Raw genomic sequence first — 144,179 nt, 5'->3', positions numbered from 1 at the left:
CTCAATCAGTTTTAGTTTCCCTTTTGCTTTAGGACTTGTATTCGATGGGAGTCTATAAATAGGACCCCATCCTTAGAGTTTTATAATCACACATTAGAGAGAAACTTGAGAGCATAGATTACAAATTAGGTGAGCTATTTTGTGAGTTCTTTGTGTGAGATTGATTGAGAGAGATATATTAGTGTTTGTAACTACTTCTTGATAAAAGTGAATTGTGGTGCGCTTGTGGATTAAGGCAATTGCCTAACCACGTATATCTGTGTGTTCCTCTTCTTTGTTTCTTTCTTCTGAGTTTTCTAGATTCTAAATTCGTCGTGTTGGTTGGGGTAGATCCCTAACAATTACCTTACGAAAATCCCAGCCACTTTATGCCATCCCCGTCGAAGCATAGTGATCTGATTGTAAAACAGCAGTTGGGTTTGTCATTTCGTTCGCATTTCAATAAAATTGCAAAATATTTTATCTCAATGATTTTAATAAGTTTTGTTGTTTGATAAGTTCATTTTATTCTTCCTAGAACTCATAGACAAGTCTAATAGAAGAAAACTTGATCCCTAACATGTATGGCTCATCTCTAAGCTCATACATGCTAGCAAGTGGAACCAAAGCAATGACTTATCTCTAAGCTCATCAATTTGATCCCTAACTAGACACTACACCAACTATCATTTTGGGATAGGATGTAGGTCTAGTTGTTCTTCCTAAACAACTTACCAAACCAACAACGAAGATTTTACCTCACATGAGTTTTATTAACTCCCTAAACGGATATAATTCTCACTCGGGCAGAGTTTCTGTTCTGAGATCACATAACTAAAGTTTTATTCTAATTAACAGAAAATAAAATTGAATTAAAAATATTTTAATTAAAAACTGGAAATTAAATTCTTCATTATACTAGGAAAGCAGTAAACTACTCTACTCCTACTGATGGAATGCTAACCATTCCATGAGAAAAACTAAAACTAGACCCTTCTATTTATAGTTGAATGGATGATTAAGTGATCGAATCTCAGAAATCTGATCCAACGACTGAGATTTGATCACTATTCAACTTTTTGACTTTAAGGAATAGTAATCACTATTTGACACTATTCAACATTATTTGACACTATTCGGAACTATTCATCTTTTGACTTTACAAAAAGTTAAATAATAAAAAATCTAAAATATCTACGTTGTCTTCGATGAATAGTGACGTGCTTGGCTTTATCTCTGATTTCAAACCATATGTCCATTTTGTAAAAGCAATATACCGTTGTGTAGAGTTTTCTGCGCTGATCATTTTGACAGGTCATATGCTTCAATCGGAGTTAGGAGACGAAAGATGTCACCATTTGAACTTTCTACTGATTTTCGAACTGTTACAAGTCAGTTTGACCAAGTCTTGACCCGAACATGACTCCTTTGGCTAGCTCAAGAACTCAAGTTTGGATTCTTCAACTTGTTTCATGGTTTTCTGAGTCCATGAGCTTTGCTGGTAGATTGGAGCTTTAAATGAGCTGATACTGAAGATTTCAAGTCCAAGCTTTATTCGGCTGTATTTCATGCTAAAACGCAGTTTACTCAGGTATTTTATCGTTAATCATTTGAAACACGTGAAAATATGAAAATACAATTAATTTACATTTATTAAACACATAATTGACCCAAATGTAATGTCTCTACGGGGTTTAAAACACAATTTTGGGTACTTATCAACCACCCCCAAACAGCACTTTGGTTGTCCTCAAGCAAAGAAGAGACACTAAAACAGATAAGTGGCCAAAAATGTGTAGTCCTAAGCTAATTCTCATTTCGCAGAGTGCGATTGCATTGACCATATGCAACAAGGCCTTAAACCACTAGGAATTCCCTAATGGACGAGTTTTAGCCTCGTGAGAGTTTTCCAGAGAAGATACCCACAAACTTCACCTATACTACAACGACTCAGTAACAAAGGTTTGTTCCCTAAATTAGATATCAGATATCTATACGTCTCACTAGTGGGGAACGCAGATTAATTCCTTTAAAGCCTACGTTAATAAATGTACAATAATCAAAACATCTACATATGAATATGTATGCAGTGAACTTTACAATGAAATGTACAAGCATGGCCGTTTTTGGATCCTTTGGAAAGCGTCCTTAAGTAGGTTCTCACAGGTATGTGTCGAAACACAAATTCTCTCATATTTTTTCACTCAAGTTTTGCTTACTCCGATTAATGCGGTGGGCACACGTTTCCTCACATTCTCAATGACGTCCAAGGAAGCCGAGGTCGATCAATCACGTCTACCACTTACTATCACACTAACCTATCCTAATTGAGCTAGAGGACTTTTATTAGGTATTATGGGGCTTAGGAAGTGGTTTAGAAGGAATGCATGGGATAACAAAACAATGAGTTAGAGAAAATATGGTCTTCAAATAATTACTAGAGAATACCTAGTGTTCTTCTGTTTCAAAATTATTCCATACTTCGCCCTTTTTAGCTTTTCTACTCCATTTTATTTTATCTTTGGAGTTTAGAACTCTTTTTTTTTTTTTTTCATGGAATTTACCTTTTTCTTGGTTTTGACACAGCTAACTGGATTCATCAATCGGCGCCAACTGATAGAACGAATTTTCGTATTTGTATAGGTCTTTCTCTTCTCTTTTATGCTCTTCATCATATTTCTCAAACTCATCATATATGGATATGGGTAAGGAAATAATGGTTGAAAAATGAAATGGATAATATAAAGGCTCAACGGGGAAAACTAGGGAAAATATAGTTTTTTTTTGGGTTGTATATATTTTTTTATTTGGCTATATCGGTCTAAAGAATGCCTAAATTCTCGCCTAGGATATGGTATAGTGATCAAGCAAGTGGACGTGTGATTTTTTTCTACTGAATTGCTTCATCCTTGGGTCATTACTCGATATACACTTATGTTGAGGCTTTTGGCTAGATTCTCACCGGATTTGGAATTTAAGTATTCTAACCATGGGTCCCAAAAAATTACTGCTATGTACAGTCATTGACACTCATTGCATGAATATTCATGAAAAGATATAAAAACTATTGCGTACGTATTAACATAAGTTTCTAAAAACCAATCCTAATTCTAATGCTAATGTGAGATTTCTAGACAATTTTCATCATATAAAAGGAAACAAGACCTTTATTACTAAATAAGACTAACTAATTTTTTTATTTATTTTTTTTTGAATTTTTTTTAGAAAGAAAGAAAAATGAATAACTTGAAAGTGCCTAATTTTTGCAAAATGTTTATCTCCCACCCTCAAACAGATAGATGCTTTGTCCTCAAAGTATCAAGGGAAAAAAAAATTACCTGAGAAACATGAGCAAAAATTCGGCTGAATCTCTATAACAAAAATTACAGCATGCATGCAACAAGAAAATTGAAAATAGCACACCAATCAAGAAAAACAACCAAAATACACACACATATATAGACATAATAATTTAGGTCGTTTATAGTAAGATTCCTAAGACTTTTATCAAATATAAGGGTTTGTAGAAACCCTTATCATTCGCACCCAAATGGTGGAATGATTTAGCAAATACAGATTATTCGCTAATATGTTGAACAAATAAACTCGCGTCGTTGATAAACATTACCTTACCACCCATCAGGTATTAAATTGAAATACACGAAGTTATTTGGATGAAAGGAACCGACGCTTACAACTATCTCTCCAAATAGAAGAGCTGTTACCTTATTGTAGTGTTACTTGAATGTAATGGAAAATGAGTCATTTAAAGTCGGATACTCAAGACTTTATGTTGGGTCTTTTAAGTCGATTCGAGACTAGATATGTCGATTCCTAGACTATGCACACCCCCAAACGTAATGAAACCTGGGTGTCATATTTCTATATCAACTATTAGGTAATAGTTGAAAGATTTGGGGGTTTTAGCGAAAACCCCCAAAAAAATGGTATTTTTACATACTTACTTGTGTCGAAAAATTGCATTAGAAAGTGTCCTTCATGAAGGTTAGATTTGTAAAATAGGACAACTAGCATTTTGAAGATGTTAGGTTGAAAGATTGGTCTCAATAACGGAAATGATTGATTTATCTCTTGTATGCAAGGGTAAAAGTTTGTTACGCTTAGGTATGTCTACATTTTGAGTTACCGAGATGGTAGGAAATTTAAGCATGGAGGAGATTCCCTTAAAGTATATTCAAATACCCAATATAAAAGCATGCTTTCAAAGTTCATTATTTTGGCAAAGTTATTAAGCATTCATTAAAAAATGAATTTTAATCATGCTCGTTAATTCTAAACAGGCTGTCATATCATTTCCAAAATAGGTTAAGATTGATTATTTATTTATTTATTTTGTTTTTTTGTTTTTTTGTTTTTTTGTTTTTTTTTTGTTTTTTTGTTTTTTTGTTTTATTTTGTTTTATTTTGTTTTTTTGTTTTTGAATAGCCTAAAAATGTTTGGAAATTGCATATAACCCGTTGACAGGAGATTCAAGGGAGAGATAAAAGATAACGTACCTTGCCAAGTTGTGCTTACACGCGACTTGGGTCGAAGATGACTTGAGTGGTCATTGATCTGTGACATTCGGGTCAATGCCACTCACCCGTTATTCGAAAAAATTATTACATACAAATAGAAGCCCACGACCCGGTGAAATGAGGCACAAGGCAAATAAGTTCTGAAATTTGCCTTCGAGGGCTTGATTACACGAATACATTTACAAAAATATAAACAAACAACTAAATTATTTACATGAGCTAAAAAAAAATCTATAACTAAATATTTAACACTTAAGTAATTAATTTTTTTAATTTTTAAAATTTTTTTTTGTGTGGTGCTAGGGCAAATGGAAATTAGTGTCCACAGTCCATATGCTTTCGGCACAATCAAACGTGGGATTAGGCATTAGGTGCAGTCCCCAAATCATTTAGTCCAAAGTCCGTTTGGTTTTTAAGCGTAAGTCCACACACACAAAATTATTATTGATTTATTTATTATTTACGTATTATTATTATTATTATTTATTATTTATTATTTATTAGAGTGGTATGTGCACACATCTCTCGCGCAGCGTGCACGCAAACATGACTCAACTCATTACATTCGACAATCTCACAGTTAGAGTAATTGCTTATGTTAGGTGGGAGGCACATCAATCTCACTAAACACTGAGTCAATACTCACTATAAGTCAACAATTACCTACACCCACTTTTAATCACGCATTCAACACGACACTCACACAACACTCACAAGTCAGAAAACAGTAGCTCACAGTTACCACTCTATCATATCAATCAAGCACTAAAAGGAACCGACGTCACTACTTTAAATTCCAGTAAACCCTCTCACAACGTAGGACCGTTGTCAACTTCTGCACAACTAGACTATCAGAGCGCAGTCACCAATTCAGTGTAATCAACAATGCACCAGATGCGAGACAGCAGTAGCAGGGGTTTTTAAACACAAACACACCAGATCTGGTACCTCCAATGCCAATCATCACTTCGCAAATCACGCCATACCCATCTCCATGAGCAGCACAAAAACAAAATTCTTGACAACAAAAGTTTTGACGTGCAAACTGTTCCACTACAACAACACCGAAACATAGGCATCATCAAGAACACGATAGCACTGCCACTCGCAGATGGCAGAGCATGCAGCAGCACCATCTGCTATAAACACCACGTCAACTCCACCATTTACTCAAACCACCAATCATCAGAAACAACCACCATCAGTCACCCCCAATACCCAATCACTACCATCATCCTTCAACGCAACACAGTCAGTCACCCCCAACAGCACCACCGAAACAGAACCACCTCTACTAAACCCAACCACCAGCACTGACAACAAATCACAACCAACACTGTGAGTCACCCCCAACAGTACCACTGAATAGCACCGTCTTCGTCGTTATTCACCATTGCCACCACCCAACTCTAATCCAGTTGTAGCAGCAGCACCTTCAAGAAAAGGAAATTGGTATTAGAAGTAGAAGTGAATTTTTAAGAATAAGAGAATTTAGGGGCGAGATGAGGTTTTGTCGAGTAGAAGAAGAAGAAGGAGTATGCGCAGAGAAGAAGAGAAGAAGGAGATGCAAAAACAGAGAAGAAAGAAGGAGAAAAATAAAGAAAAAGAAGAAGAAGAAGGAGATGGGTGCGATTTTTTTATTTTTATTTATTCGGTCAAAGAAAGGCCCATAAGTAGGCCCATAACCACAAATTAGCTGATTTTTTTTTTTTTTTAGGAAAATGAAAAATTGTGGAGGGAATAGAAATGATTATGTGAGTGTTGTGACCAAATTAATTTATTTTGCAAATTCAAGGAAAATGCAGCGGCGCCATTGATCTGATTGTAAAACACTTGTTGGGTTTGTCATTTCGTTCGCATTTCAATAAAATTGCAAAATATTTTATCTCAATGATTTTAATAAGTTTTGTTGTTTGATAAGTTCATTTTATTCTTCCTAGAACTCATAGACAAGTCTAATAGAAGAAAACTTGATCCATAACATGTATGGCTCATCTCTAAGCTCATACATGATAGCGAGTGGAACCAAAGCGATGACTTTATCTCTAAGCTCATCAATTTGATCCCTAACTGTACACTTCACCAACTATCATTTTGGGATAGGATGTAGGTCTAGTTGTTCTTCCTAAACAACTTACCAAACCAACAACGAAGATTTTCCCCACATGAGTTTTATTAACTCCCTAAACGGATATAATTCTCACTTTCGGTGAGTTTACGTTACGAGATCACATAACTAAAGTTTTATTCTAATTAACATAAAAATAAAACTGAATTAAAAATATTTTAATTAAAAACCTGAAATTAAATTCTTCATTATACTAGGAAAGCGATAAAACTACTCTACTCCTACGGATGGAATGCTAACCATTCCATGAGAAAAACTAAAACTAGACCATTCTATTTATAGTTGAATGGATTCGGTTATGATCGAATCTCGAAATCGATCCAACGACCGAGATTTGATCACTATTCAACTTTTTTTGACTTTAAGGAATAGTAATTCACTATTATTTGACACTATTCGAACTATTCATCTTTTGACTTTACAAAAGTTAAATAATAAAAATCTAAAATATCTACGTCGTCTTGATGAATAGTGGCGTGCTTGGCTTTATCTCGATTTCAAACCATATGTCCATTTTGTAAAAGCAATATATCGTTGTGTAGAGTTTTCTACGATCATTTTGATGAGTCATATGCTTCAATCGGAGTTAGGAGACGAAAGATGTCACCATTTGAACTTTCTAACGATTTTCGAACAACAAGTCGGTTTGACCAAGTCTTGACCGAACATGACTCCTTTGGCTAGCTCAAGAACTCAAGTTTGGATTCTTCAACTTGTTTCATGGTTTTCTGAGTCCATGAGCTTTGTTGGTAGATTGGAGCTTTAAATGAGCTGATACTGAAGATTTCAAGTCCAAGCTTTATTCGGCTGTATTTCATGCTAAAACGCAGGTTCTGTGTGTATTTTATCGCTTTATTTGTTGAAACCCAGCAGAAAATATGAAAATACAATTAATTTACATTTATTAAACACATAATTGACCCAAATGTAATGTCTCTACGGGGTTTAAAACACAATTTTGGGTACTTATCACATAGTACTAATAGTCTAATACTACCTTTTATACATGGTGTTTATACTGTAATAAGATAAACGGAATAATGTTATATGACTTTGAATTACTTTTATTTTTATTTTTATCTTTACCAAAAAAAAAACTTTCATTTTATATAATGAACTTTCATTTACAAAACGAAAAACAAAATAACTTTGTGGACAGGCTACTATTTGTTGTCCACAAGACAACAAATGCTGATTGGTGGAGTTGGTGCCTGAGAAAATTGTTTATTCTGCCCGAAAAAACTGTTTATTCTGCCCGAAAAAACTATTTATGTGCCCGAAAATGGTTTGGATCAATGAGAAGCTGCTGTTTGTGGATAAGTCTATACACAAATTCGCTCTCAACGAAAAACGATTAAAAAGGATATCGAACTTCACAAGTTTTGACAATATGGGGACTAAAAAAAAAAAAAATCCGGTCAAATTGGGGACAAAACTTTTTAATTTTTGCAATGTGGGGACATGTGTAACATGACATCTAAATTTCTCACACGGTGCGTGTCACAATTAGAATTAATTTATATGGTCATGAGGTTGTAGCATGAATATACTTTGATAAGAAAGTGTATAACAATATATGTAATTTGTGAATTATGAAACACCGTGTGAGAAATTTAGACTACATGTATAACTAGTCCCCATATTGCCAAAATTAAAAAGTTTGGTCCCAATTTGACCGAAAAAAAAGTTTAGTCCCCATATTGTCAAAACTTGTAAAGTTCGATACCCTTTTTAATTGTTTTTCGTTTACAAAGTATAGATTCCTATGATTTCTACAGTTTGCAATTTGCATAGAACATAACTAATTCATTTTCCTAGTACTATACAATTGTAAGTGTTACACAATTTAGCATGTGTTAGAATTAACTAGCCTTAGAGATAACACTACACTAACCAAAGTAGATGAATAATGAAGATAGTGAGAAAGAGAAATCTTATTGATAGAAGTCTGTATGAATGGGAAGAGGTTACCTTTATATATAACTAGATAACCTCATTTCCAAGATACAAGGATTACAAAAATGGAAACATACGAGGAGGTGCCCCATATGGGCTCAATGGTGGGCATCCATATAGACCCACGTATTTCATAACACTCCCCCTTGGATGTCCACTATTCTTCTGGAAATTCTGGTGGGTGCATATTTTGTTGCTTCATTAAATCCTTGATTGGAAAACCCTATGGGAAAAACCAAATCTAAAGGAAAAAGAGTGCATCTTTCGTATGTAGCATTCTTCTGGATGCTCTATGACTATCCAATAACAGTTGCCTCGTTAAAACCTTACTAAGAAAAATCCAGTGGGAAAAACCAAAATGAAGAAAAAAGAGTATAGCATTCCTCAGAATCATTGAAATAGTATTGGGACTTACTTAATACCACCTCATTAAAACCTTTACTAGGAAAACCCAGTGGGATAAAGAAAAATAGTACAGTACATATGTCCTGGGGACACATTTTTCAAGATAGATGCTCCCCATGTTCTATTAATCCCCCTGACAAAGACAAATTAAAAGTCTTTACATGGCTTAGTGGTGAACTCTGCGCATGCCGATCCTATATACAAGCTTATGAAATGTATGCTTCGGTAGTGATTTAGTGAAGAGGTCAGCAAGGTTGTCACTGGAACGAACTTGCTCAACCATAATCTGCTTCTTCTTCTGAAGCTGGTGAGTGTAAAAGAATTTTGGCGCAATGTGTTTTGTCCTGTCTCCCTTTGTAAATCCTTCTCCTTGAGTATGGACTATACAAGCTGCATTATCCTCATAAATAATGCTAGGAACATTTGTTATAGAAGGTAATTGACAAGAACTATGAATATGCCCAATTAATAACCTTAGCGATACACATTCACGACTAGCTTCATGAAGAGCTAAAATTTCAGAGTGGCTAGAGAAAGTTGCCACTAAAGTTTGTTTAGTACGCCAACAAATGACAACATTACCACTAAGAAATACATAACCTGTTTGGGAGCGACACTTGTGAGGATCCGACAGAAATCCTGACTCTGCATATCCCAAAAACTTAGAACCTAGCTTTAGAATATTTTGAATAAAACAAACTTAAATCCGTGGTTCCACGCAGATATCTTAAGACATGCTTTACACCGTTCCAATGTCTTTTAGTAGGTGTTGAGTTATACCTAGCTAACAAGTTTACAAAAAAAGAAATGTTCGGTCTAGTGCATTGTGCTAGGTACATTAATGCACTAATTGTACTCAAGTATGGTACTTCAGGTCCCAATACTTATTCACTTTCTTCTTTAGGATGATATGGGTCTTTTTCTATGTTTAGTGACCGGACGACCATTGGGGTACTTAATGGATGTGCCTTGTCCATATGAAAATGTTTAAAAACATTCTCGGTGTAATTAGTCTGGTGGAGTAATACACTACTAGAACTTCTAACGATCTACAGGCCAAGACAAAGTCTTGTTTCCCTAAGGTCTTCCATCTAAAATTCTTTCTTTAGGTATTTAGCAGTTTTCTCAAGATTTTCAGGAGTTCCGATCAAATTTATGTCATCCATATACTGCTGGTATTGCAAATCCATTTAAGGATTTCTTTATAAAGACACATGGGAAAATTTCATAATTTGCATATCCTTCCTTAGACAAATATTCACTAAGACGATTATACCACATTCTTCCAAATTGTTTCAAGCCATACAATGAACGTCTTAATTAGTTTGATTGATTGAGTACGTACTCCTTGGTTTTGCTTAAGGCAAACCAAATCCTTCAGGGATTTTCATGTAAATATTTTTGTCTATGTCCCCATACAAGTAGGCATACACTATATCCATGAGTCTCATATATAAGCTTTTGAAAAACAACTAAGCTTATTAGATATCTAAAAGTTGTAGCGACCATAACAAGAGAGTATGTTTCTTCATAATCAATCCCAAGTTTTTGTAGAAAACCTTGTGCCACAAAACACGCCTTATATCGAGAAATTTCATTTTTCTCATTTCGTGTCCGAACAAACACCCATTTGTAACCTACAAGGTTAACACCTTATGGGGTTTGTACTATAGGTCCAAATATACATCATATTTATTGAGAGATTCTAATTCTTTCTTGATAGCAACTTCCTATTTTGGTCAATCAGACTTTGTCGACATTCTTTTATACTACATGGTTCAGTTTCTTCATTGCATGCCCTTGGATATTTAAGTAGCTACCATATATGCAAATACGTCATCGATGATAATATCCTTTCTGTCTCACATTTCTCCCGAATACGCATGGAATATTGAGATCTCATCATTTTTTGGTACCAGTTCCTCTTCAGGTTTCCATAGGTGATTCACTCATAACCTCTACCGGGTTTTAGAGAAAGTGGGTATTTCGTACATAACCTCTTCTTGAGTGTTTTGCATAACTTCTTATAGAGTATTATCGGGGAATAATTTTCCAATGGCCTCCTCTTCCGGAGCGCCGAGTCTTTGGAGCCTATAGGCTTGCCACGCTTCTAGTGTGCAACAAATTCATTTGCAGTTGTATTCAAATTTTGTCCAACAGGGACAATAATCTTAGCAGGTGTATTCATAGCTGGAACATGTGACCTACTCACTTTTGCTGCATCATTGAATGCATTAGGCAATTTATTTGCAATTTCTTGTAGATGCAATATTCTCCTAACCTCATATTCACGTACACTGAGGAGTTATGGGATCTAGATGAGACAGAGTGGGAGTATTCCACTTCAATTCTCGTCGTTCTTCAGGAACGGGTTGTCCTGCTAGGACAATACGCTCTTCAAGAACTTTCTTATCTCCCCCTAACGGTGAGAATACTGTCTCATCAATCCATACATTTTTAGAGAAAACATAAAAAATAAATAAATTAATATAACTAGACAATCACAAAATAATAACTAATTCATTCTAATTAGTTATTATGAATGAATTAGTTATTATTTTTTAGAATGAATGAATTAGAATGAATAATATAACTAAATTGTCTACCAATTAGACAAGTAATAGTAAAATTTAGATCTTCTGGATCTATTTTGGTAATGGTCCAAACTTAGCATCAAATACTTCATTACTGAGAGGTTGGCCATCAGCATCCTCGAAGAAATCATTACAATTCAAGGGTGTAATGTCAAATGGTATTCCTATATCAAATCCTTCAACTACATTTGTCTCCATCTCCATGGCATTAACAGAGGGGTCAAAGGCCCTGTGTTTTTCTATCAGATGTGCTGGTGTACGACAAGTACGAGACCAATGCTCAGGTTCTCCACATCTGTAGCAGTTGCTCTTTGAATTTTGATTTTGATTTTGATCTTTCTTAGGGTGCAGACCACTTCTTTTGCTTTTTGAATTTCTTACTATTATTTGGGCTTATATAACTATCTCTTCTGGAGTAGTTATTATATCCACCTCTTTTAGATTTTCCTCTTCTAGAGAATTAGTGTTGCCCACGTCCTTTTTTTCCTCTGTCTTGATCACCAAGGTTGGCATTTTCTTCAAGAATTGCCATCGTTCCTGATATATGCTTGGAGACTACTTAGAGTTTTTAACTCTCTAAATTGGTGAAAAAGCACTCAAAGTACCTTACTCACGATCTTCGTTGAGTAGAGTTAGAATAAGGATTCGAACTACCTAAAGTATAGAACAACTACAAATTGGATGTTACAATAAGGGAACTAAGGAGTAAGGTTATAATACTAGGTTTCTTCCTAACAAACATTAAAGCAAAACATTTAAGTTTGAAATCATGCACTTAAACAAAATACAAATTACTAAAAAGAAAGGTGGAGAGTTAATCCTCCTCATGTGAAACTATCATTAGTTGTTTATTTGAAAAAGGTTTTGATTCTTCCTAGACTCATAGATAAGTCCCTAATGGAAAAATAGAATTGATCCCTAGCATGCATGGCTCACTTAAGAGCTCATACATGCTAGCAAGTGAAACCAAACAATGACTTATCTCTAAGCTCATTGTTTGATTCCTAACTAGACACTACACCAACTATCATTTTGGGATAGGATGTAGTGTTAGTTGTTCATCCTAAAAACCTACCAAACTCACAACCAATGTTTTTCCCTCACATGAGTTGGATTAACTCCCCAAAAGGGAAGTTAGCTCATGATCCTAGGGGCAATGGATTAAAACTAGGAAAACAAGAGAGAAAGAAGAAGAAGAGAAGATCCACAACCAAACTCACTTATATTTCCTTTTTTAGAAGAACAAGTGTTCCTCCATTAAAACTATTACAAGCTTTTTAATAAAAATCAAAACTAAAAACTCATTTTCACTAAGGAACTAAAATAATGTCATGTGAGGAAAATAAGTCAAGGGAGTAATTGGAGTGTCCCCACATTTGTCTAATTTCTTCTCCATTTTCCTCCCACGTGAATTATCAAACCACATTGATTCATTTTTATCTACCACATTAAAACAAAGCGACACCTTGCCTTTTTTTCACTATTAACACCTAATCTAATTTATTACATGCAAGGTGTCAACTTTGCACCAATAATTTGTTATCTTTGTCTTGACATGCTCCATGATTGATGACTCATCCAATCTTGTGGCCCCGCATAGTGGGTCCATGTGCAGTCGATGTGCATCCGGTATTTTGGGCGCTTTACAACTTCCTCGCCTATGCGTAGAGTTCATCATACGATTGTCCGAGCAGCTCTCTTTGTCGATTCGAGTCCCGGTTCGAGCGGTAGGAGCTTTGGAAGTTTGATGCTTCTACGTGGATTTGGAAGAATTCATATATATGCCGTTCCTGTGCTTTATTGCGGAGTTTAACCAATATTTCCATGTTTCTCGCGCAAATACCGCAAAAAAGTATGAAAACATATTTATTTCATGATTATTAAACACATAATGAACCAAATTTATATGTCTCAATGGGGTTTCATAATACACTTTTGGTGCTTATCACACTACCCCAAAACAAAGACTTTGCTTGTCCTCGCTGTTAAGAAGAGACACTAAAATAGATAGATAAGTGGCCAAAAATGTGTAGTCCTAAACTAATTCTCGTTTCAGCGAGCGATTGCATTGACCATATGCAACAAGGCCTTAAACCACTAGGAATTCCCTAGTGGACGAGTTATAGCCTCATTGAGAGTTTTCGAAAAAGATACTCACAAACTTCATTTATACTTCAACGACTTCGATGATGGAAACTTGTTTCCTAAATTAATCTCGGATATCCATACATCTCCTTAGTAGGGAACGAGGATTTATTTCTTTGAAACTCAAGTTAATATGTATTCAATAATTAAAACATCTACATATGATTATTCATGCGGTGAACTTTTCATTGAAATATACTAGCGAGGGGTTGTTTCGGATCCTTGGAGAGCATACCTAAATGGGTTCTCACGGTATGTGTTGAAACACATATTCACTCAAAATTTTCCCACTCAGGTTTTGTTAACTCCGATTAATGCGGTGGGCACACGTTTCCTTACATCTCAATGACACCGAGAGGAGCCGATGTCGATCAATCACGCCTACTACTTATTATCACACCACCCTACTCTTAATTGAGCTAAAGGTCTTTATTAGGTATTGTGGGGCTTAGGTGATAGTGTACAAGAAAATTGAAATGGATAATCAAAATTTAATGAGTATGAGAGAATAGGGGTCTTCATATATTTACACTAGAGAAATCCTTGTTTCCTTTCCTTCTTCTAACTGAGTTTTTCCAACCTTGTTCTTAAGCCTCTGGATACTAAAGATTTTTTTTTTTTTTTTTTTTAAGAACATGATTCTATTTTCCTTTTTCAAAGCAAGTAACTGACTTATATTTTGGGACAAGTCTTTCTCTTTATTCTTTCCACATTTCATCCTATTTCTCATACTCATCACTTAGGTAGGTTCTTTTATTTGGTTTAATAAATGGGTAAGGAATTTTTGGTAAAAGTGAAAGGTTTGATGAACGGTTCAGTGGAGTGACTAGCGGTAAAATTTGTAACAGGTAAGAATTTTTAGCTATGTCGATCCAAAGAAGGCCTAAATTCTCGCCTAGGGTTCGGGTGGTGATCAAGTAAGTAGATGCGTAATTTCATCTAATCGGAAAAACTACTCCTCTGTGTCATCACACACAAATCACTCATATCAAGGCTTTTGGTTAGATTCTCCGCGGGGTTTATAGTTTAAGTAACTAACCGTTGTTTCGAAAACTTACCGCTATGTACAATCAATGATACTCAGTACATGAATATTCATGAAAAGATGTATAAACTATTGCATACGTATTATCTAAAGTTTCTTACAAACAAATCCTAATTCGGATACTAATGTGAGATTTCTAGACAATTTTCATCATTGAAAAGGAAACAAGACTTTGTCACTAAGTACAATTATTAATATGAAAATAAAAAAAACTATATATAGGCTACAAGATGCCTAATTCTTGCTATAGGTTTAAAGCACCCCAAACAGAATGATGCTTAGTCCTCGAAGGATCAATAATTAAAGAGAAAAGTACCGATAACCGTGTGAGCAAAATTAGGGCTAGATTGCCGGAACAGAGGTTGGAGATCATAATATATTATTCAGAAAGAACAAGAAAATGTTCAATAGCACACTAAACATAGCACACCGATATAATAAACCACAAAGATACCTAAACATGAAAAAAAACAATAGCACACCAAACGTAAGGTTTAGCTAGATATATGTACAATGGAAAACTCAAGTTTACCATCCAAAGGGGCGATGAAGGTTCCGGCGTCCTCTTTAAGGAAATGCATTTCCTTAGCATCGCGCCAATAGATAATAGTCTGCCAAATTTCTGCCCATTCTTTGTCTCCTGATTCTCTCAAATTGGTCTTCATCTTTTTAGTCCTTTGGGTAACATCGAACATGCCTCGTGTCGAAGGGGACGCTTCCATTGCCGAAACCTTAATGAGCGAATGATTACGTTTTTTGGGGGCACATGGAATCCACCTTGACCCACCATGAAAAGTAGCCGCAAACCGTGGGAAATGTGTCTTCATGATTCGCAAGCGGTGATCGGTAAAAGTATATACTTATCCCGAAAAGTGTGAGCTCGTTTTTGTTTCCGGAGACAACACAACCTAAAATGTTAAATAATGCATGACCCCGAGCTAGTGCACCGAATACAACATAAGCGACCTCATTGGCGATAGAAAAATGCCAATCTCCCATAATGTTTAGGAGTACAAATAACATGGCGCAGTCCCCATGTTCATGGTCATGCTTGCTAATGGAATGGTGATGTTGCGCCATGGCACATGGCCATCTCCTTCTCGTTTGATCTCAAGACCATCACCATAAAATTCGCTAAACGCTTGCCACCGAAAGGAACGGTAAGAATTATGAAAGATGTACTTGCCAAGATGCAAAGGTTAAAGTGATATGGAAGGTCCAAAGTTAGAGCAAGTTGTTGTTCGAAAAGATATGAGGTGTGTCACCAACTCGGATTGTGAATCCGCCTAAGTAGAAACCATCATGCATGGTTGAATGCTGGTGTGTCATCCATATTAGCATAAAAGTATGCAGCTAAACTAGGAGAATAAGTTTGGTCGGGTTGAAGAATTAGGGAAGACCACCCAATGTTTGTGATGTAATCATGGAAGAGATGGCCATAGGCATTGGAATCCATCATAAGACCGAAAGGGATTGCTCGGGAATGATTTTGGGAGGACCATGGATGATGAAGATGCCATAGTGGATGAAGTAATAAACTAGGTACGACAACCGGATGGAAAAATGAGTATGTAAGAAAATAGACCCTCCCAGCACATGTTAAAATTATATTAGTCACAATGGAAATGATGACAATCCTACTAAGCATTTCATACAAAATAAAACAAAAAGATAAGATAAAATACATAGTACGACGGAAAACGTAATAACATATATGATTATATACTTATTGACTTAGTAATATCATGGATTCGATATTGATCTAGGAGATGCATATTTTGCACCGTACATTTTAGGTCATCTATTTGTTGGCGAGCTGCATCTGAATGTCCCCTTGGTGGCGAGAATACAGTTTGATTTTCCATTAGGAGAGCATGATTTTGCAAGAATTGAGAATGATTTTCCAGATCATTTCCTTATTCAATTCCAATGGTTGTCCATAGGCATTGAAGTAGAATTTTCCATCTTCATAACCGCTAAATTGGTTTAGAACATCAAAACCAATTCTCTGAATAACTAGGCGTTGAATGATATAGAAGAGGCCCATCCCCTCGGCGATGATTTGGATGTCAAAATAAGGAGAAAACCGCCTTCTTCGAAAGTTTTTAGGTAGTCTTTCTCTCGCTATTTTTTCTTGGTTGAGCCATTCTTTGAGGAAGGATAGTGAAAATTGTATGAAATAAGAATGGCTTAAAAAGAAGAGATTTATAGGCAATCTATGAGGCTATACCAATCTGAGTCCAAGTGTATTTAATGACCCATGTGATTATGAACAGACATCATAGGGGATCCACGATGAAGTCTTTGTCATGTCGGATATCCAAATACAATTAATGAGATGGTTTAATGTTTAGAAAATACGGAGGAAAGTTTCACAGGGGTAGTTAGACTTTACATCGTAATTTCAGAATGATGATCATAACTTCCGGTAATAGAATATGGATAGAATAATCGAGCTGCATGTGTGACAAGTGTTATGTGTACCTTGTAGCGTGCGCGATTTTCTCTGAACACTATGTGTATCCATTAATTATTTCGGTGAGTTCTGGATGGCCTTTCTTTGTTATGGTTTGTTTATTTATTTACTTATTATCATTTTTTTATTATTTTTTTATTTTTATTTATTTTTTATTTTATTTATTTATTTTTTATTTATTTATTTTTATTGTTATATATATATATATATTTTATTAGAGAGGAAAAGACAACTAATATACACAACTAATTAATACGGAACTTCTCCATTTAATACGTAACCCGTACAAATGTGTGAGAATTATTTAACACACCATACTAATATACAAAATGAAAAACAGAAAAAAGGGACGGTTACATAGATCTAGATGTTCTGGATCAAGTTATGCATGAGTGACAAGAGAATAATGATAAACACTGTTATCAATGATTAATGTGATAGCCCATTCTCGTTATCCTTTTTCCCATCGCTCTAGTTTATTCATTATTGTCAAGAAATTGAAAATTTGTGAAGAAGAAGTTGTGAAGATTGAGAGAAGGGAATGAGTGAAAGAGGAAAGGAGAGTTGTATTTATAACTTGGTTTCAACCCGTTGGGCATGTGGACCGTTTGATCGAATCCGTTGGTTCGACCGTTGGGCTTTGAGAGTAGGCCCAATGAATCAAGGAGCAAACTCATATTTTTGAAAGTACTATATTCGCATAACATAAATAATTTCTCATTTAAACCGTTCGAAGATACAAAATTATGAGAAATCAACCGATATATAATAATTTAGCACTAAAAAAATAAAATGCGATGCATTAGGGGAAATAAATGACATAGTCATTTCTAAACCAAAGAAAATAAACAAATTTGAATCCTCCGGTTAGCGGAAGAAGAACTTAGGTTTCTACGCCTTGACCCGACGAACTTCAGGCCGAAATTTCAAGGAATGTGGCATATAGATCAGAAAGCAACCGATCTTGAATTCTTGCTGATTAGCCATCATCATTCTCTGGAATTGGCTTTAGCGATTTCTCATTTCTTCTTTGGAATTCATTATGGGAAGTAATCATCTCTTCCCCGGCGAAGAAACATCCTGCGCATACTAGAATTCATGTTCCTCAAGGCATCCATAGGAGTATTGATTCGGTAGATGGTATCTTCATTAAAACAGTCGGTGGTGAAGCGGAGGAGGAGGTAATGCGTTATCATGCTCAATGTCATCTCTAGCTCTTTGGGTCCCAATGGTCTAAAACACAAGTCTCAAAAATTCCAAAATTCTCGAAAGACTTTGTTTCAATGAAAGGAGTAAGTACCGGAACCCTAAGTTAAGCATAAAAGTTTGAGTAACAAGTACAGCAAAGAGAGCCTATTTGACGCGGTCGTAAGAATATGGCCCGGAAGTGGACCCAGAAAGTGTGCTTCCTCTCCTAGGGATCCACGGAGTGCAAGAAAGTCTTGTTCACGTCCGACGCCTTTGAAGTTCCAATGACGCGTTGTCGCCAACCATTGAGTGACGGCTAATTGGTTACGCCCTCGGCGATTGTTGGTACACGCGATTCGAGCCAGTGTTGGACTCCCCTCGAGAAGCGTGTCAAACATCAAATCCCTGGTGGTCGGGATACTCCGACAATAACGGGTCGGGCTATCGAGTTAATCGAATCTGCGCGGTATTCGAAATCAACTCCGGCGTGAGTTCACGTTCCATCCCATCCGCCCGTAATCCAAAATTCATCACCCGAAACCTCCATTATTATAAAATTTCAACACCAATTCTTCGAATATTGAGCTGGGATTCGATGCAATAGATATTCCCATTCTCTACTTTCAATTTCCTCATCAAAAATGGGTGAAACATCCCGAATTATAGAGATTTGTGAAATTTCTCTCGACCGTGAATTAAATGCCGTGCTGCCATGGCGGTATAATTTAAATTTTGATGGTGCAAATAGCAAGAGGAGGTGAAGGAGGTGGTCTTTGGAGGAAGGGGTTGAGGTTGGTGGAGTTTGGCCAGCGTCTTGGTCGAATTCTCTATTTGGTATGCCGCGCATGAGTGGATGGTGAGGGGACCAAGATCCGTTTTTTGTGGAAGAAGAAGTGAGGGGGGTGGACGCGTGGGTGCCCCGCGCGTGGGCTTTGTACCCGGATCTTGGGTTTTTGGTCGGGTCAAAATTTTGGCCCAAGTACAAATGAATTACAGAAATTCCTCTTATGTCCCGAAAAGTTCCGAAATTTCAAACGTGGAAATTGATTTGTTTCAACTCGAATTTAACGGATGAGATATTGAAACGATCGATATTAAAAATGCCATCCACTAGAATATGAAAAATCACATTCAAACATTTTTTTTTTTTTTTTTTTTTTTTTTTTTTTTTTAATCTTTGGTTTTATTTATTTATCCTTTATATACAAATGTACAAGTCGAGAAGAACGGTCAACAACACCGAAATCCAAATAAAACAACACATCACAAACAACCTTTTAACTCGGGCAACTTTCATGTCGGCTCGGGTGAACCCAATCCAGCCCAGATTTTTATCATTTATGTTTTGGGGCCTAGGGTTTAGGGCGGTACCATCCTTGACCAATGTGCAATGGTCTAATAATAATATTACCCTTAGTACATATGGTATAGCCTCAAACCGCCCCGAAACAGTCACATAGAAAACTGAATGGGGTTGGCCTGGGGAATCCATTGCCCGTCATTTAACTATGAAATATCCGATGGTGCATATCCGCGACTCTCTTTGGGCACACTGAAAGCCGCATCATAATTATTTGTGTCGTTGTTTTGTTATTACGTTATCTTTTGCAAATCTTACTTAGCCTATTATATATTGATTAGTATAGTGGCTAGCAAGGTATCAATCCTACTCTAAATAACTAGTTGATAGTAATAGAAATTCCTAATCTAAATTACTCTAATGAATGCAAGTAAAAGATGTGGCTAAGTAATAAGTAATATATGGTTGATTTGATTTGAGATTTAAACTATGCATAAAATAAACTAAATTAAATATATGAATATGAATCAAGAGAATATCTTGGGAGAGATGAATCCACCAAAATCATAGAATTAGTCTAATAGATCTACCTATCATGCTTAATATAAATCACCAATAGAAACTCACCATACCTACAAACCTGATGCTCATAACCATGATGATAATATGTGGATTTCAACGTGCTTTCTATCTTTCCATTAAATACTTCTTCAATCTCCAATGATATCTTCTATCTAACCAAATTGTGCTTTAAGTGGCATTCAATATACAACTCTAGGTGCCATGGAAAATCCACATGTGGCATTAACCATACAACTAATTGAGGTGCCATAAAAATCCAATCATCACACTAGAACACTAAAACTAGAAGAAAAGAATCTAGGGTTTGTGGTATTTGGCTCTACACAATCTTGGATTACCCTAAGACCTCCTAACCTCCACGGGGGAGCGTTAGATCAATGGACGAATAAGAAGAAACTCAATGAGGGATTTAAACTAAAACATGATAGAAGAAGAACTAAACTAAAACATACAAAAGGCTTCATCTCCCTCCCAGAGAAGGGAGATTAGCCCCTCATACTATGCTATGAACACAATATGAAAAGGAATAATCTTTATAGCTATTAATGGTGAAAAGGTCTGAACTTTCTTCTCTCTTAATTCTAGATCTAAGATGCAAACACTAAATTTCCTAGATGATCTAAACTGAGGTTTTTTGTGCCTTATATATTGGCTTACATGCTCGTCTGGATAAAGATCCGAATCCCATGTTTATTTGGTGTCAAACTCTCGTAATCTTTCTAGAAGCAATCCTTATAAAGTTGGATTCGGTTGGGCCAAAGTTGGACGTGGCCCACTTTGTTCTCGGAGCTATTTTGTAAAGTCGCAGGCTTCGATAGCTTTGGGTTCCTAATTCTTGTGAAACTCTGACTTCTTTTCCATATTGATCTTCTCTTTCTATGAAGTCGAAATTAAGGCTTTGAGATCAGATTTAAGACTCTTCTAACTCAATTATTATCCTCTTTTAGAGTCCCATTAGGCTTGGCACTTATGGAGACAAATATGACATTTTTGCCCTAGGCCTTTAGCTGTAATTCCCAGTGACTCCTTTTTGACTTGTTTGACTTCTTTTCCCTCCATATTTCACATTTAGGTTCTTTGACCTGCAAAACCTCAAATTGCATCATATTAGAATATTTAAATATAAAATGGAGACTAACATACACATAATTGGGGTTATAAATCATTACTTTTGAGCACTTATCAGCACCATGCTGGGTGCTAATAAAACAAAACGTGTATATACATGTTGAGTCTTTTAACGTCAGATCCTCAAGACGAAAGTGAGTCTTTTAACGTCAGATCCTCAAGACGAATGTGAGTCTTTTAACGTCAGATTCTCAAGACGAATGTGAGTCTTTTAACGTCAGATCCTCAAGACGAATCCCAACCTTAGGAGGAGCAACGGACGACGGCACGAAAGTTATCCCGTTGGTGGGTGTCGGACAATAATATACCTTATACCGGCTCATCTCGGATAAAAGATCAAGACACAGACGTAAAGGAGTTTTGATCATACACCACCCCATCCTTTTTAACAAATTCGCTTTTCGAAAGCAAAAGTACTACGACCATTACCAATTCGAGATGGGTGAGATTTGGACCAAATGATGAGTTGGAGTTCGCGAGGAAGAGAATAGAAAAGGGAGGAGAAAGAAGGAGTTGAAATTTTTGGTACCCATTGTTTCACGGAGGCACGCTTTGCTCGATTATCGAGAAGACATTTATACTCAGTTCAAGTAGAGTTTTAAAATGGACTAAGGTTCCTGACTTTGCAACCACACACACTCTAAGGAATTTTAGAAAAGAAAATAGAAGAGGGCCTCGGCTACCCTAATGGCATACTTTTCCGTTTAAATACATGGAAAGAAGTACACCAACGAATCTATTAGTCCGTGGTAGACCGGATTATTGAGAAGCTAGAGTCTCTTCGACATCCGGAGAGCGAACTCATGATAATGTTTAAAGGCGCCATTTACTTGGAATTCGCTACCATCATTTTCGTTTTCACGAGATAGCCCCATGGGGTGATGGCGAGAGATGTGAAAGGACCGGACCATCGAAGTTTTTATTTTTCGGAAAAATGTGTAATCTTGAGTTGTACATCAAAACTTTTGACCGACTTTGAACTCTTTTCGCAATATGTGCTTGTCATGCACTCTTTTCATGTTGGCTTTATAGGATTTCGAGAGATCATAGGCATCACTCAATTTCCTCAAGCTCATTTAATCGCAATTTTCTTTTTCACCGCCATGTTAGTGTTATAATTGAGGCTTTTGATGGCCCCATGTGAGCACGGTGCTCAAGTTCAACCGCAGATGACAAGGTTTTCCAAAAACGGAGGCGATACGGAGACATCCCTATAGGTGTCTTAAAAGTCGCTCAGATGCCCACAAGGCATCGATAATCGTAGAGACCGATCTTTCCTAGATGGATTGACAGCTTTTTCCAAAATGGATTTTATTTCTCGATTAGAGACTTCTACTTGACCAATCGGTTTGAGGATGATACGGAGTTGCCACTTTGTCGCGACTCCATATTTCTTTACTAATGATTCAAAAATTTTATTGCGTAAATGTTTTCCCCCATCACTAATTATAGCTTTTGGAACACCAAATCGAGAAAAATATTTTCTTTTACAAACAAAACGACCGTTTTATGATCGTTAAGCACGACATGTCAATGCCTCAATCCATTTTGACACATAGTCAACTGCTACAAGTATGTATAGGAAGCCATGAGAATTTGGAAATGGACCCATGAAGTCGATGCCCCATACATCAAAGATTTCCACAATTAGAATGGGATTTAAGGGCATCATATTACGTTGAGTAATGCGACCTAATCTGCTGGCAGCGATTGCATGCTTTGCATTGCTAATGTGAATCTCTAACAGTGTTGGCCAATAAAAACCACATTGTAGAACCTTGGCCGCAGTTTTCTTACCACTAAAATGACCACCACAAGATTGTTCATGGCGTAAGATAACACATCGTTGTGTTCCCGGTCCGGGAATGCAACGGCGGATTAGTTGGTCCGAACAATACTTGAAGAGGTAGGATCATCCCGTAAATAGAATTTCACAATGGATAAAACTTTTTCCCGGTCATTCGAGACCAAGATAAAGGAACTTCCTCGGTAACTAAGTAATTTACTATGTCGGTAGTACCAAAGGGGACGAAAAAATAGAGTACAAGTGTTCATCCGAAAAGGAATCACGATAGGTTCAAGATCGATCAACATCATCAGCGACAAGTCTTGATAAATGGTCTCGCAACCACATTTTCGCTTACCTTTTTATCTCTAATTTCGAGTAAACTCTTGCAAAAGGAGAATCCATCGGATCAACCTTTGTTTTGCATCTTTTTTCGCTAATAGATAACGAAGTGCCGCATGGTCAGTGTAGACAATAGTTGGAGAACCCACTAGGTAAGGACGAAACTTATCTAACGCATATACAACGGCGAGAAACTCTTTCTCAGTGGTGGTATAGTTTCGTTGAGCTTCATTAAGGTTTACTCGCATAGTAAATGACAACCGGGTTTATCTTCCGGCGTTGCCCTAGTACAGCTCCAATAGCATAGTCGCTCGCGTCACACATTAATTCAAAAGGTTTAGACCAATCAGGTGGTTGAATTATGGGAGCGGTAGTTAATGCGGTTTTTAATACCTCAAAGGCTTGTTTGCAACTGAAATTGAAATCAAAAGCGGCATCTTTAAGCAGGAGATTGGTTAAAGGTCTAGCAACCTTTGAGAAATCTTGAATAAATCTCCTAATAGAAACCTGCGTGTCCTAAGAATCTTGTGAATGTCTCGAACTGTTTTGGTATAGGAAGTGAAGCAATTTTTTCTATCTTAGCTTTGTCGACTTCGATTCCGTCCTTTGAAACGATATGTCCTAAAACTATTCCTTTAGTAACCATGAAATGGCATTTTTCCCAATTAAGAACAAGGTTTTTCTCTTCACAACGCGTGTAAATACTTTTCAAGATTTGATAAACAACTATCGAAAAGAATCTCCATAAATTGAGAAGTCGTCCATGAATACCTCCATAAACCGTTCAACCATATCACTGAAAAATATGAAGCATGCAGCGTTGAAAGTACCAGTGCATTGCAAAGGCCAAAAGGCATTAGCCTATATGCAAATGTACCAAATGACAGTGAACGTTGTCTTTTCTTGATCAGCAGGGTCTATGACTATCTGAAAATAACCGGAATAACCATCAAGAAAGCAGTAATAGGCATGACCGGCTAAACGTTCGAGCATCTGATCGATGAATGGAAGTGGAAAGTGATCTTTACGAGTGACGGCATTAAGTTTGCGATAGTCAATGCATATTCGCCATTTTACTGGGATACGAGCGGAAATGCATTCATCTTTATCATTTCGCACAACCAGAATGCCGATTTCTTTGGAACTACGTGTACAGGACTCACCCAAACACTATCAGAGATAGGGTAAATAATACCCGCATCTAGTAATTTTAACACTTCCTCTCGGACCACATCTTTCATGGTAGGGTTTAGGCGACGCTGTGGTTCACGCGACGTCTTTGCATTTTCTTCCAGGTGTATGCGATGGGTGCACACATTAGGTTCAATGCCTTTAATGTCATCTAGGGACCATCCAATAGCAGAACGATGTTGTTGAATGACATTAATTAAACGAGCTTCCTGATCGTCAGTTAATTGTGAAGAAATAATAACTGGGTGACGACCATCAGCATCAAGCTGTACGTATTTTAATTCCGAAGGAAGTGGTTTTAATTCAGGGGTGGGCGGAGTGGGTATTAAAGATTCTTGAGGAAGGTCATCATCCATGTAGTAAACAGATTGATGATCATCCAAGTTACTTGACATCACCGCAGTAGGGTCAAATAATGGTATGCGACTCTAATAACTCATTTACTTCTTGTGTATAATCATCGTCCTCAAACTCAGAGTCGCTAAAGGAAAGAAATTGGTACACTTCATCTTCAGAAAAAGAGTTTGTAAAATACTCTTTGCGGAATGCTTATCAACCCCATAACCTCACCATCAATGTCGGGCTCACGGAAGTTGTTTCATCAACTTGAACACATTCACCTCGACCGAAAAGATTTCGAAGGACATGGTCATGGAACCATCTCGACAATTAATAAGAGCATTAGCAGTGGCAAGGAACGGACGTCCTAAGATGATAGGAATGGAATCACATGCAACCTCTGTATCCAAAATAACAAAGTCTACAGGATAGAAGAAATCTTGGACTTTTACAAGGACGTTTTCCACAATTCCTTTTGGATACTTTATGGAACGATCTGCTAACTGTAGAGTCATGGTGGTAGGTTTAAGTTCATGAAGACCTAGTTGTTTAAATAAATAATATGGAAGTAAGTTCACACTAGCTCCTAGGTCTAGTAGAGCAGTAGCCGTGTATTTGTCACCTAAGGTGCATGGAACCGTTGGTCTACCAGGGTCCTTGTATTTTACTATACCATTGTGTTCGGTGATGGAGGGAAACTGTTCAGTGAGGAACGCTTGTTGAGGAACATTAGTTCTTCTTTTTGTGGTGCACATATCTTTCAGAAATTTTGCATGTTTTGGTAATAATTTTAAGGCATCGAGAAAAGGTAAGTTTATTGTTAAATTTTGAAAAGTCTCTCGAATTTCAAAGAAAATTGTCATCGAGGTTTATTTTTGCTAAAGCGTCTTTGGAAACGGTGCCTTAGGGCGGAATTTGGCAAAGGGGTCTACTTGCTTGTTTCCTACATTCGGAGGTGTTGACTTTGTTGTATCTGGGGAATCTTTCGTAGGTTCATTATTAGAAATAGATTCCTTGGAAACCTCCTGTTCTTTTGGTTGATTATCTGGCATCGATCGATTGTCGGACAGTTTTCCAGATCGTAGAGTCGTGATTGCATGGACCTCACCTTGGTTGGGGGTGCTTGTACCAGGGGCATTGGTGAGTTCAAAGGCTGTGTTTGCTGGTTTAGGGTTTGGAACTGCTTGTGCAGGAAACACGCCTTTCGGACTCTTTTCTTTAAGCCAATTCTTTGAAGTGATTGTTGGATAGGCGTTAAAATTTGAGACTGTTGGTTCATGTAAGCCAAGAAAGTCTCATTTGTCCTATCCGTAATGGTTGGCGCAGGTTGTGCAACAGGTAGTAGTTCTCGATTATTGCTTAGAAGTTGTTGATTATAGTTGGGATTGGGATTAGCTGGGACAAGGCTGCGGTCGGTCTGATAATTAGCATTAGAATTATTTTGAAATTGACCTTGTTGGTATTGTTGATTATTTCCTTGGCGGTATGGAATAAAATTATTGGTAGGGCGAACAGGTGGATTAGCGAAACCTGGAGGAGCCCCCATTTGTTGGTTATTTTGACGCCTTGAAGCAAAATTCGGATGTTGTCTCCACGGTGCATTGGGAATGTTGAATGCACATGCCTCCTCCGCTTGTTGAGTAGGGGAAGCATATAACAAGGGACAATATGCATCAGGATGATCAGGACTAAGACAAAGGACACAAGGAGTGGTGTCAACGTTCATGACTGGTTTTGGTAGTTGATCGTTTACTTGAACTGCAAGGGCATCTACTTTTTTAGTTAGGGATTCTATCAAATTTTTATTTCGGGATCGGGTTTTACCTCAAAATAGATGTGGCTTTTGTAATAGTATCCTTTGATGATCTAGACGGCTCAGTGTTACCCCAATGTGTACCTTTTTTCGCTTGTTTTTCAAGAAAAGTATAAGCTTCAGTAGCTCCTTTGTCCATGAAGCAACCTCCGTTCATTATATCAAGAGTTTCTTTTTGATGATCGAATTGCACCATTAAAGAATGAACGAACAAGGACAGCTTTTCTAGTTGGTGGTGAGGACATTCTAACGAAGATCGAGAAAAGCGACTCCATGCTTCCGTAAAAGGATTCATGAGGATTTTGACGGAAGAATTGAATTTTCTGAAGCATTTCAGTTGTTTTCTTCTGAGTGTAAAACTGAAGCATAAAAGCTTGAACTAGTTTACACTACAACAGAAGGGCTCTTTTGCAGCGCACCCTTTTGCCATGCTAAAAATTTGTTGCTAAAACACATCTATTGCAACGCCAACTGGCGCTGCTAAATGTCTTCCGTTCCATAAGGCCTGACTTACTTGCATTCACATATTGCAACGCCTAGACCGTGACAAATGCTTCCTTTTATTATTTTTAAGAAACAATAACAAATATTTTTTTTAGGAATTTTAGCATTGGCAACGCAGTTGTCGCTGCGACAATACATGGAATTATTTGCAACGCCGTATTCATTGCTATAAGCTTTAGTCGATTTAATATTTACGCTTTCTCAATATTTGCTATATATTTGTTGCGGCGATTGTGGCGTCACAATTGGACTCTTTCAATTTTCACAGTCTTCTTCGCGGGCTTTCTTTTGGGTTTTGGCCCGAACAAAATAACAAAATACTGAAAATAGAAATAACAACAGAATAACAAAAAAAAAAAAAAAAAAAACTAAAATCACTTCTTCTCTCCAACTGCTCGCTCCCCTCTTTAGTTTCTTCAGCAAATATTGCTATTGCTAGGTGGCTTCAATCTTCCACCCCCGAATTAAGGTAGTCTTCTTCTACATGTAAGATAATTCAAATAAGCTTTCCATATTTTGCAATCTATTTTTTTTTCATATTACATATTAAATTTAAAAAAAAAAAACTTTGTTTTCGGTTTTAGGATTGGGATTGGTGTTTTGATTTTAAGGTAATCTCCCACAACCAGAAAAACGTTAGTTTTGATTTAGCAGGTCAGCGAACTTAGCTTATGAAAGTGCTACTTCTAGTAAATTTTAATGGAATCAGTATCTTCAAGTTGAACATGCTGTTGTTCCAACTGAGTTCTGACCTCCTTTTCGAAATGATTACTGTCGAGATGAAACGCTTGCGATTTGAGATGAAATATTGTGCGAGTGTTTGGATCCAGTGCGCAAGGAGAGGTTTCATTTTGTCATGGAATCATAAGGTCCACCATATATTAGCATCCACTTCTAATAATGGTACCACAGGTGAGAAAGGGAAGACATTATCATTTCTGTATATTGATAATTGTGTGTCAGTTTTTTTTTTCTTTGAATTCTTACTAATGCATGTTTTCATAAATAAGAATAATGGCTGAGACATAATAGTGTACTATATCAAATAGTTCATTCCCTCATCAATGTTCATTCTTTTCCAAGTCAAATGCCACACATCTCTGCTTTCCAATCTCCCTCTTCTCTTTATTCTCCAAAAACTGGTGATGGTGGGAGAAGTTTCCAATAATTTTCTCATACATGTGAATTAGGATTGGCTAGAAATGCAGAGATGGTGAAATTTGACTTGCACTTGAAGAACATATATGATGAAAACCACAATTCTTAATAGCATGGATGCTGGTAGAATAAGAAATAATAAGAAAAGAAAGAGTGCTTAACGAGGACTAGTAATGACATCGACCGCGAAACGATTGAAAGAAGACAGTGGCATCTGGAGCTCCTGGATTCTGCTCTTCTTGAACAGACACTTTGGAGAAGAAGATACTGAAGAACTCACTGCCCACGAATCGTTCGAGCTATCGAGCTGAAAGACGCATCAATTACTCCATTTGGGCTGCCAGGTTCAAACTGATACTTGCGCTTACGAGTGTAGCTCACATTCTGGTTCTCCTTGATATCTCCTGAAGTAGAGTCCAAGATAAGAGCACTGCACTCATCCAGCTTGTCCTGATTGATTTTAAGGATATCCATAAGCTGGTTCTGATACTCGGTGGGATTACAAGGTTCAACCTCCTTGATAACATGCAAAGATTGTTTGCGGTAGCAAGTCTGAAGGGGAGATAACAAACAGACCTCGAATCAGCAATGATGGACATACAGAAGCAAACGTTCACATTTTGGTTATGCCATTCTAACTGTTTTGTTTTTGTGTCTTTTGGCCGCGGTGTGTCTTTGGTGGGTGTTGCTTCTTTGTTCTTTGGAGGGTTCTTTGCTGCCATGGACTTGCTGGTGCTTGCTGCTGTTGGGTGTTGCTGCTGCCGCTGGTGCCTGCTGCTGCCATGGACCGCTGGTGCCTGCTTTGCTGCCATGGACCTGCTGGCGTGTCCATGTAACCTAGCATTTTTGTGACTGTGGCCCTTGGTAGTCTTGTACAGTGTTAGATCAATGGATTTTGGAAATGCTATTACATCTCCCTAATTCTGAACCAAAGTTATTGTATTATATTTTGTTATGGACAAAACACTTTAATCTTGTTTTGTCGTACGTGGAGATTTTCTTTTAAGGGTTATTTCAACATTTTTCTTTAAGATGCATTTAAAAGATATGCATATTCCTATACATGAAAGTAAGGATAAAAAATTAACTATGTGCTATTATGTTGTACAGGGAAACAGTTTAAAAGTTGAGCTTGATTCATTGCATGGTCAAGCCACGTTCTAGCGCTCTTGTATCCATTTCCCCAAAGCTACCTCTTGGTTATCCAAAGAAGGTGAGCTTTCCTTTGCTTATATAGATACTAGTATATGCCCCGTGCCTTAAAAGCACTCATCACATGACGATCGATCGACACATTTCAGAACAATGATAAGAAAATCCCTGTAAAGATTAACACATTTTAGAACAATGAAAAGCAAATGTCGCTAAAGAATATGAGGTAAAAGGTCTCCACCTTAATGCAAGTGGTATAATGGATAGCTGGTTATCTGCTTAAGGTTTCCTTTTATTGAACCTGGGTTCAAGTCCCCCCAGTTCACCCTTTTATTTTGTTTTTAACTTTTGATCATAAATGGAATAGAAAAAAATTAAAAGAAAAAAAAAAAGACAATAGAACAACTCGAACCCAGGCCTGTGAACCGCCCAACGGACCGCTGGTACTAAGGAACTTTCGCGATATGTAGGAGACTTTTATTAATGATCACACATATCTCGAGGAAAATAAGCACACAGGAGCCGTTTTATGGTGCCAGAATCGATATGGAGCATCCTTTGTTTATTATTGTCTTCTAGTGCCCGAAAAAACCCTAGCTTATTAAATAGATAGTGATATACCATGCAAAAGTTTCTTCTCTGTTATTTATAATGGCACTAGTAGGATCCATGGCCTTGAGCCTCATGATTTGGTCAGAGTTTAGGTTGCCCACACCCATGTTCTGATGTTGTGGTGACCCAAACCCAGTTGGTTGGTGGGGAGTTACAAGGGGCATCCCCCCACCCATTAAGTTTGTCAGTTAGCCTTGCTTTTATTATTGTTACTTTTGTTTGTTGTATTTTGCTCAAGTTCGTGTTCTTAATTTGGAACTATTATCAGTTTTGATTTTGGACTTGTTTCCTCTCTTGCAGTCCAACCAGTCGCTCGATTAACAGCGTCTAATCAGGATTATATCTTTAATAATGATCTCTACAGCTATCACTTTCTGTCTGAACCTAACATGGAGTGCAAATCTGATCATTGGCTTGTTCATCTAAAGCGACCTGAATGTTTGTTCTCAAATTACATTAAATGTATTTATTATTGTGTTAGACTGTTAGCCGAAGTTGTTGGAAGGTGAGTAAGAGAAATTGTTGGGCTATGTACAACAATATATTGTTTTAATTTATTTGATTTAGGGTTATATTTACAAATTCCACTGAGTTTTTAGCCACTAATTTATTCCTTTTTAATCTATTAATTATTTTGTTTTCAAAATCTTGACATTTATCAGTGAAGATGAAGCAAAAAAGAGAAAATCTACATGGTTTGGTGTGCTCCGCCATTTGGATTTGCTCTTTGAAATTGATATGGAAACCCTAAATAAGCTTAAAGGTTAGTGTATTCCTAGTTTAGGAATGATTTATTACATATTTTATAAGTTAAAGCGTTGTTAACGTACTTAGATTGTTTCTCTGCAGTATTGCAGGATGTTCTGGCACTGCTTCCGGATTATTCAGTTAGTGCGAAGACCAAGAATGACGGTAAGGCTTCTATGTCATCGTTTATTTTAGTAAGGGACATTTCTACCAACCTACTTCTTTGGACTTTGTTGTTCACCATCTATGAAGCACTGTGCTTCCTAGTTCACCATGTCACTGTTGTTTAGATCGTAAATTTAATTTTTTTGCTATTTCAGCATTATAAAAAGACAAATATGCCTTAGAATTTGAGATCACAATTATCTTAGATGAATTTTTCGTTTGTTTCACATCTTTATTTGCTATTTGTTTTATGGGTACGTCATCCGCACATTTTTTTTAAAAAAAAGTTGTCTAATTTATAAATTTATAAACAATATTAAACTTTTTTTTTCTATTTTTTAAATTATAAATTTATACAGACTTTCTTCATTTTTGTTGAATTTACTATCTCTAATGAAATCCTTGCCTATAGTTGGAAATTACTCAGTTGTTTTGTGTTACTTCTACGATAGTAAGATATACTAATTTTTTTGTGATATGCTAAAAGTGCTTCCTGAGCAAGTAAACTCTGTTTTTTTTTCCAATAATAGCAAGTTATTTTTTTTTCCAATAATAGCAAGTTAACTCTATTTAATATACTTTTTATGCAGTTTTCCTTGCTGCACCTCCTAACCGTAGGAAAAATCATCCAACCATATTTGCTTGTTATGATAAACCGGAGATCTTCGGCCGTAAGTACGGAACCTGTGAGTGACTCTGTCAGATTTTAGTTCACAAGATATGGCTGTAATAATAAGTATACCTTTAAATGGGTAGAACTCTGGTTCCAATTCTGTTGGGCTTTAAATTCAGTCCTAAAACTGTGCGATTTAAAATGATGACCGATGAGTATTTTATGGAGCTGTCTTCAGTACTTGGGTGTAATTCATATTTTGTTCTAGCGTAAGTTATTTTTTCCCATTCTTTTATCATCTAGTGGTACTTTCTATTTGATAAGAATGGAGTCAATGGAAACTGTTTGTTTTGCAAGTTGACATAAACGATCATGGGTCATGCCACAAGGCTATACCACATAAGAAACCTCAATTATTGGAGGAAAGTTAAGAGTTAGCTGTGGCAATGACGAGGAAGTCGAGCAAATTATATAGGAAAAAATATGGGAGATATGTTGAGATAACCTTGTTTGATGAGTGAAGGGCATCGCACTTTGGAGTTTATCTGATATACTGGCTGGCTATATATTTTTAATCCTTGTTATATGTCTTTAATACTGACTCACTTCTTTTCTCTTAACTTCAGATTGCTGACTCAAGAAAGACATATGTTGAAGACAAGGAAGAGGAAATGAAGCTTCTAGAAAGGTCTGTGGAAGAGCTAGAAAGTACAGTCGATGTACTGGAAAACAAGGGAAAGTAATTTTTTCCTCTATGATTTGTTTAGTCAGTCATATTCTAGTTCTGATGCTTTGATCTGGCATCCACTTTGTTAGGTGGATACCGTGAAAGGGGAAGCTGAAAGGCAACGGTTGCTAAGAGAAGAACTAGAAACAGAGCTTCAAGTTATTAGAAATCAAATGCTTATTGTAACTACTTCTGGCACAAGCTTGGATGTTGGAGCAAGGGATATTATATGTAGACATCCAGTGTTACAAAGGTTACAAATTACCGTATTTTTTCCCTTTTTTTACATATATATCATAAACATGTGTACATTGTAATCTTAGACCCACTTCACCCTGTATCTTTTCTCTTTTTAGTCTCCTCGAACAGAAAGATAGAGAATTGCAGAAAATGGAAGTACAAATAGAAGTTCTTGAAAAGAATATAGCAGAGAAGAATGCTAAGGTGTGGCCTTTCTGTGGAAGTTTTAGTTATATTACCTTCTTTTTACTTGTGTAATACAGTTGAAGCATTTGCATATAGGTTAGGTTCTTGATGTATATGTACGAGTTTAAATGGCCTAGGCATAGGTCATCATAAGATGCTTTCAGTGCAATGGCATAGTTCAAAATCTATTAGTTTTTTGCTATTTTTGTCTTCTTATTTGATCTGTACCTTCATGAATGTGATCGAGTTATAACTTTGATAAGTTTTTTCTAAGCTTTTGGCTATGGGCACCAATTTACGCATATAGGAGGTGCATAGTTTCACATGCATTGTCAACTTGAGTATGTATTAGGTTTATTAATGTTTCTAATAAATTTACTTACGTGATTTTTTTTTTTATAATTTGTTATGCCAGATTGGTCGATTGGTCGCCAGAAGTAGTAGAATCAAGAAGAAGCTCCGAGTGGATGCTGCTCAAATTAGCATGTTATAGACATTATTTGTGGAATTTTAGTTTTGAATAATTCGTCTAATTTAGTTGAACGTTGTTAAGATTATGTGAGACAATGTTTTTTCGCAAAAAATAGTTATGTGAATTCTTTAAGATCTTTTGTATTGATCGAATGGTTTAGTAATGAAATTCATTTTGTTATGATTTGTGGTGAATTGTTATAGGGTTACTGTGTTCTATAAAAATTGTTTTGGGCAGGATTATGTAAATGAAAATGTACAGGTATATATATGAATTGCACCATTTGTAATGCTAAATGCGTTCCAAATAAAGTGTGTGCTTTTCTGAAATTTATATCATTCGCAACAATTTTGGTGTAGCTAAAAGATTTAATTTTACCGTAACGTAGACACTTTTTGCCACAATTGGTGTGTCGCTAAATTTATGGACGTCTGTTGCCACGCCAAATGTATAGCTAAAATTCAAACTTTCCTTGTGGAAATAGTGTAGCAAAAGGTTGCCTTTTATGATGCCTAGTTGTAATGCACTAAAGGTATCACTTTTGCAACGCCATCCTAGTTGTTACAAGCTCTCTTTATGACGCCAAGCGCTGCAAATAGTTTGAAATAAATTTGCAATTAATTTAATTTTCATAAATGAAGTAGCAACGGAATTAGTGTATTAGCGGCCCATAAAGGCCGCAAACAAACTAGGAATATTTGCCACGCCACTTTTGGCGTTGCATTTGGAGTATTTGAGGCGCACTTTTAGCCGCCTTTGCAACGCCATCCGGTGCGTTAAATGATCTTTGCCACGCTCAAGGCACCTTTAGCGATGGGGTATGGCTGCTAAAACCATGCTCATTGTAGTGTTATTCCATGTGTCTATGGATTGTGATTGTTGTCCCCGCTAGCCGATTGATGCTTTTTCCGCTAAAGTGAATGGAAACAAACCGAAGCAAAGAGTTGTTCCTTAGAGATCTGGCGGATGATGAAATGTTGTTGCCACTTGTTGAAGTCTACGAAGATGATTGTACGGTTTTTCGTGCTCCAAACCATGATATATTGGTAACAAACTGAAGACGTTTGGTGGGATACGAAAATCACCGACAATGTCCTCAAGTTTAATGCAGGAAGAAGGTCCTTCCTGTAATGCAGTATAGAAGTCCGAGAGGGGCTTCTCTGCTGGTGGAGGATCGTCGGCCATAATGACTGAAGTTGATGGCAACGAAGGATTGTGATGAAGGTAATTAGCAGAAGAAGAACAATTTTTATGTGAGAACTTACGCAATTGCTTATCGTATTTTTTTCGACGATAGGTTTGTTCAATTTCTTTAGTGGAACCAGACCTTAATCTCATGCAAGCATAAAATTAGATCTAACTTACAGAAGGAATTATGAGGACTCGAATTTTATTATTATCTTAAGCATTAGGGTTGAACAACATATGCCTAAGCAGTGAAGCTAGGAATACGTGTGCATAAACCAACAGCCAGGTCACAAGATAGATATGAGGGAGGATTTCCGTGCAAGCACGGTTCTAATTAAGTAACCTCAATCTTTCAAGTTTCCTAGACACCATTGGAATATGATTAAGATTTATGGAATTAAAATTTATGCAAAGGTGGTATTAAATTAATTTTAATTTAATTTATTTATTTATTTATATATATATATATATATATATATATATATATATTTTTTTTAAAGATTTATGCAAGGTTTAAAATACAAACATACAAATACGATCTACTCATACAATACTAGGTGCAGTAGCATGTGAAGGTACTCTACTCATACAATACCTATACGAATAGGCAAGCTTGTGTCATCGATAAATATTTCCATACGTACAGGCAAATATACATCAGTAATACGTATATGTACGCTAATTTGTAAATCGATATTACGTAAATGTATATCAACAGTAACAGGTGAATTTGAATCACTCATACGTATCTAAATACCTTAGCATACGAATACAGTATACATACGCAGAATAGATGACAAAACTAAACATGCAAAGTATTATACCCAAACTAAAATACGACTCTTGTATTGCATAATAAATCGATTTCGACAATACTCATTGAGATTGCGAATGTCCTATAGAGAGCAGCTTTACCCCGTAGGGTTTAGAAACAACTTACCCAACTAAGATTTTAACCCTCGTTGGAATGTTCTCCTCTTTCTTGACAAAATCGACATATTAGACAATACCGTGTACGTATACGTAGAGAAATATCAAACATTTAACAAGCAACATTTATAATGAAAAGACATATTCCCATGCAATACAATACCATTAATATGTAAATATACATTCATATGCAATTCATGTCCGTGTAATCGTATATAAATATTTACCGGTATACGAATTTGATTCATGCATAATTCGAGGCTAAAGCTTAAATAATAATCCATAAATTTTTGCTAATACTATATACATGGCATACATGCAGAAAAACATAATAATAATAATATAAATAAATTACAATAATATTGAAAATTGGAACCTGTAGTTTTCCGCGTTTTCGCCAAAGATATGAAACAGACGTTTCGATCCGTCGACGCGATTAATCCCAAAGGATTATCGAATTTTTCCGGTACTGGACCAAATATTTAGGCCTGGAAAAAGGATCAAGGTGGATCAGGAGATGCTGGTGGCTGAAAATGAGCAATAACAGAAGAAATTCAACCGAGGACGCTGGTCCCACTTTCGCAAGACGCTGACTCCACCTGAAGCCGCGCTCTTTTTTTCAGAATGACTTCGAATTTTCACAGAAGTCTTATAATTTTCTGCAATGATGTTTCCCAGTCCTAACTTTTGGAACCTGGCAGTGGAACGAAATTTTTTTTAGCGAACAGGTTGTTTACGAGGCAAAAAATACGAAAAAAAACAAAAAAAACGTAAAAACAAATGAAACGTAAAGGAAGAAAGAGAATGGGGGTTCCCCCTTGATGCAACTTCCGATCTTTAGCACAAGTTCTATGGCTTTAGAACAGCAGCGGCGCCATTTGATATATGCTTGGAGACTACTTAGAGTTTTTAACTCTCTAAATTGGTGAAAAAGCACTCAAAGTACCTTACTCACGATCTTCGTTGAGTAGAGTTAGAATAAGGATTCGAACTACCTAAAGTATAGAACAACTACAAATTGGATGTTACAATAAGGGAACTAAGGAGTAAGGTTATAATACTATGTTTCTTCCTAACAAACATTAAAGCAAAACATTTAAGTTTGAAATCATGCACTTAAACAAAATACAAATTACTAAAAAGAAAGGTGGAGAGTTAATCCTCCTCATGTGAAACTATCATTAGTTGTTTATTTGAAAAAGGTTTTGATTCTTCCTAGACTCATAGACAAGTCCCTAATGGAAAAATAGAATTGATCCCTAGCATGCATGGCTCACTTAAGAGCTCATACATGCTAGCAAGTGAAACCAAACAATGACTTATCTCTAAGCTCATTGTTTGATTCCTAACTAGACACTACACCAACTATCATTTTGGGATAGGATGTAGTGTTAGTTGTTCATCCTAAAAACCTACCAAACTCACAACCAATGTTTTTCCCTCACATGAGTTGGATTAACTCCCCAAAAGGGAAGTTAGCTCATGATCCTAGGGGCAATGGATTAAAACTAGGAAAACAAGAGAGAAAGAAGAAGAAGAGAAGATCCACAACCAAACTCACTTCTATTTCCTTTTTTAGAAGAACAAGTGTTCCTCCATTAAAACTATTACAAGCTTTTTAATAAAAATCAAAACTAAAACTCATTTTCACTAAGGAACTAAAATAATGTCATGTGAGGAAAATAAGTCAAGGGAGTAATTGGAGTGTCCCCACATTTGTCTAATTTCTTCTCCATTTGAGAGAAATCTCATTTCCTCCCACGTGAATTATCAAACCACATTGATTCATTTTTATCTACCACATTAAAACAAAGTGACACCTTGCCTTTTTTTCACTATTAACACCTAATCTAATTTATTACATGCAAGGTGTCAACTTTGCACCAATAATTTGTTATCTTTGTCTTGACATGCTCCATGATTGATGACTCATCCAATTTTGTGGCCCCGCGATAGTGGGTCCATGTGCAGATCCAATGGCGATCCGGTATTTTGGGCGGTTTACAACTTCCTCGCCTATCGTAGAGTTCATCATACGATTGTCCGAAAGCAGCTCTCTTGTCGATTCGAGTCCCGGTTCGAAAGCGGTAGGAGCTTTGGAAGTTTGATGCTTCTACGTGGATTTGGAAGAATTCATATATACTGCTCCTCGTGCTTTATTGCGAGGTTTAACCAATATTTCCATGTTTACTGCAAATACCTGCAAAAGTATGAAAACATATTTATTTCATGATTATTAAACACATAATGAACCAAATTTATATGTCTCAATGGGGTTTCATAATACACTTTTGGGTGCTTATCAGTTCCAGTTGGTATATATAGAGTTATGGTTCTTGATTAAAATGCTAATATTTTGCTCCGCAACAAAGAGACATGTTATAAGATCAGAATATTTGGAGAATCGTCTCTCTCGATACTGTTGCTGCAGGAGCATATTCGAGTCATGGAAGGTAGAAAGAGTTTTCTCTAACATCTACTTATCAGTTACCTTTTCACCACACAATTTCAACCGAGAAACTATATTAAACAAAGCAGAGTTGTATTCATAAACTGTCTTATAGTCTTGGAACCTCAGGTTGAGCCATTCACTTTGAGCGTTTGGTAGTATGACCATCTTCTGGTGATCATACTTATCCTTCAGGGATTTCTAAAGACCTGCTTGGTCTTCCTCTATTAGGTACTCATTCTTTAAGTCGTCATGAATATGATTGTTTCGGCAATAAACTGCTTCAACACAACGAGAGCAATGGTAAAGAACACACTAAGAAACAGAGGAATTTGATGTTGGGGGAGATGAAACTGAACCAAATAATGGCTGCCTCGCGCATCCAAGATCTGTTCTCTAGGGATCAAGTTTCCACCTAGTTCCTTATGAAAAATAATGTGGTATTTATATAGGTAGAGTAGAGAGTCCTTGTAGCTCAAGTAATCTTGTAGCTTGAGTAATTGTAATGGAGTATAACTGTCAACTGATAATTATCTTTTGATAAGAAATGAATCGGACATAAATCAATGTACATTAGTGGCAAGCCATGTGGCTAAGGTTCAAATTTCTTAGACACATGAGTTAATGGGCCTCAGTATATTGATCCATGATATTGCTTAATTGGGTTTTAGCCCCGTTGATTAAACGAATAAAATAGAGACCCCTAATAATGGACGCTTTGCCGCGTATGTGGGTCGAACATCCACCCTCTTTTGTCATGCGAACAAAGTTCACATGGCAAAGAAGAGAAGAAAAAGCAAGGAAAAAATGGAATAAGAAAAAAGTGAGCGTAGTGTATAACGAAGTATCATGCGAAAGGAAATGATAGAAAAATGGAATGTCGAAAAAAATGCCTGAAATATTGTGCGTTAAATAATTTTAAACTAATTTATATGAGGCTGCAATGTAATTAATTGATAGAGGGGGAAGCAAGAAGTAAAATAGGTGACAAAAAATCGATAAAGAAAACCCATTTTTAACCCGGATTGGCAGATCTAGTATTAATTAAAATTAAAAAAAAAAATATATATATATTCCTTTCAAGAAAGTGGTTGGGCTGTAGTGGCACACCCACTAGTTGGTGAGAGGGGTGAACAATGTTCGAGTCTCCACATGGACAAATTAATTTTTGAATTTCAAATATTCCCAAACCTGGGCTATTAAGCCGGTCCAGTATATTGAAAATATCTGGGTTAGATAAGGTAGGAAGAATTTAAATCTACTAAGTCGGTGGTTGAGGCAAGAAGGAGATAAAGAGATAAAACGAAGTGATAACCACATTTATGCAACGAATTTAAATCCGGATTAGGAAGTGATAAGCTCCGTTTCCGTAACTTGGAACAGTGGACGAACACAACAAAAACATAACTCGCGAAGGAAAAAAAAAAAAAATAAAATAATGAAGATTAGAAAGTGATAAGCTCCGTAACTTGGAACAGTGGACGAACACAACAAAAACATAACTTGCGAAGGAAAAAAAAATAATGAAGCTGATGAAAATTTTCGTTCGGAAAAATTCTCGTAGAAAGATCGGCAGAATACCTTAGAAAAAATAATGACGCTGACGAAAAATTTTGCTCGGAGAATTTTTCGTAGAAAGATCGGCACAATGCCTTAGAAAAAATAATGAAGCTGACGAAAATTTTCGCCGGAAAAATTTTTTCAGAAAAGATCGACACAATGCTTTAGAAAAAATAACGACGCTGACGAAAATTTTTTAAATCGAAAATTTTTCAGAGAAAGATCGGCACAATGCCTTAGAAAAAATAATGAAGCTGACGAAAATTTTCCCTCGGAAAATTTTTCGTAGAAAGATCGGCACAATGTTTTAGAAAAAATAACGACGTTGACGAAAATTTTCGTCGAAAATTTTTTCGTAGAAAGATCAGCACAATGCTTTAGAAAAAATAATGAAGTTGACGAAAATTTTCGTAGAAAGATCGGCAGAATGCCTTAGAAAAAATAATGATGCTGACGAAAATTTTCGCTCGAAAAATTTTTCGTAGAAAGATCGGCAGAATGCCTTAGAAAAAATAATGATGCTAACGAAAATTTTCGCTCGGAAAATTTTTCGTAGAAAGATCGGCACAATGCCTTAGAAAAAATAATGAAGCCGAAAAATTTTCGCCGAAAAAATTTTCAATGAAAGATCGGCACAATGCTTTAGAAAAATAACGACGCTGATGAAAATTTTAAAATTCGAAAATTTTTTCAGAAAAGATCGCACAATGCCTTAGAAAAAAAATAATGAAGTTGATGAAAATTTTTAAAAAATTTTTGTAGAAAGATCGGTACAAATGTTTAAAAAATCGGAAGATAGTTAACCGAAAGCTAGCGAAACAAATGCAAATTTCGAAGAAGAAAACGAAGATTTAATAGAGCGACCGTAAGACAATTGACAGAGACAATTGATTAGGTAATTGTGTGAATGTAATACCATAGAGCTAAAACTTCTTTTAATGAAAAATAAAAATAAAGATGGGTTTGCTATTGAATATTGTTGTTGTGTCAGATAACATACCTGCGGAAAATTGACAATGTTGTAGATTTATGTAATTGAAATGAAATAGAACGAGACGCCCCCATGTAGAGAAAAACACCCCCAATGCGTACTTAACTTTGCAAAATTAGGCTAAGCGAGCATAAAAGCATTCAAACTTAGGCTAACGAAGCTAAACGTGGTAACCTCGTCAGATTTTGTCGGAACGATAGTAATTGACTAAGCGAGCGTAAAAGCGTTCAAACTTAGACTGACAAAGTTAAATGCGATAACTTCGTCAGATTTTGTCGTAGCGATATTAACGAACTAAGCGAGCGTAAAAACGTTCAAACGTAGACTAGCGAAGTTAAACGTAGTAACTTCGTCAGATTTTGTCGTAGCGATAGTAATGAGTAAGCGAGCGTAAAAAGCGTTCAAACTTAGACTGACAAAGCTAAATGTGGTAACTTCGTCAGATTTTTTTCGTAATGATAGTAATGAACTAAGCGAGCGTAAAAGCGTTCAAACTTAGACTGACAAAGCTAAATGTGGTAACTTCACGATTTTTTTTCAGAATGATAGTAATGAACTAAGCGAGCGTAAAAGCGTTCAAACTTAGACTGACAAAGCTAAATGTGGTAACTTTGTCAGATTTTTTCGTAATGATAGTAATGAATTAAGCGAGTGTAAAAACGTTCAAACTTAGACTGACAAAGCTAAATGTGGTAACTTCGTCAGATTTTTTGGTAATGATAGTAATGAATTAAGCGAGTGTAAAAACATTCAAACTTAGACTGACAAAGCTAAATGTGGTAACTTCGTCAGATTTTTTGGTAATGATAGTAATGAATTAAGCGAGTGTAAAAACGTTCAAACTTAGACTGACGAAAAGATGACTGCAAAAGTGATGTGTCAAGCCCTTCGCTTCTAACGGCGGCGAGAGATAAACCAATGAATCTGCATGACGTAAGTCATTTCGGGGTCTTTGAGTGATAGAGATGCTATCAAATTGTCGAGCAAGACTATGTATCAAACTAAGATAAGTCGCCATACGCTCATCTGTTGCTTCAAAAGACCCACCAAACTGATTTGCAACAAGGCGAGAATCCGTGTATAACTGGAGCTTTCGCGCCCCCAGTGTCAAAGCTGTTCTCAAGGCACAAATGGCATCCTCATACTCGGCTTCGTTATTTGAAGCGGCGAAGCCAAGTCGCACAGATTTCCCAATCTTTTCTCCGCCGGGTTTAACAAAAACACATCCAATTCCCGACCCAGATTTACTATGGGAGCCATCTGAGTAAACAATACATAGGTCAATGGGTTTAGGAATTGCGTTTTCAAGTTGGTCTTCGTCGCCCCCAGTTATTGGCGGCAGAATGTCTTCCATAGATTCTTCCTGGTGCAAAAATCGTCAATAGGAGAATCATCAATCGGAAAATCAGCTACCAAAGAAGCCAGAGCATGTCCTTTTTCAGTAGTACGACTTTCAAAGACAATGCTATATGCATTAAGATAACTTTTCCATTCGGCTAATCTGCTTGATTCTTGTGCATTACGAAAGATCTTGCGTAAGGGATACTCAGTATAAACTCTGACCAACCTCCCCTAGAAGTATGGTTTTAACCGACGAAATGCATGAACCAATGCAAGTGCAATTTTTCCATCTTTGAATAACAAGACTTCACCGGTTAACGTCTTCTTCGATAAAAAGATGGGTCTACCATCATCGACGAAAAGAACAAAGACTAACAACTTGAGTTGTAGGCTGCTAGGTATATGCCAATAGGTTGACCGTTGAAGAACTTGTCAATATAGGAGGAGGGCCCACCAAGTATTTCTTCAGTTGTTGCAATGCCATCTCACAATCAATGTTCCAAGTTGCCGCCCTCTTTAAAGTCTGGAAGAAGGGATGACAACGATCGGAATATTCATAAATAAACCTATGAAGAGCGGTAAGCCGACCAGTAAGTCGTTGAATTTCCTTCTTATTTTTGGGTGATGGCATATTAATAACGGCGTGTATCTGATCAGGATTAGCCTCAATACCTCTACGAGTCATGAGGTATCCTAAAAAATTTCCAGAAGAGAGGCCCAAAAGAACATTTGGCGGGATTGAGTCTCATGTTATATTTGTTAAGCCTATCAAAAACAAGTTAAAGATCAGAAAGATGATCACCCGTATCCTTCAATTTAACGACTATATCATCGATATAAGCCTCCATTATTTTTCCCAGCAATCAGAAAAAATTGTATTGAAGAGTGAAATCCATTTCACCCAGAAGATTTAAACAGACAGACGCCCGGTCGAGCCTATGTGGAAGATGACACCTGCCATTACCTCTTACAAGAGTTAGAGATTTTAGGCGGTACACACTTTCGGGTCCGACTGGAGATTGTCTTTTTCTTTGCGTGTAACCAACCTATCTAGGTCGGTAGTTTGTCTGGGATTGTGGTCTTCCCTCTAGTTGCTTCTGTGACACCTTCCATCCCTGCCTGGTCGGACCTATCTGGGATGACAGTTTTTCTCAAATCTGCGAGGTCGGCCTTCCCTGTCAGGTCGGTCGAGTCTAGGATGAAGGTTTTCCTTATACTTTCTTCCGTGACGCCTTTTTTCCTTGTCTGGACGGACCTGTCTAGGATGGCGATTTTCCGCAAATCTGCGAGTTCGGCCTTCCCTGTCAGGTCGGTCCAGTCTGGGATGAAGTTTTTCTTTATACTTTCTTCCGTGATGCCTTTTTTCCCTGTCTGGACAGACCTGTTTAGGATGGCGATTTTCCGCAAATCTGCAAGGTCGGCCTTCCCTGTCAGGTCGGTCCAGTCTGGGATGAAGGTTTTCCTTATACTTTGTTCCGTGAGGCCTTCTTTCGGAGGTGTTGTATCACCGTTTGCGGTAGCGGCGGCAGCGGTGGCGGTGGTGGTTGCGTTGCTACAGTTGGATGTTGCGAATTGATCCTACCACTATGAGCAACTTGATTGTTCAACAGTTCTTGCATTGGCCGATTTGAATTTCTAGGGTTGCGAGTATTATTAGCAGGAGGAATATGTCGACTATTTGGTCTGCTTCTTGTGCTTACTATCTTGATTGTTTCACATGATAATGAATTCTAAAATCCCCACAGACGGCGCCAATTATGTTTCGGCAATAAACTGCTTCAACACAACGAGAGCAATGGTAAAGAACACACTAAGAAACAGAGAAATTTGATGTTGGGGGAGATGAAACTGAACCAAATAATGGCTGCCTACGTACCCAAGATCTGTTCTCTAGGGATCAAGTTTCCACCTAGTTCCTTATGAAAAATAATGTGGTATTTATATAGGTAGAGTAGAGAGTCCTTGTAGCTCAAGTAATCTTGTAGCTTGAGTAATTGTAATGGAATATAACTGTCAACTGATAATTATCTTTTTGATAAGAAATGAATCTGGACATAAATCAATGTACATTAGTGGCAAGCCATGTGGCTAAGGTTCAGCCTTAGACACATGAGTTAATGGGCCTGTATATTGATCCATGATATTGCGAATTGGGTTTTAGCCCTGTTGATTAAACGAATAAAATAGAGACCCCTAATAATGGACGTTTGCCATGTATGTGGGGGTCGAAACAATGATGATGTAAGAATATGAGAATTGTGGCCTTTTCCTCTAGACTCATTTTGTTTCCTTCTGTAAGAACATCACCAAGTTTTTTAGAATAATGTAAATGGATCTTGGCATCCAACTGCCATGATAAATAATTGTCGCCTTTAATTGAAAGAGCTTGAAAATCGAGTTTGGTAAGGTTTGACATCTTTCAAGTAACTTTGCTTTTGTGTAGTAAATGATGAGTAAAAGAATATGGCACTTAGAAGTTGATAGCTCTTAGAGTCTTTGTGTTAATAACGTGTTAGAATTAACTAACCTTAGAGATAAACACTACACTAACCAAAGCAGATGAATAATGGAGAGAATGAGAGAGAGAAATCGTATTGATAGCAGTCTGCATGAATGGGAGGAAGTTACCTTTATATATAACTAGGTAACCTCCTTTCCAAGATACAAGGATTACAAGAATAGAAACATATGAGGAGGCCGGTGCCCCATATGAGCTCAATATATAGTGGGCATTCATATAGACCCACATATTTCATAACAACATGTTTACTTGTACCAGTTGTACGTATATGTTTTTTTGGTAACTAGGATTATACTTGTATCCTCTTGAGTCCTGGCCACCTAGTCATCTACAATAGTAAGTAACTATTACCATATAATTCCAAGGATCTATTTACTAAAGTTGGACATCTAAAGTTACATCCAATGATCTTCCATGCCATCAAAAGCATTCATGAGCAAAGAGCTTTGCTAGGAAATAACCATCTTCCACCCATAGTCCCAGTCTAAGTCAGTGAAGGGTAATAACCATAGTTATTAGACCCAGCCCGGAGGTCAACTCGGTGAAAAGACTAGGTCATTGGGTTAGTGGTTGGACCAGTGGGTCACTATTTGGACTATATAGTATATATATTTATATATAACCAATAATCAGTAATTGTTGAGTGATAAGTTGGCAATTGTTGATGTGTAAGATAAACAATTTAATTTTGAATTTAACAGTTGAGTGACAAGTCGGCCCGCTAGTTAACCTAACCGTCCGGTTTAGCCGGGTTCAATAGAAAACCACCTGAATTAGCTGGTTTAGCACTAAGTTAAGTGCTTAAACGATCTAATTATCAACCCAGCCCGATTAGAGAACCGGTTCGCCGGTTTATTAGGTTAACCCACCGGGTCGGGCTGGGTCTAATAACACTAAACTAACTAAGAAATAATGACATTCTTAAGAATTTGTAGATGTATATAAACTCAAGTCTATAACACCCCCTATTTTTTTTATTAAATATATATAAAGTTAAATAATAATAAAAAGAAAAGATAAAGATAGAAAGATAAAAACGTGGGAAGTGGGAAGAGGGTTACATAGACTGTTAGAAATAGGGTTATTTTCAAAAATATTAGTGATATCCCCCATTTGTAAGATCCAACCCATTACTAGTTGCCAACTAGTTGAAAATGGAGGAGGGGTAATACTAATTGCAACTATTAATTGGGGGGAGTAAGTCTAACTAACCCTTAGAAATAAGGGATGGGGGTTTCGGGTATTTTGGTTTTTGCCGAACCCTATTATTTCTTTTGAAAAAAAAAAAGAGAACCAAAAAGAAATAGAAAGAGACGTAAATAGGGAAAAGAAAAGGAGTGTTTACTGCTTGAGTCAGAGATAAAAGTTAGAGGAAGAATGAAGAAGCTAAGGAGTATCGGCGCGACGTCTTTTTCCAATTTTCTTTAGTAGATACGATCTCAAATTTTGTAATTAACCCCCCCCCCCCCCAAAAAAATGATTTGGCAACTAACTCACACTTAACCACCCACTCCGTCTTGATTCTATTTGGCCACCATCTATATTTGCTTTATTGGCCATTTTACCCTTGTCTTCTTGTCTTCACTCCCTTTCTAAAACAAAATCATGGATAAGAAGCAACCAGAATAAAACAAATATAGATGGTGGCTAAACAGAATCAGGACAGAGTGGGTGGTTAAGTATGAGTTGCCAAATTATGGGGAGTTCATTATAAAGAGACACAAACTGTGGGGGGGGGGTTTATATAAAAAAATCCTTGATTTATTACTATGGTTTAGATTAGTTGTGTATTTAATGATCTCTTCTCTATAATGAAACTTTGATATCGAAATTAATTGTTTAATCAGAAACTTTCGGTATACTGAGTTACTAGCACCAAAAGTTTAGTTTTGATATATAGGTGTTGTCATGTTGAGGAGTATTTGTATACAGTAATGAATAAACCATGTGTTTATTGATTGATTGGTAGTATTATATAGGCCTGCAATTGTTTTGAATGATGTGAAGTCATTGGATTCATGTTATAGGGTTTTGATTTTCAGAATTTCATAACTGTTCTTGGTACTTTAAGCATAGAAAATTCGTTTTTGACCTTTTTTATATGAATCTAACGCATGTTTACTGTAGACACGCATATCTACAACTTTCGTATTTTGTAAAATTTCATATTTAGTCATTTTGCATACTAAAATTGAAGTTGAAGTCTGATGCAGAAACTAGAATTGAAACTGAGCAGTTTGCAGTGATAAAATCTTATCAAATAAAACATTTACTCTTTTGTGTTCATTCCAAAAACCATTAGAATCTAGACTTACAGAGGTACAACCTCATACTTTGAACTGAGTTCATACTCGTGTTTACGATTATGAAAACGGACTTCAATATATGATGACTGTTTGTGCACATATTCTGGACATGTTTGCATTGTAGGAAGTGTATAGGACACTATACTTTGTAGATTTGTGCAAAACCAAAACCTAATGAAACCTTAGAGAGTCTTTTATCTGACGCAATGAGCCTCACTTAATTTGGATGAGTGACAGAAAATATATGACCTTGACAATTCTATGCGTAAGAAATTATATTTGTCAGAAAACAGTTTTATACATAGGGTTTGATCACAAATTTCATAAAGTTAGGGGCAGAGTTAGAGTTTTTGTAAAACATGAAAAGGTGAGTTTTATGAGTCTTCTTTCTAACTCAATTGGCCTCGTCCCATTCCGAGTCCTGTGGAGATAGATATAATGTCTAGAAGGGTTGACATAAAATAGTGCAGAAACCAGTTTCTGCGCAATGTGTTCAAGTCTAGTTTTAATGTATTTAGAGTGAGAGTTAGAATTTTTATAAAACATAAAATAGTAAATTATTAGAGTCTTCTTTTCAACACAAAAATCCTTGTCACGTTTGGACACCTGTGGAAAGAGTTATGGTCTTCGGAAGATAGTCCGTCAGAAATTTAGTTTGCTGAAAATTAGGATTTTTACCGTTTTCAACCTAAGTTTTCTTCTAGATGGACTGAGGTTGGGACTTTGAGTTCTACATGAAAAAATAAGTATACCTATCCTAGTTTTCAAATAATCAAGCGGTATATCATTTGGATGACTATAGGAAAAGTTATTGCTTTGGCAAGTTAGCTAGATAATCTACCATGTTTTCTTTTAGGTGAGCTCTAGTTAACTTTTCTTTTTGTAATGAGATAAATAATTGTACTTAGGCATATGAGTGCCTTGATTGCTTAATTTCACATTCGTACAATTTTTGCACAAACCCTAAATGTTAACACGTGATATGTTACAATAAAGTTTAAGTTTATTATATATATAATTGAGGAATGAAAGGAAAATGAAGTGTGAAACCTTAAGACATGAATTCTTATTATTCTTTGACTTTGATTATGTGGCTAATAAGAACTACGAAGGCTTGATTCTAATCTTGAAAGATTTAGATACATAGGCAGCTTTGAGCAAAAGTGCAACCACTATATATTATATATTAGTTTTCGCGATAAATGGTGTGTGGAACTTGATTGTGCTCTTTCAGAATGTTGCTCCTCGATTGGGAGTGTATTTTAATTCATGAGGCATTTAATTAATGCATTACTCATAATTGGGAATTTTGATATATATGGTTTTATATATATTCGATATTGAGGCGAGTTGAATGACTATTGTGTTTGAAATCTTTATTAGTGATTCTACTATGTGAGAAAATGTTTATTTTATGATAAAAATATTATAATAAATTATAACTCTTGGGTGTTAAAAAGTGTTGTAAAAAGTCTTGTGAAAATTTAATGTGTCGCCCACATCTTTAGATCTCTCCACGCCTCTTTGATGAAAAGAAATGAAATGAAATATTTATAACTAATGATGTCATGTGAAAAGCCACCTTAGAGAGGAACTAAGGCATTCGCCTTGCGGGTTGGTTGTATTCCTTGAGTGTACGAGAATGTAGGTCTGGGTATTCCTTGAATGTGGCGGAAATGGCCCAAGGTATTCATTGAATGTGTCATGAATGACATGTTAGTGTTATGATGGGTATTTCTTGAATGCGGTGGGAAAGACCCAAGGTATTCATTAAATGTGCCATGAATGACCTGTTAGTGTTATGATGGGTATTCCATGAATGTGGCGGAAATGACCGGAGGTATTCATTGAATGTGCCATGAATGACCTGCTAGTGTTATGATAGGTATTCTTTGAATGTGGCGGGAATGACTTAAGGTATTTATTGAATGTGCCATGAATGACCTAAGATTTTATGCCCAAAGAGGATGTGATTATGTGTATGGAAAGCCCAAAGATGGCTATGACTCACAAGTTACGAGTTTACAAGATGGAAATATGTTTTCTGGAGGTGATATCCTCACTTGGGACATATGTCTTATAGTGGTACTCGGTGTGAGTGAGGCACACTAGTATGTGTGATTTGGCAAATGTGTAAAGTGTAAATCGTGGAGTAGGAACTAAAGATTGGGCAGTGTCTATTAATAAATGAGTCAATGAGATAATTAATAAACAAAGTAAAATATTGATTTTATGTATGAATGAGTTATTGCATATGAATATTTATGTACTATGATGTACATGATTTCTTACAAGAAATATATACGTGGTTTGTGTGAGTTGATACTCACGAGGGATGAATGTACTCTCTGGTTGTGATTCTCCTCATTCTCATAAATAAGTAGACGAGTGGTTTTAAAGTAAAATATTGGCTTTATGTATGAGCGAGTTGTTAGATTTGATTGGTTGTGTATTATGATATGATACATATATATGATTTCTTACGAAGGAATATAAATGTAGTTAATGTGATATAATGGATAGTGACATGAATGTTAATATTGGTGATATATTATGTCAGATTGTGTATTATCATGGTTGTTGAGAGAGAAGTAGATGCATGAATTAAATGTTTATGTTTGGGAAACCTAATTTTGTTTTGTAGGAGGGTATGACTTATTAGCATCTTATGCAGGGACGTTATCCTACCCTAACACGTAAACGGTTATAAGTAAGATTTTAATTAAATTAATTTACTAGATATTGGGATTGAAATCTTACTTGGGAAAAAACTACATGCGGTTTTGAGAAAACGGAACTAACTTGTCTTCCAAGTTGAAATGATTGAAATAGTATATTTATTTATTCGAAAGATATGAACGTATTGCTATTTTATATTTAGTCTTACTTATACCAGCAAATTGAATTTGCTGACCCATGCATGTTTGCTTTGTTTTGTAACGTGGGTGTGTTCTTGAAAACATAGATGGTAGAATGCAGTGGATAACGACACTTGATTTGGATTCGCTCTTGGAGTCTTACTGGTTTAAGTTTTATGAAGTGTAAAATTTTGATTTGAAACAAATATAATAGAGTTGGTTAGTAATTCGTGAATTCATGAATGAAGAGTTGGTCTTTTGATCTAGCTTGATCTCAGATTTTTTTATTGTCGTGTTTGATAATGGGTTATTAGGGTTTTGTTTCATCATGAGTTTTCAGATTATTGAATAGAGTGACGATTGAGATAATTATATCTTGGATAATTCCCTATTTTAAATTTTCTAGAAATTTGGGGTGTGACAAAGGCCGTCTCGGCACTAGGGAGGTTAGGCATATTACAGCTTTGCTTTACCCTTCATAAGCCATTGTCATTACATAGCACCATGGGATTTCCGCCTTAAACAATCACTGTTCCTACGTACCTCGATCAACATAATATATGATCAGTAAGAATACCTATTGGAGTATAAACAATCATTGTTTATACCTCAACATGAGCTATGAACAATCATTGTGCATACTTATTTGGGGTATAAATAATGATTTATCTTTACGGGTTATTTTCACCTGAAAATTGGTTTTCTAGCTCTCTTCTATATAAAGCAACGAAGGGTGTATGATTTTTTGTATATAAAACACGGAAGAGTAAAAGTGGTATTTAAGGAAAAGAAAAAAGACCGGGCCAACTTAATTATTTTGTCCTTAAGGGTTATTTAACGTGGAATTTGGTTTGTGAATGATTTCTAAAAAACCATATCCTCTAAAGTGATGAAAGTTGAGAAGAAAATGACCGGTTAGAATTATTATTTAAGCACGAAAACTTGTAGAAACTATTTGACTGCCAGTTACGTTTCGTATTGCAGGGCGCGAGAAGGAGTGGTCATTGGGTGATCTATTTAGATAGATTGAGTGCAAGAGGGGTGTTTGCATTATATGATTGGCCACTTGTTTATCTTGTTTTTTGCTGGGTAGATTATGGTTCTCCTAATTTTTGTAGCTTCTTTAAATTTCACAAACACGTTTTGTGTCAGGGCGGTTTTTTTTTAATATATATATATATATATATATATATATATATATATATATATATATATATATATGCCGGATCTTAGAAGTTACATACTTATTTTAACTTAAAATAAGTATGTAAGTAAAACTTCACCTAGAAAATGAATTCAAATCTAATTTTTTGTGGATGTCATCTACTCACCATAAATACCATCTCTACAAAATTTCAACTCATTTGGAAATCTCTAACTTAGGCAAAAAATGATTGTAAAAATACTATTTTCTGAACCGTTAGATTTCTTTTTAAATGTGACAACAATTGTTAGCTAGGTTAGAGGTTTTCAAATGAGCTCAAATTTTGTGGAGATGATCTTTATGGTATGTAGGTAATACCCACAAAAAATTAGAGTTGAATTCATTTTTTAGGTGATGTTTTACTTACATACTTATTTTAACTTTAAAATAAATATGTACTTCTAAGATTGGGTATATATATATATATATATATATATATATATATATATATATATATATATATATATATATATATATACTGTGGGACAAACTTTTCTTTTCACGTGTTTGTAGTTTCAAATGATTTAACAAAAAAAAATGTTATTTTGTGTTATTATTTACCCATAGCTGTCATTTTCATTTTATTTTCCTTAGAAAACTCACTTCAATTCTATAGTTCTATCACACCATCTCTACTGTGTCTATCGCCTCACCTTGACTTTGGGGCTATAACGCTCTATGAATGCCTTCTCCTTGAGTTTTTGCACAACCAACCAAAACCAAAGTTATCTTTTTCTATCTAATAAAACATAACGGTGTGGGCCCCTACACCCACCTATTTACCTTTGGATCTAAAATATGACTTGGCAAATCCAAAGGATGGTGGCCTGGGGAGTGGACAGGTTATTAAGAAGCAACAAAAGTAGTGGATCAAGAAGCAACAAAAGTTGTTGTTGTATGGGCTTCATTGGGTGTCTTTGGCCTAATTTAAATTAGGTCAAATGGGGTTGGGTTTTGAAACAAATAATTAATGGTATGTACGGGCATACACTAGTATTTAATAAAACATAATAGTATGGGACCGTAGGACCCCATCCAAAGGCTCTCATTCAATTCCACCAAGTTATGATGTGGCGTAATCTAGGGGATTCAAGGTTGGTGCATCCAGTTTGATATCACGTTTTGCATCCAATTTTATTTTCTTAATGGGACAACACACTTAATGGGACCAAAACCACAAACCTCCTCAGGGCATCATCAATGTGACCCTTAAAACCCAAGCCCACGTCATACATTTAACGGGCCATGTTGGATTTATCAAGAGTATTAAAACCCTTAAATTAATGGGAAGTTGTTTAAGGGCTGCGTTGGAGGCTGTCTTTTTTTAAAGGTCTATCAAATTTAAATATAGAGGCCATTTTATAATTCTACATTATATTCTTATTGAATATGAAAGACTATTACATCCATATAAATAAGGAAGCCCTATATCGAGAGATACTAAAATTAGTATCATCACCCAAAAATTTTACCGACTTTGCTAGTCGGCACCTGCTATACTAAAATTATCAATATACTCTCTATTGTCACTTATAATAAGTAGGGCAGTTAAATGTAATATCACGACACAACACAAATAATGAGAAACAAGCAGCACTCTCATAGTCTCATATATTATATGTGGTGTGTTGTAAGAATACATAATTACATTTAACTGTCCTACTTGTGTCATTGGAGGCTATGTTCCGTCTATTTTGGTTCTCCAAATTTTAGTAGCTTCCTTTAAATTTCACAAACACGTTTGGAACGTTTAGAGCAGAGAAATGGTGGATTTTGTCTGGGAGCTTTATTTACTTTTTTATTATTGGGGCAAACTTGTCCTTTTCACTTTTTAGAGTACACAAATAATGAGAAACAAGCACACTCTCATAGTCTCATATATTATCTGTGGTGTGTTGTAAGAGTATACATTTAACTGCCCTACTTGTGTATTGGAGGCTATGTTCCGTCTATTATGGTTCTCCAAATTTTAGTAGCTTCCTTTAAATTTCACAAACACGTTTGGAACGTTTAGAGCAGAGAAATGGTGGATTTTGTCAGGGAGCTTTATTTACTTTTTTATTATTGTAAGAGACAAACTTGTTCTTTTCACTTTTTAGAGTACACGGAATGTATGGGTGCGCTAGCATCTCATCCTTATAGACTTTGTGGGGGCAATACACCCTCACCTTTTACTTATTAGAGGGCCCAAGATGTGAGAGTACAGGTATACACAGCCTGTGTACTCTAGATTTTTTCTCTTGATTGAAAATGTATGAACATCATTTTTCCTCTTGTCCGTCTTCTCACCTTGAGTTTGTGGTAATAATGCTATATAGATGAATGTGTTAAATTGCCCCTCGAACTTATGTGAAGGGTTGGAAGACATAGGTAGGACCATACCCACACCTAGTCTTTGGGGTCAACAAAACGGACAGTAGAACGTATTAAAACTGGTCCCTGTCACACAACCGGTAAGTCTGTATATTATATAAAGGAAGAGAGAATGAGATGAAGAGAAAGAAAACTTGTATCGAATATGGAATACTTGACCATAACGTTGTGGTTTTCATTGGTATGGGCATTCCTGCAAGTTGTTATATATGCAAGATTCACTAGCAAACTCCCACCCGGTCCAATTTCTGTTCCTGTCATTGGGAGCCTCTTTAAAGTTGGCAGCAAGACTCATGAGTCACTTGCAGAATTAGCCAAGACCTATGGCCCTCTTATGACTCTTCAACTTGGCAGTGTAACCACTATAGTTGTTTCTTCTGCAAACATGGCCAAAGAAGTTCTCCAGAAACATGACCAACCCTTTTCTGCACGAACCATTCCGGATGCCGTGAGAATACTAAATCACCATAAACTATCAATGGCATGGTTACCCTCAACTGATCGTGAATGGCGCAATCTCCGGAAGTTTTTTACTTCTCAAATGTTTACTACTCAAAGACTCAACGACAACGAGACAGTAAGACTCCAAAAGGTAAAGGATCTCATTGGCTACCTCCGAGAGCGCTCCAGGTCTAGACGAGTGATAAACATTGGCCAAATTGTTTATTCTACCATTCTTAATATGATATCGAATACTATGTTCTCCATGGACCTAGCTCAACTTGACTCAGACTTCGCACATGAATTTAAGGCTTTAGTAAGGGATATTATGGAAGAGGTTGGAAGCTCAAATCTTTCTGATTACTTCCCACTGCTAAGGCCGTTTGACCCCCAAGGTATAAGGCGACGTATGACTATTAATCTTGGAAGAATGGACAAGCTTTTCGATACGATTATTGACAAGAGATTACAATCCAGGCAGCAGAATGCAACATATGACTTGCTAGATGTCCTTCTCCAGCAAACTCAAGAGAATGCTTTCAAACTTTCTCACCTCGATATTAAAGCTTTACTTGAGGTTTGCACAGTCGTACCTTTAATCTTTATTGCTTGGTAGTTTACTTGTTGTTTAAAATGGCCACAGATTAACATATCCAACTAATTTGATAAGGTGGTGTAAGATTTGTTCTCAAGATTAACTTTTTTCTTGAGCTGCATGGATCGGTTAACCTGAACAGTCACAAGATATTTTCCCAAGTAGGGAATTTATATAGAACAGATGATCAGTTTGTTGTTGTGTTACTGAAAAACTGTTTGTACCAGGATATATTTTTAGCTGGGACTGATACAAGCTCCGTCACAATAGAATGGGCAATGACAGAACTACTACGCAATCCTGAAATAATGAGGAAGGCTAGATTGGAGCTTAAAGAAAATATCACCAACGATAAACTCATTGAGGAATCTGATATTGCTCGACTCCCTTACTTACAAGCAGTTGTCAAAGGAAACGTTACGCTTGCACCCATCAGGTCCACTTTTAGTCCCTCATAGAGCTGAAACGGATGTACAAATCTGTGGTTTCACTGTGCCTAAGAATGCACAAGTACTAATAAATGCATGGGCTATTAGCCGAGATCCAGAGGTATGGAGCAAGCCTAGTTCATTTGAGCCTGAGAGGTTCTTGGGATCAAGTGTTGATTTTAAAGGCCGAGATTTCGAGTTCATTCCATTTGGTGCAGGTAGGAGGATTTGTCCAGGATTGCCATTGGCATATAGAATGTTGCATTTGATATTGGCTTCACTTCTACACTCCTTTAATTGGGAGCTCGAAGTTGGAATGGAGCCAGAAGATATCAACATGGAAGAAAAATTTGGGTTCACCTTACAAAAATCCCAGCCACTTTATGCTATCCCCGTCGAAACATAGGGTGTGTTTGTTAAATTTTAACTCATGGAAAGGAAAGGAAATAAAATGGGTGGTCCACTATGGAATGGAATGGAATGGAAATGAAATAATTTTAAATGGTATGTGTTTGGTAAACTGGGGAAAGGAAAGTAAAAATTGGGGAAATGAATAATCATGTTTGTTTGCAAAAGCTATGGAAAGGAATAATTATACTGTTGGGTCATGGGTGTATTAGTAGTAAGTCCCTATCTATTTATTTCCTTTCTTTTCCTTTCCACAAAATTTTATGGGGTTAATTTAAAACACAAAACCTTTTCCATTTTTCATTTTTGTTTCCATATGGAAAATGGAAAGGATTTTTAAATTCCATAGGTAAAACAAACACCTTATAAACTATGGAAAAGGAATAATTGTACTTGTTATTTTCATTTTCTTTTTCCATTTGTTTCCATCATAACAAACACAAAACCCCATTTGTTTTTTTATATCTTATATAAATGGCGTTTAAAATAAGATAAACGGAATAATTTTTATATTTTATCTTTACCGAATAAGAAAACTTTCATAATTATCGGAAAAAAAAATAATAAATAAGAAAACTTTTATTTTTTATAATGTATGACTCTCATTTTATTTTTATTTTTTTTTTTTTGGTAAATGACGTGTGACTCTCATTTAGAAAATAGAGATTCCCATAGAACATAACTAATTCCATTATTCCCAAAAATATCATTTCCTTTTCCTAGTTTTAGAATGTTTACGTGTATCCTGACCACCGCCTAAAGGATCTATTTACTAAAGTTGGGCAACTAAAGTTACAGCAAACGATCTTTCGTGTCCCATTGCCGCCTACAATTTACAGCGTTATATGATGGGGTGCTTGTTTATCTTGGAGAAAAATGAAAAAATGCAAGTTTCCTAAGGCGTAAATCACGTAATTCAGTGTCACTCTGACTCATTCACACGTGATGTGTTGTGATATTACATTTTGAGTCCGGATGAGGAGAGATCAAGCCAAATAGCCGGTAGATAGGAGAAACTAGGACTGATTCTTAGAACTTCTAAACAATTGATGGTTCGTGAAGTTTTTAAAAACATTTCCTTCCATCTAGTTAATTAGTTGATACTTGATGCATCAAAAGCAATGATTGATGGTTTTGATTTTTGAATTAGGTAATTAGTTGATACATGTAGATGTTGGTTATTTTGGGACTAGTTTATACATGTAGATGTTGGTTTGTTGGATAGGAAATGGTTGGATAGGAAATGGCCGCACTTCTTGGGATAAAGAGTTGCCTACGTATCAAGTTTCTCGATAAATTTGAATCAAGCCTTCGTGAGTTCATCTCTCTCTATTTATAGATGTGTGCTTGAACCGTTATGGATTGCAGATCCACCTTGTGTGCTATCTGATGATTCGCCATTAATGTTGTTACAAAGTTAATGTTTCCTTGATTGTTATTGATTGAGCTCCAAAATTGTGCTAGTTGATATCTTTCCATGAATGGTCAGAATCGCTGGCGGTAACGACCTAGGTGTTGGGGTCGCTGGTGCGATCGATGTTGTGGGGCGAAATAAGTAAGGCGTCCCCGCCATGTGGACCGCGTGCTCAGTAGTATAAAACGGAGGGGTACCACAATGCCCCCTTTATTTTTATTCGCTCATTGGGCCCGTATTGCGTGGAAGGAGAACGGTTAAAAAGTAAAGTTTGAAAGCACATGTCTGATAGCTGTTTTGTTTTGAATTTAGATTTCGGGGAATGTGCGGGAACTATTGGGATGGATTCGTGCAGTGGGTCCGGAGTTACAGCGATTTATGGGCGAGTAATGATTTAGGTTTTGGGAACACGAAACGTTTTGATTGTCTCGAGGTGTCTGGGCACTTGAGGGGTTTTACTTGTAAAAGCTTTTTGTTTGTTCACTTTTCAACCAAAGGGAAAAAAAAGGAAAAAATCTAGAGTGAAAGAAAAGGAAAGAAAGCAAAGAAAAACTTCTCATCCCTTGCCATCAGGTTCGTGTTTTCAACTTAGAAATTTTAGCTTTCCTTCTTTCTTTGATTGTGCAATGTCTATGACTAGTGATAGTTTGAGTGGTGAGGTTAAAGTTGGTAAATTGAGAGAGAGAACAGTAAGTGATGAAGAAGTTGAGAAGAGGGTTCGTAGTGGTGATGAGGCTTCGTCGTCTTCCTCGTTGGAGACGGTGGATAAGAGGAAGCCTAAGTCGGTGGATTGTTATGCCGCTTTGAGGGAGGAGTTTGGTTGGGTGGAATCCGATCTGTCTGTGTACGATCTGGCTGGGGAGAAGAATTTGTATACTAACGACTACGTTCCTTGGGGTGGAGGAGTAGTTATTTGTTATGGGCGGCGAAGAATTTTGGGATGAGGTCGCCTTTTTCCCGCCTTCTTGTGGAGGTTTTGAACTTTTTGGGGAAAGCCCCTTGTCAACTCGTGGGGAACAGTTGGAGGATTCTTCATGTGTTGGATTTGTTGAATGACATGGGATACAACATCTGTTTAAACGATGTGACAGAGCACTTTGTTGTGAGGAGGTCGGGTGCTATGAACTTTAGTTTTCATGTTTATAAGGAGAAGTCTCCTGTTATTGTGGGGATGAGTAAGGAGGAATGGGGCGTAAGCCGTTGTTAGCTATAGGTAGATATTGCCCGCCTGGTTTGGAGATTGATAAATGTGTTGTACAATTTTCTAGTAGGTCGTTGGTTGTAGATCGTAATGTGTATGGTAAATTATAATTTGGACATTCTGATTTATTTGGTTTGTTTTGTAGAGAGATTACAATCCGTTTTCATACGAAGAACGGTGTTATTGAAATGTTTGCTTGTTTGAGTTTGGAGGAGAAACAAGCTTTGTTGGGGGAGATTGCGCATTATTTTAAGAGGTGTGGAGGGAAGAAAATCAACCGTAAGAGGCTGGAGCAAAAGGATAGGGCTTGCAAGATAGTGGTTGAACTTTCTGATTCTAGCTCGGAATCTGCCATGGAGAGGGAGAGTCAAAAGAAGGCACCTATTTCTGGAATAAAAAGGAGTGGAGGTCTTTGGTGGCCGCCTTACAGTAGAGCTAGGGCGTCCGGTGGGGTCGCCGAACACCGCTTACGGGGTGGTGAGGATCGGCCGGAAGGGTGACACCTTCCGGGCGCGTCCGAAGTTAGGTGACACAAATCGTTTGTTATCCCAACGTTCTGAGTTGGGTGATGCAAATCATTTGGCACCCCAACGTTTCGAGCTCGGGGATGGAAGGCGTTTTGCGTCCAACCGCTTCTCCTCTGGTGATGCAGATCGTTCTGCATCCAACTATTTCTCCTCTGAAGATGCGGGTGCTAGGAGTGGCAGTGCTGGTGGAGTGGGTGATGCTCCCACTTCGTTCCGGAAGCCTAATCTGAAAAGGTGTTCCGAAGTGGTTGAGTCGGAGGGGGCTAAAAAGGCCCGAATTGAGTCTGAAGACCGACCTGGTACTGTTGAAGGTCGTTCATCTTCAGGTCGGGTTCATCTGAAGAAGATGAACCTGATTGATTTGGCTGTTGATCTTTGGGGTGGTGCTCGTGGAAAGAAGAAAGTTGGTGAAATTTGAGCCCGCTAAAGGCAAAGGGGGTCGTGAAGTACGGACCTAAGTAAGAAGAGTGACAGTGTTGTCCTTGATAGGATGGTTATGTATGAGGACCCCTATAGTGGGCTGAAGAAGTTTGTTGAGAATGTTGACTGTAGCTTTAAGTCCAAGTTGGTTGGTGGGGCATTGTTAGAGAGTATTGTGCTTGACGGGGATAGGCGCAAGGTGGATAATAAGGGTTTGGAAGTGAATTTGGTGGAGATGGAATGGTTGTTGTGTTATGTGAGTATTCTTCCGTTCTGAGCTTGCTCCTTTTGGGCCTTGTTGATTTTGATCCATTCTAATATCTATATTTGTTATCTTGTTTGTTAGGTTCTGGCAATGTATATGAAGTTGAAGGAGATGACGTCTATCTCCGATCATTACAAGAAGGAGCTGGATGTCATCAAGCAAGCTTGTAGCAGGCTGGTGGCTGAACAGCAAGTGGAGAGAACTGAGGTTGTAGGGCTGAGGGATCAAGTGCAACAGTTAGGTGGTAAAGTGGCTCTGTTGCAACCCACTCTGGACTCTGCCAAGCTGGAGGTTTAGCAATGGGTCGCTGAGTGCAAGAGGCCGTGTTCCATTGCTAAACGAGCTGAGACTGCATATAACGGCTTGGTGAACTTGGTGGAGAGTGGCGACTCTTACGTGCTAATAGATGATTATATTGAGGTATTGGATAAGTATGATCGCCTTAAGATGTCTGTTGAAAGTGGGGCTGCAACAGTCTCTGCTACAGATGCTGGTGTAGATGCTAGTAGACCATCTGGTTTGCCATCTGACCAAGTCATTGTGCCACCGGTTGCTCCAGTTGTTCCTTCTGTTGTTTCTGGTTCGGATGTTTCTAAAGTTGTTGTTGATCGCTACTGGTTCTGGTGCTTTGTAGAGGGTGGTGATCTGGACCCTTTGAATGTGGAGAATCTTCCTTGTGTGAATTGACTCTAAACGTCTTGTGTTTGCTCTTGGGTTGGGAGGTCGTTAAACAATATTTAAACAGTTCTTTGTTCTTAATACTGATATATATATATATTGATGGGGATACTGAGGTCGTTTTCCCGGGATAACCTGGGGGCCTCGGTATCTAACCAATTTTGTATTGAAGTAGAAATATTTAAATTACTTACTTGTTGAAGTTGGCTTCAAGTATGCATGTGATTGCTTTTGTTGCTACTGATTTGTTGTTTGACGACCTGTGCTGCATAGTACTAGTCCTAATGAATTGCTTAACTTTGCTAGGTCGTCTTTTTGTTACAGGTCGTAGAGCGTTTGAGTACGACTTGATGTATTTGCGTAGTTGGCACCTAGGCTTCGTCTTGTCCCCAAGTGTACGACCTGATTCGTTCTTTTTGGGGGAACTTCTTATTGATATAATTAGCCTTTGAGTGGCTATTACATTTGAGTCTGTCTTAAACCCTTTGTGAAGTCATAAGTTGACTTGGGGTCTTTTGGGGGTCCCCTAGATTGAATTTTGTCTTATAATTGGCCTTTGAGTGGCAATTACACTTGAACCATACATAACCCTGGCGTTGATGTTAAGTTGGTTTAGGGTCCTTTTGGGGGACCTTGGTTTGAATTGATTGAAAATTAACCGCTACGTGGCTGTTGTTGTTGAGTCGTTCTAGACTCCGTCTTTGATATCCGTCCTGACATTGTGATGTCTTAGGTCGGGCTGTGTAGTGTGAAATGCAAGGTGCTCATGTAATGCAAAAATGATAGTTGCACTCAAAGTGTTGATGAAATTTCATTCATATTGACTTATGTACTTGGAGAAAAACTTATTGATAAAAGCACTTGAGGAGAGTTGTATTCCAAGGTCGGGGAAGCCTATCACCGAGCTGGGTTTTGATCCAGGATACGCCATTTCCAACGACTTTGTCAACAATGTAAGGGCCTTCCCATGTTGGGTCGAGCTTGGCTGGTGCTAAAGTCTTTTTGAGGACTAGGTCGCCAGCTTGGAAAGATCTTGGGACGACCTTCTTGTTGTAAGAACGTTGGATTGTTTGGTGGTACTGAGCTAGGGATATTGCAGCAGTTTCTCTACGTTCTTCTAGGAGATTAACTTCTTTTGCCAAGATGTTGTCATTGACTCCTGATTCAACAATGTCATAACGTGTAGTTGTGATTGTGAGCTTTGATGGTATCACTGCTTCCGTTCCGAAGCAAAGTGTGAAAGGAGACTCATTTGTACTGGATCTAGCTGTTGTTCTGTATGCCCATAGAATGTTTTCAAGTTGCTCTGGCCATTGGTTTTTCTTGCTCTCCAGCTTCTTTTGGAGGTTTTCTTTGATGGCCTTGTTGGTGACTTCTGCTTGGTCATTGCTTTGTGCATATCTAGGTGTAGAAAATGTTTGAGTGATGCGCCATTTTTGTAGAAAATCCTTGACTTGTGTGCCAGCAAATTGGCTTCCGTTGTCCATGACTAGGGTGTGGGGTAGACCAAATCTAGTGATGATATTGGTCCAGATGAAGTTGATTACATTGACTTCCTTGACTTGGACTAGTGGGATTGCTTCAACCTACTTGGTGAAGTAATATGTGGCTGCTAGGACGTATTTGATCCCTGATTTCTTTTGTGGGATGAACGGTCCCATGATGTCTAGCCCCCACATGTGGAACGGCCATGGGCTGTCTATGTTGATAAATTCCCTTGCTGGACTTAGGTGATTGTGGCCAAAAGTTTGACATTGGAGGCATTTAAGAACATACATTTTTGCCTCGATATGCATGCCTGGCCAATAATACCTTGGGCTATTACTTTGTGTGCCAGTATTCTTGCTCCTGTGTGGTTGCCACATCCACCTTTGTGGATTTCGTCAAAAATGAGTTGTCCCTCCCTTGGAGCTATGCACCTTAGGAGGGGTCCTCTTGCTGATTTGCGGAACAGTCTTCCGTTGATCACTGTGTATCTTGGGACTCGAAATTGTATTGCACGAGCATTCTTTGTTTCTGATGGGATCTCACCATGTAAGATGAACTTGAGGAATGGGCCCATCCAAGATTGATTGATCTCTTCTTCGGATGAGGGCTGGAAATCTGTGAGGCTGTTGATACTTTCTTTCTGGTAAGCAGGTCGTTCCAGAATGTCAATGTAAACTGTGGTCGGACATGCCTCTTGTGTTTTGGAGGCTAGGAAAGTCAAGCTGTCTGCATGTATGTTGTCCTCTCGAGGAATATGTTCTAAGGAGAATGTTTTGAACGAGCTGATTATGTCATAGACGACTTGAGCATACTTTTCCAAGTTTGCTCCGTTCGTGACATATTCTTTGGTGATCTGCTTGGCGATTAGCTGGGAGTCGCTTTAAGCTTTAAGCTTTGAGAATTGTAGTTGTTGTGCCATGCGGAGGCCTGTGATCAATGCTTCGTATTCTGCTTCGTTGTTGGACATTGTGAAATCGATTTTGATTGATTTCTGTAGCTGGGCTCCCTCTGGTGAAGTTAATACAGCCCCCAGTCCACTACCACTGTTATTGCATGCGCCATCTACGTGGAGGTGCCATGTGTCTAGGGTGGCTTGTTGATGGAGTGAAGTGATTGGCTCAGGTTCCCATTTGATGTCTTTGACGGGGAAATCTGCCAAGAAATCGAACAACGACGGCCTTCTTGAGGCGTTAAGGAATGAACTCGATGTGATGTTTTCCGAGTTCTTCAACCCATTTGGCCATGCGGGCCGTTTTGTTGTTAGAACTCAATATCTGTTTGATGGGTACATCAGTGATGACCTTGATGCTGTGAGATTAGAAGTAAGGTCGGAACTTCCGAGCTGAGTAGAGTAAAGAAATCATTGCTTTCTCCATTGGAGAGTAGTGTTTTTCTGCATCTGCCAACGTCTTGCTGGTGAAGTAAACCGGCTTTTCGACTCCATCATGCTCGCGAAAGAGAACTGAGATGATTGCGAAGTCGGTAGCTGCAAGGTACATCCCTAGTATTTCTCCTTCTTCTGGTTTGGACAGGACGGGTGGAGTTGATAAATAAGCTTTCAGGTCGGTGAAGGCTTTATGGCACTCGTCTGTCCAAGTGAATACTGCTCCCTTTTTGAGTATTTGCAGGAATGGTCTGCATTTGTCAGAAACTCTTGAGATGAACCTGTTGAGGGCTGAAACCATGCCAGATAACTTGTGGATTTGTTGCTTTGTCGTTGGTTCTGGCATTTCAAGGAGAGCTCGTATCTATTCTGGGTTTGCTTCAATGCGTCTTTGTGAAATGAGGTAACCTAAGAATTTCCCTGAGGCTACTATAAATACGTATTTGGCTGGGTTGAGCTTCATCTTGTTTTGTCAAAGTCGTTCAAAGGCTTCTTGTAGGTGGGAGATGTGATCGCCTGCCTTTTCGCTTTTGACCACCATGTCGTCTATGTAGACCTCCATGGTGTCTCCTAGCAAGTCTTTGAACATTTTGGTGACCAGTCTTTGGTAGGTCGCTCCTGCATTTTTCAAGCCGAATGGTAGGATGTTGTAGCAGAACGTACCTTGCTCGGTTATGAAGGAAGTCTTTTCCTGATCTTCTTCTGCAAGTGGTATTTGGTTGGACCCACTGTATGCGTCCATGAATGACAAAAGCTCATGGCCGCAAGTTTAATCTACCAGTATGTCGATTCTTGGTAGGGGGAAGCTGTCTTTTGGGCAGTGATTGTTGACGTTGGTGAAATATATGCAAAGTCGTACCTGACCATTCTTTTTTGGAACGGCTACTATGTTGGCAAGCCAGGTCGGGTACTCGACTTCTCTAATGAATCCAACTTTTTTGAGATTTTCTATCTCTTCGTTGATGGCTTTTTGAAACTTGAGTGCTAGTTTCCTAGGTCGTTGTTTGATAGGATTGACGGTTGGATCTACATTTAACTTGTGGCAAGCGGCCTGAGGGTCGATTCCTAGCATATCGATATACGACCAAGCAAAAACATCTTTATTGAGAGATAGAAATTTGACAAGCTACTCCTTGAGCTTGGGGTCTAAGTCAACCCCTACATAAACAAATTTTGGGTCATCAGTTGTGCCCAAATTGATTTTTTCTCCTGGTTCTATTTGAGCTTGTTTTCCTTTGAGCTTTTCTGATGTCGTTGCTGGAGGGCTGGATGTTTGAGGATCCTGTCTTTTTGGGACGTCCTTGGCTTTGACGACCTGAGGCTTGGGTGAGGTCGTAGTGCTGACCTGATTGCATCGGTGAGCTTCTAGTTGGTTGCTTCTGAGCTCCATGATGCCTCTGGGACCGGGAAATCGTTGGACCTGGTGTAGGGTTGATGGAATTGCTTGGATTTTGTGAATCCAACGGCATCCTAGAATGGCAGTGTAGGACGACCTGACATCGATCACACTGAAGCGTGTTGAAGTTTTGACCATGTCCTTTTTTTTGCCAATGGAGACTGGTAGGATTACGTCTCCGATGGCATCTGTACGATCTCCATTGAACCCATAGAGCGGTGCATTGGACTCTATCATCACCGAGTCCGGCAGGTGCATGTCCTTGTATGTTTGATAGAAAAGTATGTTTCATGAGCTCCCTGGATCGATGAGGACTCTTTTGATTGTCCAACCGTTGATTTTGACATGCACTACCAGGGCATCATTGTGAGGTAGGCACACCTTGTCTAGATCCTTTTCTGTGAATGAAATTGATGTTGTCGTCTTAGGGTCGGTAGGGTTGATCATCTCGGCTTTGTGTGAGAGGTGGTAGATTTCTTGGATTGCTCCCACTCTTCTGCGCTTCTTCTGACCTGAGGTCTTGTCATTTGAGGTGTCTGTAATCATATTGATTACTTTGTCCTCATCATAGTCGGAGGAGTGTTGTCTCCTATTGTGCCTTGACCGACTGAGACTTAGATCGTCGAGTTGATCTGCTCCCGCTATTTTCGTGGCGTTTTCATTCATCTAGTTTGTGCCATCCGGTTTAAACCTCAAGTCGGGAACTCTTTTAATTTGCCTTCCTCCACTAGGTCTTGGAGGTAATGCTTGAGGCTCCAACAATCATTGGTGTCATGGTGGTGGAGTTTGTGGAAATGGCAGTATGGACGTTCTGGTATGGCGATCACCTTGTTGATGTTGGGTTTGAACTATGGAGCTGTATATATCTTCTTTAGGATCTGACTCGGCATTCTGGAGAAGTTAGAGAATTCCCTCTTTTTGTATGAGGGTTTGTTGGTGTTATATCTCTTGTTGTTGTTGTTGTTGTTGTTGTTGTTGTTGTTGTTTGAATATTGCTTGCTTTCCTTGAGGTCTAGCTCGTTGCTAACTGCGAGGACCTCTTTGCCTTTGCGCTTGGCCATCCACTCTTCGTACTTGATGTACTTGTCGACTCTGTGATACAGGTCGGCTGAGGTGTCTAGCTTGTTGCGCATGAGGGACCCTACTAGGTCGGAGTCGTCCAAGAGGGCGTTTGTGAACGCAAAAATTGCAAAACCGTCACTGAGTCCTGATTCTAGCGAGAGGAGGTCCTTCTTAAAACGTCCTAGGAAGGCTCGGATTGTTTCGACATGAGCTTGCTTGAGCTGAAACAAGGAGTCCAGGTCGGCGCGCTTCTTTCTGTTGTGGATGAACTCTGCTATGAACGTCTCAGCAAGGCTGTCGAAGTTGTTGATCGAATCGGGAGGGAGTGTGTAAAATCAGTCTATTGCTCCGTCCTTTAAACTGGCTGGAAAAAGTTTGCACTTCAGGTAGTCGTAGTCAGGATGGCTATAGAGTGCTAGTATTTGGCTGAAACGAGCTACGTGCTCGCCTGGGCAGGAGGTATCGTCGTACAACGGGAACTTTGGTTGGATGAACTCTGAAGGAGGTTGTTTGTCTCTGATATCTTGGATGAATGGTGATGCTTTGTACGTTTCTAGCATCTTCTGAGCGATATGGATCGCGCTGGCTCTTTCGTTTGACTTCTCTAATTTTTGTGCGAAGTCTTCTAAACACTAATTTGTGGTGTTGGTTAGGGCTGCCACAGTGTTGTGATCCCCGGCTTCTATGGTGCCATTGTTGGTGTTGGAGTTGGCCTACTCTCGCAATGTTTGGTTTTCTTGTTGCAAAATGATGAAGGCTTTTTGGAGTGTCTTCATTTGGTCTGCCAACGCTTTGTAGGTTGGGATCCATTGTGGTTTTTCTGACCATCTTCGTGGGCTTGAGAAAAGAGTGGTTGTTTTTTTTTAAGGAAACGAACCGGCAGACGGCGCCAATGTAGATGTTGGTTATTTTGGGACTACGACCTAATGATTTGTTGGATAGGGAATGGTTGCACTCTTCTTGGGATAAGAGTTGCCTATGTATCAAGTTAATTTCTTGGGGTAAACTTAAACCAAGTCTTACGTAGTTCATCTCTCTCTATTTATAGATGTGTGCTTGAACCGTTATGGATTGCAAATCCACCTTGTGTGTTATCTTGATGATTCACCATTAATGTACTGTTACAAAATTAATGTTTTCTTAATTGTGGTATTGATTGAGCTCCAAGATTTTGCTAGTTGATATTTTTCTATGAATAGCTGTAACTACTACTGGTAACGACCTGGGTGTTGGGTCGTTGGTACGATCTGATGTTGTAGGACGAATTGAAGTAAAACGTTCTGCCATGTGGACACGCGTAGAACGGAGGGTACTTACAATACATTTAAAATCTTGATTAGTTTTGTTGTAGTGTTGGTTTGGATGATTGATGTGTTTTTCTCTAACTGAAAATAATAAACGTGGAGGAAAGAGTTGAGGTCAGGGGCAAAAACGGAAGAAGATGATAAAAACTTTTACCCTTTCTGGTCTTTTGATTATAAGCCATGCTGACTCACCATCCTTGAGATGTGTGCACTATCTCACGGCTCCTATTATTAAAGTGGAGATCTCCCCTTATCATCAGAGCTTGTAGATTCCTCAAATTTCACAAACACGTTTGGCGCTTTCTATTATATTGTAAGGGACCAACTCTTCTCTGTTTTCTTTTCCGAGTCCGGTTCCTCTATAACCGGGTACAGAGATTGATCTCGGTACCACACACACACATCTCGTATCTCGATGCACACACACACATCTCGGAGCACACACACAGGTATCGAGGCACACACACACATCTCAATTTCGAATCAACAGTGAGATAACACGGTTACAGAGATGATCTCTGTAACCGGTTGTAGAGATCTCGAACCCTTCTTAGTCGTCGTTAGAAAATGAAACTCACTTGCATGTATCACATTATTTCCTGTCCTCACCTTGAGTTGAGTTTGTGGCTATAATGCTATTTGGACGAATGGACGGTAGAACTCATTAAAACTGGTCCCTTATATTATATAAAGGAAGAGAAACATTGAGATGAAGAGCAGGAAAACTTGTATCGAATATGGAATACTTAACCATAATGTTGTGGTTTTCATTGCTATGGGCATTCCTGCAAGTTGTTATATATGCAAGATTCACTAGCAAACTCCCACCCGGTCCAATTTCTGTTCCTGTCATTGGGAGCCTCTTTAAAGTTGGCAGCAAGACTCATGAGTCACTTGCAGAATTAGCCAAGACTTATGGCCCTCTTATGACTATTCAACTTGGCTGTGTAACCAATATAGTTGCTTCTTCTGCATACATGGCCAAAGAAGTTCTCCAGAAACATGACCAACACATTTCTTCACGACCCATTCCAGATGCCACGAGAATACTAAATCACCATGAGGTTTCAATTGTATGCTTACCCTCAACTGATCTTCAATGGCGTAATCTCCGGAAATGTTTTTCTTCTCAAATGTTCAGTACTCAAAGACTCAATGACAATGAGACAGTAAGACTCCAGAAGGTAAGGGATCTCATGGACTACATCCGAGAGAGCTCCAGGTGTAGGCGAGTGATAAATATTGGCCAAATTATTTCTTCTACCATTCTTAATATAATATCGGCCACTATGTTCTCCATGGACTTAGCTCAACCTGACTCGGACTTTGCACATGACTTTAAGACACTCGTAAGTGGAGTTATGGAAGAGCTTGGAAGCTCAAATCTTGTTGATTACTTCCCATTTCTAAGGCCGTTTGACCCCCAAGGTATAAGGCGACGTATGACTATTTATTTTGGAAAACTCGACAAGCTTTTTGATACGATTATTGACAAGAGATTAAAGTCCAGACAGAAGAATGCAACAGATGACTTGCTAGATGTCCTTCTCCAGCTTACTCAAGGGAATGATTTCAAACTTTCTCACCTCCATATTAAAGCTTTAATTAAGGTTTGCACAATCGCACCTTTAATATTTTTTGTTTGGTAGTTTACTTCTTGTTTAAAATGGCCATAAAATAACATCTCCACTGCAGAAAGTTTAACTTCGGAGCCCGATAGCATGAAACTGGTTCCTAATGTCGATTATGTATATCCAACTAATTTAATAAAGTGGCATCTTGTTCTCAAGATTAACGTTTTTCTTGAGCTGCATGAACTTTGTCATACATCGATCAGTTAACCTGAACAATAGCAAGATCTCCGTTTCCCAAGTAGGGAATTTATTTAGAATAGATTATCAGTTTGTTGGTGTGTTACTGAAACTATATGTACCAGGATATATTTTTGGCAGGGACTGATTCAACCTCCGTCACACTAGAATGGGCAATGACAGAGCTACTACGAAATCCAGACATAATGACAAAGGCTAGATTGGAGCTTAAAGAAAATATCAACCACGATAAACTCATTGAGGAATCTGATATTGTTCGACTCCCTTACTTACAAGCAATAGTAAAGGAAACGTTACGCTTGCACCCATCAGGTCCACTGTTAGTCCCTCATAGAGCTGAAACCGATGTACAAATCTGTGGTTTCACTGTGCCTAAGAATGCACAAGTAATAATAAATGCATGGGCTATTAGCCGAGATCCAGATGTATGGAGCAAGCCTAGTTCATTTGAGCCGGAGAGGTTCTTGGGATCAAGTGTCGATTTCAGAGGCCGAGATTTCGAGTTCATTCCATTTGGTGCAGGTAGGAGGATTTGTCCAGGATTGCCATTGGCATATAGAATGCTACATTTGATATTGGCTTCACTTCTGCAGTCTTTTGATTGGGAACTCGAAGTTGGAATGAAGCCAGAGGATATCAACATGGAAGAAAATTTTGGGCTTAACTTACGAAAATCCCAGCCACTTTATGCTATCCCCGTCGAAGCATAGTCTACTATCCTACAAGATGGTGTTTAAAATAAGATAAACGGAATAATCTTATATGACTTTCAATTACGTTTTCTTTTTATCTTTACAAAATATAGATTCCTATGATTTCTATAGTTTGCAATTTGCAATTTTGCATAGAACATAACTCATTCCATACCCACAAATATCATTTCCTTTTCCTAGTACATTAGTAGTAAAATCAAAGTGATACACAAGGGGATGGTTATATGAACTCCATTTTAAAATGACTCCAAAGTTACTCCACTTATAATAGTGGACTTACAAGATGAATTGAGATCTAATTTTTTGTGAGGATATACATCACATGATGGAGAACACTCCCACAAAAAATCAGCTCAATCGAATACGTTTAACATTGTCAAAAGTTGTACCAAAATTAAAATAATATGGGCGATAACTTCATAACATTACAAACGATTTTTGACGAGATTGTACATCTTCAAATGAATTGATTTTTTGTGAGGATGATCTATATTGTATAGAGAACATCTACACAAAAAATTAGCTTCTAATTCAATATATTTAGTGGTGGAATAACTTTGGAGTCATTTTAAATGGAGTTCATATAACCATCCCCGATACACAATTTAACATGTTTACTGGTATCTGTTTTTCTGGTAAGTAGCATGTCACTATCACCTGACCACCGACAATACTAAGTACCTATTACTATATAACTCCAAGGATCTATTTACTGAAGTTGGGCATCTAACGATCTTTGGTGTCATCAAATGCATTTATAAGCAAGGAGCTTTGCTAGAAAACCATCTTCCACCCATAGGCCATAGTCCCAGACTAAAGTCTAAGTGAGAATTTGCAATACAAATTCTTTTACTTACACTACAAGGTTAAGAACTAAGAAGAATAATGACATTCTCAAGAGGTTAGGCATTGGCCGACCTGAGCATATTGCAGCTTTGCCCTTCATAAGCCACTCAATACATAGGACCGTATGGGAATGCCGCCTTAAACCATTCTCTTCTACATTAGCTAATAAGCAAAAATTCCTTAGAGAGTTGGACCAGTTATTGTTACAGATCCAGAATAATCTATACAACAGAAATAATAGTAGCAAAAGAATCCTGATGTTCTGACATGTATCCCAAGAAAAATACAATCCTGTTTTTTTTCCTCCTTTTTCTCTTTTCTTTTCCGACATAACAGAAAAATACAACCCTGAACTCAGTTGGAATTTCACCATAATCTTGCTCCACTTGCTCCGTCTCATTTGCTTTTCCTGTAAACGAGCACAATATTTTAGGAGATGCATATGCCTTTTTAAGTATATAATTGGTTCCGACTTAAATAAACTCTTTCAACGATAACTTACAATCAGAAATAGAAGAATGTATTTAACTATTTATAATGTGATTAAGCAAAAAGATTCAACATGCCTGATCACCGCTTTCTCTCTGTTCGCCATTTATATACAGGTCCAGTGGTTGGACAAACAATCTCGTCTTCCCGAAGCTTTCTTTTCTTACCTTTTTTCTGTTTCACAATACAGATTTTTCAAAATAACTCAAAATGGTGCATATATCGATATACTAGGGAAAAAAAATGTCTTATATGTTCATACCTGAAGTTCTTTCTGCAAGGCCATTTCTGCATACACTTTCTCTAGGTCATTTAGCCTCTTTTTTCTCGCCTCCAACTCTCTATAGGAAACAGCTGTTTTCCTATGGACACAGCCCAGTAGTTGTAAGATAACAATATCAGGTGCTGCCTCAAATGGTTATATAGAAAACCTAGGCTACATTGACACGGACACGGGTGTTGGCTATGAAGCACGGACACTGATACGCGACACGGATACGACACGACATGCAGACACAGCATAATTCAAAAAAGAAGGACACGTATACGTCATGGACATGTTAAAAAATAATATATATATATATATATATATATATATCGAGCCCGTTATATGAACTCCACCTTATATGAACTCCAAATGAACTCCACCACCAAAAGTGGATTTATAAGATGAATTGAGGCGTGATTTTTGGTGAAGATAGTCTTCTCATAATAGAGAATCTTCCTATAAAAAATCAGCCCAAACGAATATGTTTAACCTTGTCAAAAGTTGTTTTGAAATTTGAAAAATCTGGACCGTTGGATAATTTTATAACACTATAAGCAAATTTTGATACGTCTAGACATCTTCAAATGTGCTGATTTTTTCTAAGGATGATCGATATTGTGGGAATAACATCTCCACCAAAAATCAATTTATAATTCATTGTTTTTCATGGTGGAGTTTCTTTGGAGTTCGTTTAAGTGGAGTTCATATAACGGGCAGGTATATACAGCCCGGCTCTTAAACGGTTTACGGACTTGTGCCTTGAACAACTTATATAGTGTCTTGAACAACTTTTTTAATTTACACTTATTAATTTTTTAATTTATGCTTATATATGACACTATATAAGTTGTGCAAGACATTATATAAGCTGCACAATACACTATATAACAAATCCGTAAACGGACGTCCGTTTAAGAGCCGGACTGTATATATATATATATATATATAATTGAAATTGAACATTCTCCACCAAATTTTAATCAAAATATGAACACTAGTTTTGAACATGTCCAACTCTAAAAGATTAAACAACAACATACATGTCCAATAATACAAGTTTATGCCAACGAAAGAAATAACAATTACAGAAGATTTGTAACAAATATATATAAAAAGGACTTGGCAATCATCAAGCGTAGTCGTGCATTTGTGCTTCATTTTTCTTATTTCAAGAGTGAAATAAAACCCCTACCAAGTTGTGTCTTCTTTTAAGTATTTTAATCACTTTAAAAAAATTAAGAATAAAATGTAGAAGTGTCCCTCGTGTGTCCACGGAGTGTCGGAAATTCTAAAAATTAATTAATAGATCCGACACTCCAAATCGAGAATCGAGTATCGGACACGTGTCGGAGGCGTATCAGGGAATGTCGGTGTCCGATACATTGCCCCTAGAGGAGTGCACGTGCTTCATAGGGTGTCGGTGTCCGATACAGATATGGGGTGTCAGATACGGCGAGCTGTGGGAGATTGACACGGGGACACGGATAAGAATAATTAATTATTTTTTTAATAATTACAAATTAGAAGCTTTTTCAGAAAACCAATAACAAATAGGGGAAAAAAGTCTTACATACAAAAATAAAAAATAGAGATGGACCACCTATTCTTAAAGAAAATAGTATAGGTCACGTATAAAATAAGCCAATCTGAGTTAGATAATTAAAACATGGCCCGGATAAAAGAAGCCCAATCAACTTCTTTCAATTAAGATTGACCCAGTTCCTTTTGACCACCCAGTCCATTGGATCATGACCCAGTCCAGTTTAACTTACAAACCATACATCTTAAAAACCCAGATCTGGTTTGTGTGAAGCTCAACTCAGCCACCAACCACCGAAACAAAATGAAGCAGGGAAAAACCAGATCAAAGAAGAGAGAAACCCAGATCTGGTTTGAACAAGAAAAGAAAAAAGCCTGCACCTTTCTTCTTCTTCTTCATCTTCCTTTCTTTCCGTTCTTTTTATAGTTTTCAGTCTCCTCTTGGTCTGCCGTTTTTAGTTGTGTTGACACGGATTTTTTTGGGAAAGTGTCGTGTCCATGTAACTTAGTAGAAAACATATATAGCAAAATTTGCATCACTGGATATATAACAGAAACTCTCTACAGTATACACAAGCTGGACCACTCAGCAATTGTGTATCATTAAGATCACATGAGCAAAGACACCAAGAAAAAGTATTGATAATTGCTTAGATATCTTGCATCAAGTTAAGTGTATTATATCGTCTACCATTGGAAATGTTTTCAGACTGATCGTCTGCTAGGATAAAATTCAATAGAATAACAGCCTCATTTTTCAAAAAGTTAATGAGATTTCTGAAGGCAATCGGGTTGAGCACGGAAATGTGTCTACTTTTAAGTGAAAGAACATCCAGTCCCAGTAAAAACCTATATAACAGTATCAGCAAGAAAGCAGCATCTTATCTTGTTTGAGCCATCCAATGATTAAAAAATAATAAAAAAAGAGCCTTGAGAAGCCAAGTGAAGGCAAGCGTGTAAGGCGATTGAAAAGAAAGCCTCCGAGTCCAGATCTAGTTGGCTTCCTTGTTCAATTTCTCAGAGCCTTTTTTTACCTCATTGTGAGTTACATTGTACTGGGTAGAGCTTCATTAAAGCAATTCTAGTGTCAAAATTATATCCTAACCAACTTTCACTATAGCAGATTTTTTATTCTTTGAAGATTCTGTTTAAGTTGATAGATTTATGTACGCAACAAATTAACTTGATAAACCAAGAAAGACATACAAAACCAACTTAAGATACAATTCCAACTTTAGGAACATGCACAAGGCATAAACCACCGGTAAACTAAGTGAAAGGGTAAAACATTAGCTAATCACATACATCCCAAATAAAAGCCACAAGAATTAGAAGCTATTCACCACATGATCAAAGCAAGCAGCATGTGGTGGAAATTTTAAAGTTAAAAGCATAGGGAAGAAAATGAAGGGAAAAACTAATATCTTGAGGTACCTTTTAATGTTATCTGGGATGTCCTCTGGGATTTGAAACTTCGTTGCTTGAGAAGATCTTGATCGTATTTCTTTGGCCTCTTCTCTACCAACAAAAAAAAAAAAAAAAAAAGTTTAACAAAACACAAATATATGATCATAAGGTTTGTGCGCCTGCTCGGTAAAACGGTCCACCGCATACCAAACAATGCCCCACTACCCATGACAAGAAATTCATATTCTGAAAACAAAGAAAGGCAACTCCCAAATTACTCAATTCCCCCCAACCCCCCAAGTTAGATATTAAGATTATACACAACCTAAGAATGTAATAGACTTCGGTGGTCAAGAAAGCTCTATTCTGAAAATCATCAATAATGAAAATATCCTTCTGAAGGAGAAAATTAATGCACTGACTAATGAGAGTCTTAAGTCTGAACTTGAGAAACAGATGAAAGAAAAAGCGAAACCTGAAGAGAGAAAATCGAAAAAGAAAGCGAAACCTGAAGAGGAAACTGTGAAGTGGTCTGATAAGCAAGAGAAAACAACATTACAGAAAGAAATAACTGAATCTAAAACAGAGAAACCGAAGAAAAGAAACAAAAAGAATCATAATCAGGGATTTGAGAAAACTGAAGATACGAATCCTATGACTAAAGAGACTACCAAATTACATATACCAGTGATCCCACCTCAAGAAACGAATCCTATAACTACCAAATTACAGATACCTGTGATCCCACCTCAAGAAACTACGGGACAACCTATGCTGGGATTAGAGCAAGCTAACCCGGGATTAGAGAAACAAGATACGAATCCTAAAGACACAACCGGGAAACCTAAGCAAGGATTAGAGAAACCTGTGCCTCAAGAAACTACGGGACAACCTATGCATGGATTAGAGCAAGCTAACCCTATTTCTGAAGACAGAAAGGAAATACCTAACCGGGATTAGAGATACCAGTGATTCCTCCTATTACTGAAGACAGTACAGAAATACCTAAGAAGGGATTAGAGCAACAAGAAACGAATCCTATGACTAAAGATACAACCGGGAAACCTAAGCAAGCTAACCCGGGATTAGAGAAACCTGTGCCTAAAGAAACTACGGGACAACCCACTCTATACAATCACAAAACTAAAGCTATGAATAACAATTCAAAAAGAAAGAATAAGAGAAGAAACAAAAAGAATAAAAAGGGTAAGCCGAAGAGGATAAAACCCCCTCCTTAAGCGCGAAGTCTTCTGCTATGGCAGCTAAAGCGCGGGTGAACTCCAATTCTAAACAAGCTCCTGCCCCACCTAGCTGGCATTTGAGATGCATTAAAAGCCTGTTTAGTCCTGCTCATGGGTAAAGGCCTTTGCACAGTTTCTTCTTCCTTAACTACTTACTATCTGATCTGATACCTTTGCTTTTCTTTGGTTTTCTTCTATTTTTCTTCCGTGAGTGAGTCTTAGTGATTGTATAAATTCTTATTTTCTCATCCTCAACTAAAGAAAAAACACCTAAAATGAACAGAAGAAGGTCTATCCCTTCAATCCACTTTTCAAGCCAAGCAAGCTCGGGTAAATGGCCTAGAAATAAGAAAAGACCACTGAAAAATAGCGGTACTAAGGGTTGCTTTCCTCTGGGTAGGCTATCTTTGAAAAAGTACAAGCCCAAAAAAAGCCATAAATGAATAAAAACGAAAACAAATATTCCGTTCGGGATTCCCAATACAGTAGTATTGTCGCTAGGTGCTGACATTATTCCTATGAAAATACTTATCATGAAATAGAATAAGAATGCAATTAGAAATGCCCACTTCGTGCGCCTTGATAAGCTCATAAAGATGATGCAAGCCCCCGACAACAGGGCGGCCAGCTTCAGGGGATCCTTGAAATAGAAATCTTCATAGTAGAATAATCCAAAGAGAAATTGAATAATGAGCAGCAAAATAAAGGACAAACAACGTTTCTTAGGGGTCGAACTTGACTGTGCTCTTTCCAAAAAGAATGAGAGCACATAGGTTAAAACAAAGAATGTCAGGCAAATCCAAAGACCATGCTGCTCCCGCCAAAGCAAGAAAAGCTGCAAGAATAGCTGATCCAGCCCCGTATTCTTTCTTGAGCGACTCTGGAATAGTATTGGGCTTTATACCTAATACTTGGGCACATTCAGAGCATTAGGTCTAATATCGTGAAGTCAATAAGAAGCTTCCTCTGTTTGCACAAATAGAGACTCCACAAGTATTTTAACGGGATTACTTGGAAGTAGCTCCCTTATACCTTTTATGGGCATTATACAATGCGTCGTAGGGGAAGTATAGTAGGATAACCCCAGCGAGCTACTCAGTAATGAAAGCTTCTCATCCATTTGTGGTAGATCTTATAACTGAAGGTATTCTGGATGTCCAGGTTTGAACCAGAAACCAATACCTATTTTATAGTCATTGTCTACTTTATTGTCATTGTTGTCATTGTACTGAAGCGAGTCCATGAATTCAGCTGGGAGATCCACAAATGGGACCCTCAGGCTCTCAATAAAAGAATGATGCCAGGAGTTTAGACGCGGAAAACTATCAAAAGAACCGGTGGTACTGTGGTACCTACTGCGAACAGGTAGAGGTGGAGCAACGGTAGAGGGTCTCCCTACCTCAGATTTATCCTCTTTCTCTACCAAGGAGAGCCTCTCCAAATCCATGTTCAAAGCAAATACTTGAAGATCGTCAAGATAGTATAAGAAATTATACCAAAAATCATGTGCCAATTTCATCATAAGCTTTTGATTATTATTCTTCCCTCTTGGATTACACAATCATGAGTCCCACCAAAAAGCACAGGTTCATCTCCAGATTTCATAGAAATCATTTTCCCTGTAAAATCTAGTTCATTCAACAAGCTAAGTATTTGTAGTTTAAATAGATTCTCATCAAAGCCCATTTCTTTAATGCTTTTGGGTATTATTATGTAAACCTCATTATGATACCTAAGATATGGTATACCTGTAGATATATCTTTATACATTTGATCTAACTCGGTAAATAAATAATTGAGTATAACATCAGTTATATATAATGAGTAGGGGATTGGAAATTTCAATATGGAAGTCAAATCCCGACCATATGAATCATGGATAGGTTGAGTTCTAAAATCTTCGAGTAGTCCCATAATGTCCTCATTTATAACTATTCTTTTTAATTTACATAAAAGATTAGACTGATTTATGGTCATAATGGACGGTAATAGGTTGATTTTATAAAACATAAAGACATTATCATAATCTCGTAATAAATCAATAAACTCTTGGGAAGATATTCTAAAGCTTAACGATTCAGTCTTATGCATAATAATAGCGTTAAGCATATGCCCTATACATAGTAGCACAATGCTGTCTTCAAATTTTGTATGCATTTGAACATGTAGACTTTCATTTGGTATTAATGGGCATCTCGAGATAATCGGCGACATGGTGTATGCTCTATCTTTGACTCGTTTTATAATGGATCTCGTTGTAGATAACGTCAGTCGGCTAAAAGTTTCATCAAAATGAGGCATTTTTCCATAATAATGGTAACTCACGAGATATAACTCAAGCCGATCTAACGAACAATATGGTATTATATCATTATTTGCAATTTCTTCTTTCACTCTTTTTTATATTCAGATATATCTTCATTACTATCAGAATGATCACTATAAGAATAGATATCAGAATTCTCACTATCTTCATTACTATCAGAATTAGAACTATCAAAATGATCAATATTTGAAGTAGGAAATACACTTTCAGTAGGTTTGAGACTTTCAGAAATCAAATCTTTACGTTCATTAAATGCACTTTCAGAAATCTCAGATTGACGTTTTTGACTATCATTTGAAGACTATCATTATCTGAAAAACTACTATTTAACCTAATACTACTATAACACGTAATACTATGAAACCTACACAAATCGAGACTCCTTCCATTAGTAACGTTCGATCCTAAATTCCTAGATACTCCCATACCATAAATTCCAGTACAAGTAACATTAGTTGAATAAGATCTAACATTTCTAATAGAGAAGGAGAAGGCAACCATGGGGAATTTATTCTAATTATTTCACCTTTTTTAAGAGACTTCGGCACGCTCCTTGTCCGAAGCCCCAGGCATCCGGTATCCTTTTGCGGAACACCTCCGCTTGTTATGTTTAGGCTTTTTTAGAATCAATATAAGACTAAAGATTCAACATCCTCCCGTTGCCTTACCCTGGATAAAGAAATATCCCTCTTTCTAAAACAAGGAATGATTGATTGATTATATTGGTTTCTAGAAAGAACCGGCTTTGAGGTTCATATTTCCGGGGAGGAATGCACCTATTAGGGTCAACATATTTCCCTAATCCTCTTTATTTAGAATTTTCTAAATCAGAGAAAATATTGAAATGAAATCATTTTTATCAGAGTTCATATCTATTTTTGTGGGATAGGTTTATTCTTTCTATTTTCTTTGGTTTACCCATCCTGGCATAGGCAAGAGCGAAGACAGAAACATACGGCATAAGCACTGGAAGCAAAGGTAGAGGCTAAGGCAGCAGAAGTGAAGGCAGTGGCTACATCGAAAGGACTTTGCAACTAGAGAATCAGAAACCATCAATGTAAAGTCCGGAATTAGGAAACTTAAAACAAACTGTAAGATAATCTTAAAAGCACTAATGCATACTTTTTGAAGTCAACACTCATTGTTTCTTTCGGTCACTGCCTCTCAATGTATACCTCCCTTCGCCTTTTTGGGGCTATGGGAGGTATACTTGGAGTCCGTTCCCTCATTCGCTAGAATAGATTGACTAATGACTCCCCGTTCGGTCCCCTTTTTGAAGGGTACCTCACTCCATTGTACCAGTGTTGTTAGTTCCGGAAGGGGGAATCATTTTATCTAAAAGCAGGTAATCGGTGGTTTTCCTTATAGCTTGAGCGTCTTTCATTCTGAATTAGCGGCCAGCAGTTAGTGACCCTTGCTTGAGTACCCTCACTCTGGAAAGATTGACTTCACGAACCTACGGAAGACTAGAAGTTTGTTTTCCATTCACAAGAGAGCTTGCTTGTAGATTCTTTCTTGAAGGAAGGAGCTAACGAGTGGCTTAGCTGACAACTGCTTTCATTCAGGAAAGCTAAGATTCCACTGAAGAAGTAGCAGCATCGGTTTAGCAGCCCTTACTTCGTGTGTAGCTTATTTTGTTTTTTCCACTAAATTCATTTCTACTTTAGATAAATGGCCATAGTTGCAGGATTGTCTCAAAAGAGCTACTATCAGAGGTGCTGGCAGAAGACCAGTGTTAAAGGAGAAAGTGTCTCTAAAGTGAGGGTTGAGTTCTATTTGTAATCTGCTACTTATGGTCCGAAACGAGCGTTTTGAGATACGATCTCATTTCGAAGCTTGTAGCCGCTCTCATTGCCTTACCCTAGGACTCAGTAGTCCTAACTATACAACAACCTGTTGTGACAGGCTAAACATCTAGTGTTTGAATATGAGGAAATCATATTGTTTTTACTCTCAGTCTCAGTTCGGATTCTCATCCTTGCTGTGTAGACCTTCCTTTAGTAGGGTAACCTCTTTAAAAGAGACCTCAGACGCTGTTTAGTTACAGGCTATGGGATTAAATTCATTTTACTGGGAGCGCATTCGGGGATGAAAGAAAGGATAAGTATAGAGCTTCTTTTTTTAAAGATTTTACGAGTATCCCTTTAAGCTAGTCCTAACTATCCAACAACCTGTTATGGTAGATTGTTAGTTGTTAAGGGTATTAAGGAATAGGAATAGTAGTCAGTTATATCTACTGTGTGTGTGTGTGTGTGTGTGTGGTTCTCTCTTAAGTGGTGTATATATATATAGGTTATTTGTAGGGGTTATTTTAGGAATAGTAGTCAGTTAGATTTGAGCTTTTTTACTCTAAAGTGGGGTATATATATATATATATATAGGTTATTCTTAAGGGATGAGGTCGATTATTAACATATTATAATAGTGCGTTAGAGCTCTCTTTGGGTTCATCTTTCAGAGAGGTTCAATCCACCTCAGCATAAAAAGCTATGCTAACTTCTATACCCCATTTGTCTCTGATAATGGAGATGGACCTGGATAATGGAAAGTGGGCAATTGATAGTGAGGGAGTTGAGAGTGGGGGAGTTGAAATGCACCTTTTCTCTCTCTGGTGTGTACCTTCAAGTGGCAGAAGAGTCAATAAAGGATGCATTCAACTCCCTTTGGTTGATATTGACCTTGATTCCATCTTCTCTTCTATTATGTTGAAGAAAATGCGATAGAACTCCCAGAAATCACCGGCATTGGATTCCGCATCAACCAAGTTAGCGGGTGGCTTTTCAGGCCCCTCAAGCAATCTATTCTAAAAGACACAGGATGGGTTGGAGGAAACCGTTAGTGTTAAGAATAGATTATCACTAGGAAAGAGCTATCCTCCATTGACGAAGTTACGAAGAGGAGAGGACAGGTAAACGGCCTATTTTGATGAAGGAGAAACTGGCTATATTCTTTTCTTTTACGCCATGAAAAATGGGATAGATAGAAGGATATAGATCACTACTGCCAGTGGACGGATTTGACACCCAGGATATAGCAGTTACAAGCACGAAATTGATAAATGGGCGAAAGCCCCTTTTGCAGAGCTGTCATCTTGCCCTCTTCCTAAGATCGAGTGGTTTGACACTCCCTTCTTCCAGGGAGGGAGTGGTTGGCCCCGATACGGTGTTGGTGGCTTCGGACTGGATTGATAGACCTGTGTGTGACTTGTCTCACTCGAAATCCAACCTCTGCGTGTGTGTTCTCCCGGCAGGAGTAAACTGGCCCTTTTTAGCCCGCTAAAGCAGCCATTGTGAAAGATACAGAGCCTGGTGAGTAGTTTGAAAGTCATGATACCTTTATTGATCTTTATTTACCTTAAGGCCTATCGGGAGATGTAAAGTGAAGTCACTCACTCTCCCCTTCCCAGAGTCTCTTGTCCACACGTTTGGCTAATCAAGCAGTGGAAGCTGCTAGTTCACTATCGACATTAGGCTCGCAGAGCAGAACGTAGGCGAGGCGGGATGGCTATGCGGGTAGGTTGAGTGCACAGGAAAGTCAAACAAAGCAAAGAAGAGGAATTGAAAGAAGATGGACAATGCCACTTCCAAAGGAATAGCCTTTCTCACTCTTAATGGTTCTCATTCACAGAGGATAGGTAGCCACTCCTCTAGGTCTATAAAGCAGAGTCATTGGAACGAATTCTTTCAAGGAACTAATAGAGAGTAGGTCTTTCTCCGAGAGGGAAAAAAGACTCCTATGTCAGATTGACGAATTCGTTCGTGTGTGCACCAGGTATAAATGGGCAAAGTTTAAAAGGGTATCACTGGCTTAGTAGAAGGGTTGGACTCAGTAATAAGGACTTCACTGGCATGCCTTTTGGATACTCAATCTCCTTCTCCATTCAAGTGTCGATAGAGGCTTGACGGTGGAAGTAGGTGATAGAAGGTGATGGCGAATACAAAGAATCTGAATTGCAATCTAACCGGCTTAGTCGAGTGGGTTCATCAAGCACGTATATCTAGGGGATTCATAGCGAGTTCGATCTCGACAGCACTTTAGAGTCACATCCTAGATCTAACGACCAAGTAGTCTGATAGGTGCACTAATAGCTGATCAAAGGCAAGATGTCATCTTCTTGAATCAGAGCTCTTTTCTTTCTTCTCGACTATGTATACAAAATGTGATCCACGGGTTGGTACAAGATTCGTAATGTTGTTTCCACAGCCAACTTCCTTAAACAAAAAAAAGCTCGGTTAGGCACTTTCGTTAGCTCTTAACTCATCGGCAGGAACAGCCTCCACTTCCTTTTACTCAGCATATCAAGGAACAACCAAACCCTATGGAACTACCAGTTCTGAATTTACCGATTCTATCGCTTCTTCTTCTTCGGGGTTATTATTGTCTTCTGTCTGGCTGATGTGATCAGCTCTACAATCCAAGACGGGTTAACCCCAACCTCTATAGTTCTGGTGGTGTTTTTTCTATTCCTAGTTCAAAGAAAGGGTAGCCCCAGTCTCAAAGAAAGAGAAAGGGGGGAGGGGGAAGGCACATCTGTCGGCGAGCAACAAAAGAAAGCCATTTGAATCTCGATAATGAAGTGAATCTCATGAAGCGAGTGCTCTTGGTTACGAGGCTTAGGCTGAGGCCCTTGATGCCAATGAAACAGGTATTTGAGCAGTCTTTCGGCCAACAAGTTCAATCATTTTTTACATCAAATTCAAACCGACAGGGGGCACTAAACCGAACTAGGCTAAGAAGATATTGATTGGACTGTCCTGTTCGTACGCCTACCTATTCGTCAAAGAATAGAAAGTGAAAGGGCAAGATAGCAATCCCCACCGCCCAACTCCTGTGGGCAGATGGAAACCACGTATTCTGAACTGACCGCCTTTAAGATTGCTACAATAGACTTCATCTCTCCCCCTTCGACCAGCCAAGGATCAAAAGCCTCACGTTCTGAGAACGGGAATTGTTATGTTCAGTTTGTCATTAATCATAGGTACATATAGGTACACTGCACAGTCAGAGGCCTTCTAGCTACATGGAGGATGGCTTAGCGCTTTTCGCACACCATCACCAATGGAATTGTACAACCCATGTCTTTACTTAGCCGATTCCACCTTTCTTTATCGTTAAGTTCACTAAAATGGAAGGATCTTGTGCGGATTCTGAGGCCATTGGCTCTGATGAAATGGATAGGGAGGCCGCCCTCAGTTAAGTGGACGAGCTAGATACTCAATCAACCTCTTCGGCTCGTCCACCCCCTTTTTGCCCGGAGAAGGAAGCCTCCTTTCTGGAGTGCCACTCTATCCAATATTGCATCCTTTGATATGTCGGGGTTGATAGAAGCACATTTTTGTCCGAGGAAGGAAATGAGACTGCTCACCACTCCATCTCCATCCCGCTAGCACACTGTACGGCTCGCCGGCACTTGACTGCCTGTCCCGGGCTCCCACTCACGGGTGCTTTTGCCTATGAGCACACTATCAAATGTGCACTCTCACTCATCCATTTGAGTAAAAAGAAGGGGTAAAAGCACTACCCATTCCCTCTTGGACACAGGACCACGCGCAGCGGGTACTACCCTGACTTTTCTTCTTCTTTATTTTTCCTTTTGTGTACATCTCCCAACGGGACCGTCAGGAGTGGATAAGACTAAAACCGGATGTTAGGTCTCACGGACAAGATTGCGGTAAAGAGTGGAAAATAAATTTCATATCATATAGTCATCTAGTCTAGAGTTTGATCGGCTAGTCTCTAACTGGCTTTTCAACCCAGGGCACAGCCCCGCCGCATAGCAAGTTGTCGATTTCCTTTAGCCATCTCCTGATGGGACAAAGGAATCCATATCATCAGCAAACTTCTAAGCCCCATGTGGTTCATCCGAAAGCGCTCTTCTTTCACTGGTCTCTCATCGACACTGAAACCCTCACTTTCCAATCGGGTAGATTTTGAGGACAAAGCAATTGGAGAACTGCCAGACAGACTCCGTTGGGAGGCACAAGGTAGAGGAGAACCGCTCTGTACAAGGTGTTGATAGAGCGTCGCACACTGCTATACTTGATTGCTTAGTTCCCTCTCCTAACAGGAACTCTGACGAGTCAATTGGTTGGTCTATCCTCCCAGGACTTCTTTATTCGTCAATATCTATACCCCGTGACTTTCTTGCTCGAAAGAGATTGCCAGTGGAGCCTCAAAAGTTGCTATGAAAGGGCAGCGTGGCAAGCAGATATCTTGTTGGTTATTTATCCCATGGGACACCTCCTGGCAACAACCACAGGAGTTCATCAGCCAGCTGAGTCAACCTATCCTCTGACTTCTCATTTCGGAAACTCCTGGCCCTAATCGGCGAAGGATTCCTCCCCGTCAATGGGCTACTAGGCTAGGAACATTATCTCTTCCTTGCTGTGAAAGCCACCTACGTCTTTGTGCAAAACAAACACTCTCAGAGGGCGAGCGAAATAGGGGCAGAAGGCTAAGCTCTTTTCATGGCAAAAATCCATGGAACCCTTCCAAACTTGTAGTTTCTCTACTTATGATGACGGCAAAGTGAGTTCTCATCAAGGAGTGGAACACTCTCCAATTGATTAGCCTACCTTATCCGCACGAAGAGTATCGAGAAAAGGTTCGGAACCCTGAGTTCTTCTAATTGCTACCCTGTTTATTCGTAACGCGCATTCGATCAGCTTCCTATGAAGCTGTACCTCAGAGGTACGGAACACGGCTTGAAGGCCGCTAAATGTAAATTAATATCCTTTCAAGAAGATTACAGATTTGATCCCAAGCTAGTAGACGAATTCGATTCAGACCCAAAAGTAGCTTACTTCTTTGTCAATCTTTAATTGATTCTTGCTCATTGTAGCATACTGTATCAGTGGCCCCCCCTTGACTTTGATCTTTCATTGTCGGGCGTCAAATCTTATTTGTCTTTCTTTATCCTAGATCTCACATGAAGGCAGTCGAATCGATCGTCTACAATCGTGAACAGGCCAAAGGATCGTTATGAGCGATTAGGACCCATACCAATAGACTCCCTCTTCCCCTATTCCTGAACCCCAGAATGAGACTCAAGAGCGGGAGGAAAAATCATTTAAAGGTTTGAGTTAAAGCTCGACTGTTAAGGAGAGGAAAGAGACCTAGGCCTGGGTGCAGAAGCCATGGCTGGAGTCCCTTTTGCATATTACAGCCTAGAAGAACCATCTGACTTCATATCATCAGTCCCTAACATAACACTAATGCTAAGGGGCACATATTCCATATTCTATAGAAAAAAGTATCGGGTTGAGCTGCGAAGAGCAGGAAGCACAAACCTGTCTTCTGCGTAGTAAATGTGTTTATTTGTGAGCTGACTGTCTAGGGAATGCAGCATGGAATTCAGTTTTTCAATTTTCTGCAAAAAGGAAAAGGAAAGGAATTAAAGCAATCAATAACAAACACTACTGCATAATAACACTAAACAAACTATGTAAGACACCAGCTCCTTAGTTAATAGTAATCTCAGTTACCTTCTTTTCACTCTGTATTTTCTGAAAGACATAACCACTATCTTGGGTTTTCATCAGCACAAGTTCTTCATGAGTGTATTGTTTTGTATCACTCCTAAAAACACAAAAAGGCAGCGTAAACGAGGAAATGCATATCTCTTAAGAAGTTAAAACTTAAAAACAATAGACAAGTATATTACTCTGATTTGTGTACTCCACCCACAGTTTTGGACTTAATCATCTTATAGTAAAACTCATCTGGGTTTCTGAACGACGCCTTCTCCTTGAGTTTCTGCACAACCGACCAAAAACCAAAGTTATTATTAACAACGTTTATTATTTGAAGAGCAACCACATGGCCAATAGCATGAAATAATCTAAAAACTACCCGTAAAGTGTCCAATTATTATATATACAGTTATACCCGTAAAGTGTCCTCTTTTTTGTGAAAGGCTTTTGCACGTTCGACATAATCTTTGTGCTTTTCGAGGAATCCAAACTTCCTCCTTGCTTCTCTGCAGTGAAATTTCAAGTAAATATCGAAACTTTTGAATACAATGAATTGAAATAGAAAACTTACGGTTGAGATCGTTCTTTGTGAGCTCTTCTACTCACGGCGTTCCTTAAAGAAGACATCTTTTTGTTTTTCTAGGGTTTTGATTTTGTCACGGGGAACAAGAGTGATGAAAGAGTTGCACCGTGCAGCTCCTGTTTTGTCTTATTGTTGTTTTTTTTCCCTGGTCTCAATAATAGGCCCAATGGGTTTGGTTTTAGATTACAGGAAGGCCCATAATTTTTATTTTGGCCCAACCCACGGCCTGGTATGACTGGAGTGCTATCCGTGTTTTAGTCAAAATCTAGCTCACTTAAACTTGTTTAACTTCGATTATAGAGTTTGTTTTCGCATGACTTAATGTTTACTAGTACCAGTCTTGTGCACGCACTACGTGCGAATTATTTTCAGTCATTGTATTTTATGTTAGCCATTACATTTTTAAGAATCTACATTTTATTTCAACTTAAATTTTAATTAGTTTTATAAAAATAAATAGTAAATAGTAAAAAACGTTAAAATGGGTGAAGATGATAAGAAAAACCAGATTTGTTGAGGGAACATGGTAATATTGTGAGTGAAAGTAAATAACTACACCAAAATAATGGAAGAGGTTGCAACTTGCAACTTGCATCCATAAACAGCTTATCTGCCCAATAATTTTTTTAATTCAGATAGTGGATGGGGGCTTTGAAGAATTGAGCCCATCTTTAAAAAAATACCTATTATGTAATTGTGTTTGTTTTGATTAGTGGGCCCTTTAGTATAGGAGACACAAAAGTAAAACAATCAAAATAAGAAAAATGACAAAAAAAGCAACTAAGGGATCTTTTTATTTTCCTTTTTTCAAACACGTATTAAACAGATAAGATGTGTGAACTGAATTTTCCACGAGCGCATTTGGCTCACTAGCCTATGCCTCTTTATAATTTAGAGTAGATAATGCAGGTGCTTGGTTTGTTTTCGCACTGAGTGCCCATTTTATCTATAAAATAATCACTAAAAGTATTTTACTAATTTAATCTTTTTATATGTAGTATTTACTTATTTGATTTTGGTTTGGATGTAAAGGTAAATTTATAGTTATAACAAAATTACATAGGCAAAATAATCACGAAAAAAGTGACCAAAAATCACACTTTTTTTAATATAAATCACTATTGAGGCACGGTAGGTCAGGATCAAAAAATTTTAAATAGTAAAAGATTGGGCGTGGTCAATTTTAGATATGAAAAAATTGGCGATCTCATCAGTGCTAAAAAGAATATATGTATACAATTCTAAAAAAAAAACTAGTATATTATTAGTCAAGGTTAGGAACATGTCTAATTCAAAGGTCACAAGCCACCTGCATAATGCATTACAATGCTAATTGCCAACCAAATAAACCAATTAATCAAATCAACCAACATTGTCTTTACCAAAAAAAAACCAACATTGTCAATCAACATATATATCACTATAAGTCTATAACTAGTCTAACAGTGGTAGAAAATGTAGGGATGTATTACCAAATATCTCCTGAACACAAGGATAAAAAACAAATAAAAAAATGTATAGAAAGAGTCCAAGGAAGAACAGCTCGGCAAATACAATCTAGGATTCATCTCAAAACCGTACCAACCACAAGTTCGATCAAACCCATAAAAACAAACCCACTTCCACAATTTCTAGAAATTTTCACTGCCACCCAAACTTTCATTCGTAGTTTGAAAGCTGTCCACATAAGATGTTGTTATCTTATTATTAAGCTTATGAAAAACAAGAGAAATTTTTAGCTCAGTTTCTGAACTTGGGTTTCTCTTAAAAAAAAGAGGATGGTTGAACTTTGTTTAATGATTGCTTCTTCTTCAAGTTATGTACCTGGTTTGTTGTTTCATCATGAACAAGCCCTTTGTAGGTCTTCTAAGGTAACAGTTTAGTGAATGACCCTTTTTTCTTATTGGTTTTAATTTATGAAGCTTTGCTTATATGTGACCGTTTGCAGGAGGTTCTATCAGTTGTGCCGAGTTCTGGAAGAAAACAAGAGATTTTAAGATCAGGTACCAGATCACCAATGGGTTGGTTGTTCAGTGATCAGTCTGATAGGAAACCTGTGCTCATTGATGTCCAAGGTTCGCAGCTCATAATCAAATTAAAATTTAGATAATTCTTATACATGCATATTCAACTCCCTATTTTTCTGAATGCAGATACTCGTCCCGACTCAATGCACTTCAGCTTTGGCATTTCTGAACATTATACGAGGCGCGAAAAGATTATGCAGTACCTCGTGTCTGGATCAAGTGTATCAGATAAAGATGGGCTTGATTTTTCTCTGCTATCTAGTTTGACGGGGCTTCAGACTTCCGCAATTGAAATGCGTCTACGGTCTCTTGGTGTCCATGGTGATGGGCGTTATCTGTATGAAGTTGGTGATGATGAATCTCAGCCTTCTGTAGTCTACCCAAGTGATTATTATATGCAGAAACCTCTACTGGATCCTATGGCAGATTCCGCACTCTTTTCAAAAATCAGAGTTCACCCTGACGGACGAGCCTTGTTCACTGGGACTGAGATTGAGATGAAGGATTTCATTTCAGTTTTTGCAGAGTTTTATCCGTCAAAGAAATCGGTGGAGTGGAGAAAGCAATCATTGTTGGTTCCACATTTTACGAGGTATGGATACCTGAACCCTTTTATGAAAGTTAAAACTTACAGGGAAGTAAGTCCCATACTAGTCTTGTCTCTTGGTTTCTAGATTAGGCTGCTTGGTCTAGATTTCAATATCATATAATTCACACCAGTCATTGGGTCCATTTCCTGTGAAATGATATGATGAATTTATTATAATCCAAAAACATTTACATGTGGTTCACTGTTCATTTGACCATCTCTAGGATGGGGTGCCCAAACCAGAGCAATTTAGATTTTGCGTTCATATAAACTAGTATACTGCCATTGCAGTGGGGGCGTGAGCGGAGAAGGGGTGGAGAAGAGAGGGAGAGATGGGTATTGGTGAAGAAGGACAAATCTTTAAACAAAAAGAACAAAGAAAAAGTACCTGATTCCCCACCAATTTTCCAGTGAGAAAGTGAGATATTGTGGGGTGTTGTGAAGAAGAGAGAGAGAGAGAGTGTGTTTTGGGCAGTGGAGAGTTTTGGGCGAATAGATAGAAAGGGGATGCGAAGGGTTTTGGCAGGTGAGAAAAACTGGAGGGGATATACGGACAGACACCAACCAAGTGGTTTTTAGCCAGCCTTTCCAAACCCCACCCAAACCAAAAACGTTCACTACCGGTCACTTGATTAAATAATATTTTAATTTTGTGTTAGATTGACTAAACACTAGAAATTCATTTACATGTATCATATAATCGTAACTCTTCGAGATTCATAACTAAAAACATACAACATACATGTGGTTGTGGTGGTGAAGTGTGAGTGGTGGTGGTGGTCAAGTGTGAGTGGCAGAGGTGTGGTGGTAAAGTAGGGTCAGTTCCAGGGTTTTTTCTTCTTTTTCTTTGACCCGCGTCCGATTCCCTTGACCACATGGGGCGCACATGTGCCGCTTTGACACATGTGAATCATTCCAATTTAGTTATGATGAGGACAACACAAATTATTACTTTTCTTGTTTTAGTCACAAGTTTAACTTTATAGAAGCACCTGACTAAGCAATCATTATTTTGAACAGACTAGAGACCGAGCCACATATGAATATTCATGGATCTTCTTTGACGATGGAAACCACGACATTTTCCCCTTTGAAAAGGTATGTATCACTTAGAGTTAAAGAAAGAAAATATTAAGGTGTATATCACTTGAGTCTCGTGCAAATGTAGTTTGTCTTTGTTTGCCTGTATGCATAGTTGCTGTTTGTGTATACTCTATTCTCTGCATATGATTTTGTAGTTGGTACTGGAAAACCTAAAGCTGGGCCCATGTACCTGAATTCTTAGCCCTGTTCTCTGTATTTTATTCAAGAAACGCCTTGCAGACAGCTTTCCTCCAATCAGCATTTTGAAGGTGTCCAGTGTCTATTCAAGCCTTTGGGAGGTTGGGCCCAAGGTTTTGGGATAGATTCCCACGTTCAACAGGAAGAAGGGGGGTTTAGGGGTTAACATGAATAAAAGTGTAGCTATCCAATTGGATGGTGAAGGTAAACTTGTTCAAAACTAGTGTGAAGTCAAGAGATAGGTAAAGTCTTATCATCAAATTTACTCACTACTCACCAAAAACCCGAGATATGCCTTTCTAGAAACTTGGGTGCATGAAGCTTCTTCATATGGTATTATGGTAATGCACCCACTTTAAAAATGTTCTTTTTAGTAGGGAGGTCCTTTGGACTCTCAATTCTTACTAGATAGAACCCTGTCTGCTCAAATAATAATAATAATAATAATAATGCATTTGATAAAAATCATAAAAGGTTTTGTAAAACAAAAGAAAAACAAGAATATGAAGATAACGAGTCGGATAAAAACTTGGCACTATAGATTTCATGATATGTTTCCTTCCTTGTAACTGAAATATAGAATCTTAACACCTAGGTTCTCTTTACAGCCCTCCTTTCTTCCCTGCACTTGCACGGTTGCACCCATACTCACTCTTGTTTTGTGCAACTGAGATTAAAAATAATAATAAAAAAAAAAGCAAATATGGGGTGTTTCCTCCATATGATATTCATTGATGCTGGTCTTATTTTTTTTGTATTGATTCCTCCACAACATAACTTTTCTTAGTTAATTCAATATGAGATTTCTGAGGGAGATTTACATTGATTACAAAAAGAGTTGTCTCAGCTGATATTACTATTAGATAGAAACTGTTAAAGATGAATTGGTATATATACTATTTTGTCTGAATGTGTTTGCCAATTTTCAGAGTTATTGTCAGACTTTCTAGTTTTCCTCTTGTTTCTGACTTAAATTGGCATTTCAGTCCAGAGACGGTCAAGCTTAAGCCATCACCAAAGAAGAGAAGCAGTAGGAAAGCAGGGAGAGAGAAGGATTTATGCCGAAGGAGTTCTTTCCATGCATTTGAGTGTCTTCTATCTCTTATCCTGGACAAGAGGTGTGGCAAAGAAGCACTTTTATCTGTAAAACAATCCGGTAGTGAACTGCCCCCGCTTCTGACCCAATTTTCTGCTGGAATTGCTGGGACTGGCCTTGCTGTTATTTTCTCCGTCGTATTGAATGTTTCTAGTCGAAAGGCACCTTTCTGTGCACCAACAATGTTGAATACAGGGTTCGGGTTTGGGCTGGTCTGGCTTTCATGGGGAGTAAACAAATTGAGAGACACAATTGCCCATATCAGCAAAAGTTCGAGCAAGCCGGGCTTCAACGAGAAAGACATGATGAGAAATGTGGACAGAAGTGTGAATGATATATTTCTCAGGGCTGCAACCATAATGGCAATAGCAGTGTTGAGGTTTGCATGAGTTTTGCTGGTACGAAATTGTTCATTAAAGGTTCAAGTGTTCTTTCCTTCGTAAGAGTTGTGCAAAAAGCAGATTTCAGTACTGTCTAGAGGATTAGGCATGGATTGTCACTATATGTCAAAGCACATTCAGCTCAAATGACAATACTCCAACTTTCTGAGGCATGTCAGACGGTCATGGGAATGCACATGCAATGCATTGTGTCTTCCTGTGTACGGAACATTTGTGGTGGTTAGTGCAGCTTCTTCCATATTTTTGCAGCAGCCTGCTCACTTAGCCGTCGAACTTGTATGTGTGGGTGTTGAAGAGACTTGAGACATTGCTGTCAAAGCTTGATATGCTGACACTGAATATGGTTGTGGTCTTGTGGAGCATATTTAGTTAAAAGGGTACATGTTTCAGTACTAAGTAAGAGGATATGTGTAACATTAGTAAGGCTCTGTGAATTATCAAAAAAAAAAGTAATGCGCTGTAATAGAAACTTGACATTTTGTTAATATTGGTTCTCAGGCATCCTGGTATCCCACTCTGGGCTCTCTCCCTCATTAAGTGTGGGAAAGGAAATTTCCCGTACTAATAATATTGAAAATTGTGGATTGCAATATCCTTTGCCTAAACATGGACAAAAAACACAGTTTAACAATCTTAATCAGTTGCAAAGGGAGTCATTGTAACATGGAAAATAAGGGTCGGCCTGGCAGCTCTCCAATTCTGCGACCCATAGGGGCCCACTAGGATTTACACACTAACTTCCAACTTTTTTGTACATTGAAAATTTGAAATGGTGTTGGTGTTGAAAGATAACGAGTTTGCTACATTTACCTTGAATAAAAAGTTAATTCACTGGATTTGGTCTTTTGTTTTTAAAGAAAAAAAGAACCACTAGAATAGGTCAACAAGTGATTTTTTTTTTTGTCTTTACGGGGTTAGAATGGTCTCATACTCTCATAGTCCTACGGTCCTACCCCTTTGAAGGGGGCAGGACACGGCCTAGCAACTCTCTTGTTTCTTTTGGATTAAGCGAACTTTAAATTGGGAGGCCCATGACTTGCGACGGTAGGCTCTATACTTGTTGGGGTTTAAACTCTGTAGACTGTAAGTCTGTTAATTTCAGTTTAAAACAGTATAGCGATGGATGCTGGTTATCGAGAAAAAAAAATCATATAGAATCACATTCAAACACCAAGTCAAAATCAATAAACATGACCGCTTATCAGTTCAGTTACACACTCACGCATCTAAGAAAATCGCAAACCCAGGACAGAGTGACAGTACAGAGTACAGAGTACCTATATAGATCTTATATTTATTTATGAACAAGCAATCATATTCTCTTATGGCACTATATTGTGTGCCTAAATATAGTGCATAAGAGAATATGCTGTGTGCCTAAATAACGCCCAAGCTTTTCATTCTAAAAAAATGAAAAGATCTTTTCATTTAATAGGAGTAGGACAAATAAGCAACACTCCTAACTGTCCTAACTCCTAAGCCTTTGATTCAGGTTCAGGTGTTGTGAGTTGATAATATAATGGAAAGCAATAACAGATAAATAGCGCCAATAAGCCATGCCACCCAATTTAATATTGCTTGGAAGTGTCATCTCTATGGCAATGAAGACAGAAAATGCGGCAAATCCAACTCCCATTCGTCCAAGAACTTTTGCTGTATTGGGGAATTTAAAACGGAGAACAAGCCCAAACTGTGAAAACGAGAAGGCAAGCAAAATGGCCAAAGACAAGAAGTAGAAATAGAAAGGAATGCCATTTGGCTTAATTTGGAAGTATACAGCCAGAAGACCAACTACAGTTGGCAATGCGTAGCTGACAACAATCTTGGCCCAATCTTCTTCTGGGTGAGAGTAGGTGCGTGGGATTGGGTATTGCATTTCTTCTTCGCGAACAGATAGGTTTGGTGCTGCTTCTTTTGAGCTTAGACATTGTTCTAGGAAATTGAAGAAGTCAATCAGCTTACAAACAAATAGGAAAGTAACTGATTTAATGGAACTGACAAGAGCCATGCACTTAATTAGCTCGCTTCCTCCCTCTCCTTCTTCAAGCAAATAAGCTAGACTTTGTCTCTCTCAAAGGTTATGTTTCGGTTAGCTGAAGTAGGAGCAATATAATGTGTTTTGCTAGAATATATATACACACTTAATTAGAAAGAGCTAGCTGATTTGCAAGTATGCCAATAACACGTACGTCAGCGGATCGATCTGTATGATAGTGCGCTCACTGTTTCGGTTGGTTTCCAACTTTCCATGCATTTTCAAAGCACTCACGTACAAACAACTTTTCTGAATATGCTAAATTGCTGATGTCTTAAGTCGATCTTAACTTGGTTTCAAAGCTCAAAAACAACTTTTCTGAATATGCTGAATTGCTGATGTCTTATACTTTACAAAATAACTTTTCTGAATATGCTGATGTCTTAAACTTTACAAATAACTTTTCTGAATATGCTGAATTGCTGATGTCTTATACTTTACAAAATAACTTCTCTGAATATGCTGATCGAATTGCTGATGTCTTAAACTTAAACTTTATAAATAACTTTTCTGAATATGCTGAATTGCTGATGTCTTAACTTGGTTTCCAACTCGAAGAATCTTTAGTCTCCCTTGTCAGACTACATCATCGCATACTCTCCATATAGCTCACTAGCAAAGTCAAACCACCGACTTCACACCCTTTGGTATAGTATCAGAAGAAAAAAAAAATCGTACTTCGCTGCAACGATAATGGCAATAGCGGTGTTGAGGTTTGCATGAGTTTAGCTGGTACGAAATCGTTCCTTAAAGGTTCTAGTAGGATTTTAGTACTCTCTAGAGGATTAGGCATAGATTGTCCATACTATATGTGAAATATAGAGAGGCCTCGATCTCAACTGTTTACAGGTGCTATCAATCTCCTGGACTTTAATGTGCGTGGATTCTCGTCAACTTATTTCCCGCGACCGCGTGGACTGATGGACGACTAGACATCGCGAAAGACCAGCACATTTTCCTTTTGACGGAGCCCACTTTTGCTGCAATGTAATGACAATGCAAGGAACAATAAATCCACCTTTCTGAGACACGTTAGACAGTGACGGGAATGCACATGCTGCTTCGATATTTTTGCAGCAACCTGCTCACTTGGCCGTCGAACTTGTATGTGGGTGTCGAAGAGACTTGCAAGGGTACATATTTCAGTACTAAGCAGAATTATTCCTTGTAAGCAGACTATATGTAATAGAAATGGAACCCTAATAGAAAAGTAAAATTTGGTTATTATTGCTTCTCAAGCATCCTGGTGTACCACTCTGGCCTCTTCATTATAAGTGTGGGAAAGGAATTTAAGTCTACCCATATATACTAAAAATGGCATGAAAAAAAATTGTGGATTGCAAATATCCTTTGCATAAGCATATATGAACATAGAATAATGAACAGTGTTTAACAACATAAATCAGTGGCAAAAGAGAGTCGTTTAGGATGTCATATCATATATGGGAGTCCATATTTTCTCATTGTAATAACTTGGGAAATAAGGGTGATCATCCTGCAGCATCTCCAATTCTGTGAGAATTTGCACACCACAGGAAGCAACCCCACAAGGATCTACACACCAACTTCAACGTTTTTTTGAACATTGAAATGGTGCGCGCTGGTGTTGAAAAGTAAAGAGTTTGCTACATTTACGGTAATGTTAAATCCTATGAAAGATTAAAGTGAAAAGAGGGAATGGATACCGGTTCACATGCAGGTCGACATGGTGACTGTAGTGTCGATCAATAAATGTGGTTTAACACAAAAGTACTCATTAGTCGGACAAACTGACGTACATTAATCTGAGAATCATTTCGATTCGAACTTCTAACATTGTCAACACTGCCAAATGATTAAAGATCCTACGTAAAATCAAGGGCTGCTATACAACTTCGGTATGGCCGTAACTATATGGTTGATTGAGTGAGTAGTCCAGGTTCAATTAACACTTCATATTAATCTTCAACCATCCTCCCAAAATCTGGCCATATAAATGACCATTCAACACTTTCGACTTAAACGGTACACCAGAACAACTCAAAGCCGATACATCTTAATGGCACTGATCACCAACATTTAGTACTTACAGTGCACGTATACCACCACATCGGGATCTATAGTGCTACATTATTTTAAAGAGAGAGAATGTGAATGAGAGAGAGGGAGTTTGTGTAGATCGACTGTAAGTAACCCTTGTATACATCTTTGCTTATTGAGAAGCAAAAAGAGAGGGAGTGTGTGTGACTATGTGTTTTTAAGAGAGGGACAGAGATCGATGCACTGTGTCTTTCTTCACTCAATTGGCGCCAAATGCACTTCGTCTTTCTTTCACTCAATGGTGCATATTGGCACTCGTTAACTAACTTTAATATTATGAAAAAAGTAGAAAACGACGTGCCTTTCTCTTACCACCCGGCCCGCACTCTCTTTCATTCAGTTACACCCCTTTGAAACGTTGCTTTGTACCCAACATTCGCTTCTCTTCTTCACTCACACCTCTTCAAAACAATGCGTCTTTCCGAACAGTCATGGCACCCCTTTGAAACAATGCATCTTTTCCAACAGTCAGGCCACCCCTTCGAAATAGTGCATACTTCCCAACAGACACCTTCGAAAAGTCGTCATTCTCACTACAAAAACACCCCGACTTTACCATTCTTACCACCTTGCATGCTTTGTCCAACAACAACTTTCTCAGATACATACAACGCTATTCCAACTTTTTTTTCCAACGACTACTTCCGCCATGGCCTACAATGTTTCTACCGAGGAACTTCAGTCTTTTCATTCGATTGACCGTGATCTTTTCACTAGGTTTGTTGTACAATTACGCCGTGACCCCTTTCAAACGATGAGGATTATGGCACTTTGGTTATGGTTGGAAGAAGCCGGGTATCCCAGTATCATTTTGGCACTGAGTGCCTTGCCTGCAGACTATTGGGTGAATCTTGTGGCGGATGAAGCAGTTACTATTCTATACTCCTTTGCATCTGAAAACACGCCTCCAGCCTCTTGTGATACTATTCCGATGACATTTAATCTCATCAACCAAGAAGTATCTCTTCAGTTGTTGCATGAATTTAGGGTTCCTGTTTTAGATGGAATCAACAAGGTCCTCACTAAAGTGTGTACTAGAGCTTTTGGAGATATCCTGCAAGGTGGCAATGGAAATCATCAAGATGTTGGTACGAAACCAGTGCCAGAACTACGTGTTGTTACTCAGGATGATGCACTGCCAGAGCAACTGATAAGACCTGCTATACCCTTTTTACGCCATGGACTGCACCCAGCGTTTCATCCATTATTTCACTTTCGAGGACTTGGCCCTGTGGCTTATCTACAGCAACGCGATGCACCAGTGATGCCCAATGTACCTTTTCTTTTTCCAGGCGAAGGCCCCCAGGATTCGAGCAATGAACGACACTTTGAGGTCGGTGACTCATCCAATCAGGCACCGTATCCTACCGAGCAATCGTATTTCCCGATTGTAGATGAGCCTCCAGAAGATCGCACCATGTTTATGACTTTCTCAAGGGGCTACCCTATTTCTGAAGCAGAACTTCGCGCCTATTTCTTCAGGTACTTTTTGTCTTCTGTTTACCTATTAAATATTAATCCATTTATGTTATCAAGATTATGTTCAGATGTAATTTTTTTGTACTTGTCGTATGGCAGGGGTTATGGAGACGTCATAGAAGATATTAACATGGAATACACGACACACAGCATACAACCATTGTATGCTCGCGTAGTGTTTCATTCTCCTGACACTGTTGAAGAGGTTCTCAATGGCCGAGAAAAGATTAAGTTCATCATTAAGGGAAAGCACGTTTGGACCAGGCGTTACGTCGCAAGGAACTAAATATCACTGTTTGGTCAGTGTCATCTGTAGCATCGCAACGTTCTTTCAGGGTTATTTTGTTATTGTGTTCATGCAAGAACTGTAATGGATTTCATATTATATTATTAATACTATTATCGTTTCCCTTTGCAATTTATCATTGCTTCGCTTACCAGTACTATAATTTCAAGTATGACAAATCATTAAGTTTAAAGCCTTCCGAAGCCGTAAGTGTTTCATTTGTAGTTTGAATTGTTTCTGGCTTTTGTGAGCTTAAAAATGCACCAAAATTGCCTTCTTAATTTCCTATTTCCTCATTTGTCCCCTGTAAAGCGGACAAAGCTGAACCACGGACAATTGGAATTTCATCGCCAGGAAACTTGTAGAAACTTAGAAGCACTGTCAGATGTGTATAACAACCAAGTCCCAGATGACCTAATAAGCAATCAACTATTAGAGAATTAACTAGAAGGTTAGCGTACCAACAACCTGACATTTTGTCTGTGGCATAGGTCCATCTGGTGCAGATACTACCAAAATGCCTCCATCCATTTGAGCAGCTCCAGTTATCATGTTCTGAAAATTCAAACTCAGTGAGTAAAGTCATATCATCGCATTACCAAGCAGCGAATACAGCTAAGACAGTGTACAAGTCTCTTAACTGAAGACTTCTGTTGGGGGCCTGGAAACTGGAGTGGATTAATAAAATTATGCAACAATAGGTTCAGAAGACTCGACGAAAGGAATAAGGACCCAGAGGAGCACAAATTAAAGACAATATGCACTATGTTCGGCATTAAGCCACAAGGCTCTGTCCAATTGGAAACTCCTCCACACATACACAAGCTGAGAAACTTAAAAATAAGTTTTGATGTTCATGAGGGTGGCCCAGAGTTTTTAAAAGGTGTATTTGAAGAATGCATGTGTTGGTCGAAGTTGTTTTTTGACTCTTTTCAGATATGAAGTTTCATAAATAGGTAGAAGAAAAGAACCGTTCAGATTATGAAGAGAGACAAAGAATAGGTTTTTTTTAACGTACAAATTACTGAAACACTTTAATGGTTTAACCTTTTAGTATAGAGTTTGGACTACCAAACACCCTCAATGATCTTCTCTCTCTCATGCCACAACCAAAACCAGAAACCAAACATATAATTCCATCCTCCCAACAAATGATCTTCTACAGCTGCTACTGCTTCTAAAGATATCATTTCGAGCTGAAAATATTTATAGACCATAATATTGAATAGGAAGATTGGTCGTATTGTTCATTTACCAACATTATGTGCTTGTTGTACTATTTCATCCCATTAAACAGGTCAGTATTGCTGTATTGATCATTAGACAGACATATACCAGTAAAAAGAATCCCTGTCCAGTGTCCTTAAACTATTTCATATAAGATAACCATTAAATAGGTTTATACTTCTCTCGGACAATATTGGGACCTAAATTTTTTTTTGAATAGGGGTTTATTTTTTTCAAAAATCTTTTTTCTCATTTTTATGAAAAAGACAATAAACATGTTTGGTTGTGATTTTTCTTAAAAGGACCTAAATTTTTGAAATCACTAAAGTCTAAAACATCCGGCAACTTTTCCTTCAAACTTTTACCTAATTTAAAACAACTTTTTGGGATTAACAAACACATTTATTTTTTCAAAAAATGTTTTTTCAAAAAATTTTTACTAAATAAATAGGATCAAAACACCCCCTAATCTTTTTCAAGAAAAAGGACAGCTGGGATGCATGATATGTTTAACATAACATGCTCTGCATGTCCTGGGATGCATGATATGTTTAAATAAGAAGACGTACAGCTGCAGATCAAAAGAAGAAAAAGGACAAGAATCAAGCTCACTTTAACATAGTCAGCGTGTCCTGGACAATCAACATGCACATAGTGTCGGTTAACAGTCTCATACTCCACATGGGACTGCAAAAGCATTATAAAATTTTAGAAAGTGTGATATATTTCCAAAACAATGTACATATTAGCACCATTGGAGAACATTTCTGCTTCTACAAAACATGCAGTACAATAACCCACAAAAGTAATCAGTTCCTAACTGCCTCTCTGCAGGAGCTTTGTCAATCTCATCAAAGGCGAGAGCCTTGGTTTTTCCCTCTTCTCCTAGCACCTGAGACAAAGCGAGTATTAAACTCAGTCATTCAAATTCAACTACGCTGCCTACGCATCAGTCATTGTGTTCTGAATCAATCCATTATGCACTATACACCCCCTCGAAAAGTACATTGTAACTGGAAAGTTACTATCACAAAACTAACTTAACCTTTGTAATAGCAACTGTTAGAGTTCATGGAAACTTTTGTTGGGAGGCCTCCATTTCTCCATAAATTGGAGGACCACCATTTGAGTTATTTTAGATTTAGAAATGGGTAGTCTCCTTCTCTGTTTGGTCTCTAAGACTAAGTAGAATGGAATGCAACAAAGTTGTAATGCTTTTTTTTTTTTTTTTTTTTCATACAGTTAATACAATTTCCACTTACAGAGCAAAAAACAAAGCAGCTGTTAGAGTAGTTTCCCCATGATCAACATGGCCAATTGTACCCACCATCTGAAAGACAAAGTAGTACCACAACCAATGAATCAAAATCATAATGCACGTTGAATCGACAAGTATACTATTTGCAATATTCCATTCTAAGTTGAATCGATAGCGTCATTGGCCGAAATGCAAGTTAATCTATTTACACAATTTGTGTTTGTGTGATAACAACTACAAATAGCGATAACAACTTGAGAGGGGTGATAGGGGTGATGAATCACAAACAAACAAAGTAAACAAAATATCAACTATGCCGCCCTATAAATATGCTTCACTAGCAATTTTGATTCCCGTGCCTATAAGACATCGTTCACTTGTCTGTTATTCGGCATCCTTAGCAATATCAACTTTTAACGCATTTGGAGAAGTAATTTTACAAACTTTGAAATGGGAAATAGATATTAAAGGGAGCTTTTCGAGTAATGTAATTTTTCATAGATACATGTGTTGGTCTGTTACACGGACATTTCAAAACCTTTAAACCACGTCAACATAAATACACATTGTGGGAGTGGGAAGAACATTGAAAAAGAATTGGAACCAAAGAAGATGCAGCACTGGAAAGTACAGAAATGAAGGAACAATATAAACCCCAAACAGACACATTTTCACAATATTATTACAAATACATGATATTTCATTGCTATGGCCAATCTCTGCAGGTACCTCTTCAGATCTTTGCAATACTTTTCTCATAACGTCAACTGTTTTTGAAAAAGTTGAGACCCCATCTATGCCTCAATCCATCAATGATATTGGTGGTCGGAGTCTTCTGCACTGTCAGGGTCGCCCGTGTACCCCCAGTATCTGTATCTTGTGCTGACTTGTGGCCATTAGCAGAAGAGCTTGGGGCATTCGCTAAAACATCACTACTGGATGATGTCCCCGTACTTCCTGACCCAATAACTGATGGGGGTGTGTCAAATATAGGTTCTGAAGATGACAAGCTTGCCTGTGGTAATTGGTATTCACAAGCCAAATCGTTGGTGTTGGTTCCTGATGTAGAACTTCCATCTGACTTTGAAAGCCTCCAATGCTCTGTGCCTGAGGAAGATTCCGTGTTGCCCTTCGGGGACGCTTCTAATGACTCACTGGCCACATTAGATAACTGTTCCTCTTCATGAGGGTGTCGGGCCACATTGGATAACTTATCCTCTTCATGAGGGTGTCTAACCTCCAAGTCCTTCAAAGACTCTATCACTGCTTCCATAAACATCTGCAACATAATTATATAACGGTCAAGGAAAAAAAAAACTATTTGTCAGATGCTAATATTCCTGTAGAGCATCCAGTATACTCAAGTGAAACCACCTCTAATGGGGTGCTTTAGAAGGCACTTCAAGGCATACACATAGAAGCTTGCCCCAGACAAGGGCTTCACAACAAGCTCTGAGCAGATTATATAAAGCTTGTTAGTGCTTTGAATTAGGCAGATTCCTTGAGTGTGCACAATTCTTATTAATAAAAGCTTAAACCTCGGGACAGCCTGCAGCCTATAATGTTATAGCTTAAATATTACAATTTATAACTGCGTGTCCCTTCTTTCTTTTTTTTTTGAAATGGTTATGGGGTTAAAGCAGACCCCCACCTGTATTTATTGCAAAAGTTAAACCTTACAAGCCTCCTTAAGAGTTTGATCATTAAAAGGAGGCACACAAAGACACAAAGATCAACAGGCTTCAGCCTAACATACATGAGGTGACACACTAGACAGCCACAATCTAAGCTAGGAAAGTAGTTATAAGAATCCTACTTTCTACTCATGATTTCCTTCACTATCTTAGGATGATCCTTCCTAAGATGAGTCTGAGCTTTCTCATAATTACACTCATAATTACAAAAGAAACCTTCGCAAGCACAACACACATAAGTAAGTCCAAGAGTTTTATCCCAAAGATCTCCTTTAGAAATGGATTATTTTTATGATTATAGCACAGAATATCGAGTGTATTATCAATTTTCTTCTATATAAATGGGGGGTTGCTTGTGGCAGCTGCTAGCTAGCATAGTTTGTACAGATTGTGAGAGTTATTATGCCAGACCAGCTTTCGAAGCCTGCCAGCACCATAATAAAACCCTACCAAACAAGAAAAGGGGTATGCTGGTGAGTTTCACACCCTACACTGTGAGGGTAGAAGTCACACTTCAAACCTTAGTCACAAAAAGAATTGCCTCCCAGTACTTCTAATAATACTGTTCCCATCAAGTTCTTGATAAACAACTTGGGCTAAAAATAATCCAATATTTGCAGATGCTTACCCTTTCTTCTTCTTCCATGTTGCACGGGAAGCCTGATAGATTATCAAGTGGGTATTCTATATATTGATCTTCATCGATGTCGGATGGGATGAGTTGCGGTACATATGAATGGCCATTGGCAATTTCAAAGCTAAGAAGTCCAGATGAAGAAGATAATGGATCATTTGCACGCGCTTGCTGAAAACAGAAATTACTAATAATTAAACAAGCGGTAGAAACTAAGGGATTTGATAATAAAACTAAAAATATTAACAATATTATAAGTAGATAAACAAATAAATAAGTAAAATACGATGTTTGTAAATTGTGAATTTGGCTTATTTCCTTTGATCCTCAAGAAAAGAAAACACATGCTGGTAAAAGAGAAATCAAATGCCCCCACCAATTCATCTATTGGACAAACTCATAACAATCCAAACACAGAAACTTCAGCAGTTAGCAAGAGTGCACTCCATAGAAGTAATGGCTCATTTCCCTGCTTAGTGTAATCCTTTACGGAAACATCAAATGAATTTAGGCCCGCGATTTGTGGATGCAGCTATTATTTCGCTAACAATAATTATAGCCTTGAGAAAATGGGTACTTAGCAGTGACCCCCCATAGAGGTCCTCGCTGAATGCATATTTAGACTGATGGCTCTGGAAGCCACATATACATATATTCTTGTGACAGACCATGATCACAAGGGATAATGAAGATAAAAATAAATAATATCAGGGAAGAGAATTCTGTCTACAAAGTTTATCTGCAGTATTCAATTAGGTTGCTAATTCACTCTTATACTGTGTGAAATTGAATGACAAAAACTAGGAGCTTCTTCTTTTCCTTTTTCTTTCTCATGTATTTAATTATTGCGGTTAATTATTATTTTTCCTTTTTTTAGTGATTATCGTGACACAATTGCAAGAACTTAATGAAAAAGCAGAGTCAACGAAGTTACCTCATCTCTAGATAAAGCTTCTTTAGAGGAAACATCGGAAGGGACCTGATCAGTATAGGCAAGAAAAAACAACGTAAATTCAAGATTGAAGAACAACCAAGGAGAGCTAGTAACGAATAATTTAGCTACCACCAATTAAATACTAACATTTTTTGTCTCACTTTAGCCTAGGGGTTCACATCATAATATGCACCTTAGCCTATAGCGGATGGATTGATAAGAATCAGTTTACCAATATGAAGGAAAATATGTATACTTAACAATGGAAATCCAAATTTAAAGTCATCAAGATCTAATTGTGATCTAAAACAACACGTAATAAAAGACAACAGTCCACGTGCAGCACTGAAACCAAAATCATATGGTTAGAGTTCTAATGGAGAGTTGGCAGATCCAAGCCAAAGCTGAGTATGAAGTTATGGCTCTTACAGCTACAAAGATGATATGGGTTCATTCACTTCTTTCTGAGATGGGTGTTGTTCCTTCTCCTGTGCATATGTTTTGTGATAATCTAGTTGCTAACTTTATTGTGAGTAGTCCGGAATTTCATAAGCGTACAAAGTGTGTGTGTGTGTGTTGTGGTGGTGGTGGTGGTGGTGGTTGGGTGTGTGTGTAAAGTTCTAAGGGACAGTTGGGACATTCCCCCCAAAGGCCCCACGGCCCGAACTTTTTTATGTTTCTATGATGTGTGAGAGACTTGCTAATTATATTATTGATAATTTTCTCTCCAGACTTTCTTCATTAGCAATAATATAATTAGACAAACCCATTACTTAAGCAAATATTCTTTCTTTTCTTTTTCAAGGGCATCCTCTTTGGTGGTTGTTAATGCAAGCTGATCGAGACAACCTAGATTACCTTGCCTTAACAAAGTAAAAGTGCATCATTTCAACAAAGTATAATGTTGAGATCTATAATCCCAAATCGGGTATCTAAAGCCTTGTATAAGAATAATCAAATCCTGGGGCCGCCCCACTCATTGCCAATTGGCTTTGAGCTGGATGCCCAAGTTTAATAAGGTATCAGAGTGGGCTAATTCTCTTGGCCCAAGGGGACTATGTAATCCACGTCACCCATTTAAAAGTTGTTCACGTGTTTGGCTCAAGTACTCCACACATGAGGGGGTGTGTTGAGATTTATAATCCCATATCGGGTGTCTAAAGCCTCGCATAATAATAAATAAAACCTGGAGCTCACTTGCCAATTCATTTTGAGTTGGATGCCCAAATTTAATATACAACATGTGACAACTACTTATCCAAAAATAAATAAATAAAACTAAAATAAAATTTGATGTACTTGATCTCTCAAAGACAAAATCATCTAAACTCACTGACCTCCATCCTACTCATAGGCCTTTTGGAACGGACTTCGTTGAGAGCGTCTTCTGTACTGCTTGTCCCCAGTCCTGTACCAGTCATCAGACAATAGGAGACCAAAGAAATTTAAGTAAAAGGCGGCGAAAAGGACAAATAAGACACTATCATTGAAACAGGTTTTGAATCGTGCCTTTAGTAGCTTCCATATACCCATGATTTGCATAACCTACTTCATGCACGGTGCCCCAACTATCCTGCATATGCAATCATATCCTCAGGATTAGGATTGCCGGCAACACAAAGAAAAGTACAAAACCAACAATCAGTTGAGAAATTTCAAACCTTCCCAAAATTGTCATGCATGGTATCAAAATAGTTTCCCTCCACTGCATTTTTAGGCGGATGCAAAACATTGTGAAAGAATATGGTTATAGAATCGAAGTAGAATTGAGGACGCGGAGAATTGTGATCCCCCTCAAATTTGATGATATTTTTGTCTCCCTGCACGTTAATACTTGGTGAGTCGTGTGACACAGAAAATATCAGTGAAACATTTCTAATAAAACATGTCAAAATTTCAATTCATATACATCCAGGAGTAAGTATGCTTGATGCATCTTATTTTCCCTGGTCCAAATCATGACCTTTTAGAGTTTACAAGCAAGAATAGGACAAGTAAGCGTTTGAATAAGATTTTGTTGTTAGGGTAGAAAGAATGTGGGAAGATGATCTACTCCCTCCCTTTTTCATTAATTGGTTAGTCCTTGGATCTGGAAACAATATCTTGTTTTATTATTTCTTCATTCGAAGCAACTTCATCCTTTCGATGAATCCCCCATCGAGCCACTTCAAAAAAAGCTTTTTCGGATTTCGAGGCAAAAGAACCCCCTTAGATCAATTATTTCGAAATTTTTTGCCGGCTACCCATAGACCGGGAATAATTGAGGGAAATTTCAGAAAAATATGAATATGATAAAATAAAAAACGAGTAGCAAAAAAAGAGAAATAGAATGATTATAGTTATAAACGACCCGATTTTTTGATCATCTGTTTTGAGCGCTCTGAAAAAACTTAAGCTAAGTTGTTATAAAACAAAATTTATGAGGTCCTTACTCAATGCTGCGAAAGCATTAATTCTTCAATTCATTTCAAAATACTTCAATTGGTACGAGCAAAAAATAGGCCAACTCCGCAGCCCTTTTTTCAATTTCTCGCGGAGTCAAATTCTCATCAGTACAAGTGAGACAAGTGTGTTTAGCCAATTAGCCATGCATCAACTTTAATAGGTCAGAGGAAGATAGAGGCGCAAGCAGGGCCGGCTCAACCCAACTTGAGGCCTAAGGCGGGGACCCAAATGAGACTTTAAAAAACAATCAAAAAGTCTTGAACAATCTAAATGAGGCTTCTTCTATAAGAAGATTCTTATATAATTACTTACTATGAATGCCTAATTCATAGGATTCTTTGTAGATATACACCAGAAGATGTTTAAGAGTGATTCTAGAGGCCTATTTATCAGGAGAGTTTAGTTGAAAGATTGAAATTAAAGTCCATGTTTTCAGGGATTTAAGGCTTTCGTGTGAATCAAACTCCTATTTTCTAGGAATTTTCTTTTTTGATAATACCTAATTATACACATACCACTTTATGAGGCCTTTCCGAGAGTGTGGCCTTAGGCGGTTGCCTATTTTCCCTTAAGGATGAGCCGGCACTGGGCACAAGAGACCAACAGAGACCAATGGTGTGGATATTGGTGGATCCAACAAGAACGCACAGCCACAGACAGATACTTTGGATCCTTCCTGGGGCCTGATTTATATACAGGCCATGATCCTATGAAAACAGCTTATCCTTTTTGTTTTTTGATTGATAAGAGATAATATTGATATAATAAAAGAGATTTCAAGAAAACCAAGATCGGGGACCGTTCCCAAAGCCCAAGAAGAAAACAAAAATGTACATGAACACAGCTTGTCCTTGGGAAACTTTCAAAAGCTTAGACAGTTAGACCTGTAACTAGATGTTTGTCAACAGTCAACAGTTATGCCATTATTCAAACTTCAACCCTACGCCAGAGCCTATAGATCATGTGGCCTTCAAAGCTAAGTCACACGAAGGGGTGCGAATGGATAGCCAAAAAAAAAAAAAGCAGCATTCCAATGTGTAGATCCAACATAGCAAATGTTTGGATATTACATAACAACTTAACTGTTGAGTGTTGACAACGTCTAGTCGACTAGTTACAGTCTAATCATTTGTAAGCTTCCTAGGACAAGCTGTTTTTGTGTCTTTTCTCTTTTCTACTTGTACTTGCTTTCCTTTTGGTCCAATGTGGGGGCTGGGCACATAGGTGTACTTGGGCTTTGGGAACGGTCTGCCATTAGAAGCTTTGGGCTACTAATCTTGGTGTGTTTTGTAATTGCTCATATTCTATCAATATATTATCTGTAAACGATTGAAAAAAGTCAAAAAACAAAAGAGGATGAGCTGTCTTCATGACCTCATTGGCCTGTATATATCAGTCCTTAGGGAGGATGCAAAGTATTGTCCTTTGGCTGTGCATTCTATATGCCAGAGCCTCTAGATCATGTGGCCTTCAAAGCTAACTCATTTGAAGGGGCGTGAACATATAGCCAAAAAAAGTCCCCATTTCAAACACATCAGTGTTAGGAAACTCGAACATTATCCAAAATACCAGATATTGAGGGACATGGATTTGGAAATCATCAATTCATCATACACAACTGGGAAATATCCCATCTAGAAAATGCAACCAATGCACCAGTGCAGAAATTCAGCTAGAACTATCATTCGAAGGAGTTGTCTATTTCTAAAAGAAAGAGACTACTTGGAAGAGCAATTCTGTCAACCGCCTTTATTCCTCTCCCATCCTAATTTCTTCCTCTTCTCGGACCCTTCGAAATCCAGCCCACCCCATTCTTCTCTCCTACTTGCCATATGTCTCCACTTTGTTCAGCTTCTTCACCAGATTGCATCCAAAGAATTCCAAATTATCAAAACCATTTTTCTTTTTCTTTTTGGATTAATAGAAAACAATTTGTTGATATATTTATATTAATCCACCTAAATCATGAGCCAGCGTCTCAGGATAAAGACCTCAACCCCTTACACCCACAACCCTTTAAGTCTAGGGTTTACATGATCAAAAAGCATCAGCCCTACCCAACACCATCCCGACAAATCCTTCCTACCTATCTAAGGCCTAACCCACCACTATAGTACTCATCATCTGAGATTCATATGCACCATATCATCTTTCTCTAAACCCTTGTGAGCTAAATTTCTTTCCAGAAACTCCAACAAATTTGTGCTCCAAATTGCACCAAAGTCCAAAGGTCAATTGTCTACATCTTCATCACTTTAAGTCTCAGCACCTTCCTTTGGTTGTGCTATTGATCAATTGATTGTTTAAATAGAGACTGATTCAGGTTCCCCAAACAACAATGTAGTTGGACCGCAAACAGTAGTATTTAGAAGAAATGGGGCCAACTCGACTGCAGTTCTACATTTGGTAGGTTCGCCCTAAAAGACATCAGCTTGGGGTACTGTGCCTCTCCAGCAAGAAAATAGGACATTCACTGTAACATGAAGAACCCCCCTCCTCTAGTTTTACATCAGAGTTTACCTTATCAGCCAGGTTGGATCCGATATTTGATATCACCCAATGATTTTTGGATTTTGAACCCAATCTAATAGGCATCCGTTTCCACCACTGGTATATGGTACCACAACTTTTGGTGATCTGGTTAAAGCTTATAAGGGTGACATGCTAATGATGTGCCAGGAGGTAAATCTTAATTGCTTTTGTTTCTTTTGTTTTTTTTATTTTTTATCATACACTGTAATTGATTTAGAGAGGGGAAGTTCTGCAATAACTTTGTCAAATGAAACAGTTAAAGTCACTCCTCTGAGATGGTCTGTGGGCGTAGTGTTGCGAGACCATGACTTAATGAATGATAACCTGCCCAATGAGTGATGAGCAAAGTCCAAAACAATGATGGTTGTAAGAATTGTATTAGTTGCTCGTGATTGAGTAAGAAAGGTTATCCACTAGTAATCTGAATACTAATAGTGTGGTAATATTTCTAGTTGCAGTTGCTAATTTCTACATATACGAGCTGAACAATTTAGGTAGATAGAATGCTTTTATTTAACAAGCCAAAATGGGGTCAGCATTTTAGACAACAGGAAGAGCAGTATAAGGTGCCGCAAAAAATAAGGATTAAAATGATACTGCAGCTGACAGTAATTTAGAATTAAAAGACAAGATAATTACCACATACGCATCATATATGCGTTCTGAATGGTGGGGTTGAATAAAATCATCGTCGATGCCATGCCCTATTAAGACTGGAACAAAGCAAGATTGTGCAACCTGGAAACAAGCAAGAGGTACACTTGAGATTAATACACTAATCATTGAAAAAAATAAAAATAAAGATAAAGATACTTCTTGCTACTGCCAACAACTGCAGAATCTTATTAAATTGAATGTGCTTATTTAGCCATCAAATATTCCAAAATAGGGTCAAGAAGAAACCTTGATGGTATTCAAGCCTGTTATGTCGAATTTTGCCTTTTTCTGGATGGCCTTCCGCATGTACTGGATTGCAAACTTAACCTAGAAAAGAAAAATATATAAGGATCTATCACGTTCGAGTGAGAATAATGCTCAAACTTCACTGACTTGCAAGAAAAAGTTTACAACGTCAAGTTGTAGGCCCAATTTAGAAATGCAATACACTGATTCAAAAGCAAAAGTGTAAAATTCAGTTTCTGGAATAAGAAGGGTTTTCAAACAAAGTCAGAGGATAAACCTCAGAAACAGGATGCATGAATGATTGAATGATTGTGTAGAAACATTATTTTCATTACTCAGTAAAATAATTTATTTTAGCAGGAGTTGAAAATAGAAGCCTAAAACCAGATTCAATTATGTGATATATAAACATTGAATAATGGTGAAAGAGAGTAAGAAAGTTCATTCTAGGTGATCATAAATTGTCCAAGTTGGTCCCCAACAGAAGCATGAAGAAATTGCTGGTGAGGCCATGTCCTGAAAACCCCTTTTTTTTTTTTTTTTTTTTAGCTAGGCAGATTGTATTAACTGTGTGTGATAATTTTACCAAAATTTATCACCTACTAAGTTAGATGGATAAGTTAGATTTCGCAATTGTTCCTTTTATGAACCCAGGTTGTATTAACTCTTGAGTGCTTTAATTATTGCAAAGCATTTCCACATGCTTCTTCAAAAGCACTAGCTGAGTTCCAACTTCCTAGAATGCTTTATGAATTATGCTTTATGTTTTTTGTGTCTTAGTAATGTTGTTCTCCAGAGTCCAGACTCTTCTTGTTTTGATTTCTACTAAACATTACAGTTTGAAAATTTTAGTACAGTTGCCCAATGCAAAATATTTTCCCTGTATTCCCATCAATTTGTTCTGTATTTAAAAGTTATTTTAGACAAGTGCCTAGGATTACATCTGTTACAAATAATTATGATATGGTCTTAGAAAAAACTGAGAAGTGGACAAATTGCCTGAAGATGATATGTACTAGCGTCAAATGTATCCACTTACAGTGAACTTGGGCAAACGATATTTGTAAGTATCCACTAGTTCCATCATCAGCTCAACCAAGTCAGAGAAAGGGCTGTCAAGAACCATTCCTGCAATTGATGGATCCTCGGCTCCATACAATAGGCTGTGAGAGTAAACATGGACTTCATAGTTAATAATGAAAATATGGACCCTAAGACTGACAAAATCCATGACTACTGAAGCATGTATCCTACGTAAGTGCTACGTTTATAACTAATTATATGAAGAAGTATAACATACAGATTAAAAAACATAAACTAGGACGATAAAGAGAATGAAAGAATGACAATTAGTGTTCTTATCACTATTAGAACAAAGCAGTATTTTATTTTATTTTTTGGATACGTAAAATTATAGGTAAAATGAGTTCACTTTAAAGAGAACAAAGCAGTATCAGAAAGAATAGTTGATAATGTGTATACCAGAAGTTGGATATGTTAGTGACAAAGCAATAAAAAGGAAAATTACATATGAAATTTCTTTCTAAGAATGTATAGGTCTGCCTGAAGCATATCTTGCATGGCATATCTACATTACTACATACATCATATAATAGGTTATCCTGAGACAATGAAAACTAACAATCGTCCTTTTGGTGGCTGTACATCTCTAATTCTAACAGGAGCCTCACATTATAGGGTAACCAGCAGCCCCATGTAAAAGGTGATGCAGCCTTTTGTACCACAAAGGATATCAACAAACTTATGGTTCTGAGGTACATGATCCAATCACTTGTACACGTTAAACAATCTGATGGGAATGACCTTGAATACTATAACTGATAAAGATGAATTTTTTTTAAGGAACCTGGGTAAAATAGTGTTTTTACTCTTACATAACGATGAGTACCATTTATCACATGTTGATGTATATAAATTTGATGTGATTAGTGATTCAAAAAGCAATGTATGCAATAATGAATTAATGATCATGCATGTCTATCTCTTCATTGAATTTCATCAAGGAGAAAAATATTATCTTGTATAGTTATTAGCTTTCTTTTTCGATAATCCTAGATTTTATTATATGAAACAAATGCATGTGTGAGATCATCAAAACTGCTCAAAGTATCATTTGGATGTAATTTTACCTTGAGATATGTGTTGATAAGCAATACATCTTAGTTCTTACGTTGTTTTAATTGGAAGCATTAAGAACCACAAACAAAAACATCCAACAGTGATAATCATTACATAAATCTGTACGAAAGAGGATCCAGAAAGATCTCATATTTTCGTTTATTTGATCATATCACAACACACTTAAGACTGACACACAGACAGCTGATTAAAGGTTTGATGTGTTCCCATGGTGTTTTCACAGGTTCCAAGAATTCATAGCAAACCTATCACTCAAATGAAGTACTATTATCAGTAAAACATACTAGGTCCATACTACACGATCCCATGGATTGGATAATTAAAAACATTCAGTAAATGAAGGAAACCTGGTCACAGCACCCATCGAACGGCCCCAAAGACCAATGCAAGACACGTTCCCATCTGATCGCAAATAATTGACCACGGCCTTAAGATCATCTTTCTGGAAAAGAATGGAACATATTCAGTTAGAAATACAAACAAGAGATATTTTTCTTCGCCATTTGAAATGATGAAGGAACTAATAAATACTTATTCATTTCAAACCAAGCAGCTGCACACTTGAAAAGTGCAGTAAGGATTTCTTGAACTTCAGGAGCATCCAACTCAAAACCAATTGGTGATGAGTGGAGAGGCACGGGTACTATTATAATATACTGCAAGTCTTTTAATATCCAATCTGGGACTATACCAAACATCTCAACAGGACTTACACTCCCACACTCTCTCTTGTTTTTTTTTTCAAGTTAAGCAATATATAACATTTCATTTAACGGTTGGAAGCAACTGAGTTCCTTTCAGTTCGAAATCACCGTGAAACACATCTCACAAAAGGGATCAATTCATTTTCCTGTATGTACTAGCAAATTCAGTTTCTCCTTGTTTCTGTACTTTATTCTTGTAGTTCATCTTCTCCTACTTCCGTTCTAGTTGGTTAAATAAAACTTAACTTCGCCAATAAAAGATAATAGCTCATTATATTTCAAAAGCAAGGTAAGATAATGAGTCCGCTGCCATGCCCATCGTGCAGCATGGGAACTTTGTAGATACACAGCAGCAGAGATTCAACTAAATTACAATGAAAAAGAAAAGCAAGTAAGCGCTAGCGACCATCAAAGGTGAGGACCATCCTTATTTACATATGAACTTACTTCATTCCATCCAAGGGTAACATGTTCTCCTCCTGAGAGTCCAGAACCCGAGAAGTCAAGGGTGAAAACTGTAATGTACGAAGGCAGCAAAATAATAGCGGCTTCGCTAGCATCTGCTCTGCATCCACTAAAAAACTCAAGATATGAGCTTCATCAGTAAGACAACCATAAAAACACGAAATCCAAAATAATATCTGAAAATGGAGTAAAAAAACTTGTTTCAACTTGTAAGGACCATCTGTTTCAGCATCTCCAGGCACATTTCTGAAATTTTGAAGTAGACTTGCACCCACAACCAACTAAAGCGGTTGATACAGCATATAATTAGGACAATAATTTGGGCACTATGGAAGAAGACAAATAAGAGGGTCTTTCACCATAAGGAGAGGAGCATTGAAAAATTGCTTATCAAAAAATTCTTATTTAAGTGAGTTCCCGGAACCCTGCCTTCAAAAAATTGCTCACTGAGGTCAAAGAATTCTTATTTGAGTGGGTTCCCAGAACCCCAACTTTAAATTCCCTCGACTTCATTGTCAGTAGGCCTCAGTAGGGTTCTATTATTGTGTAATTTTTATGTTCTTGTAATTGGCTAGTTATGATCCCTTTGCCTGCCTTAGCTTCTTGCTGAGGGTAGCTCTTATGCATAGTACACTTTTATGGTTAAGAAAAAGAAGGTACCAACAGCCAAAAGGAAAATGCAAATGTAATTAATAAAGAAGATGATACGTATTAGTAATAAAGCACTTCAATGTTTACACATTAATCAGCTTTTTTTCTTAGGACAACATTAACAACTATTTAAGTTTTTCTTACCTGTTTCCATGACAGTATATTACACATGGAAGCTTTGTGCCTTCAGGAATAACAAGAGGCATGTAATGACTACATTGAAGTACATTTCCTCGACTGTTTGTAACCTGCAGTGCATTTCATCAACAGGGCATTAGGGATTTCACTTTCTTAGACAGTTAAGGTAACCAACAAGGCATGAAGAGAGGTAATAAGTAGAGATCACACATTCCTACCCATAGCCCAAAGGATGACAAAAAAAAGCAGAGGCGTCAAGTGAAAATGTTCCAACAAAATATCTCTTCCCATAATATAAATTGATACCTCACAACTATTCTTTTCCAGCACAACCTCCAATACTGAAGGGAGGAATTTTATCATATCAAAACAAAGTAAATTAAATTATAAGAAAACCATATAAATAAACTTGATTACTACAACTTTACCTAATCCTACCCACCCTACAGAAATTTTTAAAGCTATGTCAGTCAAAAATGAGATGTGGTGTTAAAATTTTGGTCATTAATACCACGGTCGAATATGGAGTACGTAGTGACAATGTCAACGATCTCAGTTCTTCTGAGTCCATTTTAAGTTAATATTTTCGAGCCTTGAGAAGTAAGTATGTCCAAATTATAACAAATCTTTCACTAGGAGTTTGAGTGGTTGTCAAATTGGGTGAAACGTATAAAAAAACACCTATACTTAATTTCACTGCATGCGCCCTAGTATTCACACCTACAACATGTGATAGAAACAGCACATAAAGCATTTAAAGCCACATTGTCTTATCCCAAATGTTCGGGATTTACTGACAAATCATGTTCCTCTGTTCTAGTCGATTGAGAAAACAACTGTATACCAAATGAAAGCTACACATGTATATGTATATGGCGAAAAACTATTGTAAAAGAAAAAGGCCAAAAAGATTGATGCTTTACCTCCAAGTCCCTTCTTTGAAACCATCGTCCTTTAAGCATAAACTCCTGATCCAACAAATCCTCTTTTGGGTTATAATCAGCTCTGCAAGCAAAATGCACTACTTCAAACCAAAAGAAAAAGACAAGACAGTTGAGCAAGGGGACAGTATCTAACATACATTTTGCATGTAAATGTCTGGCATAGAAAGGAAACAAAAGGAACAAAACAAGAAACAAGAACTCCTAAAAAGTGAAACTTTAACCCGCCAAATAACCATCTCACCTAAACAATCTTGCTTTCCAAGGGTACGTGTATATGGTAACTTTGATGAGAAGATTTCCTTGTATTAGGAACTCAAAAGAGCATGCCTTAGGGGTAAAATTTTGTTCAATAGCTGATTACTTTAGAAGCTCGAGCATGTAGAGAGGTGGAATTGTCAAGAGGTCAGGCAATCGAACATAGGCGAGACACCTAGAAGCAAGAAGTGAAAATTTCAACATTCCCTCTAAGCGGGAAGAACGTTGGATTTATCATATATAAGCATACTACAAGATACAACACCTAGAGTGGATAACAAATTCCAATACTCCCCCAAGAGAATATGTACTTGATAACCAAAACTCCGACACCATGTTAAATCTCGCAGATTACACTAAAAGCTCTAGTTTGAAGAGAGCAGAATTATGAATATTAAGAGGGCGTTGTGTGATTAAACATAAATGGCACACCCCTACAAGCAGGAGAATAATCTCAAACCAATGCATACAGCATACCTACTAAAAAAACAAACAAATATCTTCACCAACTTCAGAATATACACTATAAAGCACTTAAACGCCTCTCGAGTACTATTGGGGTCAATGAAGATTCAACTCAATCTCTCAAAAGTCAAAACCTTTTCTTTATTGGTGCGAAAACCAACTTTCATCTAGGCATTTCACTCCAAAGGTTAGATATCTCAGATTAATTTTAAAACCCATTTTCCAATAGAAATCATCCAAAACATGGTCAAAGTGAGTTTCTAAAGGCTTTCAATGATTATGAAGGATCCAAGGTTTAAAATGCATACTTGCTAAGCTGGTTGCCTAATTTGGTGAATCATAGACAAATTAACTATATGCTACCTAAATCCCCATAGATCTCTCTCTCTCTCTCTCCACACATCATATGGACATCTTTCAGGGAGGTCAGATAGGTAGATTTTTTCTCTAAATGAATAGGTTAAAGCAAACCCATCAAGGGTTTCATAGACAGTGTGAGTACACCAACAATGTAGATAACTTCAACAACCTTACATACCAACCATTACCATCTAGCATCACACTAATACTAGTTAAATCTGAAAAGACGGACTGCATCCCACCATTCAACTCTATATATACCAAATGTTAAATCAAGGCAAAACTAAGAACACTTCATAATGCATGATCAACCGCAAAACTCACATAGGGAACTCATTAACAAAATGCAAAAAAACAATCAAAAGATCCACACCCAAGCAAATTTCCCACCAAAAAAAATTCAGCTCTACAGTTGATCATAGATATATAAAAAAAAAAACATTTCAGCTTCAACCTAACAAAATTTAAACAAAGCCCAACAACAAACAGATCAACATACATCCATTTTTTAAGCAAAATGAGTAAAAACAATAACTTAAAGCAAGCAAAACAACCCATAAACACAATATTATTAACTAAAAAATGCATACAAACTTAAGAAAAGATGTAAAGAGTGAAACTTTTTGCATACCTGGGTGGACGAATTATAAAACTGACGAGTTGCTCCATGGGTAGATTCACAAACTAAAAAGTTGTTTCAACTTATAACCAAAAGTTTAAAAAAAAAATGGAGGGGGCAAAAAGAACCAGCTTTAAGAATGGATATAAGAAAAAGAAGAACAAGTCATTGTTGTTGTTGTGTTCAGTGATGATGATGGTCTTCTTTTTCTGTTAAACAGAAAGTCAGAAACAAACGAAAATATAACTATTTTTTAATTAAAAAACGAAGCTTTCCACATGTGGAGAATATTGGGCTTGGTTGCGGGTGCCCATTTATTCATGCCCGTTTCAGCTGCACCTGCCACTTGGAGTTGTATACGTTGATGTACTTTTCCTCTCTCTTAGCAAACCCAAGAACGTTAGGAAGGAATATTATAGACCTCATTTCTTCGTATGGACACATTCTACTATGGCGTATACTATATAATGTGTATCTGGATTGAACAAGGCTAAGGCTTAAACCTTTATTCTCTATATTTGAACATTCAAGCAATGGCAGCTGGAGCAGCAAAATCAGTAGCATTTGCTCTTCTTGTCCTTAATCTTGTTTTCTACTTTATTGTCTCCATACTAGCGGGATGGGCTTTAAACTATGGGGTTGAAAATACTCCTCAAACAGGTGATATTTATACGTACCACTTTTATAAACAAAATGTACTTCATGCAGTGTGACTTGAAACTTATATATTTTCTGATGTCTATTGATCTGCAGTAGCTGAGATGACAATTCCTGCGCATCTGTTTCCTGTATATTTTCCAATAGGAAACATGGCAACTGCATTCTTTGTTGTGTTTTCATTAATTGCTGGACTTGTGGGCATGGCCACCTCGATAGCTGGAATCACTAACATTATTCAATGGACTGAAACAAGTTTACTTTCAGCAGCATCCTCTTCCATCATAACATGGTCTCTCACCCTTCTAGCTATGGGGTAAACCAATTATATGCACATTAAAAGCTTCTTTAGCATATTGAATGGTGCAGGAAAAGTTGATTTGTTTATTTACTTCTGTTACAGGTTGGCGTGCAAAGAGATTAACATAGGCGGCAGAGACACAACCTTGGTGAGTGATTGTAATAACCCTGTGTAAACTGTAGGAAGAAAATAGCGTATTGGACAATTGAGGCCTCTTACTATATGTCATTATGCCTCAGCTATCTACTGCATTTTCCAAGTAATTGTGTCATGACAAGAATAAACCTAGTGGCCGCTGATCATAACATACTGACATCCAGCGTCCAAGGATCACACCTATGTTTTTTTTTTTAAATAAATTAAAATTTGCTCTAAATACAAAAATTAGGAGAAGAAACTGAAATTCTTTTTGTTGATCTATTTGCAGAGAGCACTGGAAACATTTACGATTATCCTTAGTGGCACCCAGTTGTTCTGCACAGGTGCCATTCATGCCGGGGTCACAGATGCTATGAACCGAGAAAGGAGTCATGGGGGAAGAGTTTGAGTTTGCAGCTACTATAGCTTGGATTCCTTTGGGTTGAATGTTTATATGGACATTGCCATAATTTACTTATCCTGTTTGATGAGCTCTGAAAGTTTACTCCTAACCTCTGTTACGCTGCTACTAAGCCTACTATACGTGCACAAATATAGTATGAGCGATGGGCTTTCAAACATAGTAAGTTCAGATTTCCTTGTGGGATCGTGTGTGCCAGCGCGTGTAACGTGTAAGAGCAAAAAGGTGGGAATGATGGAAAAGATATTGAATTAGGTCATAATCTGTATGTATGCGTTTTTCTTTTTACTTCCCCTAATCAAGAGATCATCATAATTGCGACCTTGCTCTGTAACTGTATTGCGGAAATGCCCGCCCATGGTGGCACGGCTGGTTTCAATCAGATCCTAATTATACTCTCAACCATTAGTAACCATTTCCACTAGCAACAAGCAATTCATACTTTAAAATGTTGTCATAACAAGAAAACTTTGCCGAGTGGTCATTCCAGCAACAGCAGATAAACGGTGCAATTTTTACAATTACAATACTGGATTCTCACATAAAAATAAAAATAAAAAATACAATACTCATGCTGCGTTTACAAGTGATAACTGGTGAGGTTTACTTCATTTATACTACTGTATTCTGACAAAATAAAATAAGGCACTACTTCATTTGCTCTTCTCACTCTCATTCTTCTTATGGATTAAAAAGAAAATCACTCATTCTTCATCGTCATCCGCCTTGCATTCTGCCTTGTATTCTTCATCGTTGGCTGGTTTGAAACTTCGACGTCAACCGACCTGTCTGAAATAGAATCTCTACTAGGCCGGTGTTTCGTCCTCCTGAGTTTTGGCAGCGCCATGATCCAAGATGGGACCTCACAGCCAGAAGCTGCTATCACATTGGCTATGTTCCGCAGAAATTTCACATCCGTATCCGTGTAGAAGGTGATGGCTTGCCCAACACGACCTGCTCTTCCACAGCGACCTAAAGGAAAGTGAAAATGTCATCACAACATCGTGTATCCATTATACTAACTAGCAATGCGCCACAGATCTGCTCCAGATTACAGATTTTATTATTGTAGATATGCCCCAAACTTTGGCAACCATAACCTTTGGTACACAACCTCGACAGTAAGCAACAGGCATGTTTCCTAAATAGACTTTCAGTACCCCTAGTATGGAGTACGACATCCATCAGATTGGCAAAATTTGCCCCTATCTTTGTAACTGCTGAGTAATAAAAAGGAAAATAAACGGGGGTAGAAATTACCAACCACTGTATAGCAATTTGACTAGTAGGACAGACATCACCTTTTTTCATTCCTTTTCTTCAAAAAAAACATAACGGGTATCCCTTTGAAAGGTAATTCCAACCCTAAGCAGGAACAAAAATCTCAAAAGTAGTGCTACCTACTGTGAAAATTTTATGTTCTTTTAACTTCATCCTACCACATCATAGGATGTATTGAATCAGACAAGATGGAAACATTATAAGTAATGAGCTTCAAATTTCTTTGAACAATTAAGGGCAATTTACGCGTCTAACATACCTATCCGGTGGATATAGGCTGCAGCAGACTCTGGGAGATCATAATTAATAACACAGTTGACGCCTTTGAAATCCATACCCCGAGAAATAACATCAGTAGCAATCAAAACCCATTTTTTCCCAGCTCTGAAGTTCTCAACAGCATTATCTCGCTGCATGTGGTAAATTTTCATTTAATTACACAGTTATATTGTTGCATATTAAGATTAAAAAATTCTTTCGCTAAAAAGTAACAACTGGATCATACGTTGAATCTCAACAATACCTGTATCTGGGACAGATCTGAATGGATAATATCAACTCGGATATTTTCGAAGGCCAACTCTTGGTAAAGCTGTTTTGCTCGTTCTATACTTTGAACAAATACTAGTACAGGTGGATTCCAACTCTAAACAACAATATTGGCAGAAAAAACAAAATCATAAAACTGAATAAGGAGATGAAAGTATTACGATGAAAAACTAAAACAGAGTAACCTAAATAAAAATGTAATAAATCAAACAATGTGTTCCTCTTTAGTCTTTACAACTTAACTCAAGTATGACATGCTTCTTATCATAATAACATTTTTATGTAATATATATTATCAGGCATACACGAATCACGATAACCTTTCAAGACTTTCAGAAGATTAATACAAGATTATGACTTATACCAAAATGAGTCTACAATCCTAATTATAACAGTAATCCAATAATTTGCACATTCATGCTAAGCATGATTCGATTACCACGAGCGGGAAATATTTTCAAGATGATTCGAGCAACACCTCAAATACATATATATGAGATTGGCATAAACCAAAGACTTAACATATCTGACTACTACAAACACTGACTACCCAATTGCACTTGGGACTGACTGGTGGTCTGGATCAAATTAGCAAGTGCATGAAAAATTTAACGCATACATGAAAGCAGCATACCTCACTGAAAGTTTGCCGAATAGCAATAAGCTTCCCATATTCACTCCCAGCAAAAACAAGTTTCTGCTCTATCAACTCTGAAGCAGAGTTCCTGTTTGTAATTTACATTAAGTGGATATATAAGTATGAAAACATCTACGATCAGCCAACCACCCAAGTAACTTGACTTTTTTTTTAAAATAAATAACTATGTTAAGACGCACCGACACTCATGTCAGACGCCAGATACTTGGTGATGCAGGCCATTTCATGATAGATTTTAAAACCCCAAAAGAAGATGGAAAAGAAAAAATAAGTGAAAAATATAAATAAGAAAAGATTTGTCACTAGTGATCTAGGCCAATAATGGACCGGGACACAAAGAGTTGTCAGTAGCCATCCATACTAGTTCATCCCTTCATCTATTGACAGTTGGATGAAGAGAGATGAAGAATGACAGAAATAATACTCACTCTGTCTATGTCACAGATGAACTCTATGTAATGTTTGGGGTTCGTATAAAGATATCTATGATAGAACTAGTCTTGAGAACAAAATAAAGCACATGTTAAATGGATTAATAGAAATTGAAATTAACCATTCTCGAATCAGAGTATACATTAGTGTTTCAGCGTGTCTAAGGTCTTTCAAGATACCATGTCAGACACCAAACAAGACCGCTGTAAATGTCACTTAGCAAAACACGGCATGCACATGCAAAGTAGTAAATTCCAACATTTAACAGTCTAAGTACGAGATCTAGACCAATAATGGACCAGTGACCAAGAGTTGTCAATGGCCATCCCCACCAGATACCTTTCTTTACATGTGCATAACGTGTTATGTTTTCTTTTTCATCATTTCTTATTTTGTATAATAAACATCTTAGGTCTATTATTATTTGTTTTGGTGCAATCATTGATTCTATATTTCTATCTAAGTTACGATATGGATATGTGCAACACGGATACAAAATGTCAAACACGGCAAAATAACAAAATTTGAAGTATATATCACATACAATATGTGTCCGTGTGTGTCTAACACAAACACATGGATACGTAACCGGCACGGATTATTTTTGAAATATGGCGTGCCCCTGTAACATATAGGATTCTATAAAGATTTACTGCTTTCTAGTAACTGCAGGTCATACTTACTTTCTTCCAACAATAACTCGAACTGCATCATGCATTATTGTACGTGCAAGTTCTTCAACAGAATCTGGTAAAGTGGCGCTGAATAACGATCGTATTATCGAAGGATTTGAGCATGCCTTGACAACACAATCAATTTGCTTGACATATCCAAGCTCAAATAGCTTGTCCGACTCATCCAAGACAAGGTATTCCACCCTGCATAAAAAACAAAATTTCTGTATCAGGATGCATGATACAGCCCTAATTTTATTTTATTTTTGATAATTTTATATTTCCATTACTCAAAAGGTGAAGACAATTACATCCTCAAAAGGGGGTAGGGGGAGGCCTACTGCTTACATTCTCCAATGCCCATTTCGCTAATTTATGAGCCTCCCCATTAAATATTTGACTGATCCATTTACAATCAAAAAGTAAAAACATAGAAGAGTAGTTTTTTATAGAGTCTAGTATAGGAATACAGCTCCATTCTGCGGGTGGCTTGCAGTCAACAATGGAACTAATACCATCATACCTTTCACTTCATCTACACTAACATTTTATAGTTCCTTTCTCACTTGGGTTATACACATTTGTTGGAATTTTGTGTATAATTTGTAATTTTATATCAATATTTTTTTAAAAAAATTGTATTAAAAGCACAAAACTACCAAATTTAAACAATTGAAAAAAAAAACCAATCAACCAAATACCTGCTTAAATCAAGCTTTCTTTTGCGAATCGCAAACTCCAAGCGAAATGGTGTGGATACAATTATGTCACAATGCATAGTCTGAAAACTACCATTCTTTGCCAAGTCCCTAGTCATTAACTTAACATAAAATTTCTTTCCTTTAACCAACTTCTTGCACTCTCTGGTTGTTTGTGCAGCCAACTCTCGTGTAGGGCAAAGGATTACAGCTCGGATGCCTTCCTTTGATCCTGGCTAGTGACATGAGAACAAAAGTTACTGAAGATATAAATGACACCCATCACAGCACAGTAGAAGGGGCAGTTCCACAAACAATACCTGAAGTTTCATCAGTATAGGAAATAAGAAAGCCAAAGTCTTCCCAGAACCTGTTGGTGCACAGGCAAAGCACTCTCGCCCCTGAAACAACATTTAAAAGAAAACATAAGTAGAAAATAAATGTACAACAGTTTCAACGTTAAGTGCAATGAAGGCATACCGACACTCAAAACTCTCGAGAAAGCTAGAAAATGAAAAGTATAAAAGTGAAGAAAAAACAAATAGCTTCAAAAGAAGCGCATACAGAGAGGATGACTGGAATAGCCTGCCTTTGAATCGGGGTCGGTTCTTTGAATCCAAGCTCTGCCAATTTGGCAAATAAATACGATGTGCAACCATACCTGCTAAGAAACAAATCAAGCCCACAACTGAAGAAAGGATAACGAGTAAATTAACAAAAGTCACAAACTTATATCATCAGGGAATGCTAAATTTATTCTTAACTCTTAATATAATACCACAAATGAATACTAGTAATGACTTGTGTAACAGGCAATTTACATCCTTTAACGTGTTCAATACTGACCAACACAAAGTTTCTCATTCTTAATAAATGTTTACATATACTTAACAATAACAGAGACCTGTGTGAGTTATGAATATTGATGAATTATGTTGTATAGTAGTGCACGTATCGGATTCTCCCAAATCAATAGAACTTAGTCCTACATATGCTAGTTAATCATTCTTCTCCAAACCCACAATCCATATAACCATTAACTACATGAACTTTCCAAGGTTTGATCATTCACAACCTATGAAAGTATTCACAAAGCACTTTTCATTCTTCAAATTCTACTTTAGTCCACATAAAATAATTGAACAAGTACCATACCAAAACGCACAAAATTATTAACTACACCAAAAGTAAAACTTACCTTGAGCTTAAGTCATCAAAATTCTGAAGAGGAGATGGTACATTATGCCCAGAAATATGAATTCCATGCTTCTTACGCAACAACGCATCTCGCTAATATTCACAACAAAAAAAACTGAGATTAGCTGTCTCTTTTTACCATAATCATAATGTTATCATGAAGTAGTAAATAGTAAATTACCTCAATTTGTCTATGATACTCTTTCTTTTGGCGTACTCCCAAATCTTCCACTTTCTCCTTCTCTTCAACTACTGGTACCGAATCCGAACTCTTGAACACATTAAATCCCTCCACTCTTTCTATTACAAACAAACATATACATAAGCAAAATAACATATCTCATCGTTTCATTTATCGAAAAGATTGAAATTTTACCGGAATCTTTCGTTTTCCTCTTCCTCTTTCTCCCAGATACCATTCTCTCTTCTGATTCAACTTTCTCAATTTCATCCCCTTCCTCCCTTTTCCCCTAATACAATAAAAACTCATTAAAAAATAGTTCATTACAGTTTTGGATAGTTTGGGGACTTACCTTGGATATGGAGAAAACATCGGGGATATTTTTTTTGTCAAAATGAATGCCGGAGAACAAGAATGAGACGTCCCTATCAACCATGTTTGTGGAAAGTTTTGTTTAAGGTTTGGAAGTAGTTAAAGACTTAAGAGTAGGGTTTTATGTTTGAGGTTGGTTCAACAGTTTTTTAACTGTAATTTTCGTTTACGTTATTTGCACCCATGTTGCCCGAGCTGCTTGGGCCCAACTGCTTTTTGGGCTCGATCAACTAAATTAGGTGGCACGTGTTGTCATTCTCATAACTAATCTTGAGTAGTAAATTAAGATTAATTAAATTTATTTCATAAAATATTATAATAAAATTATAAGATTGGCAAACGTAAGAGATAAACATTCTTTTAAGTGATTTTTAGTATATTAATGTTAAAATGAAATATATTGTATGAAGATTTATTAAAATATATCTGATAAATGTTGAGGGACCTAAGAGCATTTGCAATGCAGGGAAAAAATGGGGTTTGTGACTTTTTTCACCGGGTTGGGACCAAAAACGATGTGCAATGCAGGGGTGAAAAACCCGGTGACTATTTTTCCCAGTTCAAAACAAGGTGAAACCTTCCACCGAGATAGTGACTGACTTGTTAACTTCGGACGGGATGTTGGATTCCGTCTTTATTACAAAACTCACCAGACGGAATCCAACATCCCGTCCGGAGTCCTAATGGCTAGTTTACCAATGGTCAGAAAGTCAAAACGGTCAAAATAAAAAACTTTGGTATATATATATAACATTTGTTTCATTTCAACTCACACTTCCAACAATCATATATCATATTTCTTCTTCTTTAAAATCAGTTCTTAAAAAAAACAAAATATCAAATGGCATCAACTCAAGCATCTCAAGCAAGTGATAGCACTAAAGCAAAAGCGAAAACTCACTTTAGCATGTCCGATGATCAAGTTCTATGTCTTGCTTGGATAAAAATTAGTGAAGACTCCATTGTTGGTGTTTTCCAAAATGCAAAAGGATTTTGGAATCGTGTAACAAACGAGTTCAATCAAGCACGTGGGTCGGATAGGTCTTCCAATTCAATTAGCGGTAGGTGGAAATATATTTCAAAAATGATAAACAAGTTTGTTAAAATTGTGAATGCGGTGGAAGCTCGACATGCAAGTGGTACAACAATACAAAGCCGGGTAATTACAACGTTGTCAATTTGGAATTTATTGATTATCTTAGTCTTATTCTAATTATTTCCGTCTTAGTCTAACTATCTTAGTGTATTTATTATTTCCATTTTAGTCTTAGTCTAATTATTATTTTAGTTTAATTATCTTGGTCTTAGTGATTATTTTAGTCTAATTACCACAATTTTATTTTTTAGTTGTCCGAGGCAAGGATGACGTACCAACTACAAGAAAAATCGGCTTTTTCACTTGATCATTGTTACGTTATATTCAAGGATAATCCAAAGTGGAGTAACGTTTTTGAGGCAAGGTCAAGCCGCCCCACAAAGGGAAAAGGTCGCAAAAATGATGGTGAAGATTCAACTTCTAATTTACCAAGTGTTGGTGGAGTTGAATTGGAGGGTTCTCACGAAATATAGAGTCCAAAAGAAATGGAGCGTCCTCTTGGATCGAAGAAAGCCAAGTCCAAAAGGAACCAAGAAAAATAAGTTGGTATGTTGGAGGGTTATTTTACACGTTTAGAGAATACATTTTTACAAGATGCAAATGAAACACAAAAATGCTTAGAACTTAGGGAAAGGGAACTTGCATATGGTCAAATAACTGTGATGGTAAGAGAAGAAAAAAATCGGATTCAAGCAGAAAAAAATCAGGTTCAATTGGAAAAAAATCAGCTTCAAAAGATGCAATATGAAGCTAAGATTTTAGCGACCGATACAAGTGTCCTCCATCCCGATACCACTTTTATAATCGAGCAACAACAAACTGAAATACGTACTGAATGGGCAAGGGCTAGAGATGGTTCTAGCTCTAACTAAGCTTATGTAATATATAGTATTTTATTTTAATTAAAGCACTATATATTTTAATTAATGCACTATGTATTTTAATTTCAATGTCTTTTTAATTAATGCACTATGTATTTTAATTTCATTGTATTTTTAATTAATAAACTATGTATTTTTATCTAACTGTTTTTTTTAATTAATACACTATGTATGTTTTGTCCAATATAATTATTTTCATAGAAATACAATTACCAATAAAATTAAAATACATTGTAATATAGTTCATTAAAACACAACTCATTAAACACATAAGAATTTATAGGAATTACATATGAAATACATTAGGAAATACATACATAGGAAATACATTGGAACTTAATAGTTCACGTTAGGAAATACATAGGAAATACACTTTCATTTACATTTTAATTTTCGCCTCCTTCTCCCTCATCTGGATCCGACCAATTTGAATCATAAATTGGTACCGGATTTGCTGTTTCTTCAATGTCAGTCCAATTAAAAACATGTTCAACTAAGTCCTTTTGAATATTAGTATATGTAACTTCATTTCTGATCTTATTTCTTGCTTCAATCATCTTATAGACAAAATGAAAACCATCATCTTCCTGAAAGAGTGCAGGTATTGTTTCTTTCCTCTGACCTTTCAAATTCCAAACTCCACTTTCACGTTCATTTTCAACAATCATATTATGCATTATAATGCATGCCTTCATTATGTCTTCAAGAACAACAACACTATGACAACGCGCAGAAGCCTTAACAATATGCCATCATGCCTGCAAAATTTCAAACGTCCTTTAAACATCCTTTCTTGCAGCTTTTTGACGTTGAGTAAATATCTTTTCATGCCTATTTCTTGGATAACGAATGACTTGAACAAATGTGCCCCATTTTGGGTAAATACCATCAGCAAGATAATATCTCATATCATAGTCATTACCATTCACATTAAATGCAACAAATGAGGAGCCTCACCTTGCTTTAATGATTCAAAACATGAGAACGATGAAGCACGCAATGTCATTATCGCTTAACCCGTAAGTCGAAGAAGCAATGCCGGATCCAACAATGTTTGTCTACAACGACTTCAAGTATCAAAGTTGGTTCCTTCTTGTACCCTACATGTGTTCCAAAATTTCTATCCACTTGGACAATTCTTCCACACCCAAAATACGATCGATTGATCCAAGCATTCCTGGAAAACCCCTTGCTGCATTTTCAGCTAATATCCTAGCAGTGTCTGCTTCAGTTGGTCGTCTCAAGTACTCTTCCTCAAATGCCATGATTATTGCCTTACACCAACGCTTCATAGATACATTTGTTGTGGAATCTCTAATTTGTAAATACTCATCCGTTGAATCAGAAGAACAACCAGTTGCTAATTGTGCAACTGCAACTAGTCCCTTTTGTAACCCAGAAATTGCTTGCCGACCCAATCCATCCACCTTGTCTTTAAAGTAATCGCCGAATGATGCAATAGTATGCAACATATACATAAAAAGCTCTCTTGTCATCCTGTACCTTCGTCTAAAGTTATGAGGAGGCCACCTACAAGGTGTTGTGAAGTAATCCCTCATTATCTTTTGTTTACTGAAATCACCACCATCTCTAAACGTGTACTCTCTGCCCTTCACAGATCCACCGCGTTTGTCTGTATCCACATCTTCAATTTCAATGGTTGCTTGAGTCATTAATGCCCCAGCAGTAGATAATAATTGCAACCTCCTCCTCCTCCTTCGCCTTATCATATCATTATGCTCATCTCTTACTCTTTCCATGTAGTCATCTTTAGCGTAAGTACAAAAGACTAATCGGTAAAACCCGAGACGAATCAAGCACTACTAGATCCTCCCCATAACCTTTGGTTATATGCAATTCTTTCTTCTCTAGACATATTTCCTATTTTTAGCTTGGTTGTGGGGAAGAAGATGGCTGTTTGTTTGTTTGATCTAAAAGAAATAAGATTAAAACGAAATATGAAAGAAAGGATAAGGTCACATGTGATACTTCGATTTTGGTCCACTTACAAATTGACAACACATTTTATCATATTTTTGTTCACTCTCCAAGTGACATTGTATCAAATGTATCCAAATGTACCCTCAATAATTCCAATGGGCCACTATCCCCATCCATAATTCCAATGTTTGGAATAGTAAAAGATGCATTGAGAAAAAATCGACGGGATGTTACATTCCAAAAAACCGTATTTAGATGTTACATTCCGCCTCGATATCCCCATACACTATTCCCCGCCGAACCAGCCGAACCAAACCACCTGCAAAAGGAGTGATATTCCATCAAAATTTTTTGTTTTAACAAAGATAGAAAATGAGTGAAACGAATGTGAAATGAGTGAAACGAATGTGAAATTTTTGGAAACATACGAACTTATAAATTTTTAATTTTTTTTGCCATAACCTCATTTGTTTTATTGACATATTCATATCCAAAACCTGCTAATATACTTTGAAAATAATAAATAAGACAAACAACAATCATGAACAACACCTAAGTCTAACACAAAACTCGGTAAAAAAACTAACTTGTAATTTCTAAAAAAAATTGGACATAACCTCCTTTGTTTAATGACTTATTCATATCCAAAACTCATCAAAGAAAAACCTGCTAATAAAAAAGTCATTACAAACAACAATCTCAAATACCATAAGACAAGTAATGGCGCACAGTTATTACAAACTACAAAAAAATATCTACTAAGACCTCCTCCCCCTACGAGAAGGCTTGGTCGAAGAGCTCTCCCCCTTACGTCGTGTCGTCTCTCTGGTTGAGGTTGAGCTTGAGGTGTGGCACTTGCAAAGATTCTCCAACTCTTGCACACGCGTTTCTCGGTCGCAGTTCAATTTCGCTTCTTCTTGTAAGTACTCAAAACTGCGACAAGAGGACTTCATGAAGGACTCATGCATGGCATAACTGAGAGAGCTGTAGTTAAGGAGCTCCGACCTTACTTCATCCTGTTTAACAAAACAAATGCATGTTAGGGGTTATAGTGAATACTAATAATAATAAATCATGAATAAATTCAAATCATACTAACCTCGGCTAACTGCTCAAACTGTATTGACAAATCTACTACCACTGCGGCATCTACTGGTGGAATAGGTATTCTCATATCTTGCCCAATCATGCTCTAGTGCCAAAGGTCATCATCATCAAATATTTGTGGAGTTTTTTACGGCATCTGAATATCATGAAACACCCTGGGCTGTGACTGTGGCAACTCCACACCTCCTGGGAAATGAATGTCGGGTCTCAATGCTCCAAAAGTAACCCCTTCAAAATTGGTGCCCCGGTATAACGCACCTAGCAAGAGACCTCGACCAACCCTCTTTCAATATAAGTCATAGTCTTCCGTAAAAATGAAAGCTGATGCGTCTGGCCACTCATTTGGGTTTGCTCTATATAGTGTGAAAGAGCAGCCAGAAGAATATCGAGGTCATCATATCTATGGGTGGTGGGTAAGGTATAACAATCTCTCCGGATACTTGCCGCCAACATCCGTCCCCTAAAGGTACCATGTATTGATCGATCCTATAAGTATCATTCGCCATCGAGAAAAAAACCTTGCTCTATGACACATATAGGATAGTTCACGGTTTTCGGTGTTCTCTAGAACATCCGGAATATCCGCGATAAGGGTCCGAAAGATGAAGGACTCGGCCCGGGGTTGCCACTCAATTCGGGCGACTCCTAAAAGCTCAATCTGGCGACAAGTGTTATGAATATTATCGATAGGTCCCCATACCCCTCTCTTTCCACGATGAAGCCCCCATGCTTGAATACGTGGAATCAGTCATGAGTCTCATCCTCTTCCAACCTCTTTAACACAGATGCATCACACGAAAATGTTAAGTACCACCAATATTGCCATCAATAGATAAAATACAATATCAATATATATATACATGTCAACATTAATAATTAGATAAATAAATGAAATGAAACAATAACTTAATAAATAAGACTTACCGATATAATCCAAACAAAGCCGCACAAATTGCCTTTAGCGGTTTTCGTCTCAACTGCGAGGTCTAGCCAGCAGTAAAGGTATGCCAAGATGGATTGACCCGGTCATAATCCCACATCCTCTCTACGCCCGAGACATAACCATCCATCCGATAATAAAATAACTATCAACATATCCAAATAATACCGCGACTAACAAAATAGAAGAGGAAGGCAAGTACATACTGCGTGGATCGACTCCTCACCAATATGATAGTCTTTCGGCTTCTCCTTGAGTCTATTCAAATATCTCAAGTAAACCAACTCATATTTATAGCTCCTCCCTTAAACCGCCAAATTGATAATCTCAAAAACTCATCTTGCTCATCATCTTCAACCAAATCAAAACCTTCAAAGAAACTCATCGCCGTAGTAAAAACTTCTAAAGTTTCATTAAAAGGAACGACATCTCCATAACCAATTGGGATACCCGTGAGCATTGTGAAATCAAGAGGGGTAATCCCAAGCTCACCCCATGGGAAATGGAATGTGTGGGTAATTTGCCACCACCGCTCAACTATCCCAAACAACAACGCTTGATTATTTTGTCCCAAATTAGAATTCAACAAGTTCCCAAATGGTGTGGGGGATATAATGTCGGTAACCGTGACAAAATTAAGATCCGTTTTTTATTTCATACAACGCCACCACGACACAACATTTGAAAGTGCACAACGCACTTTCCATAGGTGTGCTTCCTACATTCAACCAACACGCAATACGGTATAATTATAACTAATTTTTTTTTAAAACAATGCGACAAATTCAAACTAATTACACAACAACAAACTTAATATAAACTAACATAAATAATAATAATTAACATAAAAAAAATCAAAACTTATTTGAGACTCGCCACTCGATTTGCTTTCGTGTCGGACGATGTTGACGCTTAATAGTGGGTGTTCCTCGATTTCATTAACGCTGTGGAAAATTGAACCCAAGTTCAATTTCGGTCCCTCTCCCACATTACGCGTTCTTGACGACGATCCTTTTGTCATTTTTTTTTTGGAAATTTTGACATTTCCAAACTATCGGGAATGCTCTTCATGTGGTGAGGTTGGTGGGGATGCATTGGGGGGGGGGGGGGATAAGTCATTAGGAATGGAAGTTTGTGTCAAAAGCTTGTTAATGGAGGCTAGAAAATCGCAATTTTGGCTGGGAAGGAAGTGAAAATGGAGCCTGCATGTTCGCGTCTGTTCATATTGAGTCATCAGACGGGATGTTACATCCCATCTCGTTATAAAATACTAGACGGGATGTTACATTCCGTCTTAATAAAAAACCTCAAGACGGAATCTAACATCCCGTCCGAGATATTTTATTCACCTTTGCATTGCACAACTTCACCTTGTTTTTCACCGTTTTGGTGAAAAGGGGGTGAATAAGTGATGAGTGGCGGTGAAGAAGGAGGGGGAGGGGAACTTTCACCTGCATTGCAAATGCTCTAATGAGGGTCAAACTTAAGGGATGACTTAAGTTTCAAAGTCTAGGCTTTTATCCTTAAAAGGCTTGAGGACCGAGTAGGCTACCGGCCAACAAATGTGAGAGAGCCTCATTTTGAGAGCTTTTTCAGCCCATAGGCTGGCGGGCTGGGCTTGAGGGCCATTTTGACACCCCTACAGATCCGAATGGTAAATGTCAATTTATTGAGAGCAACAACCGATATACTCGCGCCCAATGTGTAGCATCAGAGTGATGGACAAGGACTCGTTAAATGAAAAAAAGTGTTGTACTTATTAGAAGAGTCAGTCCAATGCAACATGCTAAATAGAGCGTCAGATAAATTAGCCAAGTAGGCATTTTCTTAGCATGAATGTGCGTTAGTTAAAGCCCTTTTATTAGCAAGCAAGCTCAAATGCAATTGTGCCATTAGGGACTTATTTTAACAGCTATTTGTTAGCCGATGAGGGAAAAGAAATGGACGGGGCCTTTTCTTGCTGACAGCGCGCACGATTGCTATCCTTTTGCCAGATTTACTTTAAACTGGAAGAAATAAAGCAGCTGCATCGATCGATTTGTAATTTCGTGCCAACAAATGACTTGGACCTGTTTTAGCTGTGTTGCAGCATTTGCACTAAATAGGTGATGCATGTGCCAAAATAACTCCTCAATGTCTATTTTGACATTTACTTAAACATCACGCACTGTCAATGGAGTTCGTCATTTTATATGGATTTTTGTCATCTATCTAATAAAACACACTATGATGCTACTATCAATTTTTTCTAAAGTGTACTTGTTAGAAAAATAAGTCAATCCCAAAAGAGATCTTCCTTTACTTACGCCTAACACTCGGATCTACTGGATCTTTTCCTCATCTTCAAACAAAACATCAATACCCTATTCTTCCTGCCGCCGTCAAGAGTTGCTGTTTTCCAACTGCGTCTATTCTTGATGCGCCAACTGTTGTTTATAGGTTTCCCGAGCTGGCCACTGTTCAACACTTTCACTCTTCTCTTTGCTTCAACAAAACTTTTGCGAGAAGGGAGAGTCTGCGTCTTTGCGGTCTACGTCTTTGCGGTCTACCTGTTTAAGCGAATCTAAAGGTTTGTCATATTCATACGGCTGGTTGGTTCTTGGAGCCAAACAGCTGAAATTTCTGTTTACATTGTCCAAAAGATAGAAAGTATATTACAGTATTACACTGCCCAGCTTCCTCAAGCTAAACTTCATTCGCATCCTAAATTATTTGGAGGGTTTTAGGTGTTATTTTGAAACCGTGCAGGCAACCAACCAACTTAGTACCCAATCTGAAAACTAGAACATTATAAATTAGTTGCTTCCAGATTTCTTACTTTAATTTAAGATCCATGGCTTCCATTTATAGTTCTTTAACATTGCTAATTCTTTACTTGGTGCTGTCATTTTTGCAGCTGGGAACCTGATCCTGTAGAGGCTGACCCATTTGGCATAATTGGCTCAAAGGATCAGCTCGTTAATGAATATCGTGTTATGCTTGCAGAAAAGCTTCTCAACAAATCTGATCATTATGACATCGACTCTGAGATACGCACTTTAGAACTCCTCAAGGTAGCGTACTGATCTGTTGACCCTTTTATTATTATTATTATAATAATAATTATTATTATTATTATTGTTTGCTCTGCTTGGTGATGCTGCTGTCTTAACTGGGCATGCTGTTTGCAGTAATCAGTTTGGACTCTTTACATCTGTTGTTTTATTTCGGCAGACACATTGTTGTGCTTATTGTTTCACTGCAATGCTTACTCATGTGTGGCGTATCGTCGACTGTTAAATGCAAATAACAAACTTGAAGCCACTCCATCTCCGCTACCATCGCTTGAATACGTTCCTACTACCTGGGAACAGCTGATGTTCCCTATTTTACCTGCTCTAGAAAATAATCCTCTTGTACCTCCCAATACAATAATCCTCTGCTTCAACAAAACTTTTGCGAGAAGGGAGAGTCTGCGTCTTTGCGGTCTACGTCTTTGCGGTCTACCTGTTTAAGCGAATCTAAAGGTTGAAGCGAATCTAGGAGTTTGGTTGTATTATGAATTGTTCAAGTTGGTTGGTTCTTGGAGCCAAACAGCTGAAATTTCTGTTGCTTTTCGATGATTCTAACATTTTATTTGCTTAAGTGGTGGTCATCTGTTGCTTCTGTTATCAAGTGTGTTGAAGTTCAAAAGCAATGTTGATAGGCCGTTTTAATAGCTTCTGTTATCAAAGTTCAGACATTGATAGGCCGTTTTAATGTTCAGACACATTAATTAATAATAAGACACATTAATTATTTGATGATTATTTGCCTGGAATGCAGCCACCTAAGATTACAGATTCAAGGGACTCATTATCTTCATTTAGTCCATCACAGCTATTCTTTACTTCGGATAATTTTGGTATGGATTCAAGGGTTTCATCTTCGTTGGATTCAAGTAGGACTTCTGGTGGTGGGCGAAGGAGCAGGCAAAATGTAAGCTTTACTCTTGTTTCCTTTCCTATTGGTTTTAAATATAGTCCCATTTGTAATGTGTTTTATTTTCTGCGATCTTAGAGTTCGGATTCCACGGGTACATTTGGTGGACGGAAATGGAAGAAAATGCAGCTGAGAGTCACCCGTCAACAGCCATTTAAGCTGAGAACTGAGGTATGAATCATCAGAACTTACCTAAAACAGTTTGTTATAGTTTATGCTTAGATAAAACCTACTGCAGAGGAATTAGACCAGTTTTGTCGGAAATACATTGTTGGACATACAATAGTACTATGCTGGATTTGGTTGACGGCATCCCTTGCATACACGCCCTATGCATTTTCTTTTTTCGACTCTAGGTTTTGCGAGTGCTCCACTTATACAACAGTACTTCACTGTTTCAACTACTGAAATCAGTATGATTAGAGGGACTTTTATGATAAGAATGTGATTTACTATTGGAAAGGATGTTCTAGGCTGCAATTATGTAATGTATTGGTTCTTGTTGCAGCAAAGAGGAGATCAAAGGAGGAGGAGTTCCTGAAAAAGTAAAGGAAATGTCTATGGAGGAGGAAAAATTACGGATTCCAATTGCACAAGGGCTCCCATGGACAACGGATGAACCCGAGGTTAGAATTGACGAAATTAAGTGTGGCATTTAGGTCAATGACCAAATTTGCACAGATTTTCTGTTTTGCTTTCTGAATCTTAGTGGTGATAGTATCTGCTCTAGATTTTTTAAAACAAAGCTTCATCTTGGTCCAAGACCTTTTATTGTTCTTTAGTCGATCAAGCAACATAACCGGGCGCTTTGATTGCTGTGGTTTTACTTCATTTTCTTTGTTCTATTTTAATACTTAATATACTCCTGTTTATGTTTTCTCGACATTCTTTTATACTCTTTAACAAGTGAACTAAAGCCTCCAAAGAAAAGAAATCACGAGGGCCGCTTGACTCGAAGCTTCACAAATGATATGAGGGCTGTGGAGCGGGCAGAGTTTGATCATTATGTAAGTTTACATAGCTAATCTAATAGCTATTTTACTATTATCTTTATGGATTTCCACAGCACCTAACCTTTGGCTTCTTTCATTAAGAAAAGCTGATTGTTCATCCATTACATTTTTTTCAGGTCAATTAAAAAATTGAGTTTGATTGAAAGCAGTACAAATTGGAAAGAGAGAGGCAGCAGAAGGTATGAGTCCGGACTAGAAATGAATTTTTATGGTCATAGCAAAATGTTCACACAATATGTTAATGTTTACTTAAATATGTGATTTGTCTCTTGGGCTTCTTGCAGTTAGCGTAAGAGGAAGAGATAAGGAGATTGTGGAAGGAGCTTGTTCCAAGAGCTCAGCCCATGCCTTATTTTGATAGACCTTTTGTTCCACAAAGGTAATGGTCTAATTTAGGTTTTATATGATAACGCTTCTTGTTTGACATTATTTAGTTTTATGTAGAAAACCCAAGAGTTTAGAAAGCTTAAGTAGTGTTGAAATTACAAGAGGGATATTTTACTCATCCTTCAACATTTTAACAACCGATCCGGGAATGACTTGATCAAGAAAGTGCATATTAGCGATGAAATTACTTCGGCCGAATGATCTTTCTTTCTTTTTTCTCCCTTTTACGATTTCCACTTTGAAAATCAAATGCAAACATTTCGTTAGAATAAGATGATCAAGGATTATTACTTTCATCCTTTAATGCTTTGACGACTAATCATTCGGTACCCTTCTCATGGTAGATCTATAATAGGGCAATCGCACTCTTGTTTGCCGTGTTCCGATAGTGTTATTTTAAATATATGGCCAGCCATAATGATGGATCAATTGGTCTTTGCATCTTCCTCAAGGTCTAAAGCATCCAACTGCTCCAAAACAACCTAAGTTTCATATGCCCCAAAGATAAGAAGATCGTGCATGTCCCGGAATGACATTAGTATCTATAATTTACCAAAGATCAAGATCGAGAAGGCAAGGATGATTGGAAAGGATAAAAGATCGATATCTACACCCTCCAAAGATCAGATCAAGAAGAGGGGAGCGGATGAACGCGTATGGATGAAATTTCATCCACTCATATTACCTGTATTGAAGACCAATAAATAAAATACTTTCGTAATCTATTTTGTTTCTTCATTCAGTCATTGAAGAATGTTAGTTCGTTTATTTGTCATCCAGATACAAGTACTCAATTATTTCTATTTGTATCTCCTTTGTTCATAGTGAACTTCTTTTTTTTAAATGATCCATCAAAGTTTAGAAGGTACCAAAAATTTTTAGTTAGATTCAAGTGATGGAATGTAGGGAACCAAAATAAACTCCTTCCATGAAGCTTACTTCTAGCTGTTCTATCTAGTGTGATGTTTCAGAGGGATTTTGTCCTCTATATCGTTGCCTAATTGTGCTCATTGAACATTTCGGGTGCCACTTTCCTCGGCCTCATGCGACAATTGTCAAACCAAATTTTAACTCTCACGCAATGTCACCTTTTGGTTCAAACAGCTCTCTCACCTAACATTGGGTTGGTCTTTTTGTCCGAAGCATGCCAACAAGCACACAACAATATGAAAACTGGAGACGCGAAAATTATATGGATAGGTTGAATCGTGTGGTTTGTGGATGCATTCGCCTTCAACAACCAATCTGAATTGGATCATATCTTAGAACACATGCTATTGCTAAGATAAGAGTCTACAAATACACACTTTTATCATCATCCATTGTGAGTTTGGGATGACTTATTCGGCCTAAGCAGAGTGGCCAATGTAACTATGTAACCACAATCAGAATGTAAATTATTAGGCTCTCATTGAAATGCTTACCTGAAAATCATGATCCAAAACATTGGAAAATCATCAAATAATGGGAGGTTATATCCAAATCACCCTTCGTGGTTCAAGTTAGTGTGATGCCGAAGTTTCTCGACCCTAATAATCATTCTTGACCATAAATAGAACAATAGCCAGTATAATAGAATCAAAACGGGGGAGGCGGGTGTGTTCAAGTTCAGGCTGCTTCTACAGAGTTAGCGTCGCAGGCGACTCTATCAGTGCCGTACGGCACGGGCATACCCTAGTCATTAACTACACGGATGCCTACAAAAATTGTTGAGTGGATGAAAAGAAAGGATGAAAAGCCGAAAGCAATTCTAGGCTTAACTGGAGCTCTGGAAAGTAGCCTACTAACCTATCTTCTCATTCTATGCACACCCAAATAAGGAACTGGTAGCACGTACTTGGAAGTAGTTAAAGAACAGTAACTTGGTTTTTGTGGTAAGTTTATAAGCAAGATAAACAAGTCTTTTGCAGTTCATTAGTTCATAGAAGATAATTTAGACTTGAGAAGAATCTAAGTGTAGATACTAGCATATATATATAATCAGTAATTACGTAAGATTCTATCAATCACAAAAAGCATAGCTAGGTAAAGTTTGTATGATGTCGTTTTCACTATAAAGAAAAGACAAGAAATTGGGCCTTGGGACCAATTTCAATTCAAAACATTTATAGAGGATAGAGTTTTTTAATAATCACTCACTAGGATAAATTTCGGGTGAAAATAACTCTGAAAACTAATTTTCGAATGAAAATAACTCTCAAGGACAAATATTCCGGATTTGAAATAAATATTTTTCGATTTTATTATTTCTGTCGTTTTACTATGAACAATGAGTGTTCGTATTTTATGCTGATATAGTTGAACGTACCTTATGCAATATATTGATGTATGAACAATGATTGTTCATAGCTCATGTTGAGGTATAAACAGTGATTGTTTATACTCCAATAGGTGTTCTTACTAATCATACATTATGTTAAGGTATAAACATTGATTGTTCATACCCCAAATAGGTATCAACAATATGAACATGCAATCATTGTTCATACCTGAAATATGTATGAACAATAATTGTTCATACTCCAAATAGGTATGAAACAATAATTGTTCATACTCTAATAAATGTTCTTATTGATCATATATACATTATGTTGAGGTATGAATATTGGGGTATGAACAATGATTGTTCATAGGTCATGTTGAGGTATAAACAATGATTGTTCATACTCCAATATGTATTTTTACTGATCATACATTATGTAGGTATGAACAATCAACAATAATTATTTATATGAACAATGAGTGTTCATAGCTGATGTTAATGTATAAACAACAAATAGGTATGAACAATCATTATTCATACTATATATACCGGGTCGTTTTGGTTGGGCCGGGCTATTTATTATTTTGTACCAGGGGTATACTTGACATTTTATCTATCCGAGCCGTTTTTAATCAGGGAGTGACTCTCAATGACAAAAATGCCGAAAAAGTAACTTTGAAGGACACCTTTTTTTTTTGTAACTCACAAGGACCGGGTAGATGAAAGGTCAAGTATGCCCTTGACGCGAAATAAAAAATGGATTGGGTAGATGAAATGTCAAGTATACCCCGACGCCTTGGTAATTAACGTCCCGCATCTAAACGAATTCGGTGTATTTAGTATGAACATTGAATGTTTAGTATGAACATTCAATGTTCATAGTCCTTGGGTATGAACATTAATTGGGTATGAACATTCAATGTTCATAGTCCTTTGGGTATGAACATTGAATGTCCATACATGAACATTCAATGTCCATAGTCCTTGGGTATGAACATTCAATGTTCATAGTGAACATTCAATGTTCATAGTCCTTGGGTATGAACATTGATTGGGTATAGACATTCAATGTTCATAGTCCTTTGGGTATGAACATTCGATGTTCATAGTCCTTGGATATGAACATTCAATGTTCATAGTGAACATTCAATGTTCATAGTGCTTGGGTATGAACATTGATTGGGTATGAACATTCAATGTTCATTGTCCTTTGGATATGAACATTCGATGTTCATAGTCCTTGGATATGAACATTTAATGTTCATAGTCCTTGGGTATGAACATTGATTGGGTATGAACATTGAATGTTCATAGTCCTTTTGGTATGAACATTCATACATCAATATATTGTATAAGGTACCTTCACCTATTTTGATATGAACAATCATTGTTCATACACCAGCAGAAGGTATGATCACTCATTGTTCATAGTAAAATGACAGAAAGGGTAAAATTGGAAAATATTTATTTTAAATCCGGGCTATTTGTCCTTGAGGGTTATTTTCACGGAAGGGTATAACTGACATTTTAAAAAATGTAAAAAGGCGGGACCAACTTATTTTGTCCTTGAGGGTTACTAATTTTGAAATAGTGGGTTGAGTTACTTTTCCCCAAAATTTGTCTTTGTGAATAAATTAAGTATGTTTCCTATACGTTACATTCCCGCTATATCATGTTCAATTTACACAAAAGAGCAAATGGAATGGAAATTTGGTTCTCAATCAAATTTGTTACTATGGTAGAGTGGTAGTAGTCCTTACAAAAAACGACTAAAAAGGGTATCAAACTTTACACCTTATGACAATATGGGGACCAAACTTTTTTTCCTGACAGTTTGGAGACTGATAAGCACCCAAAACTGTAATATTAAACCCTGAGAGACATAGCATTTTGATCAATTATGTGTTTAATAATCATGTAATAATTATAATTTCGTACTTTTGCAGGTTTCCGTAGTTAACATGAAGCTAATGATAAAACATGTATCGAAGTACGAGAATACTAGAATATTTGAAGTTTCCCACTCAACCCCAATGAAGCCCAACAAAGCCTGACTAGAGTCGAAGTTTCTAAAAGAATAAAACCAGTGCAGAACGGGTCCACATATAAAAAAGCAACAAACTTCCGAAGTCACATCTGATAAATCTAGATGCCGACGTTGGCTAGTGAACTGCTAGAGCGACCAGGGCGACGAACCCTACGCAAAGACAGAAAATTGTAAAAACGCCAAAATCAGCGCCGCCACTGGACACACTAGTAGACCCACTCGGCGGGCCCAAAAGGCATGACGAGTCAGCATAGGCAAGTGGCAAGAGATGGTCACAAATTTGTGCCACCTTGCAATGTGAAGACACGTACCTGTTCAAAGATTGAAAAGAAATTGAGCAAAGGGACAAAAGCAAAACACAAAAGGACAAAACATGAAATGAAGTTTTGTTTCGTAAACAAAACTTTGGTTAAAAGGAATTCACATGCACATATCAAAGTTTTGAACGTCTCAAATTGAGAAACGGCCAAAACTCAATTAATCCTTCTCTAGCCATCCAAAATTATATATACGAGGGGTCTTCAGATATTCTCCTTCAACATTTTCATGCTTTAGCCTCCGCTTAGCAATCAGTTAGTTTCATTTCAGCACTTAAATTCTGTCCCTTTTATTTCAGCAGCTTAATACTGTAAGTCATTTTCTTCTTAATGAAAGTCATTTATTTTCTAGTTTAATTTCTGTACTGCATTTATTTATTTAATGTATACAACAAGTTTAATTATTCTTCTAATGACCATAAGCTAATCCCCCCCCCTCAGGGGGAGGGTTATGCTGCTCGTGTAAAAATCCGGATTGACTATTTAATATTCTAGAATAACTACTTAGGAATTAGGTGTAGATTAGACATCCGGTCCCAAAATGACAGACTCATAAAGTTGAGTCCGGATGCTCAAAAGCCTCTCGAGAGACCCAAAATATCTCGCGCACGACTCTCTGATGTCAGACAGCTCTCCAATTGGTCCAGCTGATGTAGAATCGAGCCAAGAGCTGAAATGATATTCCAGAGATGAAATATTAGTTCAACTTCTTATGCTAATGCGATGCGGCTTAGAGATGTGGGCATTTCGCTAGGGATCAATACTCGACGTCGTCTCGGATTTGTCTATGAACTCGAGACGAATTAGAGCTATAGTGATGTGGTAATATAAACTGTTAAAAAATGATTCTTACATGAGCATGATTAACCCTCTCCCTATTTCCACTACACCAAAACAGGAAATCAGTAACGCACACTTGTTTTGGTTACTAACGCTTTTTAGGCGTAACTATGTTCCTAACGTTTGTTTAGCGTTAAAATTGCAAATAATGTGTTACTTTAATTTTCCCGGATTTGAGAATTAATTTGTAACGTATTTATAAAGTTTTGTTTTGACAGGAAACCGTTACTAAAGTTTTGTTTTGTTTTAAGAATTAAGGTTAGGTTAAGATAATAGAAACTAAAAAAACATCAAAGCCCAAAATTCTAATTTTGGGCGAGAGGGAAAAAATTAAAAATCGCACTTTCCTCTCTTCTCTTTTTTCTCTTCTCTCTCTTATATTTTTCATCCCCTCTTATTGTTTTTCCAACGCCTCTCTCTCGTTCAACCAAATAAACACTTCTGCCGCCCCCAACATCCAGTACTTTTCTCTTCCTTTGCCTTCTTCTTATACGGTTTGTTAATTTTTATTATCTAATTTCTACTTTTATGTTTTTTTTTCACACTGCCCTAGGTGTTTAATCCACAACTGCAAGTAATTTCGGTGTTAGTTGCTTCAGTTATAACCAAAGGTATGACATTTATTTCGATATACAATGGAAAATTTCAAATTTTTTTATTATATCTTGTGTTCTTCTCTCACTGCTGCGTTTACTTATGGCCAATTTCGAATTGTGTTGCTTCTGTTTCATGCTTTATAAGATCGTGTTGCTTCCATTTTTTTAATTCTCTTCGTTCTCATCTGGTAACTGTTGGTTGAGATAAAGAGAAAATGGTACTTAGTATACTCGGATGGGCAGGATGACTTAGATTGTTACGTGTTACAAATTTTCTAAAGAAAACAAAATACAAATGCATGTGCAAAGTTGTCGTTACTAGTTAGAAATAGTAATAGAGTTCATTCATGTCGAACAGTGGAAGTCACTTCAACTACCAACTTACAAGATAGAGTTTTCAGTTACTAGAAGATCTATCTTTCCTTCACCAAAATTCAAATTTTGTTTCTTTTTATTAAGTATATGAAGTAATTAAATAGAATTTCTAATATTCAATACGAAATTTTTGGTATTTAATCTATGTACGTTTGTCGTCACACTACTACTCCTTTGAGAAAGTTTCACTAGAATTCGTGCCAATTAAATTTGAGAGGGTTGGATACTTGGTGATTTAGGTTCTCTGTGTTGTTTCTTTGTGATGATTCACTGTCATTGGTTGGTTGTTCTGTAAATAGCCACTTGTCTTGCTTTTAATATGTTTGATAGAATGAATGTGTGGGTTAGCTGGTGTGGTCTTGAAGCAAGCAACAACGACCAAGTAGCACCCTATGGATTCAGTTTATTGTCCATGTTTAGCTACCATGTAGAGTGGATGTGCAAGGGACGAGTAAGTAGCAACCATATTTATTCATAACCATAGTGACCTAGTCTATTAGTGAGAATTTGAGAACATTGTGCTGCAGCATGCCCCGGGAAGCAATATTGGACTGCTTTCCAGCTGTGTTTTACCACATGTTGTTCCTTTTAAATTTCTACCCTATGGAGATGGTCATCAAAACCCACACAATAATGAGCTTGTAAATTTGATTGTGAGTTTCAAGTTAGAAAATTCATTTCAGACTTGCAATGTGACTATATGTTGCTTCTAATAGTTATCTGTTTCTTGATTATTATAGACATTTGACGTTGTATTAGGAGACATTGCTATAGTCACAAACCATACACGGATTGTGGAACTTACTCAGCCTTATAATTATTATGGACTTCTTGTAGTAGTTCTGTTTAAAAGGTTGAATTCGGATGGCTGGTCTTTTCTTCAGCCATTTACACCACAGTTGTGGTGCGTCACTGGTGCATTTTTCCTTTTTGTAGGAGCAGTTGCGTGGATCCTGGAACGTAGACAAAATAGTGAGTTCAAGGGGCCTCCAAGAGAACAACTTGTAATAATTTTCTAATGAATTTTTAGATCAGAATCGTGAATCGCTAATATTAACCTAGTTCATAATACCGACTTGGTTTTACAAGTTCTCTTGAGTTGGGCTATTTTTATTCTTTATCGGTAAAAGTTAAGTTATAATAATATAATTGGTCAAAGTTTCAAAGTGTTACTTAATTGTATAACAATTAGATTTCCTAATATTTGTGCTTCATTTTTGTAATAGATGAAAAAGTCTTACCATAACTAGATTGTGAACTCTGTTATTTGCTTCTTATTTACTCACTAATTAATATTCCACCTTATTACGTGTGACTTGCATACCGTGATCTTGAAACTTAAAGATAATGTTGTCGATGTCTTGTGCTCTTATTGCGGTTTAGCTTCTCCACTTTAATCTTTTCGCACAGTAAGTAATAGGAGAGATCTTATCAGGTTTGTATACCAGGGAGAATGGAAAGTGGTTCTTTTACAATCTTATTAAATCGGATTGCTTGTTTAAAATGCAGGACAGAGCACAGTGACCGCCCTCGGTCACTTTGTACTTCTCATATGGATTTTTGTGGTACTGATAATCAACTCAAGCTACACTGCTAGTCTGACCTCAATCCTCACAGTGCAACCATATCGGGTATACATGTATTTGTTCCAGTCTCATGCAGGTGTGGCGAGTAAGAAAAAATAGCTTTCGGGAATGAAGACTAGATGTGTATTCATGTTAGCTGTAGTGATTTAGCTGAAATCTTATATATTCTGATTAATTTGTTTGATGTAAAGACCATGTACATATGTAGGTGAAAATATTTGATTGGCTTCACGCGAACTCTTTATTGGATACTAACTGAATTCCGATAAGATGCCTAGCTTACACTTTTTTAGAAATGCTTTTGACTCTGTATTTTTATGAAGGTTTGGAAATTGGATGACAACAGACTTGGGAGTGTGTACAGGCAGGGGGTCCCCGATATATTTTATTCAATTTGCTAGAGACAAAGACTATCATATGATATTGACGAATCTATGCTCGTTTTCATTATTGTTTTCAGGAGAGTACAAGTGGGATATCCCCATTCCTTGGAAGGTGGATGGGCCATTCCACACCAAAAAAAAAGGCGGAGTTTATGGAATAACAATTTGATGGCAAGAATCGACTAATTCAGGTTTGTAAATATTCCCAAGTTTCAGTTCTTGATGACTCTGTTGGTGTGTAAACAGGTGTGTGCTATTGATCTGGTACTATTATCAATTGAAGTGATTTTCACTAATTTTCGAAGTGAAGGAGAAAGGTGAATGCCGGGCTGGAATTGGTAGGCACAAATCAGTGACAAAGGGGTTCTTGAGAAGCTTGGTAAGGGAGCATTAGGAGAATTGTTATGAATAATTAATGTTTAGTACTTCGTTTCTTTTTCCATGTTATTTTATTACATGGTATGAAATGATGTTTGGTACTTCCAAGTCTCTTTACATGCCTCTGCACACTCATAATTTTCTTGCTTTTCTTTTGTATGCACCATGCTTAATTGTGAGTTCTACTAAACCCCTATCATCATGCAAGGAAGTATTCTCAAAACATGCTCTGTTACACATGGTACGTTATCACTTAGTAAGGTATTAAGATGTAATTTAGGGTGCATGGGCTCTTGTTTAAGGAAACACGGGGTGGGACACATATTTAGATATTATGCTTCCTTTGCCCAACTTTGTGTTTCTCACAACTATTTGTGGTGTTTGATAGGTGCACTACGACATTCTCTACAAGACAAGCTAAGCAAGCATAGGTCGTTCTAACGAAATCTATTTAAATTTATGCACTAATAACAAGTACTCTTATTTGCTTTTTAATTTAATTTGTAGTGTGGAAATTATGTAATTTAATCATAGGGAGTGACACAATTGAAACCCATGGCAAAGAGCCTAAATGTACCTTTTTGAGCAAGTATACACTAGCTGGCATATTATCACACACTAGCTCGTTGTATATTTGAAGTGATATATCTCTGTTTGGTGATGTATTTGAAATATGGTGCTGCAAAAACAATCTACTCAAAACTAACACTTTCTACTATTTTCTTTTCTTATTTTTCATGTCTTAAGGGGATTACAAGAAGGTTATTCATTTGTGGGAGCCTGTCTAGTGGAACATGGAAAGTAGAATCTACTCCTTTTGTTGGGCTTGTTGGAAGTGTTGAGGATCTCCAGGTATACTCTAACTTGATTAACAAAACTTTTTCGTTTTTTTGTGTGGGTGTTTTAATGCGGTAAGCCCTCAATTTGAAGTCTATTCCATTTTAAAAGTTGTCTAAATTCTTTCATGCAATGGAGCCCTACCAAAGGTGATGTTTTTGCGTCATTATCTGTGGATGGTACGTTTGCCAAATGGGATACCCGTTTAGGAAAAACACCTGCAGTTTCTATTAAGGCACAAAAATCATATGTGAAACTAACTCGGTTAAAGTTAAATGTAGTGCTATTTTGTATAATTGCGTATATGTTACTTGTTACTTTAGTTATTTTGTTAGGGGAATAAGGAACTAAAATGTCTCCGAGTGAGGAACTAGCTTTAGCGTTCCGTGTTGGAACGTAGATGGAGAGCAACAACAGGAGACCTTGCAGTTAATGAAAGGTAAAGTCCTTATGTGGTTTTCTTTTGTTTCAAACGTGACAATTGTATGTGAATGTTGGAATATTCATGAGTTTTGTTTTGGAAGATGGGTTCTTACATGTGAGTAGTGTGAAGGTATGGTGTATATATATTCGAAGTGTGGTATCTATGGTTGGAACTAATAGAGGTGTATAACACTGATATAAGTAGAAGTGATGTATATGTTGTTTTCATTTTAATTTTGGTATATAATTTATAGTGTCCTTTTGATTCGAGGATTAGTTATTTGACTTAACTAGCATTGGTTGAGATGGTTAAGTAGCTGGTTCTACGAATCAATATATATTTGAGTAGCTGGTTATACGAATCAATATATTATTTGATTTTTAGGTTATGACAGGATTTATGTATATGAAATGTTGAAAATACAGAGGAGACTCTACCGAAATTTTTATGTCTTTTGTCAAAGTGTTTGACAAGGTTATAGGGTTTTGAGGCGTTACATAAATTTTCATGTCTATACTATGCTTCTATTGCTACTAGTCTGCTGTCATACTCTCTTTTTTGAATTTCGTAGTTTGAGTATAAGGAGCTACTACTTAAGAATAGGATATAAGTATATATCTATACATATT

General features: G+C 37.4%; 8 protein-coding genes, 2 long non-coding RNA genes and 2 pseudogenes across 15 annotated transcripts; 7 read left to right on the top strand and 5 right to left on the bottom strand.

Moving 5' to 3' along the window:
- Window positions 1-31,019: 31,019 nt before the first annotated feature.
- Window positions 31,020-33,774, top strand: LOC147499380 (uncharacterized). The gene is made up of 7 exons (XR_015194471.1): window positions 31,020-31,124; window positions 31,211-31,273; window positions 31,864-31,959; window positions 32,513-32,574; window positions 32,703-32,866; window positions 32,970-33,057; window positions 33,455-33,774. It is a non-coding gene; the product is annotated as an uncharacterized LOC147499380 (long non-coding RNA).
- A 19,550-nt stretch (window positions 33,775-53,324) lies between these two features.
- On the top strand, window positions 53,325-55,304 carry LOC147499379 (geraniol 8-hydroxylase-like; annotated as a pseudogene). Its single transcript, XR_015195842.1, has 2 exons — window positions 53,325-54,250; window positions 54,496-55,304. The product of XR_015195842.1 is annotated as a geraniol 8-hydroxylase-like (transcript).
- An 11,638-nt stretch (window positions 55,305-66,942) lies between these two features.
- Window positions 66,943-68,898, top strand: LOC147499378 (geraniol 8-hydroxylase-like). Its single transcript, XM_086561192.1, has 2 exons — window positions 66,943-67,853; window positions 68,180-68,898. Exons 1-2 carry the CDS (start codon window positions 66,981-66,983, stop codon window positions 68,783-68,785), a joined length of 1,479 nt encoding a protein of 492 aa, XP_086417318.1. The 5' UTR covers window positions 66,943-66,980; the 3' UTR covers window positions 68,786-68,898.
- A 721-nt stretch (window positions 68,899-69,619) lies between these two features.
- On the bottom strand, window positions 69,620-85,099 carry EDA14 (embryo sac development arrest 14). Its single transcript, XM_086561193.1, has 9 exons — window positions 84,948-85,099; window positions 84,792-84,882; window positions 84,568-84,659; window positions 84,389-84,482; window positions 84,194-84,273; window positions 73,365-73,448; window positions 70,386-70,485; window positions 70,201-70,297; window positions 69,620-70,043 (listed from the first exon to the last, which is right to left on the bottom strand). The coding sequence occupies exons 1-8, from the start codon at window positions 85,001-85,003 to the stop codon at window positions 70,205-70,207; spliced, it is 690 nt and encodes a 229-aa protein (XP_086417319.1). The 5' UTR covers window positions 85,004-85,099; the 3' UTR covers window positions 69,620-70,043; window positions 70,201-70,204.
- Window positions 85,100-86,405: 1,306 nt separating this feature from the next.
- On the top strand, window positions 86,406-90,854 carry LOC147499376 (uncharacterized). The gene is made up of 5 exons (XM_086561191.1): window positions 86,406-86,830; window positions 86,908-87,034; window positions 87,113-87,578; window positions 88,596-88,673; window positions 89,843-90,854. Exons 1-5 carry the CDS (start codon window positions 86,738-86,740, stop codon window positions 90,339-90,341), a joined length of 1,263 nt encoding a protein of 420 aa, XP_086417317.1. The 5' UTR covers window positions 86,406-86,737; the 3' UTR covers window positions 90,342-90,854.
- Window positions 89,997-91,515, bottom strand: LOC147499375 (uncharacterized). Its single transcript, XR_015195841.1, has 2 exons — window positions 91,299-91,515; window positions 89,997-90,914 (listed from the first exon to the last, which is right to left on the bottom strand). It is a non-coding gene; the product is annotated as an uncharacterized LOC147499375 (long non-coding RNA).
- A 3,540-nt stretch (window positions 91,516-95,055) lies between these two features.
- LOC147499374 (uncharacterized) lies at window positions 95,056-96,362 on the top strand. The gene is made up of 2 exons (XM_086559129.1): window positions 95,056-95,949; window positions 96,046-96,362. Exons 1-2 carry the CDS (start codon window positions 95,117-95,119, stop codon window positions 96,230-96,232), a joined length of 1,020 nt encoding a protein of 339 aa, XP_086415255.1. The 5' UTR covers window positions 95,056-95,116; the 3' UTR covers window positions 96,233-96,362.
- A 147-nt stretch (window positions 96,363-96,509) lies between these two features.
- On the bottom strand, window positions 96,510-99,476 carry LOC147499373 (elongation factor Tu, mitochondrial-like). The gene is made up of 7 exons (XM_086563467.1): window positions 99,447-99,476; window positions 98,722-98,789; window positions 98,466-98,472; window positions 98,223-98,351; window positions 98,072-98,146; window positions 96,694-96,787; window positions 96,510-96,610 (listed from the first exon to the last, which is right to left on the bottom strand). The coding sequence occupies exons 1-7, from the start codon at window positions 99,474-99,476 to the stop codon at window positions 96,510-96,512; spliced, it is 504 nt and encodes a 167-aa protein (XP_086419593.1).
- On the bottom strand, window positions 99,193-114,961 carry LOC147499372 (uncharacterized). Of its 3 annotated transcripts, XM_086561187.1 has the most exons (15): window positions 114,633-114,796; window positions 113,163-113,351; window positions 112,901-112,982; window positions 111,984-112,087; window positions 111,171-111,297; window positions 110,367-110,461; window positions 108,899-109,022; window positions 107,860-107,940; window positions 107,596-107,694; window positions 103,641-103,799; window positions 103,489-103,552; window positions 103,317-103,387; window positions 101,980-102,024; window positions 101,040-101,216; window positions 99,193-99,996 (listed from the first exon to the last, which is right to left on the bottom strand). In XM_086561187.1, the coding sequence occupies exons 3-15, from the start codon at window positions 112,937-112,939 to the stop codon at window positions 99,481-99,483; spliced, it is 1,701 nt and encodes a 566-aa protein (XP_086417313.1). In that variant the 5' UTR covers window positions 112,940-112,982; window positions 113,163-113,351; window positions 114,633-114,796; the 3' UTR covers window positions 99,193-99,480. The 3 variants fall into 3 exon arrangements, with proteins under 3 accessions (XP_086417313.1, XP_086417312.1, XP_086417311.1); XM_086561186.1 differs by lacking the exon at window positions 113,163-113,351 and having other exon boundaries at window positions 111,171-111,288; window positions 114,633-114,961; XM_086561185.1 differs by lacking the exon at window positions 113,163-113,351 and having other exon boundaries at window positions 114,633-114,905.
- A 141-nt stretch (window positions 114,962-115,102) lies between these two features.
- Window positions 115,103-116,533, top strand: LOC147499371 (AWPM-19-like family protein). Its single transcript, XM_086561190.1, has 4 exons — window positions 115,103-115,280; window positions 115,374-115,593; window positions 115,681-115,726; window positions 116,006-116,533. Exons 1-4 carry the CDS (start codon window positions 115,154-115,156, stop codon window positions 116,123-116,125), a joined length of 513 nt encoding a protein of 170 aa, XP_086417316.1. The 5' UTR covers window positions 115,103-115,153; the 3' UTR covers window positions 116,126-116,533.
- A 43-nt stretch (window positions 116,534-116,576) lies between these two features.
- On the bottom strand, window positions 116,577-122,473 carry LOC147499370 (P-loop containing nucleoside triphosphate hydrolases superfamily protein). 2 transcript variants are annotated; one of them, XM_086561189.1, is made up of 12 exons: window positions 122,160-122,473; window positions 122,003-122,096; window positions 121,808-121,926; window positions 121,628-121,719; window positions 120,994-121,090; window positions 120,750-120,830; window positions 120,433-120,665; window positions 119,741-119,935; window positions 118,602-118,692; window positions 117,942-118,064; window positions 117,678-117,828; window positions 116,577-117,109 (listed from the first exon to the last, which is right to left on the bottom strand). In XM_086561189.1, exons 1-12 carry the CDS (start codon window positions 122,241-122,243, stop codon window positions 116,838-116,840), a joined length of 1,632 nt encoding a protein of 543 aa, XP_086417315.1. In that variant the 5' UTR covers window positions 122,244-122,473; the 3' UTR covers window positions 116,577-116,837. The 2 variants fall into 2 exon arrangements, with proteins under 2 accessions (XP_086417315.1, XP_086417314.1); XM_086561188.1 differs by having other exon boundaries at window positions 120,994-121,093; window positions 122,160-122,383.
- Window positions 122,474-130,571: 8,098 nt separating this feature from the next.
- Window positions 130,572-133,500, top strand: LOC147499369 (microtubule-destabilizing protein 60-like; annotated as a pseudogene). Its single transcript, XR_015194470.1, has 8 exons — window positions 130,572-130,713; window positions 131,041-131,197; window positions 131,949-132,101; window positions 132,183-132,275; window positions 132,618-132,730; window positions 133,012-133,111; window positions 133,234-133,296; window positions 133,402-133,500. The product of XR_015194470.1 is annotated as a microtubule-destabilizing protein 60-like (transcript).
- The last annotated feature ends 10,679 nt before the right edge of the window (window positions 133,501-144,179 follow it).

The sequence above is a fragment of the Coptis chinensis genome, chromosome 5 (genome assembly GCF_015680905.1).
Source record: "Coptis chinensis isolate HL-2020 chromosome 5, ASM1568090v1, whole genome shotgun sequence".
NCBI classification, from domain to species: Eukaryota; Viridiplantae; Streptophyta; class Magnoliopsida; order Ranunculales; family Ranunculaceae; genus Coptis; species Coptis chinensis.
Note: the sequence above shows the minus strand (reverse complement) of the source record. Positions and strands in the feature narration are given on the sequence as shown.

Bases quoted from the DNA above. Each gene is read 5' to 3' on its own strand.
- LOC147499378 (XM_086561192.1), top strand. From the start codon at position 66,981: ATGGAATACTTAACCATAATGTTGTGGTTTTCATTGCTATGGGCATTC. The intron at 67,854-68,179 runs GTTTGCACAATC...TATATGTACCAG, and splicing joins ATATTAAAGCTTTAATTAAG to GATATATTTTTGGCAGGGAC.
- EDA14 (XM_086561193.1), bottom strand. From the start codon at position 85,003: ATGTCTTCTTTAAGGAACGCCGTGAGTAGAAGAGCTCACAAAGAACGA. The intron at 84,483-84,567 runs GTAATATACTTG...TTGTGTTTTTAG, and splicing joins GGTGGAGTACACAAATCAGA to GAGTGATACAAAACAATACA. The intron at 70,486-73,364 runs GTACCTCAAGAT...CTGTGTCCATAG, and splicing joins ATCCCAGATAACATTAAAAG to GAAAACAGCTGTTTCCTATA.
- LOC147499376 (XM_086561191.1), top strand. From the start codon at position 86,738: ATGGTTGAACTTTGTTTAATGATTGCTTCTTCTTCAAGTTATGTACCT. The intron at 86,831-86,907 runs GTAACAGTTTAG...GACCGTTTGCAG, and splicing joins CCCTTTGTAGGTCTTCTAAG to GAGGTTCTATCAGTTGTGCC. The intron at 87,579-88,595 runs GTATGGATACCT...TATTTTGAACAG, and splicing joins TTGGTTCCACATTTTACGAG to ACTAGAGACCGAGCCACATA.
- LOC147499374 (XM_086559129.1), top strand. From the start codon at position 95,117: ATGGCCTACAATGTTTCTACCGAGGAACTTCAGTCTTTTCATTCGATT. The intron at 95,950-96,045 runs GTACTTTTTGTC...GTCGTATGGCAG, and splicing joins CTTCGCGCCTATTTCTTCAG to GGGTTATGGAGACGTCATAG.
- LOC147499373 (XM_086563467.1), bottom strand. From the start codon at position 99,476: ATGAGAAAAGTATTGCAAAGATCTGAAGAG. The intron at 98,790-99,446 runs GTACCTGCAGAG...TTTGTCTTTCAG, and splicing joins TATTGCAAAGATCTGAAGAG to ATGGTGGGTACAATTGGCCA. The intron at 98,147-98,222 runs GTTCTCCAATGG...ATGCTTTTGCAG, and splicing joins TGTTTTGTAGAAGCAGAAAT to TCCCATGTGGAGTATGAGAC.
- LOC147499372 (XM_086561185.1), bottom strand. From the start codon at position 114,670: ATGGAGCAACTCGTCAGTTTTATAATTCGTCCACCCAG. The intron at 109,023-110,366 runs GTTTCCTTCATT...TTACTCTCACAG, and splicing joins TCGATGGGTGCTGTGACCAG to CCTATTGTATGGAGCCGAGG. The intron at 103,388-103,488 runs GCACGATTCAAA...TGACTGGTACAG, and splicing joins GTATATGGAAGCTACTAAAG to GACTGGGGACAAGCAGTACA.
- LOC147499371 (XM_086561190.1), top strand. From the start codon at position 115,154: ATGGCAGCTGGAGCAGCAAAATCAGTAGCATTTGCTCTTCTTGTCCTT. The intron at 115,281-115,373 runs GTGATATTTATA...ATTGATCTGCAG, and splicing joins TGAAAATACTCCTCAAACAG to TAGCTGAGATGACAATTCCT. The intron at 115,727-116,005 runs GTGAGTGATTGT...ATCTATTTGCAG, and splicing joins GCGGCAGAGACACAACCTTG to AGAGCACTGGAAACATTTAC.
- LOC147499370 (XM_086561188.1), bottom strand. From the start codon at position 122,243: ATGGTTGATAGGGACGTCTCATTCTTGTTCTCCGGCATTCATTTTGAC. The intron at 121,927-122,002 runs GTAAAATTTCAA...TGTTTGTAATAG, and splicing joins GAGGAAAACGAAAGATTCCG to AAAGAGTGGAGGGATTTAAT. The intron at 117,110-117,677 runs GTATGTTAGACG...ACTTTCCTTTAG, and splicing joins AGCCTATATCCACCGGATAG to GTCGCTGTGGAAGAGCAGGT.